Genomic DNA, 143664 nt, shown 5'->3' with positions numbered 1-143664 from the left:
AGGCCTCCGCAGACTCCCAGCAACGCGCAGACTTGGCTCAGCGGCCCCTGACACACGCAGCGGGCAGGCAGGCACTCTGTCTCGCAGGCCTGAACGAGGATCGCAGGTCTCTCTAACACTCCAGGTTATTTGCTCTTTCGCTGGGGCTCTCAGAGTAGATTAGGACATCACGGTTCATTTTAAGGTCTCAAAGGCGTATTTGCTGTTGTCAGTGGCTCTGTGCAGCGTCATGAGTTTGTGACCGTTCTGCTTGGCAGTTACTGAACTCTTCAGCTTTTTTTCTTTTTTCTTTTTTTTTTGCCCAAGGCCTAACCACTGTGGGCTAACCGTGTCCTTAACCTTGAAAGTAAACCAACATTAACCCACTTATTTTCTCATTTAAAAAGCAGTATGTGTCTGGAGGTCACTGAAATTAAAAATAAATGTGTAACTACAGCACTGAAAAAGTAATGCCTCTTTAACTTGATTAAAAATTAAAGCACCAGGTAGTAACATGGAATCGTGCCAAGTGTTCGTAGCTGTGCATCACTGCCTTTGGAGTTCAGTGAATACTGGTAATAAACATACTTGTGTAAATAATGCGTTGATGCCACTTAATTAAAATTCTCACACATCCACTGCTCACAAATATCCAAAACAAGTGGTGTGTAGTGAACATAATCAAATAGGGCCAGCACAGCGTCTTGCCTGAGGATTGGAAAGGAATGCTATTATGTGCGGTGGTCTGGTTCTCCTCTCACCAAACAGATATTTGGCAAGGATATCAGTCAACTCTGTTTTACACAAATCTCTTGTGCTTCCCCATTGTTAGGCCTACTTTCCAATAACCAAATCACCAGCCATGATGAAACCATAAGTAATGTAACGTATTGATGAATGAAGGGCAACCCAAATCCCCCAATCAATATTTCCATCTTTAAAACGAATGCATTGTGAACAATATTTAGGAAACAAAAGTTAACATGACATTTAAAACAGATCGGTCACAAGCTTTTGTGCATCAAAAGCTTGATGTAAAGTTTGTAGATCGGCTTTTACCAGGCTTTAGCCTCGACCACAAGCACAGTTGCGTGGTCTACAAGGACCCACCCACACCATTTGACGGGAACAGGCGAAAGTGTGTGCGGTCACGTGTAGCTTCTCCTCCTAGCGTAAGGACGCAGCGGTGCCTGTTCTCTGCACATGCGATAGGAAACCTGTCACGTACAGCCACTCCTCCCGGAGCAACCCGACCCAGCTCCTTAGGAATCAGTACAACAAAGCGGAGGCAAACATTGCTAGCTGGCTGGGTTGGCTATAGCAGGGACGTGGGGACAACAAGGGGCACCAGGTCCAATGCAAATCTGAGAGGACACGCGATTGATCGAGTGTTGGGTATAACCGAAGTGGCGAAAAGTCGTTTTAACTGTGTTGTTTTGCTTACAACAAGGGTAGTGTTCGCTCAGCTGTCTTGGAGCGCCACGTTTTAGGACGGCGCGTGCAGGAGTAAAAGCGTCCCATGCAAGTAAAAAGGGACTCGTGCCTTCGGACGGACATCGCCAAGTGTCTAATTGATGGATTCAGGGAGAAAGGAACAAACACACTCCCAGCCTCGACAGGAGCACATTTGCGCCCAAGCTTTTTAGCACTGCTGCACGAGGAGCGTGTGTACTACCTTCGCGGTTGTTGCGATAACTTTTTTTTTCCATAGAAAAGAGGAAGTTTCCAGTCTGTAATGGAATATGAAGGTTGCCAGCTAGCTTGCAAGTTAGAGGCTACTTCACTTCTAAGCAGTGACTGTTAAGGCTGTTTTATTTCGCCAATCGAATGCACTAGCCTGGCTAGCTGGCACTCGGATATTGCTGAAATTCAGCAACAGTAGGTTTTTTTTTTTATACGCGCATTCGCTTGCCCTCAGATTAACATCCAGATGGAGGTCAGGCCCTCTGATATTCAGGATGACAAAGGGATTAATCCCTCGAAAGTGGAGAAAAGATTTGCCCTTTGTTACATGGGCTGGTCACCGCTGGACAGGCGCACCACCCTGCCCATGCTCCCGTGGCTGGTGGCAGAGATTCGCAGGAAGAGTGAGAAGAACGAGACGGGACCCGTCCAGGCCAGGGAAGTTGAGCTGATTCTAATGCCTCCACTCATCCGATGCGTCCCGGCGAATAACAGCAACGCGTCCATTTTCATCTTCGAACACAAAGCGCAGTTCATTTCACGATTCATTCACAACAGCCACGACCTCACCTATTTTGCCTACCTGATCAGGAGCCAGCCTGACAACCCAGAGTCGGAAATGGCATGCCATGTTTTCCGAGCGAGCGATCCCAACAAGGTATTTGAGGGACACGTGTCACAAATACAGCATGCGCTAATGTATATGACAACCAAACTAGTTCGTGTTAATGTGAACGGCCACCTCAGCGTATGGATTATTCCTATACTTGAGTCACGGTGTAAGTGCACCAGTTGAGACTGTGGACCCGCATATTATGATGTAGCCTACTACAGCTAAATGTCCGGATGGCTTTACCTACGCTCTTATGCCTAGTTCATGTGCATTGAATATTTGGAATTTAGTGCCGACCACCGTTTCGGTAGTGAAGCGAGGAACATCCACGTGACAGTCAATCTTTTGAAGTTTAGCGAAAGTTCAGAAGATTATTGCAAAGAAAAAAAGAAAAAAGATGGTGTGTTTTTGCTGTGTTGTAAAACCACGGAAAAGGAATGGAAAATAGAGTTTAAGTATACTGTTCTTTGACAGTCATGCTGTGATATTCCCCGTATAGGCTACATTCTCTCTCGGTGGCGTTAACAGAATATTAAACATTATTTGATATTCATGCCTGTGGTTCAGAATGCACAATTATGTGTAAATCGAATAAATTCCCGAGAGCTGGATTTATCACTGTAAACTTACCAGTGGCCCTAATATCACAACCAGTTGATACCGTGTAAAAGTTTTGTACAAATTTAGCTTTATTTTTTATTTTTGGTTGTCTTGGTTATTTACCAAAAGAAGTGGATTATTTCTTGAGGTCAGCTTTTGAGTTCAGACTTATAGTTATAGTTGAGTTTTCCCTCCCTCTAGTTCAAAATTGGGCAAGGAGAGCCGAGTCTGTTTCTGGTTTTTATGCCAACTTCTGGCCTGAAATTACTTAATTAGCCTGAACATTTATACCACCTGACATTTTGGTGGTATAAATGAACACTGTTCTTGTGCCCCTATATGAACCGTTTCACTGTGATCAAATCTACCAGTGAACCAGTGTTAGTGTAAACAGCCAGGTAGCTAATTTAGCCAGGCTAATTGGTGGAAACAAAAACCTGCATAGTTGCATACACGCTGGCCCTCCAGGACCGGAAGTGCCCAAACTTGCTCTGGTTGGTGAATGTGTTTTTATGGGGCCCACAGGCTGGACTAGCGTGAACTGCATTGATTGTTTTCACAGCATAATTATCAATATATTGAGTGTGTGTACCCTGCATGCACAGTGTGTTACATGCAGGCTTCGAGCGTGAGGTGGTTTACACTGCAGGGCATTTCAAGCAAGGTTTGGATGTCACTGCAGGGCATTCGAGCGACGGTGTTGGGAGTGTTTACACTGCGCATTTCAGAGCGCGTTTGGAGTAATGCAGGCTTTCCAGAGCGTAGACGGTGTTGGGAGTGTTTACACTGCAGGGCATTTCCAGAGCGTAGACGGTGTTGGGAGTGTTTACACTGCAGGGCATTTCCAGAGCGTAGACGGTGTTGGGAGTGTTTACACTGCAGGGCATTTCCAGAGCGTAGACGGTGTTGGGAGTGTTTACACTGCAGGGCATTTCCAGAGCGTAGACGGTGTTGGGAGTGTTTACACTGCAGGGCATTTCCAGAGCGTAGACGGTGTTGGGAGTGTTTACACTGCAGGGCATTTCCAGAGCGTAGACGGTGTTGGGAGTGTTTACACTGCAGGGCATCCAGCGTGCGTGTTGGGAGTGTTTACACTGCAGGCATTTCAGAGCGTAGACGGTGTTGGGAGTGTTTACACTGCAGGGCATTTCCAGAGCGTAGACGGTGTTGGGGTTACACTGCGGGCTTTCAGAGCGTACGGTGTTGGGAGTGTTTACACTGCAGGGCATTCAGAGCGGACGGTGTTGGGAGTGTTTACACTGCAGGGCATTTCCAGAGCGTAGACGGTGTTGGGAGTGTTTACACTGCAGGGCATTTCCAGAGCGTAGACGGTGTTGGGAGTGTTTACACTGCAGGGCATTTCCAGAGCGTAGACGGTGTTGGGAGTGTTTACACTGCAGGGCATTTCCGAGCGTAGCGGTGTTGGAGGTTTACACTGCAGGGCATTTCCAGAGCGTAGACGGTGTTGGGAGTGTTTACACTGCAGGGCATTTCCAGAGCGTAGACGGTGTTGGGAGTGTTTACACTATCTGGGGCCTCCCGCCTCACATTTGAACCTGCAGTCAGAAACGGCGCTTTGAAAAGTTTCTGTGAGCACATCACTGAATTATGAATGCTGCACAGCTTTCCAAATTTAGACCAGCGTCAGTCAGGAAGACATGCTGCATTTTTTAATTGCCGCTGGTATATCGCCCATGACCCGGAAACCAAACCCGGAGGACTGTTATTGTATGGTAATCACGTGCAACCACAATGGGGTTTTTTTTTGTTTGTTTAAATTCAGTCTTTATTTACCAGTAATTCTCTTTATTTCTGAGGTTTTTGGTTGCCTTTGTATTGAGTTGTGTGTATGAGTGTTTGTGCGTTTGTGTGTGTTAGTGTGTGTGTGTGTTATCGGTGTTAGTGTGTGTGTGCGTTATCGGTGTTAGTGTGTGTGTGCGTGTGTGTGTGTGTGTGTGTGTGTACATTCTGATAGAACACTCCACACCATAGTCTGCAAAAATAAGATATGACTGCATGTGCTGCATTGCTGTTGTTGTATTACTTATTATGCTAATTGCATAATACAGCATTGCATTAATTTAGAATACACTCTTATCCAGAATTACTCTTATCCATTGTTCGTTTTTTTAATTTGGTTTTAACTAGTTATGTACTGTAAATGTTAACTGTTAATGCAGCAGCGTTTGCTGTGGTGTGGCAAATCATCTTTTGTAAATTGGATGAATTATTAAAGTGCCATAAATTATCCACCGACGCTGACGCAGCAAAGGTGAGTGTTCGTAACCTGAACACCTTGCACATTAAAGGTTGCTGGCGTGCTGTCTGGGGCCTGGGTGTTTGTTGAGATCCACAAGGAGATCAATGTGTAATAAGATCATTTGCTTGATGTAGCAAAGCAGTGCTGTATTGGTAGCGCTCTCTGTGTGCAGTACGCCAGTTTTTTTTTCTTCAGTTTGGCTGTCTTTTGTGAAAGCTTTCAGGGAAGTGAATTGTTCCACATTTGTACACCACACTGTAATCCTTTTGAGGAACCCCCCCCACCCCCATAATTATCACTGTCTGCTCGAATCCTTCTCCATCTCTGAAGATACCGCACTGTTGTATTAGCCTACATGATGAACAAAATGAAAATAACTTCTCAACCAAACTAATAATTTTTATGATTTCAGTCATTTTTTCAGCATAATGCAGATGTGATAAGGACATTCGTGACAGAAGATTATCATTTAGCACTCTGTGCAACAGATACTTTCTCACTTCATCACACTGTTAGTGTGATTTGGTGCAGGGCTTTGAGGGAATCAAATGGATGTCATTTATTTTGCAAAGTCAAGTGGTGTAACCTGACGATGTGATGTTTTTTGACAGATGGACAAAGTTCTTGCCATTTAACAGCTTTAACACTGGCCTGATGGCTCTATCCTTTCACGGTTCACATGGAGAATCAAAACTGTATTTATGGAAGTGTGTACCTAAACAGGATAAATACATCAAAACTAAAATGTGGACTTGAATAGATCAAACAAGTTCAAACGTCCTAGAAGCCTTTGAACAAGGTTCTCCTGGAGTCTGCACGTAAGGGCTTCTTCCCAGTTTGAGGCTGGATCCTGTGTTTATAAAAGTTTGTGGCATTTTAAGAGTTTATATGGCTCATTTAGGTATTTTCAGGTGTACAAAAAGATCATTAGAATCCAATTTGCACTCAGTTTGCAAATTGCACTGTCCTGGAAAGCAAGTCATTTCCTCAATCTAAAACATGTTAATGCCAGCAAAGTGTGTGGAAGTCAGTTATGCATGGGATGCCAGTTTGCAAAGGGAGGATGTGGAAGAAGGCTGTGGTCTTTGTTAAGATTAAATGCTCTCCAACCTCAGCTGGTCTGTTTTGGCTGCCATAGCTTATTATGCCATTGCCACTGTTCCCGGTGGCGTCCTGAGTCAGGGCCTTAGTGAGCATTATTGCTGCATTGAGACCAGCCTGCAAAAAAGGGGGAAAAAAACAGGATTTCCAATATAAGAAATGGCTACATTATCAGTGGAAGTAGACTAAGTTGAGCGGTTATGCAGTTTTAAACATCCATCCTTGGAGTGCCTAGCTCAAAGGATCTCTCTGTGAAAGGGCTTGGCAGCACTGCCACTGAAGTGCAAGCCCATTGATTGCATGTTTGTTGCAGTTTTATTTGTCAAGAATTAGGCTTTTGTGTGTCTCCTATTTTATTCCCCTCTCCCAGAGGCTCAGAGGTTCGGAGAATTGGGACTGGCAGCCTGGAGCACGTGTGTGTGCTTGGTACATACAGGCACCTGCACTCAGAGAAGCTGTTTTGGAAACCAGCGTTTGTTTTGTGTGCTGAAGGCATTTTTTGGAGGAGAGCTCACGGGATTGGCTGGCTGTTGCAGGCGTAATGCCCCACACGCAGGCCGAAACGCTGGGCTTTATCTCAGGCCTGCGCTCCTCGGTGTGCAGAAGCGACAGGAAGTGCAGTTTGAAGGGCGCGCGCATTGCGCTCGGGATAAGGCTGCAGTGGGGGACAGGTTTCAGAGCGATAATGAGCCAGACGGGAGATTGCAGCTCTGCTCAGTCTGTTCTGTAGTGGGGGGTGAAAGGATCAGTCTGTTCTGTAGTGGGGGGTGAAAGGATCAGTCTGTTCTGTAATGGGGGGTGAAAGGATCAGTCTGTTCTGTAGTGGGGGGTGAAAGGATCAGTCTGTTCTGTAGTGGGGGTGAAGGATCAGTCAGTTCTGTATGGGGAAAGGATCAGTCTGTTCTGTAGTGGGGGTGAAAGGATCAGTCTTTCTGTAGTGGGGGTGAAAGGATCAGTCTGTTCTGTAGTGGGGGGTGAAAGGATCAGTCTGTTCTGTAGTGGGGGGTGCAGGTCCCTGATACTGTCTGATGAGGTTACGCATGACAGAAGGGCAGCACTTCCTGCTTCATTTCCTGTTTTGAAGTGATTGTGGCTGTGATAGCGGCCTCAGTTCTATACCAGGTAACAGACATTACTGGCCTTAAAAAACAATACCTATCTTTTTAATTGGGGATTTATCGGTCTTTTGCTAGCGTCTGGCTGACGTGCTCATTATAGAGCGAGCCGTGCGGGGTCTCCCCGCGCGTGTTTGTGTTCTCCTGCGGTGTTTTGACTCCCGCGGCGGCGGTGATGAATTGCGGTGTGAACATTGCTGGAATGCTTGGTGTGGGAGTGAGAGATGAGGGCCTGAGGTGGGGGCAGGGCCTGAAGGGCCTGGGGGCGGGGCCTGAAGGGCCTGGGGGCGGGGGCTGAAGGGCGGGGGCGGGGCCTGAAGGGCCTGGGGGCGGGGGCGAGGGCTGAGGCGCACTGAAGGGCCGCCGTCGGGCTAGAAACGGCCGAGTGCCTGGGGTCGGAGTCGGCTAGTACGTAACACCTGGCTGCCAGGATGCTGGCTTTCCGTGTGAAGTCCGTGGGGTATACTGTGCCGTGTGTGCAGTGTGTTTGCATGTGTTGTTCGTGCCAGTGTGGTGTCGTCGTGTGATTGCCTGTGTGCCAGTGATGTCTGGCCTGTTTTTGTGTGTGTGTGCGTTCTGTGTGTGTGTGTGTGTGCATGTCGCGTGTGTCGGCTGTGTGTTGTGTGTGTGTCTGTGCGTGTGTGCATGTGCGTGAGTGTGCGTGCATGTGTGTGTCTGTGCCTGTGTGTTTGTGTGTGTGTCTGTGCGTGTGTCTGTGTGTGTGTGTGTGTGTGCGTGAGTGTGCGCGCATGTGTGTGTCTGTGCCTGTGTGTTTGTGTGTGTGTCTGTGCGTGTGTGCATGTGCGTGTGTGTGTGTCTGTGCGTGTGTCTGTGTGCGTGTGTGTGTGCGTGCATGCATGTCTGTCTGTGTGTGTGTGTGTGTGCGCGCGCGCAAGTGTGTGTGTGTCTGTGCATGCGCGCATGTATGTGTGTGTGTATGTATGCACAAATGTAAGTAAATATTATCTCCTCTATACTCCTTGGGCGAAAGTTGTGAAGGTTATTTGTAACTTCCTGGGTCCCGGGTTTGGCAGTTTTCAGTGTCTGCAGCAGCACCGTTTCCTGAGGGCTTCGCAGCCCATTGAACGTGCGCAGTTTGGGCTGAAGTGTTTGTGCAGGGCAGAAGGCCGGAGCATGCTCTCCTGCTATATTTAGAACGCGTTCTGAAGCTGCAGCTCTCCACGCTGCTAAAGAATGCTGCTCTTCTGGGCCCAGTCAGCACATGCATCCGCTTCCATCTCTCACTTTTCTTTTTTGGACTGTCACTTCTGCTGCTGTTTATCACGCTCAGTCTTTACATTGTTTTTGTTTGTTGTTTTTTTCCTCATTGCTATGCATGTTATTTCCAGATACCGATCGTGGACCTCTCGACATTAAGGGCATAAATGATCACGTTCAGCTTTTTTGGGCACAGTCGTCTGTCTGTTTCTCTGTTTTCTCTGAAGTTCAGACGCAGGACCTGTCTTACTAAGGCCTTTAGCACGAACAGAACCTTTTAGCACACGCAGAACCAATAACACGGCCAGTGACCGGTTACGGTATTACGGTCGTGCTATTGTTTTGCCTGCGCTAAACGTCTTTGTAGGTCAGCCCCACAGGAGAAAATCTGAGGGCGACTCGGGTTAGAATAGGGTAGTGACCCTTTGCATGGATTCCAGTGTGTTGCCTCTGCCTGGTTTTACTCTGAAGGCTCGTATGACCCGTTTGACCCCACGGTGCGTCGTGATCCAAGTGGGAGTAGGAGTCAGGAGGTAAAGCAGCCCCTGGACGCGTGCCCAGCAGGCTAGCCTGCCCCGCTTCACACTAGTCCTGTGCAGGGGAGGTTCTCTGCCACGGCGGTTATGTTCACAGCCAGCGTTCTCTTCCACAGCGCGGCACAGCCAGCGTTCTCTTCCACAGCGCGGCACAGCCAGCGTTCTCTTCCCTAGCGCGGCACAGCCAGCGTTCTCTTCCCTAGCGCGGCACAGCCAGCGTTCTCTTCCCTAGCGCGGCACAGCCAGCGTTCTTCCTAGCGCACAGCCAGCGTTCTCTTCCTAGCGCGCACAGCCAGCGTCTCTTTAGGCACAGCCAGCTCCTTCCTAGCGCGGCACAGCCAGCGTCTCTTCCTGCGCACAGCCAGCGTCTTAGGACAGCGGCTTAGCGCAGCCAGGTTTCTCCTAGGCCAGCCAGCGTTTACCCAGCGCGGCCATCCAGCGTTAGCAGGTACAGCCAGCGTCTCTCCAGCGGCCAGCCTAGCGCTTCACTAGCCGGCAGCAGGTTCTTCCACGCGGTGCACAGCCAGCGTTCTCTTCCACAGCGGCACAGCCAGCGTTCTCTTCCCTACGGCACAGCCAGCGTTCTCTTCCCTAGCGGCACAGCCAGCGTTCTCTTCCACAGCGCGGCACAGCCAGCGTTCTCTTCCACAGCGCGGCACAGCCAGCGTTCTCTTCCACAGCGCGGCACAGCCAGCGTTCTCTTCCATAGCGCGGCACAGCCAGCGTTCTCTTCCACAGCGCGGCACAGGACTGTTAGAGCTGGTTACCGATCCGCAGATACATACAGCCACTCAGCCCACGGCTACTGAAGCCTACAGCTGCCTCTCTGAAGTGCTTCTGGAGTTCGTATCCCCTTCCAGTAATTGGCTCAAATATTTAGCAGTGCGGTTGGGGGTGTTGTGTCAGTCCAGTTAGCAGCGTAGGTGGAAATGTGACAGTGTAGTGTAACGGTTCTGGAACTCGGTGTCCAGGTTTTTCGCTAGGTTGTTGGTTCGATTCCCAGGTGTGGACTTGAGCCAGGTGTCTAATATGAATCCCTAAAATATGCAGCCTTATAAATGGACAGCATGTAAAAGAATGGAAGCTGTTTCTGATGCCCGAAATGTAGATGTAATTAAGATGGGCTGTTCACAGTTGGTGAGGTGTCAACCCTTATATCTGTTATGGTGGGGTTTATCTTTGGCAAAGCTAAATAGTTTTTTGTGCTGCAGATTATTTTATGATGGCCTCGGTCTGTCTGAACCTGTCTCTTGTAAAGCTGTGTTGGAGCGTGTGCACACAGGCTGGTCCAGGAGAAAGAAGGCAGACATCACTAGGCGATCGCAGAGTTGAGTAGCCACATGGTCACAGTGGAGGAGGTACAGAAAATGGCACTGGTTAAAGTGCCATGCAGATTTATTTAATTTTCCTTAATAAAATAATGTTATGGAGACCTGTCTACTTGTGTGAAAGGCATGTGACTTTGGATGTGAAGGTAAACGGGCAGGTCAAAGCGTTAAAGCTGTGTTAGTGTTGGATATCTGGTGTGGACAGGCCAGCTTGTTTACGGTCCTCAGGTGCTATACTTACTCCCTCTCTCCTTTTGTAATCTGGGGCAGCGTCTCATATTACCTGGTCAGTAAGATGCAGAATGTAATAAATAGCTTTCTGGGAAATACAGGGCTGTTCCAACGAATTCATAAATAATATATGCAGTTTTACAGCCAAGAGATGTCAACCTACAGCGTATAAGTGTTTGCTATTGAGCATTCAAGATTCAGACACTCAAATAGACTCGTCACTTTAGTCCATCAGAAAAGAGTGTCAGTGTTGTAGGTGTCATAGGTTTGCGGTCATAAACTGACAATAATATGTGACTTGTATATGTCAAATTGCAACAATATTTGTATGATATTAACAAGGTTTTTAATATTGATTTCATTTTACAAACGATAAGTGTGCTTGAAAGGTTATTTCTGTGGTCTTATAGCGTTATCATGTTCAGGGGTTGCAGGCAATTTCACAGTGGAAAGCTCGTTAGTGTTAATTGTGTTTGGTTAGTTGCATAGCGCCTACAGACCTTGCTTAAGTACCTTGAAAAAAACAATTTAATTTTCCTGCCACTTGCACGACTTCAAATGTTGTAAATGAAGGACACACAACAGAACATAGGCCCTGTATTGTGAATCATTAATTGTTTGGCATGGAATGGAAGCCATATTGTGCATGCTAAAATATGCAAACATGCTTATTTCTTTAATTATTTGATGAAAGTTTGATGGCATTTTTCAGATAAGATATTTAGCATTTATCCACTCACATCCTTTAGTGTTTAGTTTTTTTTAATGCATATTACAGAAGGCAGGATGTGCTTGAAGCATTTTAATAAACGAAGGGATTTCTTTTTTTTGAGGGCTGAGAATCTTGCAGTTCAAAAGTCAGTTTGCACAGTATTGGTGGATTGGGCCTCTAAGGTCTGTTAATGGCGTTGAGTCTAACGATGTGCTCAGTTCCCACACGTCCAGGCCTGTAAGCTTTTAAGCGTCCGGCTCGTTGTCGGGTGCAGAGGGTGCTTTGGATGTTTGTACAGATGGCGTGGGGCAATATAGCTGCCAGGCCCTGCAGAACTGCATGCGTAGGTGGAACGGGTGCTGCTGAACACACAAAAAAAATAGGCCAATCACAAAGCAGTATTGTGGTGATGTAGGGTCGCTTTTAAGCGTGCCGTGATTGGCTGAGTGCAGAATCGCATCATTACAGGGTGATTTACCAGCGCTGGTGCCACATCCTCTGTGTTCACCTGCACCATTCCACACCTGTATGGATTCTTATGCCTCTTTTAATCTCTGATAGTCGACCGAGCCCTGCCTTTTCATCACAGACAGAAGTTCCTAAGGCTGCAGTAAATCGAGTTTCTCATTTCAGAGTAGTTGAAAGATCAGTAATATCGAACAGGTCTCAAAGCGGTCAATGAAAGGTCAGCGGTAAGAAGCGTGCTGGAGTAATGCCAGGCTATTGATGGCTGAGGTGATCTAAATTAAAATTATGATTTCACTCTATTTTCTCTTGAAGTTAAGGCACTGCACACTGTTGTGTTTGTGCCTCTTTGAAGCAAGTTTTTTTTTTTAAACAAAGGGGTTCCAGTTCCTTCCACGGTATTGAACGTTTGAAATCGTAGACTCTGAAAACATCTTCAGAAATGGTGGTGGCAGGGAGATGAGAGACGTTTATACGCACAAGTGAGAGAGGCGTCTGAAATGAGAAACTGCTTTGTCTGCCAGCCGAATACTGATCAATCGGATTAGTGCCAGTGGGGTTGTTTTCAGGCTCTTATCTGATTGCAGGAAATTCTCTCTCAAAGTGTAACTTCCCTTTCCGGACGCTGCACGAGAGCGAGCAAATCTGGAGCTGTGATTGGTCACCTTTGTTTCAGTTAGCGGTGCTGGTAATGATATTAAGTGGCTTAACCCAGAAACTCACAGGGAAAATGTGGGCCTGTGACCTAACAGAACAACGTCTGTTGAAATGGATTCAATAAAAGGAAAGTGGAGAAAATGAAGTCGGGATGGTTTTGAATGTTGAATGTTATGTCAGCTTTAATTTGAAGATATTTTTATCCTTATGGTGGCGGTGGGGGGGGGGGGTCTGTGTATGAATTTCAGCCCTTTTTATACATAGTTCCCCTGTTTACTTTTTCTCTTGATAGTTACAGGGTGCACGGTATGTGGTCTGTGCTGTGGCTCTGTTGTGTGGTGTGGAGCTGTATATTCTCCTGTAGGTCATGTGACACAGGTATGTGGTTCCAGAATGGCATGTCTGTGGAGGATGACCTTGGCGTTCTTCCTCTTGACGGCTGTCAGTCGGCTTGGTCAGTGTTCTGTCTGTCTGTCAGTCGGCTCGCTCAGTGTCCAGTCTGTCAGCCGGCTCGGTCAGCGTGTTCTGTCTGTCAGTCGGCTCGCTCAGTGTTCAGTCTGTCAGCCGGCTCGTCAGGTTCTCATCGCTGTCAGTGTTCATCTGTCACGGCTCGGTCAGTGTTCTGTCTGTCAGTCAGTCGGCTCGGTCAGTGTTCTGTCTGTCAGTCGGCTCGGTCAGTGTTCTGTCAGTCAGTCGGCTCGGTCAGTGTTCTGTCTGTCAGTCGGCTCGGTCAGTGTTCTGTCTGTCAGTCAGTCGGCTCGGTCAGTGTTCTGTCAGTCATCCGGGTTGGTCAGTGTTCAGTCTGTCTGTCAGTCGGCTCGGTCAGTGTTCTGTCTGTCAGTCTCGTCCGTAGCTCGGCTCAGTGTTTTGTCTGTCAGTCCTCGTCATGTCGCTGTGTCTCGGTCGGTCTGTTCTGTCTGTCAGTTGGACGCACTGTTCTGTCTGCAGGACGCAGTTGGAAGCGTGAGGTGGTTCCTAATCTGCATCATCTGTCACTAATGCCGTTCAGCTCTGAGCGGTTGCTGGCTAGGAAGTGCTAGGCCTGTCATTATAATTCAGCAATCTGGACGACAGAAATCAATGACGCACAGAGGCTCACCCCCTGTCATCCTTCATTAATAATGTGTTTCATATTTCTTCTCTTTGAGATCGTGGCCTTTTTTTCCATCCATCCATCCATTATTTATACCTGCTAATTCCTGGTCAGGTTCATGTGAGAGTCAGGAATACACCCTGGATAGTTTGCAAGTCTATCACACGGCACACACACCATTCACTCACACACTCATACCTACGGGAAATATCCAGAGAAAACCCACATGGACATGCAAACTCCACACACAACAGCTCCATCTGTACTATTATAGATGACCATGTTGGCAGAGCTTGCAAGAGCATTATTTAACATATACACGCAGGCAAATGCTTTGTTTAGAAGCACACCTAGAGTTGCTGTAATATTTATGTAAGGGCTTTTGGACGTTAAGCTTCCACATAGGAAGCTTAGCCACTTTTTCCACATAGCCAATCTAGACATCTTTCTTTTTTTTGTTTAAAAGGAGAGTGGACAGTCAACTCTTCTTTCATACAGACGCTTGTTTTGCTTTATTCAGACAGGGCAACTGGGGAAATAATTGAGGGCCGCAGATAGAGAAGGGGCCCGCGGGTCAGAAGGACCCATGGTGGGTTATTTGTGTGTGTGGATGGAGACCGCGGCCTGTGCCTCTTCCCTGCACAGTGTCTTTTATTCATTGCTAAGAGAGAGGCTTTCCATCGCGCTAGCTACATGGGTTGAGCTGTATCGCTAACGGTTGCTAAGAGAGTGGCTTTCCATCGCGCTAGCTACATGGGTTGAGCTGTATCGCTAACGGTTGCTAAGAGCGAGGCTTTCCATCGTGCTAGCTACACGGGTTGAGCTGTATCGCTAACGGTTGCTAAGAGAGTGGCTTTCCATCGTGCTAGCTACACGGGTTGAGCTGTATCGCTAACGGTTGCTAAGAGAGAGGCTTTCCATCGTGCTAGCTACATGGGTTGAGCTGTATCGCTAACGGTTGCTAAGAGAGAGGCTTTCCATCGCGCTAGCTACACGGGTTGAGCTGTATCGCTAACGGTTGCTAAGAGAGAGGCTTTCCATCGTGCTAGCTACATGGGTTGAGCTGTATCGCTAACGGTTGCTAAGAGAGAGGCTTTCCATCGTGCTAGCTACACGGGTTGAGCTGTATCGCTAACGGTTGCTAGGAGAGTGGCTTTCCATTGCGCTAGCTACATGGGTTGAGCTGTATTGCTAACGGTTGCTAAGAGAGAGGCTTTCCATCGTGCTAGCTACACGGGTTGAACTGTATCGCTAATGTCAACAGCTGTGCGACGAGCCGAGCCCAGTCTTTATCGCGCTCAAAGCAAACTGACTTATTGCACGTCGCGGAATGAGAAAGGGTGTTTTTATTAAAGCAAAAGTAATTATTTACTGACCTTTCCTGACAAGTAAGTTTCTATTCAGCTCTTAATATGCTTGTTGGCATGTCCTGTTGGACTCTGGGTGACTGTGTTTACATGGGGAGCTGAGCACGGGTAATACTGAAGCAGTTTAAATTAAAATCCTCGCCACTCTCTGGTTTTTCCACAGTGACGGGCGGCTTCTGTTTTCCACTTTTGTGACATGACAAAAGGGTCATTTTCACAGTGTTATTTGCTTTTAGAAAATACTTTTGAAGCAGAAGGCCCCAAAAGCACAGGCTCTGTCTCTCATAACCAAACATGGGCGTGCTCTTCTTTTCCTTACATGATGTCAAGTTTGTTGAATGCTAGAATTAACCAAAAATGTTTTTAAACAAATGGAAACTCAACAGCACGTTCCTGGGAAAATAAACTCTTTTGCGGCCAAGTGTCACTGTGTTTATAAATGCGATGGAACAATTTAGAGATATCCAGATGTTTACAGGATCCGGGTAAATTCATAAACATATTTTCAGATATAAGCGCATTGTGTTCTATGGTAGTGTGTTAACCCTAATGTTGGGAACTCCACATGTTGTGATCCTACTGGGAAAAAATGCACAAATTTGAGCCCATGACGTAGATTAAGTTAGTGAGAAACACACTGGTAAGCGTTCCAAATTGCAACACATTTTCTGTTTGTTTGTTTTTATTGTTTTAATTATTTTTTTAAAATTTTATTTTATGTAGAATGCTGTGATGTGGACATACTAATTAGTGATCCCTAGAGCTGATTGACAGTTTAGAAGGAGGAAGGTGGAGCTACACCACCTCCTGCCCCATGTGACCACAAGCTCTGAGAGAGAAACGGTCACATGGTGTGTTTTCTGTGCGTTGATTGGCTGAAGCTGCACGGAGCTGTGTGTGTGCGCTGGTGTAGGAGGAACACAGCCTTCCTTGTATGACTGACTGCTCTGTTCTCCGGACGCTCCCTGGCAAACAGTGGTTTTCCCTGCCGCAGCGCGTCAGGGGCGGCCGGATGAGCCTCTCCTGGCCCTGGCCGCCTGATGTTATGTCTGAACACGCAGTCTTCCCTGACGCTAACCGCCTCTCTGCAACGGTGCCGTAAGAGCACACTTTGCTCGTCTGTTTGAGAGCCAGCCGAACGAGCTCACGTAACCTTACACTCTTTTTTTTTTTGAAACAATATAAACAGATTTCCGTCAGTGTTTGTCTGGGAGTGATTGCGACAGTCGGAGCGTTTAAGTTCAGTGACTGGCTGGACTGGTGTCTCAGGTGAAAGCTGCAGTCTCTCTGCTCTGCCGCTAACGCTGCCTCAGTGTTGCCTGTGCTAGGGGTTTATGGGAGTTCTGATGCTTAATATCACTTTCCAGAAGAATTTTCTTTTGCATGTACATAGCAGTTAATAATTGAAATAATGCTTTTTTTTAATGTGAAATATTAATGTCACTGAATTTTCCCTCGGCTTTTTGAATACCGAACCATATGTTTGGGCCCAATCCTTTGGCGGGACAACCTTTATGTGCAGCTCGTGCGGGTCGAACGCAAGGCCACGCAACTCGTGGGCAGTGACACAGGGGACCCACTGTACCCACTGGCCATTTGGAGTCTTTGGCCAACTGTATCGTCCCGTGGGACAGTAGGCCTCGTTAGGCACAGGAAGAGCGAGGACCTCAATTCAAAGAGCTGCATTTTTAATGATGGTAAAGTCTAAAATGGTTGCATGTGGGACAGGGAGCGAGTTGGCAAGTGTCCTCTGGGAAATGTCCGGGTGGAGCAGCGTGTTTGCAGAAGGCGACAAAACAGTCCATTTATAGCCACACAGAGGCACAGCCAATGGGCTGAATAGGATTGTTTGTTTTTTTTTTTTTTTAAGTTTGTTTTAAGAGAAAACATTTCATCGGCAATTTGAGCATTTGGTAGATGCAAAGCATGCATTAAGAAGGCTTACTGAGACTGATTATGAGGGGTTTGATTTTGCATTTTGTGGAGACCATTAAAATGACTGTTGTGAAACTTGAATTGAGTAGAAATCCTGGGAAGTCGGCCAACAGACAGTTATAAAGAGGTGACCACAGCCTGTCTGTTTTTTGTGAAAGTCAGTTGTTTTGTCAGGTTGATAAGCCTAGGGAGGGGGCTTTTGGCCTCATTTCAGTCTGAATGGACATTTATATGTCCTCTCTTTTGGAGGATTTCCATGGACCTCCGCTCGGGTGACAGAATGGATTTTGTGCAAAGATGACTTTTAGCCTGGATTTTATGTCTCCATGTCGATTGAAGTTACTGAGTTGGGCGTTCCAATCTGGACCAATCGGTCGCCCTACATTCAGCCTCCCTTCTGAATTCCACATGCAGTGCTTACGGCCTGCCTATGAGTGGCTGGAGAAATTTCAGCCTCTGTGGCACAAAAAAACTTTAAGACTATGTAAACGTGTGTCTTGACCCTGGCTTAACAGACTGAACAATCACTCGAGCTTAAAGTGATGGACCAGGAGGTTAAACCGTCGGCTTAAAGTGCTAATGAACGCAGTTTAGCTGCAAACAGAGCAGCCCGTCAGTTGTTTTAGTGCTTCAATATCAGTACGGAAAACACAGAACAATGGCTCATGTTATTGATAGGTTCTTTGAAAAATGAATACTGTAACAACAGGGTTCTAGCGGGGCCCAATAATAATAATAATAATAATAACAATAATGACAATAATAATGATAAATGCTACATAGGGTTATAGAAACTTTGAATGACAGAGGACCGCGAACATCACAGTGATTTTTATGCTCTTTTTCAAATGTTTTCTCGACCGAACGGGAATGTGTTTGTTCTGCAAATAACCTGTAGTTCTTATGGAGGTGGTGCGTAGGCTAGTATGTACACAGAGTGCTGGCTTATTTGTTTTTCATTTCCAATGGTGCTGTGAACAAGTAATCCATTCGACCTTGGCTCATAATCTCTTCCTCACTCTTTCATAAAGGTCATATTCGGCTGCCGTCGGTCCCCTGGTGTTTGGTCTGATTTACAGCGGAAGGTGCATCGATTGGCTTGTTTTTCACTTTCTCCAGCGCCTTGCTGTAAATGTGTCAGAGACAGGCCGGTGGCATTACCTTCGTATCTCACGGCTCAGAGCTGGGAATCTCAGGCCTGGAGCTGAACCGGCTGAATGGGATCGCCCGCTTTCAGGGGAACATTCTCCAGGCTTTTCCCGGGAATGTGGGGATCATGTAGAAAATGGCGTGATCATTGCAAAAGCGTGCAAGCAGCTCCGTTAAATGGAGGAGCCCCTCAATTTTGTTTTTCTTGCTGTGCACACAAGTGGTAATTCATTATTTAAACTTTCTTTTTTTTTAAATAACTGTTTGACAGAAGAAAGCCTGTGTTTTGTAAGCCCGGGCTCATGAGCTCATGAGTGCTCAGTAGACAGACCGTGTTCGGTCCCAGATTTACTCCTTTCTCAGGAGAGAGTCAAGGCCGGGGGAAACAGATGCACCAGTGTCTCCAGAAATGGGCTGGGGCTCAGCTGACTGAGTAGTGCATTATCTTGCAAATCATTTGCATAATCTTTTTTTCAGAAAAGGAGAAAAATGTCTAGTTATCACGAGGTTTGAGGTGGAAAATGAATATACATTGGAAAGGCAATTTTTTGTTACTCAGAAATGGCAGAAACTGGAAAATAATAGCCATGGTGGTTTGTATTATGATGCCAGTAGGATATAACTGTGAAATTTTGCCTTTGGGTTCATGGTGTATAACAGGGGCACTTCAGAAAAGCGTGCTTCCAGATGTGTGGAACTATTTTCTTCCCTGCGTTGCATTGCATTACAGTCCCCTGGCAGACACTCATAGCCAGACCAACTGAAGAACTTAGAACTGTTGGTCTAAGAAATACAAAAGTGGGATATTACCAGGACACAGAAGACCCATTTACTATCAATATGTGTAAAGTTCACCAAACAAACCAGCAATTAATGCTGGTGAACAAAAGTACACAATGGTGCTAACATATCTGCACGCATATCTACAAGCACAACAGCCACCGGGGATTGTGGGCCCCATGAAAAGATCTCGCATCAGACCCCACCGTCCCCGGAAAATGTGTTCTAACATTTTTTGGGGGCCCCTGTCAGTCAGGGCCCTTGGAATTGTCCTAAATACCCCCCCCACCCCACCACCACCAGTTATGGCACCTCTGCCTGCAAGACTATTAATACTAATGATGCCTTTCACTCAGTTGTCTTATTCCTGTGCCAGAAAGCAAATATGTCTTCAAGTGGAAAGTTTTCTGTGTTTGACATTGCCTTTGGGTGCAGAGCACTGTGTGTTTTGTTAAGTTGTGTTTATTCCCTGATATTTGACTGATCAAGAGGTCAGAGCCCTTTAATAAGACTGACATTTCTCAAGGATACATTCGGACCACCTGCGTTGCTAATGCATCATTTAGAGTCGATCAGCTGTTGAGTGGGTCAGGGTTAGGGTGAGCGTGGGTTGTGCTCAGATTTTCATTTCGTCAGAGACGACGGTAAACTTCTGAGTTTTGGGAGGCACACAGAGACGGAGCTGAAAAGCTACCATCAGCTTTTGTAGTGCTATAAAAGTAGTTGTTATATAGGCTAAATTGTAAATAGCAAAGGTCCAAGTATGGAGCCCTGTGGTACGCCTTTGTTTATTTCCAGGAAGTTGCACTGTGTTTCATTTGGCTCTATGCCTTGCATTTTTCTCGATAAATAGTTGTGAAACTAATTTTGTCATCCTGCTTTTGTGGTGTAATCAGGCTCCCAGTTTGTTCGTTAGCTCCATGCTCCTCAGAGTCCCGCGGATCCGCTTACCTCCCGGGTCCCGACAGCGCAATCTGAGCGCGCTCCTGGCTCACACCTCGATTCTCTCTCACGAGCCCCGTCGCCTCCATCCCGCCGAGATAGGCTTCCTCACTGTCGTGTGCTTTTCAGCACTTTCTGCCAGAAAAGAAAATAAACGTTAAAATCATGTCATGTTTATTACCGCCTTTGAGTTGGAATGTGTTTCCTGAGGTAATGGCATGGTTGCTCAGGTTGATTGGCACATGAATGTTCACTAAGTATTGCTCTTGGTGGGGATGCTTCCATTCCTACCTGTGCACATGGAAATGTGTACTATCTATTTATTCCGAAGGTGCAAACATTGCATTTCGGCATTGTCAGTAACCCTTGTGCAGTTACCATGATCCTTCATTTGGAGTTAAGGTGTTAATTTCCCCTTCGTGGCTAATGATTGAGCCCGGCGATAGAGCCGCACAGTGGGGTGGAAACGGAGCGTTAAACGGGCCTAATTAATTCTGTGGCTTTTCCCCCAGGTGCCCGAGGTGATCAGCAGCATCAGGCAGGTGTCCAAGTCGGCGCTGAAGGAGGAGTCCAAGCCCAAGCAGGAGGCCGAGGAGGCCTTCTACAACTCGCAGAAGTACGAGGTGCTGTACTGCGGCAAGGTGACCGTGGCGCACAAGCGGGTGCCGTCCACCCTGGTGGACGACTGCATCGACAAGTTCCGGCAGCACGAGGCGGAGCAGAGGCGGCCGCGCCCGCTCAACGGCCAGCGAGGCTCCGCCCACACGCCCATCGACTTCCTCCTGGGGGACGACCCCCTCAGCCCCGTCCTCGCGACCTGCCTGGAGCCCGAGATCCTGGGACCGGTGGAGAGCGCTGACGGCCCGAGCCTGGGGAGCATCCGGGCGGGTTTCCCAGAATGCATCCTGGAGGACTCCGGGTTCGAGGAGCAGCAGGAGTTTCGCACCAGGTTTGTTTTTACTCAAGTTTTTTTTAAGCAAGGGGTCCTAATGATACCTAGCACATTAGCCCTGCAGACCACATAGCTTTACACAAGCCTTGTACAAAGATGTACAAGTTTAAGGTTTGCCAGTGCAATCTGTATAGCATTGAAAGCAGCCTGCATGTATGACATTGATTGAGGGGGCAGAGGTGTAAAGGACTGTGTCATCAACATTGAAATTACTAATTTTTCTAGCAATTTAATTTATATTATTATATTAATTTATATAAATTGTAAATACCAATGGTCCAAGTATGGAGCCCTGTGGTACCCCTTTGTTTATTTCCAGAAACTTAGACTGTGTTCCTTCTGCCACTATGGCTTGCATTCTGTCCAATAAGTAATTGTAAAACCAATTTAGTTCCTCGTCATCAAAACCAGCGTATTTAATAAGATTTTGGAGCGCTTGAGATAAATGGAAGCTGTGAAATGCTGTTTCAGGTGCAACAGCCTGGCGGGCGGGCTGCAGCGGAGGCAGCGGGAGGGGCCGCTGAAGGCCCCCCCCCGGAGGAGGCACGCCAGCGCTCCCAGCCACGTCCAGCCCACTGATGCGGATAAAAACCGCACCATGCTCTTCCAGGTACCGCCTCGCACGCCTCCCCTCCGGCCATCAGTCAGGGGTTTGGGGAAAGCTCTGCGTCGGCCTGTGGAGACGTCGGCTGTAAAAAGTTCATTAATCTGACGAGACGTGTGGCACGGTCTGTAGGGCAGCCGCATGCAAGACCACCCCCCCCCCCGACTTTGGATGGGGGTTTCATTCCATGGCATGTTCTGTGCTGTGATGCCTTCTCTATCTTATCTTTATCTGGATAAAGCAAAACATGAAATAAGGACAGCCTGTCTGTGGACCATTTATTTGGTATGCATGGGTGTTCTCTGCGATTCATCTTCAAACTTCAAGGTCTCGTCAAAGGCTTATAAACAAACTACTTTGTAAACTCTGAGAATGACCTATAGTTCCTGTGTAACTCCATGTCCAATTACTGTGGAATAAAATACTGTAGATTTATGAAGCGGTTTTTCTTGGCACGCAGTTAGAGGTAGTTTGATGAAGGAGGGCACTGTAATTTGCGTTAGCCATGATTGTGCAGATGGAATGTTTCTATGGCGATGTTGGGCATTTGTTATTGAAGCATCTCTTTCCCGTGGAATTTGCGCTGGCTCTGAATCGTTGGCACGTCTCATGGCAATCTTTGGAAGCTGTCATTCTGCAAGCTTCTGCTGTTTGTGTGGTTTCCCGCTGCAGAAAAGGCATTCCACAAACTGAGTACCATGACCATCGAGCCCCCGCTATGTGTCGATTCTTATTCTCAGTAATAAGAATAGCCTTGTAAGAAGTGTGCTATGGAGCTAATGAGCCGTGTTCCAGTTGCAGCACCGTTGGTGTTATTATGTGTGCTCACGGAGCTAACTTAGCAAGGCTGCCGTTGGCAGAGATGGTTTCCCTGTAGTTACCAGAGAACTCTTCTGTCCAGCTTTCGTAACCTTGATTATGTTTGTGTGTTTGGACAGAAAGGAGCTGCAGAAAGCGCTGGGAGATGTCTCCGTTTTTTTTCCTTCTCTGGTCTTCCTTGTGATCAGTGGTTAGTAGAGCTGCTAACGATCTCCATTTTGTGTCGTAGGTTGGGCGCTTTGAAGTCAACCTCATTAGCCCCGACTCCAAGTCGGTGGTGCTGGAGAAGAATTTCAAGGACATTTCTTCCTGCTCGCAGGTACGTGTCTGTGCTGTGCGGCGTGTTTTCTTTCCTGCGCTGTGTAAAGTCGCTGGGCCTCGTCCCAGTTCCCCGCGGCACGGCTTCCCGCAGGTTTAATGTTTAATGCTGTGACCTTCCTGACTTAAGGAGTGGTGTTCTGGGCCTTTTGTCAAAATTGGTTGTGCAACATTTCCAAGCGCTCGCTATTTAACTTTGAGTCGCAGCGAGAGGGAGAGAGCGCAAACAAGCTTAACAAGCACACACAAGCAAACAGTCGCCTTGGCAAAGAGAAACATTTCATTCAGAGTTTTTTTTTAAATTATTATATTTATTTTTTTTAAATCCAGTTAGTCAATATTTTCTCTTTTGAAGCCCTGCGTGAATCATGTACAGTTCTAGTGCTGCATCTGATTGGTTCTCCTTACAGTGGGTTGGTTCTTTCACCCCGTCTGCAGTTTCTATGCAGCTGCCTGTAAGAGTAGACCAACCCCCCCCCCAACCCTAACCCTAACCCCCCCCCACTCCCCACACCTTCCTCCAGAGTCTTACGGTCGTTTCCCGGTCCTCTTTCCTCTGATGCTCAGGGCATTAAGCAGACGGACCATTTCGGGTTTGTCTGTCGCGACCCCGCAGAGACGGGGTCCAGCCAGTACGTGTGCTACGTGTTCCAGTGCGCTAGTGAGTCCCTGGTGAGTATACACCCCCCCCCACCCCCCCGGCAGGTAAACCCCCACCCCAGCGTTCTGCTCGCATCGCGGCTGAGGTGGAAAAAATCAGTTGGTTTTTTCATAAATATCTTATTGCTGTCCATTTATGTGACCATATATTATTCAGAGCAATGTTTTAGCAGTGACATTGGGAACATGTCTTTCTATCATTTCATTTGGGTAAGCATCGTAATGAAGTAAAACAGATTTTTAACGCTATATTGAAGACGATGTTAGTGGCCTGTCTCTTGGCGACGTTACGGATAACACATGCGTGGCTCGTGCTGGTACCCTGCACAGTTGTTTGCAAGGTGTCCCATTGGAGTTTTAGCTATGGTTGGTCATTAAGGATGACATACTTTTGCCATTGGTTGAATGTCACACCGGTGACCTCAGCAAACACTAAAGCTCTTTGAGGATAAGGCTGTGTTTAAAATGAGCTCTTTCAACCTTGAATCACCTGCGAGATGCCCACTCAGCATTAATGTACTCAACTATGTCAATCTGGAAATCAGTATGTGACGCTGAGGCAGAGGGAAGAGTCTCGCCAGTAGGTGTGGCGGCTGTTTTTATCGTTCTCTCCAAACTGGTTTTGTCTGTTGTGCAGTTTCCGTGTTAGCAGGCTGTCTGGTACGTCCCTCATCTGTCTGAACAACCCATCATTTCGGCTGCTGCTGTCACAGGAATTCCACCGCTGCTCTGTTCAAATCTGTTTTGTTTATTAACTGCATATTCCCCAGGGTATTTCAGTAGTTATGGAGAATGTGAAATATATGTGCATATCGTCAATTTGACTGCAGTTGTACAAATGGTGTTTTGAGGACAGCGAGAGATATTCAAATTTGCAGAGCAATGACTGTGAATGCTTTCATTTTATGACAGCGAGTAGTTTGAATGAGGGGAAAATTTTTATATGATATTTTTAAATGATGTGGTTTGAAGAACAGGTGATGTCTGAGTGATTTGGTTTGATGAAGAGGACGTGTTTGAATGATATCGTTTGAAGAGGAGGTGTTTGAATGGTATGGTTTAATGAAGAAGACATGGTTGAATAATGCGGTTTTAGGACGAGGAGGTGTTTGAATGATGTGTTTGAAGAGGAGGTTGAGGTTTACTCTTGTTGTGTTTGGGCAGGTGGATGAGGTGATGCTCACTCTTAGTGTCTCTGTACAGGTGGATGAGGTGATGCTCACTCTTAGTGTCTCTGTACAGGTGGATGAGGTGATGCTCACTCTTAGTGTCTCTGTACAGGTGGATGAGGTGATGCTCACTCTGAAACAGGCCTTCAGCACAGCAGCAGCTCTGCAGAGCGCTAAGACTCAGGTGAAGCTGTGTGAGGCCTGCCCCATGCACGACCTGCACAAGCTGTGTGAGCGCATCGAAGGTACGCCCCCCCCCCCCCCCGGTGCACCCCCACCCCCCCGGCCCCCCCCCCCCAAGCAAAACGCTCATCTTGCAGCTCTACAGCCACTCAGCCAACACTTCTATCCACACATTTACAGCGTATCATATTATACACCTGGATATTCTGCATACCGAAGAAATTCAGGTTAACTACCCTACGCAGGATTACAACAACAGTGTATGAGCCCAGTTCCCTACCCATTATACTGCACTGCCAACCCTTACAGGCTATCACAGCCCAGCCACTGGACAGTTTATGACAAGCTGCCCCCCCCCCCCCATGACTGATCAGAACTTGTGTCTTTGCCCTCAGGCCTCTACCCCCCCAGGGCAAAGCTCTCGATCCAGCGGCATCTCTCCCAGCTGTCTGACAACGAGCAGGCGGACATTTTTGAGCGGGTTCAGGTGAGGTCACCTCCTCTGGCAGAACGTGCGGCTCGTGCCAAGAACAGCAACACAAAGGTGTGGCAAAGAGAACGCGGTGTTCTGAACCGCTCGCTTCCCTAGCGACTGTCAGCTGCCCTGGAGAGGGACTGCAGCGCGATGAGCCCTAAGATAAATAATAATGAAGAAAAGAAACCAGGCCTTGCTGACCGTCTTTCCTCCGCGTGTTTTAGAGAATGAAGCCGGGCTCGGACCAGGAGGAGAACGAGCTGGTCATCCTGCAGCTGAGGCAGCTGTGCGAGAGCAAACAGAAAACACACCTGCACATCGGGGAGATGCCGCAGGTAACGCTTACCTGGGTGGGACCCGTCTGTGTCCCCGTGTGAATGAATTAACGAATGAATGAATGAATGAATGAATCCTTGCATTTATATAGCACTTTCCCAAAAGCTCAAAGTGCTTTACAGTGATGAGTGGGAACTCACCTCACCCACCACCAATGTGTAGCACCCACCTGGGTGATGCACGGCAGCCATTTTGCACCAGAACTCTCACCACCCATTAGCTCAGGTGGAGAGGGAGAGAACATTTTTAGCCAATTAAATCAGGGGATGATTAGGTGGCAAGTTTGAGAGAGCCAGGTTGGGAATGTAGCCAGGACACCGGGGATCCCCTTACCCGTGTACCCCCACGCCCCCCCAGTGGTGTCGTTATTCAGAAGAGGCAGAAGGGCCCAGCTGAAGAGAGTGTAACGCCAGGGGGCAGCGTAGTGGGGGGATGTTTGGGTACGCCCATCGCGGTTTGAGCTGAAGGTGGTGCGGTGAGACCACGCCCCTCTCGCCAGTGAACGCTACGGGGACATGGTGACAGTCACAAGGCCTCGTGCTGCGACTCCGGAGAGCGTCTGAAGAGGGAGAGCCTGGAGAGATAGCCCTTGGCCTCCCTCCTCCCTTTGAAGCACATCCAGACTCATTCATGCTTATCTCAACTGATAAAGTTGACACAGAGGGACCATCAGAATGAGATTATCGTACTTCAGGAAAGAGATTGTAGCAAAACCTCTGTGTGTGTGTGTGTGTGTGTTGCACTTGTTGTACGTCGCTCTGGATAAGCGTCTGCTAAGTGCCTATAATGTAATGTAATGTAATGCACGCACGTGTGTGTTTGTGCACCTGTGTGTGTGTGTGTGTGTGTGTGTGTGTGTGTGTGCACGCACGCACGTGTGTGTGTGTGCGCCTGTGCGTGTGTGTGTGTGTGTGTGTGTGTGTGTGTGTGTGTGTGTGTGTGTGTGTGTGTGTGTGTGTGGCCGTGTGTGTGTGAGTGTATATGTGTGTATGCGTGTGCGCCTGTGTGCGTGTGCGTGTGTGTGTGCGCCTGTGTGCGTGTGCGTGTGTGTGTGTGTGGTGTGTGTGTGTGTGTGTGGCGTGCACGCACGCACGTGTGTGTTTGTGCGCCTGTGTGTGTGTGTGTGTGTGTGTGTGTGAGTGTGTGTGTGCGTGCACGCACGCACGTGTGTGTTGTGCGCCTGTGTGTGTGTGTGTGTGTGGTGTGTGTGTGTGTGTGTGTGTGTGTGTGTGTGTGTGTGTGTGTGTGTGTGTGTGTGTGTGTGTGTGTGTGTGTGTGTGTGTGTGTTGTGGTGTGTGTGTGTGTGTGTGCGTGTGCACGCACGTGTGTGTTTGTGCACCTGTGTGTGTGTGAGTGTGTATGTGTGTATGAGTGTGTATGTGTGTGTGAGTGTGTATGTGTGCTTGTGTGCATGCTTGTGTGAAAATCTGCAGGACTGTTTTCACATGTATTGTAAGTACTGTAATGTCTCAGAGGAATTTGCTACATTGTGTTAGAATTAACCTGCCACCCCTCCCCCCCCGTCTGCCCGTTCCCGTCCCCACTCCCCACCCCCCCCCCGTCTGTCCATTACGCCCCCCCCAGACGCACAGCGTCCCGAATAACAGCACTTCAGAGAGCAGCACGAGCGCGGGCCGCTTCACGCTGGACGTCCTGAAGAACAAGGCCAGGAGCTCCCTCACCAGCTCCCTGGAGAACATCTTCTCTAGGGTCAGTCTGCCCGTCAGCGTGTCCTCACAGGGATCTCCTGTTTATGATCCCGATGAGTCAATAATGCCACACAGTCTTTAAGAATATCAGAGACCCCCCCCGAGCCGCCTGTGTGTGTTTGTGTTTGTGAATAATATCCGTCAGTGGAGAAGGTTAAAGCTCTTAAGAGTACATGTAAAAACAGGACCTCCTGTGTTTTAGTTTAGTGCAGTCCTCCCACAGACCCTCCACATTTAAAGAACTGCACTTGTGTTCATTAGGGGCACAGAGAAGCACAAATTATAGAAAGCACAAATTACTGTCACTGAGTAAATATTTTAGAATGCATTATTGTGATTTGCTTAGTGATCTGTTGATTCCATAACTGTGCATACTTAAGGTGTAGCTCTTGGAGTGGTGTCTGCGTGTGACTTCCAGGTAGTGGTATGTTCCTGGAAAGCAGCCTTGCGGGGCGGGGTGTGTTTTAACAGCGGGCTCTGTTTGCAGGGGGCCAGCCGGATGCGGGGCCGTTTGGGGAGCATGGGCAGCGCTGAGAGGGTGAGTATGAGGGCGACTCGTTCCCCCGACGGGCCCCCGACAGGACCCTGAAAGAGTTACGCCTGTGTCACCAGAGTGTGAACGCGGGGCCTGCCCAGAACCGGGCGGTGTGTGTGTGTGTGTGCGTGTGTGCGTGTGTGTGTACTGTCACTGCACGTGACTGTGCTGCGTGTCCCGGGCGGTGTGTGTGTGTACTGTCACTGCACGTGACTGTGCTGTGTGTCCCGGGCGGTGTGTGTGTGTACTGTCACTGCGCGTGACTGTGCTGTGTGTCCCGGGCGGTGTGTGTGTGTGTGTGTGTGTGTGTGTGTGTGTGTGTACTGTCACTGCACGTGACTGTGCTGTGTGTCCCGGTTTTCTGCGAAATCGCACGGCGCGGATCACGCGGACGAGCGGCGTTCTCGCGCGGTGGCGGTCCAGCTCTCTCCCGGCCTCGTGGGTGTGCCGCCTGGGCAAACGCGCGGTGGCACTGGGGGTTGGCAGACGGGCCGTGCCATGCTGTGTGCCCCCTGGGAGCCGCGGTCACCCTCACTAGGGTGCGGAATGTGGGGGGCGAGTGAGATGGGAGGCCTCTGTCCCGGGCTCCCGAGGGACGGGGTCGGGGGGGGTCGGGGGGGGTCAGGGGGGGTCAGAAATCAGCACTGCGCTCCTGACAGGCATTTCACACGGCCCTGCTACTACCCCCAGAGTCTGTCTGCTCTCCTTCTAAAGGGAAACATACACATGAAGGCTCTCCTGCTCTCACCTCTGGGGGTATGCCGCTTAATCACAGTCTCTTCTGCGGGCTGAAATCTGTGGTGGCTGGTGGTCATAAAAGTTTGTTTTCACACTCCAGATACCTTTCGGAGTGTGAAAACCAGTTCCTTTTGAAACGTAGTTATTACTAGGAAGCACACTGAGCACTTATTTTTCTTATGAGATAACCCAGCAGTAGCCTATTTTGGAGAAGGAACCAATAGACGGCCTAGAGACGACCAATAATATTGTCTGACGTGGCAATATCGAGCCACATATCAAACCTAATTTTAAAGATGCTTTTTGGATTTTAGACACTCGCTCTTCCGCATTTGGTATGCAAGTTCCTGTGCGTGTGTCTATTTACCAACACTTTGTGTTGCGGTCTACATACGTAAGTGTTGCATTTTCTTCCTCCGTAAGCACTAAATAACATCCAAAGCCGTTTGTTTATGTTTGAGATCACACTATTGCATGAAGCATTGTTGTTGTTGTTGTTAATTCTCTGTAATCAGTGCCATCCTGGTCTGCCCCGGGCAGAGTGCTGACTGTGCTGGCGGGATGCTGTCTGAGGCTGCCACAGGAAGTGAGCGCTTGCGTTTGCTTCTTCCTGTGGCAGTTTGGAGCTGACTAATGAAAACAGCGCACCAGGGCATTGTCCACGGGACAGGAAACGGTTCGCAGGGGGGGACAGGAAACAGGGCTCTGGGATGGCGGAGAAACGGCTCTTCCTATTGGCCGTTGGGTAAACAGCCGGAGTGGCAGGAGGGTCCGTGCCCACAGCGCGTGCCGACGACAGTCACGGGACACAGCCGTTAGCACACAACAGCCTGAGCAGCCCGAGCGCAGCGGGGCTGGGTTTACTGCAGGGTCTGCTCTGTGCACAATGCGGACACACGGCCTGTGCTTTTGAAGGTAGCGCAATTTGCAGTTAAATCTGGAGCTAGATTTGGATTGGGTTCGGAGTTACATCGGGATTGGGTTTGGAGTTAGGTCTGGTTTAGGTGTTGAGTTAGATGTGGAATGGGTTCAGAGTTGAATCTGGTTTGGGTGTAGGGTTGAATCTGATTTGGAGTTGGAATTGGACGTGAATCAAGTGTCGAGTTAGACCTGGATTGGGTTTGGAGTTGAATCTGGATTGGGTTCGGAGTTGAATCTGGATTGGGTTCGGAGTTGAATCTGGATTGGGTTCGGAGTTGAATCTGGATTGGGTTCGGAGTTGAATCTGGATTGGGTTCGGAGTTGAATCTGGATTGGGTTTAGAGTTAGATCTGCATTGGGTTTAGAGTTAGATCTGCATTGGGTTTAGAGTTAGATCTGGATTGGGTTTAGAGTTTAATCTGGATTGGTTTTAGAGTTAGATCTGGATTGGGTTTAGAGTTAGATCTGGATTGGGTTTGGAGATGAATCTGTTTAGGAGTTGGAATTGGAAATTAGTTAAGTGTTGAGTTTGATCTGGTTAGAGTTTGAGGGTTGTGTGTGGATGTGTTTGTGACGCTGGGTGACTGCAGCGTTGTCTCTGTTAATAAATAGTTGAAAGTACGGGCGTGACGGTGTGACTGAGTCGTGCGGTCGGCCCTAAAGCTGTGCGCGTTTGCGTCCGCAGCACGACTACTCTCCCGGGGACTCCCCGCCGGGCACGCCCCCGAGCTCCTTCGCCGAGGAAGACTCCGACGTTCCACAGTTCCGCCGCCGGGCTCACACCTTCAGCCACCTGCCGGTGAAGAAGCGCATCTCCTTCAGCGAGCCGCAGACCCACGGCACCAAGGCCCCGCTGCGCAGGCAGCAGTCTGTGGCCCCCGAGCTGCTGCAGAGCAGGTACTGCCCCACGACATCACTTCCTGTCGCTGAGCCGTCGCCCTGTCGTGCTGTAAATCTGTTTGTGTTGTATGGAGTTATCACGCCTGTCAGTCACCAGTCTTCTGTGCGTACTTGTTCCTTAAGGAAGTGAGAATAGTGCGCGGCCCCAGATCCCGGCTGGGGAAGGTCTAGGTGGAAGTGTTAAGTGTGTAGAGTCATGACTGCGTTCAGATTATTTAACAAGAGCCATGACATCTTTTATTTAAATGATAAAATTGCATTTTCTTTTAATTCTATTGATTGCATGACAACGCATTAAATAAAAGTTTGTGAAAGAGCACGTAAGCTTTGAAACGTTAAAAATTGTAAGGTCTGACAGTTAGTAGCATGTAAACTAACACTGATACTGAATATAAATCATGGCATGCTCTGTATTTTAAATTAACTGAGAGATTATGTGCGTAAAAAAGTTAAATCACATCATCAGCCAACACATACAGACATGTTTTTGTGCACTACGTAGAAGGAAACCTGTAAATCAAACTGACTGATTACAAAGGTAGCCTGTGTTCATCAGGAATATATTTTTCTCGTGTTGTTCTTTCGAAAAAGCATGGATATACCTCAGCATTACACTGATCTGCTTTTTATTTCCCCAAGATTCCCATTTCTCTTCAAAGTGACCGTGACACTTCCTGTTCATCGCCACTCGACACACTGCTCACTGTCCCGGCCCTGTGTTTGCACTTAAAAAAAAGAAAAGAGAAAATCCTGTGTTTATTTTGTTGTGGAACTGTGTGCGTGCGTGTTTGTGCGTGTGCGTGTGTGTGTGTGTGTGTTTTGGGTCACCTCCACCCAGCCCCGTCTTCTCGAGATCACGCAGTGTTTCAGTGAGCGAGACCGCCAGCCTCCCCTCCTCCTTCTCAACTCCCAATTTCCTGAAAAACTTTTACCAGGGGTCCCTGGGGTCCCTCAGCTCGCTAGCCGACAGCGGGACCCTCAAGAGGTGAGAGGGGGTTCCCCAAACCCCCGCCCCCGCCCTTGGGCCCATTTCCCCCCGTCCCGCTGAAATTTCAGAACGACGTCGATGAGACGCCAGCAATGCTCAGCGTGTTTTGTGTCACGACTTCTAATTCTGAACTAAAGTCCTCCTAATGCGCAGCGTTTATCGGCTTTCATAGTGGAAAACAAAACCTCCCTTTTTTATTTACCCTTTCTTGTTGTTTTTTTTTTTGTGTGAGCCAAAGGGAGCGCCAAAACTTCCTTTTCCTCTCGTATGACTTCCTTTAACTCTGGAGGAGGAGCCTGTAGATCTGCTGCTCGTCCCTGTAATCCCCACTGGACTAAATCTGCTGCTTGTCCCTGTAATCTCCACAGGACTAAATCTGCTGCTCGTCCCTGTAATCTCCACAGGACTAAATCTGCTGCTCGTCCCTGTAATCCCCACAGGACTAAATCTGCAGCTTGTCCCTGTAATCTCCCCAGGACTAAATCTGCTGCTTGTCCCTGTAATCCCCACAGGACTAAATCTGCAGCTCGTCCCTGTAATCCCCACTGGGCTAAATCTGCTGCTTGTCCCTGTAATCTCCACAGGACTAAATCTGCAGCTTATCCCTGTAATCCCCACTGGGCTCAGGGAACTTCCTTAACATGAACATTCCACTATGAAAAGGCAACATGCTTCGCTTCTGATCTAATGTTAGGATGTTTGGACTAACTTTCATCCAACGGCTTCTGAAATCTTCACACGTCCGTTCATTTGGTCATAATAACGTACTTATTCTTGTGCGGTAGAGCAGTATTGACTGTCTGAACCCTTATATACTAATGTTCATATTAATCCTTTTAGTGAGATGTAACTAAAGTAGCCCCTACCTCTTGGGCTGAAGATGGACCGGGTACTGGTAGCGTTCCGCTCTGTGAAGTGGCCCAGGGATTATTTTGTGTCGAGTCAAAGCTGGCGGGACAGAATCTGGGGCGCCGCACCTCGAGGGACGGAGACAGACGGAGGTGCCCCCGTGAGGCGTGTCTCCCTGGAGCCGCGGGGAAGGTCAAGCGGGACGAATGCACGTCTCTCTAAGCCAGAATGCTCCCACTCACAGTGCCCTTTCCCACAGCCCGGGACACCTGGGTAGCAGGGTTGCCCGGGGGCCTGTCGGGGAATCGGGGGAGGGGGCAAACCCGAAAAAGCACCGTGTGGGACCCTGAGAGGGCCCAGAGCAGCGGGAGCGAAACCGCAGGCCCGTCTGGGCTCTTTGTGTCACCGATTCTTGTGATTTACTCCTCTCAATTACTCACTGAGAGGGAAGCTTGGTCCGGCAGCAATGCAGAGGGTGTGCGTTTCAGCCCCGGATGGATTCGGCTGTATTTCATTCCACCTTAAGAGCCAACAGTGATGCAATAGAACCTTAAAGTTCTGTAATTCATTCCACCTTTAGAGCCAACAGTGAGACAATAGAACCTTAAAGTTCTTTAATTCATTCCACCTTAAGAGCCAACAGTGATGCAATAGAACCTTAAAGTTCTTTAATTCATTCCACCTTAAGAGCCAACAGTGATGCAATAGACTTAGTCTGTAATTCTCAAGGCGACGTGATGCAATGACCTAATTACACTAGAACAGCAGTGAGTAGACAAGTTCTGTAATCTTCCTTTGAGCACATGAGCATGAACCTAAGTTCTTATCATTCACCTAAGAGCAACAGTGATGCAATAGAACTTTAAAGTTCTGTAATTCATTCCACCTTAAGAGCCACGTGATAAAGAACTTAAGTTCTGTAATCATCCACTAGAGCAACTATGCAAGAACCTTACTTCTGTAATTCATTCCACCTTAAGAGACAGCAGTGATGCAGTAGAACCTCAAAGTTGCACTAGAGCGAAGCACTGTGCGATTGCAGGGAATAGACCCAAATCCCATGCTTGCAGCAAACTTGAACTCGAGCACAACTGAAATACTTCTTATTGGCCACATACATTACAGAAGGGCAGCTTCTTTCTCCTCTATGTTTTCCATGTAAGTCATCCAAGCATATAGTTCTGTGCTGCAGCTTAGTATTAGATGAGTATTAGACGCCTAAGTTAAATCTATGTGGTGTGTGCCAGTGTCCAGAGGTAGCCATTTTGAAGTGAGTTACCTGAGGAATGTTTTTTTTTTTTCTTTAAACCCTCTGTGCTAATCTCCTCCCAGGCCCTGCGATGCACACAGAACATAAACAGGATTACTGGTTTGCTTTTATTGAGTTGGTGTAGACGACCCAAGGCGCCCATTAACACAGACACTGTGTTTGTACCGCAGTCTGTGAAAAGGAGCCCCACAGCACAGTTCCTGCTCCAGCTGTTGGGGCAGTTAGATAAAGCCTGACTCAGCCCTCTGGAGATGCCGGGGTAGAGTTGTGACAGTCCTGTTAATTATTCTCGTCGGGGCTTTTTGGACACGGGCAGCGCCGTGTTATCAGTGTGTCAGAGTCGCCGCAGCGCGTCAGAGTTGCCGCAGCGCGTCCGCTCCGAGCTGGACGTGCGTCACCAGCAGAAACGGAGCTAATTGAGGTTAGCGACAGACGTGAGGTCATAAGGAAAAGCGTGCGGGAGCCGGATGGCTGAGAGAGAGAGAGAGAGAGAGAGATATGCTCCAGCGTTCCGTCCTCAGGGCACCCTCTACCCCCAGGAATTGATCTGGGATCGGCCCACTTAGACGCGCTCCACAAGCCAATCACGTCAGGGGTCAGGGGTCAGGGGTCGGCTCTGCAGTGGTCAGGACAGCACATACTGTTGATTTTCATTTGTTATATTTCGGTTTATTGACTCACCAGCTTCGTATGGTTTTAGGTCAAGCCCAATTTCAACAGCAGTGATATTTACTGTTTCGTCAAAGCTGTTTTTCCACACGAAAGGGAATTTAATACAAAAAACACCCCACCAATGTTTGTTTAGTCGAGTCATGGATTTCCTGTCCATAACCTTTCTACTTCTGTCATGTAATGTTGCTGTTTGACCCGATGCATGCGTGCATGCACGTTTCACCTCACGGTGTGCTTTAAATGTGCTTAATGTCACTAGACCATATTCCATGCGATGTACAATATCTGTAAGTATGATGTCACACACATGCTTTCTAATGCTAATCACTTTCTGTTCACACTCAAGCACAGAAATTTTTACAAATAATGCTTATTTCTTCTTCTGTGATCTGAAATGTGTTCAAGTACTTGTCGACACTAATCCTTGAATGACTTATTCAGTTTATTAATTGGTCACAGTGGTCATTTTAGTTCGTAAAGATGTACTTTATATTTGGAATACTGCTCATTTTGACGCTGAGGCTAACGAATAAGCCATTCTTCAGACAGTAGCAGTGTAGCGCTAATGTAGCTTCTGCAGTAGATTCATGCTAATGCTAATACAACATTACCAAACCAACACTGCTTAATGAAAACAAAGGAATTTTGGCTTTGTAATATTTTTGTTAGTGTCAGAGCTTAGATGGTTCAGACTAGGGTTTGGCGATATGGCCTTTAAAACAAAAAAAAACAAAAATATTTATATCACAGTATACATCTGTTTTGTGCCAATGATTATGACATGTCTTGCATGCTTTTTAATACTATGTACACTCAGAAGTGTACCTAAAATGTACATAAATATGTATTTCAAAGGCTAACAAACAGAAATAATTGAGAAGTTAATTAAGGTAATTCCTTTTGATCTTATTGCGGTTAGCAGCCAGACTGGAAGCACAGGATGCGGTGCTTTCATTAACATGCTTAGTGAAGCAGTGTGTTGTGTTGTGATATCCTCAGTAGTGCTAATATCAGTAATGAGCCAGAAAACAGCACCATGGTCTTTATCATTACCATCATATCGCCCAGCCCTAGCCCCCCTTTCTAAGGGAATTTACATGTGTTTGTGCGTACACGTGTTTGTGTCGGTTTGTGGTTTGTGTTGTGGAGTGCAGGGTAGTGATTCATGCAGCATGCGTGTCTTGAGCGGTGTGCTCGTGTTGTTTAGTGGATGTGCGTAGGTAGGTATGTGCGTCATGATGCGTGTGTGCGACAGAATGAGTGTGTAGTGTCGTGTTGTAGTGTTGTGTGAGTGTGTCTGTGCGTCAGTGTTTTGTGGTTTATGTGTCTAGCTGGTGTGAGATCGTATGATGTTGAGGATTTGGTGTATTGTCTGTCTGACTGCTCTGGTGGGTATGGGTTCGATGTATGATGTGCGTGTCTGTCCGTGATGCTCTGTGTGTTTGATGGAGTTAGTGCTGGTGCATGCGGCCTAGTGCTCTTGCGTCATTGGTGGTGTCTGTATATCCGTGTGTCTGTGAGTGTCTGTATGTATTGATGTGTGTGTCCTGTCCTGTCTGACTGCTCTGTGGATGGGTCTCTCAGCAGTAATGGAGACAGCAGAAAGAAGTCCTTCTCGGGGGGCAGCAGTGAGACTCTGATTTCTGGGCCCCCCTTCACCCCCCGCCGGGTCTCCTGGCGTCAGAAGATCTTCCTGCGGGTGGCCTCCCCCATGAACAAGCCCCCAGCGTCCATGCAGGACCCAGGTGTGTGTTCCTAATGCCACCTGCTACACCTTCACTGGTCACCAGCACACGTGTTCACTCATCACCAACACGCTGACCCACTCATCACCAACATGCTGACCCACTAATCACCAACACGTGTTCACTAATCACAGTGACCTCACCCCAACACACGCTCCTGTCACACCTGACCACTGATCACCAACACACGTGCTCACTCCACCGCTAGTCACCCAACACCCACTCACACGTGACCACTAATCACACTGCGACCATAACACCACACGTGTCACAATCACCACACGCTGACCCACTATCACACATGCGACCAAATCACCAACACGTGTCCATCCCACCGTGACCCACTCATCACCAACACACGTGCTCACTGATCACCAACACGCTGACCCACTCAACACCAACACGTGCTCACTGATCACCAACACACTGACCCACTCATCACCAACACACTGACCCACTCATCACCAACACGTGCTCACTCATCACCAACATGCTGACCCACTAATCACCAACACATGTTCACTAATCACCAACACACGTGCTCACTGATCACCAACACGCTGACCCACTCATCACCAATACGTGCTCACTGATCACCAACACACTGACCCACTCATCACCAACACGTGCTCACTGATCACCAACACGCTGACCCACTCAACACCAACACGTGCTCACTGATCACCAACACACTGACCCACTCACCAACACACTGACGCACTCATCACCAACACGTGCTCACTGAACACCAATACACTGACCCACTCATCACCAACACATGCTCACTGATCACCAACACGCTGACGCACTCATCACCAACACGTGCTCACTGACACACACAGAGCACTCATCACCACACTGCCACTGAACACCAATACACACCCACCTCACCACACATGCTCACGATCACCAACACGCTGCGCATCATCACCAACACTCTCACTGACCCCAGCGACCATTCGCATAACAACTACTTAGCACCAATATTAACCCACAGCACACCAACACTGTTTATTGAGCACCATCATGCTAACCCAGTTAGAACTAGCATACGGCTATGTTAGGGTCAGTTATGAGTGATTTTAATCTTGAAAGTTTATCTTGTAAAAAACCTATATCCCAAGATGGGTCAAAAGTTTGGTTATAATGTCATAAACACGATCCAGGAAATTTGTTGTCAGGTTTTTGAGTCATTTCCAAGATATCATTACTTATCTGAGATGGCATCGCATCACTAATTCCTCACAGTGTTGTTGAACATGATCAGTGCTGACAGACATAGTCAGAGACAGTTTCCATGCAGTCCCGAGTGCAGTGTAATTTCTCACACTCTTTCCTTCACTGTGGGGGTGTTGGGATAACAGAGGACCAGGATGGCAGCGAGCTGCTGCCCCTCTCCCCACGCGCTTCGTTTCCGGACCAGCACCCCCTGGCCAGCCTGCTGTCCCCGGACCAGCCCCCCTCCGGGGATCGGCCCCGGCGCACCGGGCCGGAGTACCGGGCCCTGTGGAAGAAGGCCATCCACCAGCAGATCCTGCTCCTGCGCATGGACAAGGAGAACCAGCGCCTGGAGGGTCCGTTTCCCGCCTTTTGCCTGTCGCTTATCACCGCGGTGTCTGGACCTGCCACTCAGCCCTGAACCACATAGTCTGTAGGGTGGCTTAGATGCCCAGGCAGGAGGCCACAAAGCCTGTAGGCTGTTTTTAACCGCCTCATTCTGCCAAGCACTGTCTGGTGTGATGGACTCTTTGCTTCTCTTTCCCCAGCGCTATGAGTTTTAATGCTCTTTAAAAAGAAACTGATGGCCTCCAGTCCCCTAGGGGCAGCATTGAGTCGCCAAGGTCCAGACACTAGCAGTATTCTCTCAAACAGCACACTGGATTCACTCCAGCTTTAGCTACTGTTTCCTAGGTGTTTATAATTCCCCACCGGCTTCTGAGGTCCTACACATTTTATTTGTCTAAATGCAGTAAATTAGACGTTGTTGTACTGGTGTGAATTTGTATGATGCTAAAAGACAGCTATTTTAAAGAGGTTTTATGGAAGTATATAGCCATGTTAGAGATTTTCAGCCTCAGGAAAGGGGCTGTACAGGGTAGCTATTTAGCCAGAGTAGAGTTGCTCTTCAGATCTGCGTTTAACGCCAGTTGTCTGGGTGCTCTGTCTGCTCGCCACCCTTTCCGCCAAAATCTCAGCCGAGTAGCTCTCGCTGAGCCAACGACCTGACGCTGATTTTGATGTGGCATGCCTAGCTTTGATAGGCTCCTACATTATTTGTGGATGGAATGCGCTGTGGGGTCTTTATAAATGCGCAGTTGCCTATTCAGGACCATAGCAAGGCTGAAAATCCTGCATAGTGTGCCTTTCAAGTAGCAGGCCAATCAAGGTGAAGGAACTGTGAACGCAAGCACAGTCTTCACTTCTATAGGGCATTTTCATTTTTGCTTAAATTTACACAAGCGTCTTTGCTTCAAACTCCCAATTTTGTCTTTCTCGGTGCGTTCTGCTGCCGTTGTCTGCTGCGATGAAGATGTGAATATTGTGAATATTCACTTTGTGTAGAAGGTAAGAGAAGTGCTGACCTTCAGGGGTGAAAGGTCACCATGGCATGTTCTGACGTCTTTCGAAGGGACAGCTAACAGATCCACACCTGCTTCGCTGCGAGCGGCCGATTAGCACTGGCTAAGCGTAACACGGGGAGTAAAGGATGCTGGGCCTGTTGCAGTCACTCCGCGGGCCGTCACGCTTGTGGCCTTTAGAAGTGCTGATACATGTAACACGCGAGGGAGTTCGGCACGGGAAGAGGTGACGGTTCTTTGCGCTTCGGTTGGCATGGAGATGGAGGGCTTCGGTTGGCATGGAGATGGCGTAAGGGCTACTTGACTGCAGTGTCCTTGACACAAGAACAGACGGTGACTCATCCGGCCACCTCCCCCCCCCCCCGTCTGTCTGGCAGCCAGCAGAGATGAGCTTCACATCCGGAAGATGAAGCTGGACTACCAGGAGGTGGGCCAGTGTCCCGCGGACACCCTGGCCCAGTGGGAGAAGAAGCTGAGCGTCCCAGGATGGGCCAAAGCCCAGTGGGAGAAAGAGGAGCTTCAGAGCACCCTGTACCAGGGTAAGAGCACCTCACATCTCCCCAGCTCAGAGACCCTGTACCAGGGTAAGAGCACCTCACATCTCTAGCAGCTCAGAGACCCTGTACCAGGGTAAGAGCACCTCACATCTCCCCAGCTCAGAGACCCTGTACCAAGGTAAGAGCACCTCACATCTAGCAGCACCCTGTACCAGGTAAGAGCACCTACATCTCCAGCTCAGAGACCTGTACAGGTAAGAGCACCTCACATCTCCCCAGCTCAGAGACCCTGTACCAAGGTAAGAGCACCTCACATCTCCCAGCAGAGACTTACAGGAAAGGACCACACTCTAGAGTCAGAGACCTGTACCAGGTAAGCACTACACTCAGAGCCTGTACCAGGAAAGCACTCACATCTCTACGCCAGCTCAGAGACCCTGTACCAAGGTAAGAGCACCTCACATCTCCCCAGCTCAGAGACCCTGTACCAAGGTAAGAGCACCTCACATCTCTACCAGTCCTGACTGCTTAGAGACCCTGTACCAGGGTAAGAGTACCTCACATCTCTAGCAGCTCAGAGTCCCCTGCTTAGATACTAACCCTGACATTTACTGTCTTTCAACTCCCTTTGCTTTGTTCTCTTGTTCTCTTTCTCTCCGCCTTTCTCCCTTTCTCCCACTCTCATTCTCTACCTCCCACTCTGTCTCTGTCCCCCCCCAGGCGTGCCTAAGACGCGCCGTGGGGAGGTGTGGCAGCTCACCGCACAGCAGCACCGGCAGCAGCACCGGCTCCCCAGCAGGCAGCAGCCGCCGGACACGCCCTACCAGGCCCTGCTCAAGCAGCTGACTGCGCAGCAGCACGCCATACTGGTGGACCTGGGTGTGTGTGGGGCGGGGCAGGGCTAGGGTGGGGCAGGGCAGGCCGGGGTTTGGTCGGGGTGGGGCGGGGTGCGGAGCTGGGTCCCCAGTTTCATTTCAGGATGAGTCATTTGGACCAGCTCGACAGAGTTTAAAGCGCACATGCTCCACTGCCTTTCGCCGCCCACGCTGCCCCTCCTTTCGGCTTCACTGTGAGACATAGAACACTTCCCACTGTCAGCATCCCAGATCGCCCCCCAGAAGAACAATGGCTAACTGTGAAAGCGGGGGATTGTGATGTGTTTGTGGTCAGCGCTGAGGGCTGGGCGTGCCTCATTACGTTACATTACAGGCATCCAGCAGCCCTTCTTCCCCAGAGTGTCTTAGGCTACTTCACCATTTTTCTTTTCAAAGTACCCATGTATACAGCGGTATGTATACTGTATATATACTCAGGTACATTGCTCACGGGTACAACGGCAGTGTTCTACCTGGGAATCGAACCTGCAACCTTTAGGTTACTTTAGCCCCCCTCCCCCCCTGCCGCAGTGCTGAACCCCCCTCCCCCCCCCTTGCAGGGCGCACCTTCCCCACGCACCCGTACTTCTCTGCGCAGCTGGGCCCGGGGCAGCTGTCCCTGTACAACCTGCTGAAGGCGTACTCCCTGCTGGACACGGAGGTGGGCTACTGCCAGGGCCTGAGCTTCATCGCTGGGGTGCTGCTGCTGCACATGAGCGAGGAGCAGGCCTTCGACATGCTCCTCTTCCTCATGTACGACCTGGGGCTCCGCCGCCAGTACCGGCCCGACATGGTCTCTCTGCAGGTGAACGCCCGCACCCTTACCTTCAGCTCGGTTTCTTTCTGATTGGGCGGCACGGTGGTGCAGTGGGTAGCACTGTCACCTCACAACAAGAAGGGCGTGGGTTCTGATCCCGACCCTGCACACAGATCTTTGTGAGGGATTAGGGGTGTGGCTGTGAGCTTGACTTTGCGTTTAGACTGTTGGCTAACATTCTCATCAAGGCAGATAGCTTCGGTAGTTCTGGGTAACGTAGGAAAATAACACACTGGAGCAGATCCAGAAGAAGCCTGACAGCATAGCTAGTGAAAAATTGGATATGGCGATAAAGTCAAATATAATGCAAATATCAGATAACAAACCCTGGAATGAATTTCACATCAGTTCTGCGTGTTTACTGACGATATGTGTTTAGCGCGGCCTGCTAATGTTTAATCCAGCCGTGTGATGTAACGCGCCAGCCATCTGCCACTTTATAACGTTAGCACGTTAGCCGTCACAACGTCCTGCCCACAGTTCACCCCCTGCCCCCCCCCCCCCGTAGATCCAGATGTACCAGCTGTCCCGGCTGCTGCATGACTACCACCGCAGCCTGTACTGCCACCTGGAGGCGCACGAGGTGGGCCCCAGCCTGTACGCCGCGCCCTGGTTCCTCACCGTCTTCGCCTCGCAGTTCCCCCTGGGGTTCGTGGCCCGCATCTTCGGTACGTACTGTACCCCCGTCCCATGCCCCGCTTCCCCCCCCATGCCCCACTGCCCCCATCCTGCACCCCCTGCCCGCCCGCACCCCACTGCCCCATCCTGCACCCTACTGCCCCCGTCCCGCACCCCCTGCCCCCGTCCTGCACCCTACTGCCCCTGTCCCTCACCCCACTGCCCCCGTCCCTCGCCCCACTTCCCCATCCCCACCCCACTGCCCCCGTCCCGCACCCCACTGCCCCAGTCCCCACCCCACTGCCCAGTCCCGCACCCCACTGCCCTCCGCACCCCACTGCCCCCGTCCCGCACCCCACTGCCCCCGTCCGCACCCCATCATAGTGTGTGAACTGTGCTCAGACCAGCAGGGACAAGCATTAAAGGTCACAATGACCAATGAGCTCGTCCTTAAGGGACACGACAGGAAATGTGTCGTTGTGCGCCTCGTACGCTGAACAGCTCGGTCTCCCCGGTCCTCCCTGCAGACCTCCTGTTTGCTCAGGGGCCGGAGGTGGTCTTTAAAGTGGCCCTGAGCCTGCTCAGCAGCCACGAGGGCGAGATCCTGGAGTGCGACAGCTTCGAGACGGTGGTGGACTTCATGAAGATCACCATCCCCTCCCTTACCCAGGCCCAGATGGAGCACGTCATCGCCCAGGTATGAAATGAGAGGCGGGATTTATTTCTGTATGAGCGCTGTCAGCAACTGGTCAGATTGAGAGGATGTGGCACTGAAACTATTGGTTTTTTTTCATTTTTAGAACTCTCATTTTTCTTACTCTTACTCTTCCTTGTCTTACCCCATAGACAGGGTCCTATTGTCTTATTTAGCTTGATTGACGGCTTAGCCGCCTGTAAGAATGTTTTGGGATGGAATGGAATGTGGTCGGAAGTCTAGAATCCCTGCTGCTTGTCATACTGTCATCGGTGAGACAGTCCATAGAAAGTATGAAACGAATCAGATAACTGTGTACGTGTATGTGTGCTTGCATGTGTGTATGTGTGTGTGTATGTGCGTCTGTGCATGCATGTCTGTCTGTCAATGCTGTACCAGGTGCTGGAGATGGACATCTCTAAGCAGCTCCATGCCTATGAGGTGGAGTACCACGTTCTGCAGGACGAGATGCTGGAGGCCATGCCAGCATCTGATGACTCAGACCGCTTGGACAAGCTGGAGAGGACCAATGCCCAGCTGAAGAAGCAGAACATGGACCTTCTGGAGAAGCTCCAGGTGTGTGTGTGTGTGTGCTTTTGGGTGCACATGTTTTGAGGTTTCTGTCTTCCTGTACAAGAATGAAAAATAAGTAGCAGTAGCAATATTAGGATGAAAATCCATTCAGCAGAACACATAATCATCCCTGCTTTTCAGCCCTGATATTCTTCGTATTTGCCATGTTATGCCACCAGGGGGCACCAGAGCACAGCTCCACATTTATGAACAGACAAAGGAAGAATGAATTACTGGGGTCAGTTTTTCTGTGAACCAGAACATCCTGCCTCTTGGTCAAGGGTCGTATGCATATCTAGTCCAGTGTTGGAGATCAGTAGAGAGTAGGAGGGTAAACCGGTAAAAACAGGGTGTTTTATAAGGGAGTTACAGCAGCGCTGTGCGGCACATCGAGTCCTCTGATAAAACAATGGCAGGCTGATTGTGTTCAGTCACCACTGGTGGTCGCGCTTGATAGAGGATTACTCACAACGACTCCTCTGATGTGAGGGGGAACTGAGGGGTGATGTAATGCTGTATCAGGCAGGCTGGAGCATCCCTCAGCAGGCACATTGTGTGAGTGTGAGTGAGGGGTGGGTGCAAATGGACTTATGTCTCTAATGCACATGCTACATTTCAGACTTTAGAGAAGCACAGGCTAAGTGTGTGTGTGTGTGCTGTGCGTGTGCGTGTGTGTGTTTCTGTGCGCTTGTGCGTGTGTATGTATGTGTGTTTGTGTGTGCGTGTGCGTGCGCGTGTGCGTATGTGTGCGTGTGTGTGCGCGTGTGTGCATGGGCGTGTGTGTGTGTGTGCGTGTGTGTGTGTGCGTGTGTGCGTGTGTGTGTGCGTGTGGTGTGTGTGGCGCGTGTGTACGTGTGTTTTTGTGTGGTGTGTGTGCGTGTGTGGTGTGTGTGTGTGTGTGCGTGTGGTGTGTGTGTGCGTGCGCGGTGTGTGTGCTGTGTGTGCGCGTGTGTGCATGTGTGCGTGCGCGCGTGTGTGTGTTCCTCCCACAGGCTGCGCGGGGTAAGATCCAGAGCCTGGAGCAGAGTGTGGAGAGCTTGGTGTCGCGCGAGAGCCAGATGAAGCACACGATCCGCGCGCTGGAGCAGGAGAAGGCCTCGTTTCAGAAGACCGTGGAGCGCATGCGCGGCTGCCAGCCCGAGGACGTCCTGTGCGACGTCGAGCTCACGCACATCAAGCCCGGCTCTGACGGGAAACCCAAAGCCGCCAAAAAGCCCTGATGCGCCGTGGAGCCGGGCCGGGGACGGGTGGACAGATACCCCCCCCCCCCCCTTTCATTGTAAAAAGTTGACTCGTGATCACTGGTGTTTATTTTGAGTGGCCTTAACATTGTGGACCCGGGACATTGTGAAAGTGCCCTGGAGTGGGGCAGTGTTCCTCTCTATCGGTGTAAATGTGTGAGAGAGGAGCTCTAGGCCTCTCTGTGTGCTCTGTCTGCTGCCCTCCTATTGGAGCAGAGTCAGCGGCTTGGCTCTGCTATTGGGGGATTTCTGATAAACGCGTAATCTCCACCGATGTCGCCTTTCTTCTAGACACGCCTATATTCCCCCCGTGGTGCTTCGCTGGAGTCTGCAGTCCTGTTCAGTCAGTAATTCACCTGTGCGTAAGCGATTCACCAGTAAGCCATTCAATCTAATCATTCTGCGTGTTCACATACGTCCCCGTGCGACGAGGGTAAAAATCTAAACAAAAACAAATGTGCGCTTTGGAAAAAAAAAAAATACTTGAAATGAAGATGAATGTATTCTCTTTCCAAAGAAACTGTGAGATTGTAGTCTGCTGTTGTGGGTTGAAACGCAGCGGCAGATATTTCTGCGTATGAATATTCACGCGCGCGTCTGAATCGCACAAAGGCTTCTCGTGACGGCGAACGCTCCGTCCGTCGGCCTGCCGTCGCCAGCAGCGGAACCAGACCGAGCGGCGGTTCACAGGAAGTGCTCCTGCGCCCCGAGCCGGAGCAGGATGTGAGGCTGTCTGCGTCTGCCAGCGGTTTCCTGTGTGACTGACCGCAGTGTCTGCCGACTCCGCCCGCTCACCGTTAACCTGCTCCAGACAGCCCCCGCCCGTCTGCCCCAGCGCTCTGCAGATGCTCCTCTAAGGGAAAATGCCGTTGCCGAGGTGAAAGGGGGGGCAGGGGGGGTTTCGTAGCGCTTGTTTTGCTGGTGGCTTCTCTCTCGCTAGCTTCCTCGGCGAATGTTTTGAGTGGGTCTGAGTGCAGGAGTAACAGGAAGTGACTGAGCGCGAGAGCCCTGTCTGCTGTCACTGTGGAGTCAGCGCCCAGACACGGTGCAGTTCTGCAGCCTGCTCTTCCTCAAACCCATCGTCTCACAAAAGCACCGCCCCTCACTTCTCCCCCGATGCCTTTATACTTTCAATATTCACGTTTTTTTGTTTTTCTCGTAGATAGTCGATTTGAACCAAGACAGGCACTCCTTCTAAATTTCTGTAGCATTTATTGTGAGCTGTTTTCAGGTTTGTTACCAAAAATGTGGCATAGAGCCACTGCTGTTGCAGATGAATGGTGTAATATCTTCATGTTTTATTCTACTGTAAAACTTAAATCTTTTGCTGAAACATGGGGTCAAAGTACAGTAATATCTATATATAAAGGGCAGTACTTTTGATTAGTCCATGTACACTTTAAATCATTTAAACAGATTGCATCCAATTTTAAGTTGAATTGAAACATTGCCTGTAGAATTCTTGCAGGCAGTATAGCAATGCATTGTTTGTGACGTCCAATCATAACTGAGATGAATATCAGGTGACACACAAAAGGATCTAGTGGTGCTCATTCCCCTTCAAGAAAACACAGCTGACCCTGTGATCAGCACATTCAAAAACAAAAACAACCTCGGGTGCCAGTAGGGTGGGTGTATAGCTCTTCCACCCTTCAGTTTTTTAGTCCTGAAATGAAATAACTTCATTCGTGGACCATAATAACTAATTTCACTGAGCTGTGTCTATTTTCATCCAGCTTATGGAGTCATTTGAGACAGACAGCCACTAAGTTGTAAAACTTGCATAACCTCTGCTTCACACAACGCTTGTGTACAGTACATCAGCAGGTCAGTTAGGCTAATTATGATGGATAATTGTCTTGTGTATATACACAGTTTGCATACACATGGTTACACGGAGAGCCTTTTAAACTTCTCTTTGAACAGCTGTTATTGAAAAAGATGCACTGTCATTACATGACCACAACAGACATAGTTACAAAGTGTATTTTTAGTGTTATGTTATTTTGTTTATTTTAAGTTTTTGAGGGACCTGCAAAGTCGTGCTGTTTTTTTCTTCCACTGTTAGGTCTGGAGAGACGGAGGCTGAGCTGACGCTAGGTTATCTGAAGGGCAGCTCTGGGCTGTCTCTGCAGAATACTGATGCCATTACTTCATGGTGAATTGTGTAACATGGGCTTTACACAAAAAAAAGTTTTTCAGAATTAAAAAAATGCAGCGTAATTTTGCGTTGCGCAATAACCTCTCGCAGGAAACGATAGCGTGCGCATCGGTCACAGAAACAGAATGAGAACGCTGCTTGAGCCTTCAGCTTTTCTGTGTGCTCATGACGTGAGTACAGCTTTACAGACATGCATATCTGAAAGCGTATGTCCTGCACATACAGCATGGCATTCTTCTCTGAAAAAAACGCCCTCTGTTTAAGCATGTTTTTCCGCCCACCAAGTTCAACATTTTTTTTGTTTGCCGACTAAGTGCCAAAACCAGCGGACAGCGGGCTTTCTGCCCCGAGCGAAAGCTTCAGAAGTCGCGCATCTGTTTGGAGACGGGAGAACGAGCCTCGTTCTCTCTCTGTGCATCTCTTCTGCTGTATGTACGCTTGTTTGTGTGTAGTGTCTTGCACACTATATTTTGCAACAAATCAATGGTGTATGACCTACCATAACTATTGGCTAATTGTACAGATTCTGCCGTTCAATTTCAGTACGTAATGCACAGGAAACATTGGTAGACACTGTCTCTCTCTCTCTCTCTCTCTCTCTTAACCCACACACACACAGAGATATACCAAAATAAAAGCGCATTTCACTGCCTTTTTGTAATTCACGGGTGTTCCTGTTTCTTTGCTTTGTTTGTGATCAAATTAGGAATTCTCTTTTATGTCCTTACACTTTCAAGGTAGTGAATAGGGAGGAACTGGGTTCTGGCCCAAGGAGGAACGAGGGGGGGGGATTGGGGGGTGTATTCGCACACGAGGGACGTGTCCCACAGAGAAGGAAATGCTGGGATACAGCGAGGCCCCCTGGGGTGGGGTGGGGGGTGGGGGGTCGCTGTTGACTACGTTTCCTGTCCCAGCCCTTATCGCTGGCGCTTGTATTAAACTCTGTGTTTTTTTCCCCCATAATCCCCTTCTGCAGTGCTGTGCTTATATAACACTGCACTGGGCGGTGTGGCCACCACCACAGGGAGAGAGGGAGGGGTGGAGCAAGTCGAACGGGAGGGGTGGGTGTGCCTGTTTTTTGGGGTGGTCGGGGGAGGGGGGGGGCTTCTGGGAGAAGATGACTTGGAGGTGGTGCTGTGGTGGGGGGGTGGGGGTGTGGGAGAGTCAGCCTGCCTTATACGGCGATCCTGGCTGCATGGCTCGTGTCAGAGTACACAGGGGTCTAAGTGCAGAGGATGAAGCCTGGAAAATAACCTCCGCGTGTGGAATACAGCGCTGAGTGCTCTCAGGAAGCGGAGAGACATCCAAATAACCTTCAGAAAGTGTTGCCCTAGTAACCTGAGCAGATCTGCGCTCTGCCAGTAGTTAAGGGTACTGAAACTAGACTGCAGGCGGCCGCAGTGCAGAGTATGAATACTGGGGTGTGGTGGTGATTTTCAGAGATGAATACTGTAGATAAGGGTGAAATCCACCCCGGTGGATTTACTGGCTGGTAGAGGTTATTACTGAACTGTAATGCAGTTGAGAGAATTAAGACTTCATGCTTCGAATGAGAGAGTCTGTCTGTATGAATGCTTAGTTACAATGTGAGTGAACCTGGGATGTAAAGATAGAGCGCGAGATTGAAAAGCGCTTGCATGAGATTGCATGTGGAGACCATGCATAGGTAGTAGTAAATGATTTGAAATTGGGAAGTGGCTACATTGTGAGTGAGACTGATGTGTATTTACAGTGTGTGGAGATTGTGACATGCAGGTTACTCACTGTGTGAGTGAAATTAATACATGGTATTAAAAGTGTGAGAAGATCCACGATATAAGCTCAATGTGTGGCTGTGTGTTCGCTGTGCTGTGTGTTTGATGCAGGTTGTGTTGTGCTGTGTGTTTGAGGAGTGTGTTCGCTGTGCTGTGCTGTATGTTTGAGGTGTGTTGTGTGCTCTGTTGTGCTTTTGAGGGGTGTGTGTTTGCTGTGCTGTGTGTTTGAAGGCTGTGCTGTGATGGGCTGTGCTGTGTGTTTGAAGGCTGGGCTGTGCTGTGTGTTTGAGGGATGAGTGCTCTCTGTGCTGTGTGTTTGAAGGCTGTGCTGTGATGGGCTGTGCTGTGTGTTTGAGGGGTGTGCTGTGCTGTGCTGGGCTGTTCTGTGTGTTTGAGGGATGAGTGCTCTCTGTGCTGTGTGTTTGAAGGCTGGGCTGTGCTGTGTGTTTGAAGGCTGTGCTCTGATGGGCTGTGCTGTGTGTTTGAGGGGTGTGCTGTGCTGGGCTGTTCTGTGTGTTTGAGGGATGAGTGCTCTCTGCTGTGTTTGAGGGGTATTGAGGTGGGGGTGTGCCAGTGGAGAACGCCACACTGACACAGCTGCAGGGGCGGGGAGAGACACCCAGGTGTGTGGAGCCGGGCCAACAGACCCGTCCCGGGGGGGTGGTGGTGGGGGGAGGGGTACGTCCCTCTCCTTCCCCCTCTACCTCTCTTCCCCCTCTGCTGTACCTGCATTTCTGGCTTCACCGTAACGTTCGCGCGATATCATGATACACTAAAGGAAATAAAATGTTCCTGTTTACAAATGTGTTCAGTACGTCACGGCATGCGTTCTGTGAAGCTGCCACAGGCTCCGACTAATCCAGTCATCCAATCGTCTGCTTTCACCGTAAAATGCAGAATCAGGGTCAATGAATTGCCTGTTCCTTTGTCTTCCGAGCCACGAACAGCCAACATGCAAAACAATCTCTTCCAGTTTACAGCACACGGGCTTGTGGTCAGGCCTGCATACCTTTGCAGTGCCCACTGATTCTGAGTGATGCATTCTGGATTTGACACCAGCGCTTCAATCAAATAAAACAGGAAATAGCTTCAGTGTCAGCATCTCTAAAACCACAGTGCCCAGACTATGCACAGGAAAAGCAACAAAGTCACCTTTTAACTGTTAAGGTCATGAAGCTGAATGATGATTTTAAGGCACTTTTGTAAAGTGGCCTCTTTGAGCTGGGGGTGTCCAAGTAAGTACTTTCTCTGGGTTTAATCGTTTTTTTAATAGAACCAGTCTAAGTGCCGTTCCTGACAGTATTTTATTAGACGCATAGAACTGATCAGACCAGTGTCTGAATCACCGATGAGTCACAGCCATCGAGAATATGAGAATATAACTCTGCAGGTAGGAGAGCAGGTACACCCAGCAAAACACAGCTTCAGCTGTCTGCTCTTCAGCTTCACAGTCTGCTCTTCAGCTGCCCTGTCTGCTCTTCAGCTTCACAGTCTGTTCTTTTGCCAGGTGTTGGAACTAATTAGTGAATTCAGCTGGCTGGTGGGAGAAATATGTGGCAGGACTTGTACTTTCTGACCCCTGGACTTTACACCACTGTTGTCTCTAAGCAAATTCAGGTTACTGTAGAGCAGGGGTGTCCAGTCTTATCCGAGAAGAGCTGGTGTGGGTGAAGGTTTTTGTTTTAGCTCAGTGCTAAGACACCTGTTTGGTTACCACTGCTGTAGAGGATGTGGTCTGCCATAATGACTCTAAGACCAGGGCTGCCCAACCCTGTTCCCGTAGATCTTCCAACCTCTACAGAGATCTTCCTCTCCTTTTCATTTCAACTATACTTTGGCACACCTGATTCTGCTTAATTGCAGCTCAACAAGATCTCTAGCTGTTGAATGATGTGTGCTTTGTTAGGGTTGCAGAGGAAACCTACAGGACTGTAGATCTCCAGGAACAGGGTTGGCTTGGACAGCCCTGCTCTAGCTGTTGAATGATGTGTGCTTTGTTAGGTTTGGAGTGAAAACCTACAGGACAGTAGATCTCCAGGAACAACTGAGCAGCCCTGCTCAGGAAAGATTTGTTTAGGAATTACTTGCCTGAAAGATGCTTTGATGACCATTGAATTATGATACCAACCACAGTGTCATATGTGCTGTGTAATATTATATCGACGACTGATAGAACCTCTTTTAATAAGCCGTAAGGAGGGCCTCCAGTCCCCCTGGGACCCAGTCAAACAGGGCGAGGAGGCGTTCCTGCAGTCCAGCGTCCCGTGTATTTATACAGCAAACAGCATTTTGGTTTACTGGCTGGTTCCCTGGGTCCTCCTCACATCCTTAGGTTGCAATTTGGTCTAAAAAAATCCGATGACTACGATAACCAGCGCACTGCCTCAGGGTCTCTCAAAGTATGTCTGCACCCTGTTATCCAGCACACCCAAAATATTCTGCCTGCACTAACGTTTTGAGTCGGTTGCACATTTTAGGCCAAAAACCGTGATGTACGGACGCGCGTTATAAAGCTCTACAACCTAGGATTGAACTGCTCTGTTAGGGGAGGAAGATGGTTTAGACCACATAGTCCTCGGGGAGATTGTAATCTCATGTATGCATCCATAATAAAGCACAGGCCTACTTGTCAAATTTGGCCTCCATGACAAGATTGTAGTGAATAAAAAATTCAGGTTATGTAATTCTTGTACGTTATTTATTTATAAAACATTTTGTGAAATATAATTCTTGGTGTAGGTGCTTAATCTGTGCCCACTGCATGTATGACAGACAACAGAAGAGTGCAGAACGAATGAACACTATGGTGATAAATATTTTAAAAAATTCAATAACCCTGAAAAAGAGAAACAAATCCACGGGACAGGTGTGAAACGCGTGCCTACTGCAGGACGATAGGTGTAACGCTTCGGCTGCACACAGAATAAACCGTGGGATTCGGGGGGGATAACGAGAGAGCGATGCGCACTCGCACGCAGGGGCTCGGTGACGGCCTCTGATTTGTATCGCAACAGACAGTATTTTATACAATTTGTGTTCCTGGCGGTGTACCTGTCAAACCCCGGCGCCCGCGGGAGGCCCGCGCCACTCGCGCTCTCAGCCACTTCCCTCCAGCTGTTTGGCGAGCGCGCCGGTACTCTCCCGAGAGCGCCTGCCAATCCCCTCAAAATAAAGAGCCGGGCTTACCTGCGGTGCTGCGTTAATAAGGGAAGAGAGGGAGGGAGGGAGAGGGAGAGGGAGAGGGAGGGAGAGAGGGAGAGGAACAAAGCGCACGTGCTGCCGGAGGCAGTCTTCCCAATCCGCTCCCCCTTCCTGTGAGCGCCACCGCTCGCTTCCTGTTTGACGCTCGGCTCGGACCTTTCCAGAATCCCGCTACCTGTAAAGCGCGCTGCCTGGCCTTCTTCACCCCTGCGGATGTATGGTTCAGATCCACCGGTGTGATTTCAGACCTGCGCTCTAGTGAAACTCTCGCACACAGAGCACCGGGTGAGCGCGAATCTCAGGTGAAAATTTAACGAGATCTTTATTATCGATCGTCACTCTTCATTCTGTTCTTTATTTTTTCCTGAATTTCCATTGAATCAGCTGTTACTGCTGTATGTGGTGTGGTGGCGTTTACTTACACTGCTAAGTGCACTTTGGGTAAATCACTAAAAGTGTCTCTGCCAGATGATTAAATCATGAATTGTAAAAGTGCCCCAACAGGCCGGCCTGCCTGCACTCTTACATGGCCTATGGGCCCTGACACTGCTACAGGAGAGCTGCTGCTGATTTAGCCAAATCTCCTAGTAATAATGTTGGTGGCAGTTGGTGATAAGAACTGATCAAATATATTGGATTCTTGGATACTGTATCTGACCTTTTCCTGGGGATCACAACTGAACTAATTATGGGAAAAGAGGGGCAACTGTCTTGACAGAATAATGAAGTAGTTCAGGAAAAAGGGTTCATTGATGGGCTCATAGCAACAATAACCCTGACAGACTGCTGTATTACCAAACTCTATTTCAACAATGATGACGGTTGTGACCGTCTCTGAGTTATAATACTAGCGCTGAATCCTCATAATCACTAATCATCCTCATTTCTCCACTAAGCAAACTCAATGGCTTGAACTAGCAAACCAGAAGTGATTAGTCCAGAACTGTGCTGGAAACATTATAACATTATAATATTTTATTGTTGCAGGGCGCAGAGGTAAAGATGTGGGATTTGAGGCTGTAAATGTAAGCAGTGCGGCTGTGAGCAGAGTCCTCTCAGTCAGAGATAGAGCTCACTCTTCACTGGAGAGTGGGCTGACACTCTTGCGGGCGGGGGGGGGGGGGACCTTGGCATGAATCAGTTTTCTCTGGTCAGACGTCAGAAGTGAACTCTGAAACACAGGGATGTGTAATGAGTCTTTGCCAGGAGAGCAAATGTGCACCAAGGCCTCGGGCGCTGCTCATGCGTGTCATTTAAAGGGACAGCGCCCGTTTGTGCATGGCGGCACGGAGGCAGTCGCTCCAGTATCAGCTGAAGAAACGCTGGCCGGTGAGGATTCTGGTGGTTTGCCGGAGTGCGGTGTCATCAGGGTCAGCGCCCTTTGTCCTCTGAACCCCCCACCCCACCCCATTATGGGCTCTAAAAGCCCTCTGAAGGCCGGTATGTGTGTGTGTGTGTATATATATGTGTGTGTGTGTTTGTGTGTGTGTGTGTGTATGTGTGTAAATGTGTGTGTGTGTATATATATGTGTGTGTGTTTGTGTGTGTGTATGTGTGTAAATGCGTGTGTGTGTGTGTGTATATATATGAGTGTGTGTGTGTGTGTGTGTGTGTATATATATGTGGGTGTGTGTGAGTGTGTGTGTGTGTGTGTGTGTGTATGTGTGTAAATGCGTGTGTGTGTGTGTGTGAGCAGCTGTTGTAGTGATGCACACGGCCTTTCATTGTGCTGCTGGGACTCGGCTGAACAGGGTGGGGGGGGGTGAATGGGGGGGCCAGCCAGCTGTGCTGGGGTAGCCTAGCACCCCTGCGATTATGCAGCTCCAGCCTTCCCCCACCCACCCCGTGTCCTAGTTTCCCAGCTTCCTCTCCTGACACCACACCCTGCTTATTGGCATCAGAAAAGCACAGGCCCCGCCCCACCCGAGGCCCCAATCAAGCTCTCCCTCAGACAAACAGCACAGCACCGGCAGAGGAACTTAACAAAAGGACTTTAGAGCAGAGCTTTCTCTTGCCCTCTATGATCCCTGCCGAGCGTTTTTTGCTGAGGTGAGAAACTTAAAAAAAAAAAGAAAAAGTTTTAGTCTGAGTCTGGGCTCTCGTTTGAGCGGTCCATCAGCTATGGTGCTACTAACCCTGCTGTGGTGAGCTCATCGCTGCTGGAGTGCGTCTGGTTCATGGCTCTGGCTTGGCGCCTCGTCTCTGCTGCTGTGCTCTCCAGAGTGCTCTCTGTTACACACTGCCTCTGAGCTCTGGGGCTGAGCCTCTCGTGCTGCTGTGCGTCTCCCAGAGTGCTCTCTGTTACACACCGTCTCTGAGCTCTGGTCCTGAGCCTCTCTCTGCTGCTGTGCATCTCCCAGAGTGCTCTCTGTTACACACCTGCCTCTGAGCTCTGGGGCTGAGCCTCTCCGTGCTGCTGTGCGTCTCCCAGAGTGCTCTCTGTTACACACTGTCTCTGAGTTCTGGTCCTGAGCCTCTCTGTGCTGCTGTGCATCTCCCAGAGTGCTCTCTGTTACACACCTGCCTCTGAGCTCTGGTCCTGAGCCTTATTAACCGCACCCAATTAAAACAAGAGAGAATAACGCCACGTGTTCTTTTGTGCCGTTTTTCACTTTTTTATTCTAGAAAGCCAAATTTATGATTGCGTTTTAAAAATAATAATTTTGCATTTCAAACTGTTAGGGGTTCTATTAGGCTTGGTATTTACAATCACATGAACCATAGAAAGGATCCAGGTTCAAATCCTGGATGCTGTTCAGCAGTAACTTCGAATAAATGACCTGCTGCAGAATCTGTACTTTTCTGCATGCAGGTGCTAAGTAAATCCTACAGTACGTACAGTGCATTTGGGTTCTGCTGAAGCTCAGTGCATGCATTGCCCTGATTTATTTATTATAACGCAATATATCAGTTTAATTCAGTGAGCGGATGCTGATATAGCCCTATTGTCTGAATCGAGCAGGTTGTGCTGTATGTTGGGCGTGCAAGCTCAACCTTAATTGCGTTGTCGGTTTCTGACAAGCCGCACAATGAACCCAAATCGCTTTCGGGTTTCTGTGGAACCCTGAGCCGCTCCCGACAGCCGGTGAAAAATCAGCCGTCAAAATGGCAATCTTGCAGCGGGAGCATTTTTGAGTGGAGTCATGGCCAGAAGCAGAAAGAGCTGTCAAAGAAGAAAGACAGGATGGGAGAGGGACTCGAGGTCCAAAGAGAAAAAGAATAAAATGCAGCACGGGCAGGAGGTACACTGTATGTCACATTCAGCCATTCCACAGAAGCCCTTTCCCACAGCTTATATTTTCACACAGCTGGGTATGAGGCTGTTCAGGCTAAGTATTTGGAGGCTCATGGGTACAACAGCAGTGCCTCACCTTAGATTCAAACCTGCAACTTCTGAGTTACATCTGCTAGGTCCACAACCTCTATACCAGGGCTGCCCAGCCCTGTTCCTGGAGATCTACCATCCTGTAGGTTTACACTACAACCCTAACAAAGCACACCTCACTCAACATCCAGAGATTACATTGAGCTGCTAATTAATAGAATGAGGTGTGCCAAATTAGGGTTGAAATGAAAACCCACCATTTTTTTCTTATTTATATTTGTTCCTGGCTGTTTCTTTTTTTTAATCACATGAACAGGATTGTGCATAAAATGTACAAACTGCCAGCATTCATCATCTCATGCACCTGGGATATGCACAAAAACAAGGTCGGCACATGTGTCATGAATCCCACATTGGTTTTTTGTAGGAACATTTTTAAGAATAAAAGTAAGAACAAATGTAAGTAAAGTTTTGTGAATGAGGCCCATTGTCACTTCTGTCACTTTTATTTTTGAGAATCCATCAGTGCCCATGGTGGGACTGCTACTGAAACTGAGCTTTGGCTGTATACTCATATACAGAGCATCAGCACTGGCATCAGTATTACCCATGGTAGTCTGTTTCAAATAAACCTATAAATAAATAAAAAAGGAACTTACTTATACTATCTCAAATTATAAAGGTAATAATTTTCATGCACACTATGAAGCACACTCACTGAACGCTTACTGCTCCCTGCTCCTTTGTGCCGAGTCTTCCCTCCTGTGGCATTAAATTACTGGACGGCAGTGCATAATTGCTGATGGTTGCTAGGCTGTGCTAGGCTGCCCGCGCGTACTGGGACAAACTGTGCCAAAGATGGTGCCATTAGAGGCTTGTGTACTGCCCAACCGGGGTATCAGGAGCTGCCTGTGTACTGCCCCCACTGGGGCATCAGGAACTGCTTGTGTACTGCCCCCACTGGGGTATCAGGAGCTGCTTGTGTACTGCCCCCACTGGGGCATCAGGAACTGCTTGTGTACTGCCCCCACTGGGGTATCAGGAGCTGCTTGTGTACTGCCCCCACTGGGGCACCAGGCGCTTCTCCCCTCCCCCAGGATCACTCCATCACCCTGCCTGACTGGAACTGATTTCCCTTTGTACTTAATTAACCTTCATCTCTCTTCATCATTAAAGCGAAAATTATGCGATATATATATATTCTTTTTTTTTTCTTTTCTTGAGAAGTATGGAATTCTTCAGTATCATCGGAGTGTATGATACATTACGGGCATTTAGAAGACACTCAAAGTGGCCAAAGTGACTTTCACAGCTAAAAAATGTTTTATATAGCATCCATTTATACAGCAAGTTAAGTATCTTGCCCAAGGATACAAAGAGGAATCGAACCTACAATCTTTAGGTCACAATGCCAGTTCCCTAACCACCATACTACACTTCTGCTGATATTAATGTAATGTAAAGTCACTGGACTGTCCTTCTCACATGATGTGATGTGAAAAAATGCAATTAATTCTTGACTGATTTTCTTATTAGGAAATTGTCTTGACAGACATATAAATTAAAATTAAAAGCTCTTTAAGATATTTTTTGTTTATTATTTAGAAGTTGTAATGATCTTATTACATGTGCCTCTTCTCCAATCACATTTCTGGGTGAATTACATGGATATAAAGCATCTATAAAGCATTTTGATAAAAATGATTTTCTGTAATTATTTTTTGTTCTATGGAATCTGTGTTTGTAAGGTCCTCCATAGACGAGCTAGCCTTGAGTTACACACTGCAGGTTACATAAACGTCCCTTTTGCCAGATCCTGGAGCCAAGATCTTTATACGCATCATCCATAATAGACAGAGCTGAAATCCGTCCCAGAAAGCCCTAGAAATCTGCCCTATAGGTACAATCACACAACATATAGAAAACATGCTCATACACAAGCAACTTTCCTGAAGAAAAAAATGGCATCATGGCTTGAATGAGATGTAAATAATGGCTTGTGGCAGTATGTACAGTAATTAATGTGCATATCTGAGGAGGACGGAAGTCGGTAGCGTATATATGTGTGTGTGTTTTAATGAGAGAACATCCTGGCCCGGTGGAGCAGCAGAGGCTCTGAGCCTGTCAGCTCAGTGGGCTGTGGATGTGGAAATTGAATGGAGCCTTTCAGTTATTCTGCTTCTCTCCCTGGGGGTGAGAGACCGGTTGCCATGGTTATCGTGGATTCCTGCAGCTAATGGGTGGGAGATGTGTAGCTCTGGCAACCTGACCTGTCTAGGGTGGAATACAAGCAGAGTGGGTGGGGACGTGCGTGTGTGAGTGTGTGTGTGTGTGTGTGTGTGTAGGGTGTGTGTGTGCATGTGTATGTGTGAGTGTGCGTGCTTGTGTGTGTGTGTGTGTGCGAGTGTGTGTATGTGTGTGTGTGTGTGTGCATATATGTGAGTGTGTGGGTGTGTATGTGTGTGTATGAAAGTGTGCATGTATGTGTGTGTGCATGTGTGTATGTGAGTGTTTGTTTGAGTGTGTGTGTGCGTATGTTTGTCTGCGCACACGCATGTGTGTGCGTGTATGAGTGTGTGAAAGTGTGTGTGTGTGTGTGTTCTGTACCAGTGGCAGTAAATACATCTGTAAGCCAGTCACAAAGCTGGACTGTTTTGTTTTTGGTTTCCCAGCCTGGTTGGTCGGGAAAGAATAAACACCTCACCTTGCCAGACCATTTTATTCCTGAGAAATCGGAGTGAAAATCATTCAGAGTAATTCTTCCCTTTAAATGGTCTATTGAGCTATGATCAGAAATGTTGACTTTGATCATTTAAATGCATGTCTGAAATTTTAGGTGGATATTTGATTTTTTTGTTCAGACATGTACGTTTGTATATTGCTAAACTGATGTGTGTGATCAAGACAACAGTGATGCACTGATTAGTTTATATTTCAGAGTCTGTATCTGTACTGTCTTAGCTTGCTTAGTTCAGAACTTTCAGTCTCAGTAGTGTATGTACGTATGTGCCTGCAAGTTAGTTTTTTGGCTGGACCGCAACAGCGGGGCCAGCCCTATAAACACAAATGTCTGTGACTGAGTGATGAAGTTACACCATTGGTCGGCCAAGTTATGAAGTTACACCATTAGTCGGCCGGATGAAGTGTGTTAGGTGCAGCCATATACTAGGTTTTGACCTGGTCTTGTTTTTTTAATGAGTGCACATCCTGGTCCATTGGAACACTAATGCTTTGAGTAGTTTATATCTCAGTACCTGTATCTGTAGTGTCTTAGCATGATTCGCTGAGAACAAAGCCTTTCAGCGGGCAGTCCGGCCACTACTGCACCTGCAGCAAGTAAAAGCACAGCTGAACCCAATCCAGAACCAAACCTGCTACTGTTTCCATATCTGCTAAAGCCAGGCTGAACCCAATCCAGAACCAAACCTGCTACTGTTTCCATATCTGCTAAAGCCAGGCTGAACCCAATCCAGAACCAAACCTGCTACTGTTTCCATAGCAAATGTATATGTGTGGAAAGTATTGATTAACAAATCCTTGCTGGCATTTCATTATAAACCGTTTAGGAATGTCCATATCATCCTTAGAAAGTGGTATCAGGTGTATTTAGAGGAGATAATTCAATCAGAAAGAATAACAAGGTTGTCCTGGGATTGTCAGCTGCCCTTTCATAGCTAGTGTCCTTTGGGGATTGTTGCCAAATAAGCTATTCTGTGCCACTGGATCATTATTATGTAACAAAAACTTCCACAGCAATGTGAGTGTTTGTTTTTAGTGTGGTTGCAGTGCCACAGTTACCTTGCTTTGATACATTGAGCTCACACAGCTGAGGAACAGCCGGCGATGGGTAAAATTCACGCACGCCAAACCTACGGTGTGTTCTAGCTGCACAGTGTTTTTCTGTAATTCTTGGACAATGACATCGTTTCCCATGCGCCTGGCTTTTAAGTTTCTCGCTCTGATAATAAACATGTGGATTTCCCCAACACACAACAAGAAGGAAAGGTCTTCTGATGTTTCAGGGGTAAAAACCACGAGCATGAGGTCATAGCTCCCCACATTGCCCCAGCGTTGCGTTTTTGGTATATCTGGCAGAATCTAAGGGGTATATCGTTGCAGGATAATGACAGAGCACATGCATTCTACCACCATCTGGTCGCCCTTAGATTATCTCAGGCCCTAGGAAGAACCTCACAGCACTAAACGGAGTCACTCTCCGCCACATCCGGGTGCATATGGTCTGAGTACTGTTTCAAACCCCCAAACTTCTATAACCGCACAGCTGTAAAACCGTCCAGCGACACTCGCGATTATCTCTCTGCACAAACACACCCGGACCCCTCCCATCAGAGAGCAATCAGACTTTTATCTCCGCAGCAGCAGGGCGATGTCACCAGACATCGTTCAGCTCTGCCACACGCGAAAGGAAACGGTTTTCCTCCTTCAGACGAATCGAAAAAAGCGCCACTCTCTGTCTCAATAACATGGTGAATTTCACTTCATTTTAAAACTGAGGTTTTTGGGGGTTTCAGAACGTGAGAATGGCCCTGAGAACCTTTCCCCCGAGTTCTGGTGCTCTGCTAACAGTGCAGATGTACTGGCTTGAGTTCCACTTGGAACTCTGAGTCACAGCGCTGCTCGCCGACTGCAGACTTAGGAATTTGGCGGCAGCAAAGGCTTTCCAGACTCAGTCCTGGGAACCCACTGTGTACACTGGGCTAGCTACCGCCAACATCTTAATTAATTAAGGTGGTTGGAAACATCTGTATAAGTGCTAATATAATTTTGGACTAATTCGCTCACTCGCTGAACTCTTCATTTTTCACAAATAGCCAGTGACCAGGTGTCCCCACACGTTCACCAGCTAGGACCCCGTCGATTTCACCTGCCAATCTATAATTTAATCTGTTAAAATGTTTAACCTCTCTGAAAAGGGCTCATTTGCAAACCAGCACATTACAGAAAATTAAAAGCATTACATAATGGGACTGATGAGGTTTCCCTGGGTGTGAATCTGATTCTTCGTGGTGTGCAAAGCCATTTCTGACATACTGTGGTCTTAAGAGAGTAAATTATCCTTCAGCAGACATTATGCATCCAAATAAGAACAATTAATGTCTTATCACCACTCAGAGGTTGGAATTATGGTAAGAAGGAAAACTAGCAAACACTGAGAGTCCCCAGCACTGTAAACTGAAAACTCCTGGGCCACAGAAATCACAAAATTCAACCTTGTTTGAGAGTTTGAAATATGAGCAGTGTTTTTTTTCTAGAACCACAGGCTGGCACGGACATACAGAACACTTTAGCAAAATATTCCACTATTATTTTATGTAACTCTTAATTTTCCTGCTAAACACTCTAACTGAAGGCATATTGGACATGTCTGCAAATCAAGTTAAGTATCTCACTCATGGGAATAATATCATCACACAGGACAGGGACCGGGGAGCATGCTGGTCATGAGTCCTTAAACACCGTGCCACACATCTGCCGTGGCCAGAGGAGCATGCTTCTGTGCCTGCTACAGAATGAAGACAGAACGTTTGTCTGCCCTGATAGCTGCTGAGTGAGGCAGAATACTGCAAGTGGACTGAGCTCATGCTGCAGAGACTGCAAAACAAAAACCACTAAAATGGAAACTCTGCTTCAAGACGTGGGCGGTGCTTAAGGTGAGAGCTGGCCAATCAGAAGGTGAAGGCGAATCCTAAAGCCCTGCCCCCTTTGCTCTTTGACTCACAAGCCAGACAGGAAGTTATGTAATTTTGGCAGTATCTCTTACTTTATTTTGCCACGTCCTTTATGGTGGTAATGGTCTATTACACACCAGGTACTCCATTAGTTTACAATTCTCAAGGGTTTTAAAGTTGAATTGGTAGATTCCTATAGCAAGATGCAACTGAAACAAAATTACATGAAATCAACACGTGCATGAAAAAGCCTAAGGGAACAATACACAGAATTATGATTCCATAATAACAAAATGAAATATGTTTTTCAAATTTTAAAATGTACAAGGTTTGTATGTATGATTGGAGTTTTTACAATTGCAACGACTTGTAAAAAAACAAGTCCACAACAAGTGTGAATCAATGTTGATTCATTAAAATGCAGTCACTCATAAATGCATTTAAAAAAAGAATCAACAACTTAAACACCAAAATCTTAAAACATAAGTCACATCTTCTTATCTTTGCAAATATGCAACGATAGTTTATCAGAAGTATAGTACTGGCAATATTTTAGCATCATGGGTTCACCAGAGGTGGCTAAGACAAACGGAACTGTTTCACTGTTTCACTTTTCTGACTGCGCTTGACCTGCACCAAACTCACTGCAGACACAGAACAGTGATCCTGGCCTGCAGGTTTAACCTCTATGTGCTTAGAGCAGACTCCAGTCTGACTCTTCTCACCAGTATCTACAGTGTATGAACCCAAAGTGTATGAACCCCATAGGTCACAATGGGCTTGACTAACATGCCCAATCTACACGTGACACGCCCTCTTCCCCTAGGGCTCCCTAGAATAGCCGGTGCCACGGATCAGACAAAGAGGGGGATTCTCATGCAAATGAGCTGAATACTGCCTAATGGAGGAGCACCGATTGGCACGGGTGCCTCATTCTACACAGGGTTGCCAAGTACGCACTGAACGCTTCATCACCAGAGCCAAAAGAGCTCTATGGGCGACTACTTCCCGTGTCCTGTGGAAAGGCGGTGCTTTGATCCCCTTCCCCGCCTCTGAACCTAAAAAAGGAAACTGCGACTCCTGATAGGGATCCTTGGTTATTTACACTTCTGGTTGATTTGGGTTTTAGCTTGTGGACAAAGAGAGACTTGGGCTATAAACAAAAGATGTCCGTTAGTCATCAGACTGTCATATATAAGCATATAATTCAGGAACAGAACAGGTCAGTCGGTAGAGTTTTATTTGACTGCAAGCAGGAAAGGGCCCTTCAATTCAAACCAGGTGGCAGCCAGTTTTTCTCTGATCCATTATTTACATGCGACTCCCTCTTTCTCACTGGCTCTGAATTTGCACATGCTCTCCCCCCCCGCACCCCCTCCCAAAACCACCTCCCCCCCACCGCCCCGCCCCACCGCATGCTCTCACTGTCCAAGTATTTAAATAACCGAAGCGAAACGGCTTTAATTTTATCATCACTTACGAGTCTGTTCTGGGGTCTGAAGGATACCCTGGGTGTAAACCCAAACAACAGAGCAGACATTTCAGAGCCAGGCCCTGCAGTAACTCTCCATTACACTGTATTACTCAGGCAATGCTCATTCGGAAAAAATCAGCTCGGTTATAACATTATGAGTTTCCCATAACGTCCACATAAAAGCAATTAAGCCCCAAAATTCTAAATTAAATTATATTCTTATTGATTCAGGCTTAAGGAGTGAAGTTTTTGAATAAACTAAAAAAGGTGTGCAAGAGCAGCCCTCCAGCGCTGAAATTTTTCACAGGGAAACTTTTTTTTTCTGCTGAATTGGAAGTTTGTCAGTCAGAATGTGTGATGGATCAGGCCGGTACTGCGCCATGGAAACAGGAGTCCGAGCGCGGCGGTGACTCTGGGGCCTCGTTATCCGCTCCCCTGCTCCCCCCCCCCCCCCCGCTCGTTTTTAATGAACTCCTCCGCCGAGCCCTCTCCCCACTCGCCCGCCCGCTCTCGTCCGGTCCGGCGGGCCGCCTCCTGAAGAGGGAGACCGGTGTGATGTGGTGTAGAGAGGGAGGGAGAGAGAGAGACTGAATTATTGATGCCCCGGAGAGCGCGGTGTCAGTTTATCCCGCTGCACAGGTGTACCGACGGGAGAGCGCGGTGCGGCGAGACTGCTGATCAACCGCGACCAGCGCGAACCTTCGCCGTCTGCGCTCAGTTTGTCCGGGTCTCCACCCGGGTCTCCACCCGGGCCTCCACCCGGGCCTCCACCCGGGCCTCCACCCGGGCCTCCACTCGGGCCTCCACTCAGGCCTCCACTCGGGTCCCCACTCAAGCAGGTTTCGGATAATTCTTATGCTGCTACGTTGCTGCAGTCTTGAAGAGCCCAGGAGATGGAAAAGCCCACATGAACGCAACCATCCATCCATTATCTATACCCGCTTAATCCTGCTCAGCGGCACGGGAGGTGCTGCAGCCTATCCCAGCATGTATTGTGCGAGAGGCAGGAATACACCCAGGACAGGTCGCCAGTCCATCTTGGTGCACCCATATGAATGCAAACTTGGACACAATTTTAAGTTGAGCACATGGTGTGTCCTTGTGCTGTTATAGAGGGTCACTGGTATCAGTATCAGAGGAAGTTCCATGCTAAAATTCAGTTATTGACAGCATCCTGACCAGATTTTATTGCAGATGTTAAAATGTTGTGCAAGATCTGCATCCTCTTGATACTGTGACTTGATACGTGAGGGGGGGGGGGGGGTCCTAGCCTCTTCTCTTTCCAAAATAGTTTTTCAGTGACTGTTTAAGGGGGTGTGGGTCCTCTTTCTTTGCAGTGCTATGGGAAGAGCATCACACAAGGATAAAATGCTTGTCAATCCGTCCTAGACCTGTACTATATGGTCCAAACGCGCATATTACAGCAGGGCTGCCCAACCCGGTTCCTGGAGGTCTACTGTCCTGTAGGTTCTCACTCCAACCATAACAAAACACACCTCATTCAAGAGATAGAGATCTTGTTCAGCTGCTAATTAGTAGAATGAGGTGCATTTTGTTAGGGTTGGAGTGTGAACCTACAGTACGGCAGATCTACAGGAACAGGGTTGGGCAGCCCTGCTCTAGCTGTTGAATGACCTGTGCTTTGTTAGGGTTGGAGTGTGAACCTACAGGACGGTATATTTCCAGGAACAGGGTTGGGCAGCCCTGCGGTAGAGCCATACACAAGCAGAGACTGAAATGGACACTCATAAATGGCGGTGGTATGAGCTCTCCACTACAATCACGACAGAGTCTCCGCCCATCTTCCACCAAAGACTGAAGACGCACCTGTATAAGCACACCTGAGCTACCTACAGCTGAGTCCTGTACAGACACTCCTACTCTAAACCTAAAACTGTGCCCCCCAACCCAGCCCATTTGCTTCCTGATAATACTACATTCTCTATCTCCATCATAGACCTAATGTGGTATCATTATATTATGTAAGACTACCACTGTCAGTTGTGACCCTGATTACCCAGCACCAGCACAGTTGGTTGTATAAACCCATATGTGCGCACGTAGTTCTGCGTCGTTCTGGATAACAGCTTCTGCTAAGTGCCTAAATGTAAATGTGAATAAATACCATTGCCAACCAGTATGGTTTCACAATCCATGATTTGCTATCATTCCTATAGGAAGGTGACATAATGACCTAGCCCCAGCCTCACAGTAAAAGCACTGCTGGCTTTCGTTAGCCGCGCACACACGGTGTCTGGGATGAGCAGTAATAACGCAGTAAGTGTGAGCGAACAGACAGAGAGCTGCTCCAGCCATTTTCTTTACAAGCAGTAACCGGCCAAAGCATCTGTCTCCCTGACAGTTTAATGGGAGGGATAAAGAGGACGGTTTCTTCACACCGAACCGACAGGTAAAGCCTCTCGAAATTCAAATAGACGCATTTCTGTGATAATTTCCTCCTGTTTGCTCAACACAATGGGCCGGCTTGGTGCCAGCTTAATCAGTCTTACCCTAGTGCTTAATAACGATCCTTACCCAGCCAACAAACACGAGGCAGTAAAGCACGGGTCTGAAATGTGACTGGCTTTCATGTCCGCGTATAGATGGCTTCAATAAATAAAGATTATAACCATCTTTTTCATTACAGCTGCATGGCAGTGAATGTTCACTGATGTGATTCAGAGTTCACTGGTCGTCTGAGGTCACTGGTGGAGGGTTTCCTCAGTGTTCTGAAAATGTTATTTGAATGTTGATAATGCTTTTATAATAATAAAAATAAAAGAATAATAATAGCAAGAATTATTATTATTGATCAATTAATAGTTCAATTAAACTTATGAACCTTTTAAACCATTAGATTTTGCTATTACAAAACACTCTCCATCCACCAGCCAACAACAAAAAACTTGACATGCATGCGTTGTATATGTGCTGTACTGTACTAATGTAAACTGATCGCACAAGACAGACACAATGATTTCTGGAATACTGCGATTCTGTAATGTCTGGACAGAACATGACGAGTCCCACGTACAGTGTGTCCATACTGACAGCAGCCATGTCTGGACCCTAACCGCAGAGGAGTGGAATCAGCCGTCCCGCACAGAGCCTTAGGGCACCCCAGGAGAGCCGATGGGAAGGAAGAGAGACGCGAGAGAGAGCCTCCCCCCCCACCCCCTCCCCCCCGCGCACCACTGGAATGCCCCCCCGCAGAGCCTGGCCTTCGGCGCTGGGGTGTTTATAGGACACTTCTGGCAGGAAGAGGCAGGGCCTGTGGCCAGAATAACAGAATAAGTGAGGAATGCGCTGCAGCGGGGAAACGTCCCGGGCCGGGGGCCGAGGGGTCCTCTCCAGGGCAGATATTTTGAGACACTCAGGATATGTAATCCATAGCGCACAGAAAATTGGGAAAAGAAACACGTTCAGAGGAACAATGTGTTTTTCGCAACAAAAAAGAAAAGGTCAAGAACTTTGAGTGGATGAACTAGCAATTATACGCGGAGATAAAGATCTAATGAATCAAACACAGGATTTTAATTATGGATTACCCATGAATAAAACCAGAGTATTAAACAGACTGATAAACAATGGGGCTGTACCTAAAAACCGTGAAAGTAATTCAGAATCAGTGGCAGTGTGCTGTGTGTTTAACTTAAAAATGAGAGTGAGGGACACTTTTATAATGGGGCTGAGGTTTGCACTCTTGCAAGACAGCTTAATAAGCATAATATAAATTATAATAATATCAATATTTTAATTCATTAATTAAATCAATATTTTCTTACTGGAGTGGAGACACAGTAACACTGGCTTACCCTCACTGGAGACACAGTAACACTGGCTTAACCTCACTGGAGACACAGTAACACTGGCTTACCCTCACTGGAGACACAGTAACACTGGCTTACCCTCACTGGAGACACAGTAACACTGGCTTACCCTCACTGGAGACACAGTAACACTGGCTTACCCTCACTGGAGACACAGTAACACTGGCTTAACCTCACTGGAGACACAGTAACACTGGCTTACCCTCACTGGAGACACAGTAACACTGGCTTAACCTCACTGGAGACACAGTAACACTGGCTTACCCTCACTGGAGACACAGTAACACTGGCTTACCCTCACTGGAGACACAGTAACACTGGCTTACCCTCACTGGAGACACAGTAACACTGGCTTACCCTCACTGGAGACACAGTAACACTGGCTTACCCTCACTGGAGACACAGTAACACTGGCTTACCCTCACTGGAGACACAGTAACACTGGCTTACCCTCACTGGAGACACAGTAACACTGGCTTACCTCACTGGAGACACAGTAACACTGGCTTACCCTCACTGGAAACACAGTAACACTGGCTTACCCTCACTGGAACACAGTAACACTGGCTTACCCTCACTGGAACACAGTAACACTGGCTTACCCTCACTGGAGACACAGTAACACTGGCTTACCCTCACTGGAGACACAGTAACACTGGCTTACCTCACTGAGACACAGTAACACGGCTTACCCTCACTGGAAACACAGTAACACTGGCTTACCCTCACTGGAAACACAGTAACACTGGCTTACCCTCACTGGAAACACAGTAACACTGGCTTACCCTCACTGGAAACACAGTAACACTGGCTTACCCTCACTGGAGACACAGTAACACTGGCTTACCCTCACTGGAGACACAGTAACACTGGCTTAACCTCACTAGAGACACAGTAACACTGGCTTAACCTCACTGGAGACACAGTAACACTGGCTTACCCTCGCTGGAAAAAAAATAAAAAGTACACAGTAAAATATACTGTTTCAGTTGACTCATATGTACTCTATTAGAGCTGAATTACCACTGGGTATTTTGCTGTGTGCACTAAATAGATGAACTGCCTGTTACTATCAACACTCATTCAATTTTCTATGATGGCAAGTATGATCTTTATATGGTTTCAACTTTTCTGGTTTATCTCCGATTTAAAATAAACCGCTGAAATTTTTCACACCTCTTCTGTCAGTCAACAGACAGAAAATTAATTTTACTGAGCCAGTTACAAAATTGAGTTGAGTTCAGAAAGTAATGTAATGTGTACATTGTGACTTCCAGGTTAAAGCTGCAGTAACATTTCTCTGATGTTCATCCTCAGCAGTGATCCGTTGAGTGGTGTGCACGAAGCAGCAAATCCACACATGGCCCACAGGTGCACATTCTGCGAAAGACTCCCACAACAGGGGTCAAATGAGAGGCTTAGTTCAATTCTTATATTTTGTTTTTATCAGATGCTGTCTTATTTGTAGTTTTAGGGCACTTTGGCCGTTTGCTTGACCTCCGTGACTAGGCCTGATTGTTATTCTAACACAGCCCGGGCCCTGTTTATACGACCAATGGAGTGAAGGTAAAGCATAGGCCCCCACCCCCACCCCACCCCACCCCTCACCCTGCGTTCAAGGTAGTGGCCCCCCAGTCCAGAATTAAATTTCCCAGACATTACAGCTAAAGGTGTTTGTTTTAAACATTTGTCATCTCTGTAATTAATTATAGTTTGCTCACTTATGGACGGATTTGAGTTAGTATTCTCTTCAGGGAAACTGCATTAGTCAAATTGTTAGCGTTGGTGAAAAGGTATCAATTACACTTAATCTACTGCTGCAGAACTGCCGTTCCGCCAGCCTTGCCTTGCCTTCTCCCTCCCGGCGGCTGGCTAACTGCTCCGCGGCACAGCGTCAGCATTATGGAGACGGAGAGGCCGGGAGCCGCGTGAGGGCGGGGTCGAGCGCCGTCTCCCCCTCTTCAATAAACACGCAGACTGAGTTACGGCCAGGACTCTGTCCAGGCATGCTGCCACGGCAACCTGGGTCCTCCAGCCTCAGACACCCCCCCCCACCACCCCCAACCGCTGCCCCCCCACCCCCACACCCCAACCCCCACCCCCGGCAGGCATATTACAGTGACCACAGCAGCGGCAGTGCGGTACAACATTAGAGATACGCTGCATTATTAACCAGAGAGAGAGACAGAGCGTGAGAGAGACAGAGAGAGAGTGAGAGAGACACAGAAAGAGAGTGTGTGTAAGAAAGTGAGAGAGACAGAGAGAGAGAGTGTAAGAGAGTGACAGTGACAGAGAGAGAGAGACAGACAGAGCATGAGACAGACAGAGAGAGAGTGAGTAAGAGAGTGAGACAGACAGAGAGAGAGAAACAGAGTGTGTAAAAGAGTGAGTGAGACAGGGAGAGAGAGAAAGAGAGAGAGGGAACAAAGTGAAGGCACCAGCCCAGGTGAGCTGAAACTATACCCTGACTCCAGGGAAGAGAAACTCTCAGGAACACAAAAAAAAAATCTTCTGTGAGAAATAAATAAATAAATTAGTAAAACGACTATAACAATATTCCGGCAAATCCTAAATTCTCAAGGAGCTCAATAAGAAACATCTGTGTCCTGAGTCTACTGTATGCTGAGTCTACTGGGCCAGCTCTGTTTGCCTTGTCTGCAGGGAGGGGGGACCGGGAGGAGCTGGGCCCTGGCGGTCGGCGGGCGGGGCTGGCGGTTTCCAGGGGAGCGAGCGGGAAATGCGTTCGCTGGGCTGTTAACTGAGGCCTCACGCCCCATGAGTGACAGTAACCCCATTGTATCGAGTGTTTGGATTCCACCCTGCAGTCCAGCATAGAGTAAAAACAGAACCACGTCTGAATTACATACATACATACACCATCCAACCTCTGCCCACCCACCCCCAAGAAATTATGAGAAAAACTTTTGTGTCAATCAAGTTTGCGATTCCTCTTAACGACTGGAAAGCAGCTGGTGCTACATTTATAACTTGTAAACCGGGAAGCAGATATGAGGGTTTATTTTGATGCTCAGGCTTATGGTTTGTGTTTACTGATACCACCTGTAGAAAACTGTGCATTCACTCTCAGAATGTTATAGTCCAAGGGCTAGGAGAAAAAAAAATCTTTCATGAGTACTGTAGTGTAAAGCAACACATCACTTATTTCTCACTGTATGGTTATGTTGAGGATACCACAGCAAAACAATAAATAATAAAAGCCCAACGCCTAATTGATGGTCCATGATTATCTCTGGACTGGCAGAAATTTTTAATTGCTTACGCCCTTCTAAATGAGTTTGGTCAGAGTCAGTTGGTTTGCTACCTGTCACGCCCCACGCGCGGCCTTAGAAAAGGTACTCCATTTCCCAGAAGTAGAAGTTTTCCCTCTGTAAAAGCCATCCTGTCCGCAGTCCGTTACACATGTTTACATACGGCTAAGCACCTGTGGTGTGGGACTGCGCTGCTTCCTGTCTCGCTAAGCCAGAGTCCCTTTACGGCAGGCACAGGTGGGTTCCCCCCCCTCTCCCAGGTACACCTACCAGCACCAGCGCAGCTCCACTCCGGAGGGAGGCCGCTGGCACGGACACAAAAACCCCCAGGATGCATTGCTCAGGCGTCTTCAGCCAGCCGGCTCTGAGAGCGCTTAAGCTACTGTGGCCCTGAGAGAAAACAGGGAATAAATATGAAGAGCAGACTCAGGAAGTGAAACTGGGAGAAAAAAACTATTTGTTGCACATATAATACAATTAAAAGTGCAACACAGCGTGTAAACTGTCTTACATTTTCACCCTCAAAACTGTACATTTCAAGCAACAGCACCCTCAATATAAAAACAAAACATGTAAGGTTGGTTGGAATAATATGAGTACGACTTCTGTTTATTATTGATTAAGACATTAAACATCGCGTGAAACAGACAGCAAAATAGCTCGAGTAGGCTATACTAACCTATAGGATACAAGAAAAAAATATACACAGTCGAACGAAAACTTTCTACTACCAATATCAGAAACACAGGTAAATACTCGGACTCAGTATTTGACTTATTTTCCAAAGTATTCGTACACTTACTCCAAAATATTTGTGAAGGGTGTTCAGTTTTAACTTCAGCGCTGTAAACTGTTGATGTTGTGTAGCTGCTATGCCGGCTAATGGTGCTGCCACAGGGGTCGTCATGGCGATTATAACGGCTGGGTAGCGGAGGCAGCGCCAGACACACACTGCACGGGCGTCTGCGCGCGGCTGCCCTCCGCACACAGAACGCTTATCTCCCGCTTCCCACGCGCGCGCCGGCAATACTGCTTTTCTGTCCGTTTCCCGCTTACAGCCTTTCAGCGCGAGCCTTTCGTGATTCGCCGTTTTTTTTAAACTCCTCGTCGGCGAAAAGCGAGAACGGCGCTTTGTCCTTACTGGACATTACTGCGGGTGCAGGTACTGGGGATTCTTTTGGACCAGTGGATTAATGAGGTAATGGACCCTCTAACTCGCTTCACACTGCATTTCTTTTGAAAACAATTGGGATAAAACAGCGGGACATTTCAGCATGGTGCCTGGCAAATTCAGTGCAACAGGCTATGAAGGGTAAATCCATTCATTACACTTTATGGGTCAGTCAATGACCACACGCAGAATACAACTTCAGGTGACATCTAGTGCAAAGAGGATACTTCTGTGATCCAAACTCTGTCAGACAGCATGCACTGTATGCAAGTGACTGAGTGCTGATACTCACTTATCTAGGCTATTCGGACTCTGACATACTGTTCCATATAAAAAATGTGATGCAGTGCAGTAAATGACATTTCTAATTGCGTGCCCCCACAACTCTCCCATTTCACTTCACAGCCAGAAGAAGCATGAGGGTAGGCAGACTAGGGAGAAAGCAATGGTCTGCTTTCACATGATGTGTTTGACTGTGCACCAAATTATACACCCCCCCCAACACACACACACACACCCATACAAGCCTGTCTGGGAGAAAATAGAGGGCTGCCATTCTGGATCTTGCCCTCTTCATAAAAAGCATCAATATAAAAACAAAAAAAATGTATGGAATGTTTATGCAGCTCTCCCCAGTTGCACTAAAAATAGAAGCACCTCACAGTAAGTGCCCCGCTTACTGCCTCTTGAGTGACTGTCCATCCCTAACTGGGTGCTTCTCTTGCCTGGGGAGGAACAGGAAGCTGAATTGCAACCCCATGGGTGGCTGAGCAGAGAGCCAGGGGATGGCTCTTAATGGGCGTGACCCCCCCCCCCACCCCCCGCCTCAGGCGGCCGGATTGAGCTGGCTTTCCTGCATCAGTGAGGTGGGGGGGCACAGTATCTCCATTTGAAAAATAAATGTTTAAAGGGTGCTGGAGCTGTTTTGCGCGTATCTTGCGTTTGGTATGTTGCACTGGAGCTGGAAAGCCTTCTGGCAAAATCCGAAGCATTCTTAAAGCCGACCGCGGGGTAGAAGTTTAACTTGCCAAAGCCGAGCGTAACGAGCAAACCAGCGCCCAAACCCTCAGAATGGGGGCTGCAGGGGGGCGGGGGGTGGAGTCGGTCAGCCGTGCCAGCGGGACGCTCTCTCGCCGCGCGGTTTGGGAGAGCGCTGCTCCGCCATCTGCCTGCACGCCGTGGCTCCGCCTCCTGCCCCCCCCCCCACCCCCCAGAGGGGAATAGCTGTGGGTAAGTTATTCAATTAGGGATTCATTATTGGCCTGGGCTACCTCAGAATGAAGCTCTGATGATGCTGCCGTGATTACGTCCCCCCCCCACACACACACACACACACACTGCACCCCCCCAACCACCCCCCGCATTCCTTCATCTCCCCACCTCCCCAGCAGCCTGTCCCGCACCAGCAGCTACGAGAGATGGGGGGGTGGAGCAGGGAGGAGATGAGGGAGAGAAAAGGGGGGAAGAGAGAGAGAGAGAGAGACAGAGAGAGCCTTTGACTCTGATGCCCCTTTATTAGAACATCACAGTCAATTCATTACACTGGAATAAAGATAAAAATAAAACATTTTAAAAATCTCAAACTGGAGAAAGAGAAATGGAGAGAGGGAGACAGAGAAAGATATTAGAGCGAGAGAGAGAGAGAGAATCGCGATATAGCCAGAGGGAGAGGGAAGCAGGTCTATCAGAAATGCCTGACTGATTTCAAATGAACCTCCTCAGCACCATGGACCCTGTCCAACGCCCCCCATCAGAACGAGGTCACAAGGACAAGAAGGAGCAGAGGAATCACCAGCCAACCTGAACAAAACTAAAAAAATTGAGAAACAATTTGTAACATAACAAATGGCATTCTTTTTCACTAGCCTCAGATATCATGATCAGGAAAATAAGAAATAAAAAACAGAAATATTGTGTTTTGTTTCAAATTCACATATGAAATTAAACAGGATGTGCATTCAGTATTCAGTGTGAAATGAGAATTAGAAACGTCCAAGTACCTCCCTTTCACTACTCTGGCTGGCTGAAGGCAAGCCCAAGGAAAATGTGCCACTGTTATTAACTGAACATTCTAACGCTGATATCACAATCACTACTGGTAACTGAAAGCAATGGAGCTCTAGAGCACTGATTTAGAATATTGAAAAAAAAACATAACAAAAAAAATAACAAAACACAAGCCACAGATGGTTATCTAGAGAGAAGACCCAGAGCACAGTAGTCATTCTATGCAGAAAGCACACTGTGTGGAGAAGACACCCTATGGAAAGAAGGTACTGCTAGCAGTGAACATGCTCAGCACAATGAGCGTGCTCTGGGTGGGGAGGGGGATGCTTGGCTGCAGAGGAAATGTACTGTGCTGTGAGACGTCGATCAGGAAGCTACTGTTAGCAGTGAGCATGCCCTGTGCAGTGACTTATCCTATGAAGAAGCTGGTGCGTGAGATGCCGTGCAGTGATATCCTATGAAAGCTACTGTTAGCACGAGCTGCTGGCAGACTATCCATGAGAGCACGTTAGCACTGAGCATGCCCTGTCAGTGACTTATCCTATGAAGAAGACGGTAGCATGACATGCCCTGCAGTGATTATCTATGAAGAGCTGGTTGCATGAGCATGCCCTGTGCAGTGACTTATCCAATGAAGAAGCTACGGTTAGCACTGAGCATGCCCTGTGCAGTGACTTATCCTATGAAGAAGCTACGGTTAGCACTGAGCATGCCCTGTGCAGTGACTTATCCTATGAAGAAGCTACGGTTAGCACTGAGCATGCCCTGTGCAGTGACTTATCCTATGAAGAAGCTACGGTTAGCATGGCATGCCTGTGCAGTGATTCTATGAAGAGAGGTTAGCACTGAGCAGCCTGTGCAGTGACTATCCTATGAAGAAGACTCGTTGGCACTGAGCATGCCTGTGCAGTGACTTATCTCTAGCTGAAAAGCTACAATAGGTCAGCGCAGGACTATCGAATGAGAAGCCTACACTGGTCATGCCTGTGCAGTGACTTGCCATGAAGGCTCGGCTTGGGTGGATGTTGAGGGCCATCCTGGAAGTGTGTGGAAACCGGAGCAGCGCCGCAGTGACTTTCAATGAAGAGCACTGGTGGGCATGGAGGCATGCCTGGGACTGACACAAATGAAGGAAGCACTGTGCAGGAGCATCTCCTACAGGACTTATCCTATTAAAAGGCTTCCGTTAGCTATGGCCGTGCTCTGTGTGGGGAGGGCTGCAGAGCAGAGCAGTGTCCAAAGAGGACCTCTGGCACTGAGAGGTCCTGCCTCATCTGCTCCGCTGAAAACACAAATAGGTCAGCGCAGGGAGCAGGAGGGGCCACATGGTCTCTGTGTGAGGCCCTGCCAGCTGAATGGCTCGGCTGGGCTTGATGTTGAGGGCCATCTGGTGTAAGTGTGTGGAAACCGAGCACAGCGCCGCCATACTTCTTCTGCCCCAAGGGCACCTGGGTGGGCGGGAGGATGCTGGGACTGACGCTGAGAGGAACACCTGCAGCCTCTCCTCCCCGACATCCTTCCTCCACCAAGTGCCTCCCCAGGCTGGCTTCACAAAGTCATGGACCCTTACTGCATGCCGCTCATGGTGTCAGGCCGCTCAATTTTGAGAGCATATGCTTTTCTGGAAAAAAATTTTTAACAGCTATACTTTGGTTTTTTAAAAAGTGTGTTTGAATTAAAGGTCAGTTGTATTCAAATTGTTGTTTTGTTTTGTTTTTTGTCAGTGTTACCAGGAACAAAACTGTCAAATTCTGGAAACCTTGATGAACTGTGGTCATGCAGCATAGAAAACATCTTCACTTCCGGTTTTAGTGCTTGGTGAAACCTATTTTTTACAGTCTCTGGGTGAAACTAGCGACCACAACACGAACATGACATGACGGTGCTCCACGGTGTAAAAATAAATCGATAGTAGGGCCTACATGCAAAAATAGTCCTGCTCCGTTTGATTTTTGCCTTTGAGGAAACGAACCGGACGAACTGCAGAACGAAACGGTGTGTGAGGCAAAGCGACGTGAAAGCACCAGGGGGTTTGCTGACTAATATATTTCAAGTGAAATCAGGCGACATTAGGTAGGCCTGACTATGTTGCCAGCAAGCTATATGGTAGGTTAAAGTTCAAGGTGTCATTAGCAAATACTGACGTTGCTGCAAAGAGCAGTGAGAAATTCCCTCAAGGTAGTCGTTGTCTGAAGGTTTCCCTGCTTGAAAGTACATTTTATTGTGTTTTATACAAGGATTTGGCTGAGTAACAACGAGTTACTCAATTATAAAATGGTTGGGAGGTTATTTTCCCCAGTATGCCCGGCTATGAAGTAGCGCCGGCAAAAGTTTAATCACGTTCTGAATTAATGCGTACCAACGGTCTTTAATTTAAAAAAATGTTTAACCGTAAATCGCTAGCAAGCCAACTGTTACAATATCAGTGTTAATGATCTCCAAACATGTAAGGGATCCAGCCAGCACTGCAAACTCGAGCATGGTTAGCTTGAACACATGAATGACTGCAAAGAGTAACTAATCTAGTTATAGTTTTGCTTCGTGTAGCTGTGTTTTGAATATAATTCAATAGTTGGCTAGCTACTTGTATTCGGCTTCGCCTCGGGAAATTTGCAGCTCCAGAGTTGGGTGTTCAGAATGCGTAATGGCCAGCCCCTCGGTCTTTATCCCTCGGCCTACTCGGCAGTACAAGGAAGATGCAGGAGGAAGGTGGACAAGAGGAACCTGACATTATTTTCTAAGGTAACAAAAAAAAAAAACATTTGTCAACAATTTGACACTTGCAATACTGTATTGAAAAACAAACAGAAACGTCACTTCATATCTAGCGGACAAGCCAACGAATTAGCAAGCAACCCATTTTCACCTTAACTTCTTCCAGGGCTAATGATCAATCACTGTCTGGCTTTACAGTTGGTCTTGTATATTAGCTGTTACGTGACTACAGGAACGCCGTAGATTCACAATGCAGAATACCGACAGTCTCAACTAATCCACTGCTTCAAAATATGAATAGAATATAATAGGATAACTTTAAAAGTTTTTTCAACAATGCCAGAGTATTATAATGCTGAGGAACCGCAGACTAGGTTGAGTAGTGGATTTTTCGTTTTTCGTGGTTGTTTGGCAGTCCTGTCGCAGAAAGAAGAGAAATTATTAGCGCAATTCTGTGGCCAGTTTTACCACTGAGTAAGATGGCTTCGGAATGCTCCCACCTTGTATTCCTGTTTTCCATTAACTGCCTTGCCATCTGTTTTTGTGTTTGTTTATAAGCACGCTAATACCAGTGATAATCCTAACAGGACACTGAATGTACGACTCCCCAGGTTTCAGCCGACGCTTTAAGATAAAATCATGGATATAAAATGAAGCTCTATTCCCCGTGCAAATAGTAGACTTTGTTTTCTCTGTCTAGTTATCTTCCGCGGTGCCTTAAAACCAATGTCAGTGGTAAAGTGATGTAATTTCACGCGTCTAAAGACATCAGGATGCTGCTCCTGAGATGTACTGCCAGGACAACACTGGACGTTTTTGATTTAATTAGCCTATATTAGCTTTTTAAAAAAAAATTTTTATGGCCTGAGGTGCTATGTGAAAAAACACGCATTTAATATGCATTCAAATAAGCCCAATTAACTTTCAGAAAAATTCTCTGTTCAACTAGTTGATTAATTGCTCCAATTAATACATTGTCCAGCGGTGTTTATCATGTTTGACGTCTGCTCAGTGAATTGCGGGGGAAAGGGCACATATCTCATTCTTACAGTGCATATCGTATTTGATTCTCAGGCATCCAAAGCATAGGTAGAATGCCTTTCTGCCCTCATCCGTTCCAGGCTGCAGTTTCTCACAGTTTCTGTATTTCCAGATTGGGTCTTATTAACAAGGATCTCTTCTAATTAATATAAACTATACAACTGGTTTTAATAGTCTGATGTAATGCAGGGATTCTTTTTTCACAAGAATCTATTTATGTGGTGGCAGCGCAGTCTAATGGATAAGGCGCTGGTCTTATAACCTAAAGGTCACAGGTTCGATTCCCAGGTAGAACACACCCGCTGTAAGGTACTTAACCTACATTGGTTCAGCATATATCCAGCTGTATAAATGGATGCACTGTAAATGGTATGTAAAACGTTGTGTAAGTCACTCTGGTAAGTCACATCTGCTAAATGCCTGTAAGAAGGCAGTTGCTTTGTTGCTGCTCCTGAAGCACATACAGTTATACAATAGGTTTGGTTTGGACAATAATAATTTGTTCTGCTTCCTGTTCTCTTTTTTTTTTGTTTGGGTGCAAAAACAGTTCTGAATGTAAGCAGGTTGTAATTAATTTGAGAAACCGCTATGTGTCCAGTCTGCACCTGGCCTGATTTCTGATGCAGTTAAGGTGAACATTAAGCTTTTAGGCTTCGTACATTTTGTGTTCATTGTATTTTCCTATTGTATGAGAGTAGAACAGACTTCTGCAGCAGAACAGGAAGGTGAGCACAGCAGGCCAACAGGTTATAAAACTGTAAGGACGGATTTAGAAATATAAACGTAAGAAGCTTACAGCAAAAATCCAGCACATGAACAGGGAAGCAGAAAAACTTACTGAAGAAGGGCGAAAGCTGGTAATGTTGGGGTGGGTGTGCACTTGAGCTTGTGATTGGATGATTGATGAGAGCGGAGCCACTGTCACATGTTCATTCTGATTGAGCATTCCGTTCACAGGAGCTGCAAATGATGACATCATTTATCTAACTCATGGCCACAGATGGTAATAATTCAGGATTATGACAGATCTTTAGTTCCTTTTGCTATTTGGTCATATGTGTCAGAATTCATGCAGTATAATTTCAAGCGCAGTGAAAAATGACCGTACACTCAGTGTGTCTCCTTCTCAGCTTGGGTTGGTGAATAATACAGGCTTATTACCTACATGGAAATCATCTAAGTTTGCACTGTTTTGTATATGTGCTGTAGAAATACATTAAGTAGAAATTACATTAGCCAAAAGAGCTACTATTGAATCAGGATCCATTTTGAAAATACGTGATACAGGGAGCATGAGCTCCAGCATGGTGAGATTCTCCTGGACGCTTTCTTCTCTGATTCGCTCTCATAATGAGTGATTTGCTCTCGGTAGTGTTTGCACTCGGTAGAACATATCAATTTTGTCGGGGGTTTCTTTGTTCTTTTGCAGTGGCACATCCGTTAGCGCGATCGTTTTAAGCGGAGCCAGTGAATAACTGTGACCCTTTTAATCTGGCTTGTGACGAGGGCCTCTGCTCTCCTGCACAGCCCCTTTTAGAGTCGCTGGTGAAAGCAATGCTGTTGCTATGGCTACCTGCTGGCAGCCTCCTTGGTGTGTCGAAAGCTCCCACAATGAGCACCACTAGCTGCTCCCTCCCCAGGTCCAGGGTGGGGGGGGGTGTGGGGGGGGGGGGGGGGCTGCTAGGAAACAAGAGGTTTCTCTGCAACCACAGAGCCGCCAGACTCCGCTGGCAGGCTAAAGGCAAACAGAAAGCAAAAAAAATAAAAAATAAAACCACACAAACCCGACGCTATCTCCTCACGTGGACTTTACACAGGAGTGCACTGGTCAGCCGCTTGATTGATTAGGGAGGGAGGGGGCGGGGGGGCGGACTCATGTCAACACGGTGTGCGTTAATATGTAATCAGGCGCTGTGCCCTCTGGGTACGGCTGAGGTCCGTTTTGTTTGTGTGGGGATGTTATTGAGATCTCCAGCCCTACATATTTTCATCTCACGCAAGGATTTTTCTTGGGTGTTCTGACCTTACAAATATGAAACAAGCGACATTTTGGGAATGGAAAAAAAAGTTCTAAGTGTGTTTGAAAATATGTGGGCAGTACATATACAGTATAATTAATGGCGCAACTATGTGTTTTGATGGTACTGGTCTCGCTGGGGCTGGAATTCTGCGATAACCGGTCCACTGGAGGAAGTGGTTTGAGTGTCAGGCCCCGCCCGAGTCTTTGAGGGCGGGGCAGCGCTGTTAGATGATCTGAGTAAGGGATCCTGGTGAACGCCATTCGATATCCGGCTGGCCAGTCTGGCGCTGCCTGGAATCGCTGTTACTTTCAGCGGCACGCTCCTCGAAAACAGACATACGGGGGGAGGCGGCCCCCAGACGCGTGATTGGCCCTCAGCGTTGGTACGGTCTCGTTTTAGAAGGACTCGGACCTCGTAAAGGTAGAGAAATATGTACACAGAGAGGAGCCAGGCGAGGAAGCCTCAGATGTGGTTGCCATTGGACACTGGGGCTGTGGTCAGGTTGCAGCAGCCACCCCCACCCACTACCCCCCCTCCCTCCCACCCCACCCCCACCGCCTACCTCCACTGCATTGACTAGCTGACCTTGGCGTGGGCCTTTTACGCCTGGAGCTTGTGTTTCTCATGGAGGGGGGGGGGGTCTGCTTGCGCAGGTGCACTGAGTTCAGGACAAACACCCAGCCACCTGGGGCGGGGGGGCTGCATCAGTTGGGGGGGGTGGATCAGTGAGCGGGTCCGGTCCCATATCTCCTGTCTCCCTCCGCACGTCAGATGTGACCCCGCTGCGGAACGCCGGACGTGCCCAGACACGCTCGCTTTTGGCCGCCTCCGTCCGGGTGTTCTCGCTCCGTCCCGCGGCTACATCAAGAGTCTCCGTAGCCAAAAATTCGAGACTCGTTGCCGTATTTAATACATGGTTAACCAAAACTGGAAATGCAGCACTGTTCCCTGTCTGAAGGGTTCTGCTGGTTTTGCGGGGGTGTGGAGTGCATTCTCCTGGCATGATTTCGGGTGTCTGGGATCTTTGTCAGTGATCACTCCTTGGTGCTGAGAGATCACCGTGACTCCGTGTCACACAGAGAGGCGAGTGTCTCTCAGTAGATGCATTAAGAGCAGAATGCCCAGCCGAGCTCCGCAGGCCCCCGGTGGTTTCTCGGGGTGTGGTGCTGGAGCTACCCACGTCATGGCCGGATCAGGTGATTGGATCCGGTCCCAGTCTGGCCCGTGTGGGACAGTTGGGAGTGATACCTGACGCAGGGTTTGCTTGCTCCATCAGCGAGGTGTGAATTGATTTGCTTTCCAGTGGAAGAGTGGTGTCATATTCCTGCAGAATTCTGAACGCTGGCAGAGCTGCAGGTTTGGGTAGAACCAGCCGCACGCGGTGGCCCAACACCTTATAAAACGACTTCTACCGGTGTTTTCAAATCACCGCCTGTATCTTAGCATTCGCCTGTGATAATATTTACTTACTTTATTACGTTTTTTAAATTTCCAGTGTGACCATGAACCAGGCCTGTTCCTTGATTGTTGTCCAGCTTTTGCAGATGTTGTATGTCACCCCTGGACCTGCACAGCTGCTGGTTATTATGCTAACGGCCTCATTATCTTGCTGGAGCTCTTTACTTTATTTTACTTGCAGACACCCAGCTCCCTGACTACACTGTAGTCTGTCGTAAGGCTGTCTCTCCTCCCTGAGGTGTATCATTGTGTTGGTCACAAATTATTAAAGATTTTATTTCTTGCAGGTTCTTCTCATTCCACATTTCCCCCCCCCCCCCCCCCCAGCTCACAGCCGTAGATCGCTCTGAGGAATTTTGTCGCCTGTTACTGAAGGAGCAGAGGCATGGGGGGCCGACAGGCTGATTGTTTGATTGATTTTGAAGTTCAAACCACTTTGCTGCCGTTACTGTACTTTGTGTTATGTGACCAATTAATTAATTAATCAGTCAAGCCTGAGGTCTCGTCTGCTGAGTGTTTATGGGGCGAATAGTTCTGTTCGGGTGGAACTGGAGGAAGGTGGGGGTCGTGAGCAGCACCTTTCCTGCACCCTCAACCCAATTACACCCCACCCAGGTTGTCAAATGAGACATTATTTACTCATAAAGGGTCTGCACCTAGGCTCTGAATACAACGCTGTATGATATTGCTGTATTACCCCTTGCGTATTCCCCAGAGCCAGTACCACACACCCTGTACACGCATGTACTGAAACTGTGGAAAATACTATGAGCTGTACCTGATAGTGCTGCTACCTGCACAACCTTACGAGGTTCTTACTCATATGTAGGGATGACTACCTTCTGACGTGTCCTTACCTCACCCTGAGACGTGACTGCACATACCCTGTCGGCGTGTTGTCCTGACATCCCTGTCGACGCGTGTACCACTACCCTGTACGGCGTACCTGTACCTGACTACCCCTGCTGTACGACGGTACCTGACATACCCCTGTACGACCTGCACATACCCCCTGTACGGACGCTGTACCTGTACCTGCACATACCCCCTGTACGGACGGACTCAGCGTGTACCTGTACCTGCACATACCCCCTGTACGCCGGTGACGCACATACCCTGTACGCTGTACCTGCACATACCCCCTGTACGGCGCGTTACGCACCCTGTGACCGTGTACCTGCACATACCCCCTGTACGGACGCTGTACTGCTACCCTGTACCCTGACCACATACCCCCTGTAGCGTGTACGCTGACTACCTGTACGGACCGTGCTACATACCCCCTGTACGGACGCATGTACCTGTACCTGCACATACCCCCCTGTACGGACGCGTGTACCTGTACCTGCACATACCCCCCTGTACGGACGCATGTACCTGCACATACCCCCCTGTACGGATGCGTGTTCCTGCACATTACCTGCTTAGCCTCAGGTGGATTCAGATTTGACCGTTCATAAATAAGCCACCCAGAAACAGCCATAGTCCGCATGTCACTGAATCAGAACACTACCTGCTGTACGGACATTATATTAGTGGCTTGTGTTATTAACAGTGACTAATTAAACGTGAATTAAATGTATGAAAATAAGAGTTTAGGTGATTATATAAGCATGTGATGCTTATCACACTAAACATTTCATGTTTGAATTAAAAATATAATGCAATTGTTATTTCACAGGAAAATACTGTGGTACTTATTTTACAGATTATTTACACATCTGGGGAAGAAAGGCTGATGACTGTCGGTCCTTTGGGAGACGGTACTTGTTTTCACAAGGCTTATAACTCAGTTCTGAACATGCTGTGACTCACGGTCTGTGGGAGCGGTGCCAGGTTGGAGGGGTTTTGTATGAAATGTTTAAAACGCTGATTTCTGCAGCTCACCGGTCTTCGCCTGTGACATGCTGCAGACGCTTGGGAAATCTGCCCGTAGGTTTAGTTCTGTCACATGGGAAGAACTGGCACAACTTCTTTCTTGAATCGTAGGATTGGGCCGACTTGCTTGCTTCGAAATCAAGGGTCATGTTATTTCTTCCTGAGTTTATAAGTTTCAGCAATTTGCCGGCCATGGAACCGTCATTTATGCGACTGACCCTAATGTTTGCTCTGTTTCATATTTACTGTCTTTGGAGAAAATGATTGTGTCCATCCTGGTGTCCACATAACCGGAAGAGAAAGAGAAGAGGGACAGGAGGGGTTGAACCCTGGATTTTAGGGTTGATTTAGTGATAAAAACTTAAAGTGCGTGAAGTGTAGAAACCAGGAAATATCTTACCAGAAACAGGGCCTTATGCATGTTGCCTAAGTCCAGCTCTCATTCTAGATCTGTCTTTTTGAGTTCGCCCCTTCTGTTCCCAAAGCTTGCTGACAACATTTATGAAAGAACTCGATGTTTGTATGATGACTGCCTCTATCAGCACCTACAGTACAGCGCGAGGTACAATTTCTTGCTGCGAAAAAAGATTTTATTTCTTTACGATTTGAAGGCATTTTGGCTGCCAGCAGACAATGCAAAGACATGGCATGATCTGGGATATGAAACGCAGGAGGAAATGACACCAGGCTTTATTTGAAACCTGTGCAATATGACAAATTTGTACAGTGTGTGCTATATCCTCCAGCTTCCCCATGGAAAAATAAACAAATCCCACAGGATCTTCTAGGATTTGCTGAATGGAGAACACAGATATTAACTGCACTCGGTTTTGTTATGTCACGTCATGTCATCTTATGTCATGTCATGTCATGTTGATACTCTGGAATGATAGAAGCACGCCTTTGCAGAGCAGTGACTGGCAGCGCTGGGGAGATGTTTGTTGTTGTAGAGGTGGACTTTTAAACATCAGTGTTTTTGATGAATCAACTTTTATTTAAAGCTTCCACTTCAAGCACTTCCACTAGGATCACAATTTTAAAATAATATTAATAGAAAGCATTCGTAATTGCAATGAGCATTCATAATTACTTCTCTCTTAGTATAATGCTGTCTGTGATTCCACCCTGCTCTGTAAACTGTTACTTCCTGTATTAGGCTGTGCTTAGCTTCATACCTGTGCAGGTTGAGTAATCTTCACAGCCATAACTGTAAAATGTGCATTTCATAGCAAAATAAATGTTGATGATACTTGCCTGGGATTTATGATGGCATGGCAGCAGCATTGGCGGTAAAATTATTATTAGGGTATGTAGAAACCGAAATGCTTTTGCATTTTACAGGGTTTTATTACAGCAACCGTAAATTATTAGTATTGTATAATGCAGTATTTTGTGGTAGCCTAGCTACTGCCACTGCTTTTGATATTTCTCTGTTTTTCACTGTGTTCATATATTTGACATATTTGGTATGTTGCATTGATCATATGCATTAACACGTTGATGGATTAGGGCATCCCATTGGCTGAATGACTGAGGTGAAATGCACAGCTCTGGTGATACACGGTAATGGTTGTTGTTCTGGAGGCCGTTAGCCGCCAGCTTCCTCAGAGTTGGTGGTTTCGCGGGGTCGGGGGGGAGAGCTAAGAGCCAGGTATCAGCTGGCTCAAGGGTACAACGGCAGTGTCCTTACCCGGGAATCGAACCTGCGACCTTTCGGTTACAAGCCCAGTTCCTTACCCACTGTGCTACACTCAGCTGCGGACGGAGTGTAGCACAGTGGGTAAGGAACTGGGCTTGTAACCGAAAGGTCGCAGGTTCGATTCCCGGGTAAGGACACTGCCGTTGTACCCTTGAGCAAGGTACTTAACCGGAATTGCTTCAGTATATATCCAGCTGTATAAATGGATACAATGTAAAATGCTGTGTAAAAGTTGTGTAAGTCGCTCTGGATAAGAGCGTCTGCTAAATGCCTGTAATGTAATGTAATGTCCTTTCTGAGTCTTCAGCGGGTCTGACGCCCCAGTCATCTTCCTCAGGTTCTGTTACGCCAGCCTGTTTAGTTTCTCTGTAAATCCCACTAACCTCCTGACCTGTCCGCTGTGACGCCGTGTTAAACATTATGATACGGGATCACTCACGAGAAGAGATCATCAGTCTGTTAGCTTCTGATTGCTTCTTGAGCGTTTCACAAATTACAAGGAAATTGCATCATGCTTATGGTTATAATATAGGCCTTACATATACAGAGGAAGATATCCTCATTTTTAAAATTTAAAAATAGATTTTTTGTCCAATTTGTAATTTAATGGGCTCATTATGGACACACCCCATAATATGAATATTCCTGAATTGTGTGTATTTTTTAACTGCACCCCTACAGTTGGGGTGTAAAATGTGATGTAATATGAAGTCGTTTCAGAAGATGCAGGGCTCTCTCTTCATCACACGCGTGTTAGCATGTTGCGTGTTCTGATTCCTCGGGCACGTCTACATCAGTGCTCACGGCTCCTACATACATGACCATGCCGAACATCCACGCCTGGCTGATCATTATTTGGGGAGCGTTTTGAAAGGGGGGGGGGGTTGAGAGAGTGAACAGTTAGAGTGATTATTAAGTGAGAGATCCTTGTTGTGGAGGAGAGGGAATATTAAGCAGGGAGCAGGTGGGCGAGATGTGGCTGAATACAGTTGGGTTATAATATCAGCCGTGAATGCTCGTCACCACAGCCTTCTGATCCACCAGGGCTTCTGAGCACCAGGACTTCTGATCCACCAGGGCTTCTGATCCACCAGGGCTTCTGAGCACCAGGCTTCTGATCACCAGCGCTTCTGAGCACCAGGCTTCTGAGCATCGTGCTCTCTGAGCATCAGCACCGGGCTTCTGAGCACCGGGCTTCTGAGCACCAGGCTTCTGAACACCGAGCTTCTAATCGCTGCAGCCTTCTGAGCTCAGGGCTTCTGAACACTGGGCTTCTGAGCACCAGGCTTCTGAACACCGGGCTTCTGAACACTGAGCTTCTAATCGCTGCAGCCTTCTCAGCTCAGGGCTTCTGAACACCGGGCTTCTGAGCACCGGGCTTCTGAGCACCGGACTGCTGAGCACCAGGCTGCTGAGCACCAGGCTCTCTGTTGTGCCTTTCCTGTGAGCGGAGGGGGCTGGGGCTGGGTCTATCAGAGATGCAAATGAGCTCCACTTCCTTCGCCGTAATTACGGTCCCCCGAGGAACTGCGAGCAGCAACGCCGGTCCTTTGTGGCTTGTCTGCGGAGAATACCGTCGGCTCCCCGAGTTGTGAACTCCCTTCACCGGGGGGGGGGGGGGAGCGGGGGGGGCTGACAGTGTGTGAGCTCCAGCACTTATTAGAGCTGTGGGCTTGTCTTCCTTAAAGCTCCCTCTCCTTCAGCGGCTCGTTTTATGGCCTGCTTGCCACCCCACACAGGGTTGTTTTTTTTTCTTTTTTTGTCACTTTTTTTCTTTGAAAGGAAGGAACGGATCGCCTCTTTCCTTGTGTCTTTCTGTCATCTCTGTGTCCTGCCCACTCCCCCCCCCTTTTTTTTATTGGGGCGGGCGTCCGCTAGAGTCGCCAGCGCGGCGGGGGCTGGGAGGAGCCGTCGGAAACCTCCCTGGCGGGGCCCCGTGTAATTCGATGCACGCTGTTAAAGCTTAGAGTATATTGTCTTCCCTCTCGCGCTGAGCCTCCGCCCACCGACCCACCCTGCGTTTAGCGGATCATGTGACCGCGCTGGTAAGTCATTTGCAAGTACAACAGTTCTCTGTGAGCGCTCCATTCATTTCCTGAGAACTGCTCTGAGCCACGGAGAGGCAGAAAGGGAGGGAGTCACAGAGAGAGCGAGCGAGCGAGCGAGAGAGCGAGAGAGAGAGAGGGGGAAAGCAAGCGCGAGAGAGAGAGAGATAGAGCGTGAGGGGACTCTGTCAGGAAAACAGTTTCCAGCACTCTGCAGCTTCTGACAAGGTTTGTTCCTGTTTTTCTCCTCTTGCTGGTCGCTCTCTCTGCTGCTTGTCTTGTTTTCCCCGCGTTTGTGTGTCGGTGTCTCCGTGTCGCGCACCTCGGTCCGCTGTCATTGAAGTGTCACGGTCGAATGACAAGTCCCGCCGCTCGTTCCCCGCGCCGCTCTCTCTCCGTGCCGCTCGTTCCCCGTGCCGCTCTCTCCCAGCGCCGCTCTCCACGCATTGTGCTGCGGCAGGAATACGCTTCTGCAAGAAGTACGGCGCAAACCTGGCATCCCCATTCTCCTGGCTGTGTGTGTGTGTGTGTGTGAGTGTATGTGTGTGTGTGTGTGTGTGTGTGAGAGACAGTGTGCAGCGAGAAAATTGTCATTGCCAGTGCTGGAGTAGTTGTACAATTATCAGCATCTTACTTGCATTTCAGTACATTATGATTTCAAATAATGATCACTGCTGTGTTCACTGATGGTATTAGTTGGGTCAGAATGAAGTGAGATTAAAGCAGGGATCATGCGTTTTCTGAGAACGGCTGAACTGTGGACTGTGTGTTGTGATGTTGTGTGTGGAACATTTAGGACTGTTTGCTGTTTGTTAGGATTGAAATGCAGGACGTGCATTTTGTTTTGGTGCGGGGAGGTCTGTGTGTTTTTTGGGTAGGCAGGGGCAGGAGGAGCGGGCGACTGCGCGCACCCGCGCGCCACTCTTAAAAACTTTGATCATTATCATAACGGGCCGTGCGCGCGACTTCCCGAGCTCCGCGTCGCTGCCTTCACCATGGCGACACCAAAATGTCAGGCTGTCAGGAAAGGGTTAAATATTTTGTGGCTTGGGAGGGGGTGGACATTGGAGGCGGTGGTGTGGTGGTGGGGGGTGTGTTAGTTGTCGGGGGTGGGAGTTGGTGGGTGGGGGGGGCGGGGGTGTTACAGGGGTGGTGTCTGCGATGTCATCTGTGGTGCTCTCAGACCCAGCTTAATAGTCATTGGTATTGATGGGTGGCTGTCACTGGGAACAGTGCAGCCTGTCTGCGAGGGCTGGGGGCTGGGGGCTGGGGGGGCTGGCCTATGCCTGTTATTTTCAATTAAAGTGAACCTGGACAGAGCTGACAGCAAAGACATTTATACGCGGGGGGTTACGGGCGGGGGGTGGGGGGGGGGGGGGGCGGGGGGAGAGTTTGGAAAGCCAGCGAGACTGTGTGGGGACAGAGGGTTAGGTGGGGGGGGGGGTGGCGGGGGTGAGGTGGGACGTGGGTGAGGGTTTTAGGTGGTGGTGGTGGGGGCAGTGGGGGCAGAGTTTGGAAAGCCAGCAAGCCTCTCTGCGGGGGAGGGGGAGGGGGGAGAGAGGGGGCTGAGGTCTTGTGTGTAAGCTGAATCCTGACCGCTGTGGCAGAGCTGGGCCCTCTCGCCTTTAACCCTGTCACTGCCAGGGTCTGAGCGGCCCCCCCGGGGTCTGAGTGGCCCCTCCAGGGTCTGAGTGGCCGTTTTTGGATTTACAAGTTTCTTTTTTTTCTTTTCCTCACTGCATCAGACCTGGGGGGGGGGGACCTGAAAGCTAGGCCCCGCCCCCACCACCCCCCACCCCACCCCCCACCCCACCCTAACCCAACCCCGTACCGTGCCCTTTTCCCCACCCCTCCAGTGCTGTGAGCTGTCCTCCTTCTCAACCACGAGGTGGGGGGGGTGGGTGAGATTACGACCAGCGGGTAGAGCGTGTTAGCATGCAGAGGCGTTGTGGGACAGCCCCGGACCCTGCCTGAGTGCACTTCCTCTCATGGCCTCTGGACACAGAAAGGGGGTGGAGCCTTCAGAGCTGTTGGTTTATGCTGCTCACAGGCCACGCCCACCGCTGCAGGCCACGCCCATCGCGCACAAACGCAGGGCGTACGGGTCCGTGTGTGGGTCTGTGTCTTCCATCAGCACCGTCCATGCGTACGGGCCACATAACACACAAACACACGTTGGCTTTGAAAGTCCGACTTTGTTTCGTGTTTTTTTTTTTACACATGTCCATCACACACCTGAGATCCTCTGATCTTGTCCCTGTTGAGCAGGAGCTGAACCTTGAGTGACCTAAAACGGTACGGATGGAATTTTTAACACTTTTCTGGGCCTCAACACCATGTTCAGTTCTCCTGCATTTGTGCTGCATGTGTTAGGCCTATCTGTTAGAGATATACCATACCACACACTTCTCTGACTGTGTTAAGCGCTGGTCTCGGTGGGCAGGTGGTTATGTAAGTGCAGCGGGATGTCTCACGCACTGTAAGTCCAGGACTCGTTGTGTTGTGATGATTGCAGTGTAAGTCCAGGACTCGTTGTGTTGTGATGATTGCAGTGTCAGTCCAGGACTCGTTGTGTTGAGATGATTGCAGTGTAATTCTGAGCAGGGACTGGAACGGAAAAGCCGATCAGATCCGGAAGTGGAAGTTTGACTCGTCTCAGCGCGGAAGAAGTTGGGCACACGGGAAACAGAACTGCGCAACCATGTGATAACGTTCTGTTCCCGTAGCCATGGCGATTATGTGCAATGTTGGCGTCCGTTTACTTCCCTCACTATTAATTGCGATTCAGAGCCAGTTCTAAAATTGGCTTTAAATAGAAGTGTTGTTATTTTTGTTGATAATTACGGTTGACCTGCAACCCGTCGAGCGAACGGCTCCTCTTTCCAGTTTCCTTTTCGTTACCCAAACTTCCTTCGGCTGAAACAACAGTAAATGTCTTGCATTCTTCACGAGCATGTCGTTACCGTAGTTACGAAAAAGGGCCAACACAGTCATGGTCCGTTCAAAGGCTAATGTGACGTCCGGTGACAAGCTTTGCATGCGTCAGGAGAAGAATGAGGGCTAAAACAACTGCCCCTGCCCCGTGCCATCGTTCACCCCCCCCACACGTTTGTTCATAGCTGGCCCTCTCAGGACTCAGCCTATCAGAGCAAGCACAGAAGAGCTGAGTTCTTCCTGAGAACTTCTTATGGAGGTTTGCTAATGACATGCCCCCCCCCCCAACCTCGCTGTGCTTGACCTCTGACCTCACACTTCCACCCCAGGCCTGTTTATTACAGCTGTACATGCTGTAGGTGGAGTGAGAACAACAAACAGAGAGAGGGAGAGAGAGGGAGGGAGAGAGAGAGCCAGAGAAGGAGAAGGGGGGAGGGAGAGAGAGGGAGGGAGAGAGAGCGGGAGAAAGGGAGGGAGAGAGACAGAGAGAAAGAAAGAGGAAAGAGAAAGAGAGAACAGGGGGACTGAGGTGCAGAGTCATAAGGGAATATTGTCCCTCAGCATTTGGTGTCCTGAGCCCAGACAGTCTGTTTGAAGGGGGAGGGGCCACACGGAGAGTCTTGTATGTCAAATTGTCAAATATCTCTGCTTCATCGCCAAATAAATCTCAGTCACTGTGTGAAAGCAAGAGTCAGTTACTGTGTGCATGTGGAGCAATTCCAATATTTTCAATTTTAAAAGCAAAGTTTTTTTGGAGTAGTTCCTCCCTGCGAGCTGCAGCAGCTCCGTAGGTGATGAGTAGGGGGTTGTGACCTGGGCTGGAATGAGGGCGTTTCCGTGCCGTGCTGACCCAGGGCCCAGGCCCCCTGCTCTGTGCGGTTCCTCCTGTCGTCCCGGTCCGTCACGCGTGAGGTCCCACGGGCCGCGGTGGCCCCCGCGAGGGTTCGGACCGCCCCCGCCCTCATCCCCCCCCCCCCACCCTCGCTCCCGCCCTCAACCCCGCCCCCCTCCACCTTCGCTCCCGCCCTCAGCCCCGCCCTCATTCTCCCCATCAGCGCAAACTTTGTCTCCAGTTTTAGGTCAAACTTAAGGGGGGAATTATGCAAACAACATGTGGAATCAATTTAGGACCAAGCGGCATACCTCTGCACGACTGCGTTTGATGGGGGGGGGGGAGGGAGAGGGATGGAGAGTGTGAAGGAGAGAGGGAGAGAGAGAGGGACAGAGAGACAGAGAGAGAAAGAGGGAGGCAGTGGGAGAGGGAGAGTAGGACAGAAAGAGGGAGAGAGATAGATGGAGAGTGTGAGGGAGAGAGGGACAGAGAGGGAGAGCTGCGTTAGCTCACAAGAAGTTACAGGCCATAACACTTAGCAGCCCAGCCCAGCTCGGTCGCGGCCCCTGAAAGCGAGCGGGGGGGGGGGGGGAGACCGCGAGCGCGCGGCGAGCGGGAGGATGAACGCAGCTGCTGCACCTCTCGGCCGCGGCGGTGCGCTGGCTGGGTTTACCCCGCGGGGTTCTGCGCCGTGCGGTGTGAGCGTCGGAAGGGCCCGGAGCGTCCGGCTGAGAGACGGCGTGTTTGAGCTGCGTCTGCTCACAGCCTGGCTCAGCGCACAGGTCACACACTGCTTCTCTTACCTTCGGTCTGACTCACGCCACGCTAATTAAACTGCTCTGGTGTGTGTGCGTGTGGGGGTGGGCGCTGAGTGTGTCGGCTTTTGGTGGGTTTACATCTGTGTACGTGTACGTGTGTGTGTGTGTGTATATGTGTACACTGTGTGTAAATGTGTGTGTGTGTGTGTGTGTATATATGTGTATATGTTTGTGTGTGTACAGTATGTGTCTGTGTGTATATGTGTGTGTATAAATGTGTGTGTGTGTGTGTGTGTGTGTGTGTGTGTATGTGTATATGTTTGTGTGTGTGTGTGTATGTGTGTATGTGTATATGTGTGTGTATAAATGTGTGTGTATGTGTGTATAAATGTGTGTATGAGTGTGTGTATATGTGTACAGCGTGTTTGTGTGTTTGTGTATATGTGTGTATATATGTGTACAGTGTGTGTATAAGTACATGCGTGTGTGTATATATGTATGTGTAAGCGTGTGTATAAGTACATGCGTGTGTGTATATATGTATGTGTAAGCGTGTGTATAAGTACATGCGTGTGTGTATATATGTATGTGTAAGCGTGTGTATAAGTACATGCGTGTGTGTGTATATATGTATGTGTAAGCGTGTGTATAAGTACATGCGTGTGTGTGTATATATGTATGTGTAAGCGTGTGTATAAGTACATGCGTGTGTGTGTATATATGTATGTGTAAGCGTGTATATAAGTACATGCGTGTGTGTGTATATATGTGTGTGTAAGCGTGTGTATAAGTACATGCGTGTGTGTGTATATATGTGTGTGTAAGCGTGTGAGGTGACAGCAGTGCCTGGGGGAGGTGTGCAGTCTAACTCTGTCCATTAGAGCTGCAGATGCAGGCAGCCCTGGGGACAGGACTGAGGCCTGGGCCCGCCTCCCACCAGCCCTGTCAATCACCACCGCTTCATCTATAAATCATCCTCAAACATTTATTTACGCCCGATTGTAATCTGTAAAATGATTTAGAGTGCGATAGCCTGAATACCTGCCAAATAGCATCGGCTTGATTAAAGATTAATGAGGTAATAAAAAAGCTTTTGGCCAATAATGGGCAGCTCCTAAAACTGTATGTTACCTCTATAGCCATCCAGTAAACGTTCTTATTAAAAACGTATTGGCCTATGTATTTCATACACTACGTCAAGGAGTATATTGTTGTAACGTTTTTGTAATGTTCAAAACATTTGTAATCTTCCTATATCTTAGCTGCACAGTGCTATTGGCCTTTAATCTAAACGGTTACCAATTTGTTGTTGATGGCATTTATTTCATTATTTTTTTTCCGAATGCGCTCTTGTCAAACTCAATAGTTTTTTATGTGGTAAACAAAGTGTTCAGGTTGACAAATAACAGCAACGGTGAACGTATTAACCTTTCAATTACTGCCGTTTCTGTCGCCTCACAGTGAAAATGTCACCGCAGCCATGTTATTGAAAGCAGGCAAATTGCCTGTGATATTCTCATTTAGACAGGAATGTTATTGTTATTGATAATTACAGCTGACCCGCAGTCTGTCAGCCCGAATGGCCCTTCTTTCTGGTTTCTTCCCCATCACGCCGGCTGCCTTCAGCCGAAACAACAATTTCTCCATCAGATCGCTTTTTTTTCCCGCAATAGAGTGACGTTGTCACCTGCCCTTCCTCCTTCACAGGAAGTGCTGAATGTCTGCTGAGATGAAACGGTATTTATGTGTCTGTGTGTAACTTGTGCTTCCCGGGTTGACAGTATCGGTGATCAGCGACGGGCGTGGATGTTTAGGTGTACGGTCATTGTGTGGTCACCACACGGTCAGGGTGAAATTCTTCTGTGCCTCCCTTTTTAAGGCTAGGCCAGGGGTCTGCAGCTCTGCTCCTGGAGATCTACCATCCTGCAGGTTTTCATTTCTACCCTAATTTGGCACACCTGATTCTACTTATTGGCTTCTCAATAAGGTCTCTTGCTGTTGAGTGAGGTGTACTTTGTTAGGGTTGGAGTGAAAGCCTACAGGGTGGTAGATCTGCAGGAACAGGGTTGGGCAGCCCTGCACTGGAACCTGGTTATCTTATACCAGTGACTTAGTCTTAGTGTAGTCCAGCAGCTCCTCTCAGGTATTGGTGGTGGATGATGGTTTGTGCCACACAGATCCTGGCTTATGGGCTATCGAAGGGAATGCATTTGGCAGAAGATATATATGGGAAAAGTCTTAACTATCTCCAGGACTATACTTCCTTTGCAGGTGCCCGTTCTTCAGGGTGGTTAGCGCTGAAGCTCACGTTCTGGAAGCCAGAACTGAAATGTATGGTGCAGTTTCATCAGAGTTGCTTTAGATGTGGCGCCTTTCTGAAGGGCAAAGCAGGATTCGAACCCGACATCCCAATGAGTGGGGCTCAATGAGTGGAGTTCATTTACATTTCCATTAAGGCACTTAGCATTGCCTCTCACCCAGAGCTGCTTATATAAATGCTTATATAAACGCAAACAGAAAGGTTCAGGCTGGTGCACTGGTGCCAAGGCACTAGGGGGGTCACTACTTATAGCAGCTGTTAATGCACAACTTACTTACCAGTAGCACATACAGCACATAAGCCTGCAGCTAAAACCAAGCCGCCGTAGTGCCAGAGGGAGCCCGACTCTGCAGCGAAGCGCTAAACGGGTCTGCAGATGCAGTCGCTCAATAGGTGGGGCTGGTAAAGTCATGGAAACTGTGGAGAGTTCAGCGTTGGGTGAGCCAAGATGGAGTTTAAACAGGTGTCTTTTCCGTCTGTGCTGAAGACAGACAGCGAGTCTGCTGTCCTGGTTAGAGCCAGTGGTGCGTTGTGTGCCGTCTCCTTTGTGAGCTGTGGCAGCCATCAGTAATGCTCCTTCTGTTGAGCTTGTTTTAATCATTATCTGGCTTCAGTGTCTAATGCTTTAAGGTTTAATGGCCATTGTCTTAGTCTGTGATATTGCTCATGCTGTAAAGGGAAAATATGAAGCTGGAATTGAATCAACATTTGTCCTTAACATTTTAAAAGCTGTAATTATTGTTATTTATTTATTTTTTTCACAATCACCGTTTGGCAAGTTCAGCAAGCACTAACTCCCCAAAATGAGTTTGTGATGAAAAAGTGCAGTGCAATGTCTACTTTGAAGACAAAACTAAGGACAAATTTTTAAAAGATTTTAAAAAGTAGTTGTTTTTAAATAAAAAATTGGCACCCAGTGCTTGGCTGAGCATATCCAATTCCCACCTCAATTTGGAACCACAGCCCCCAACCCCCCTGCCCCAACCCCACTGCCAAGTCCCAAGAGTTTAAGGAAAAACTCTGATTAAACACAGACCAAAGTCACAGAAGCAACTGAAAGTAAAAATTAGGAATGCACAATGATGTAATTCCAAGGGTGATATCATCAACCAGTATTTGTCAGTGCTGGTGCAGTACTGCATTGTTTTACATTATAGCAGGAAAGCAAAACTGCCACTCCGTTTTCCCACATTCATGGGCAAAATAGACGATCACAGACCTTAACTTATGGAGAAAAAAAATCCTAAATTTGATTTGTTTCACTATGACTAAACGTCATTCCTGTAGCAGTAAGCAGAGAGCGTGACTGCAGAGGTACTGAGCCTCTGTATAGCTCTGCTCCTGTGATTGGCTGCTGAAGGTGATGAATGATAAGTCAGAGGTTCTGATGGCCCTGATTAGGTTCTGTTTTGAGTGTGAATCTGCAGCACCTTCAGCGCAGGAAGCTGCGCCGCCATATCGCTCAGAATCTCAGTGTCAGGCCGGTATCGAGCAGTCTGCTCGAAGCTGTTATCAGCTGACACAGTTATGACCCCAATATTACCGTGCATCCTTAATGATTACTATAGCGTGCATCCTTAATGATTACTATAGCGTGCATCCTTAATGATTACTATAGCGTGCATCCTTAATGATTACGATAGCGTGCATCCTTAATGATTACTATAGCGTGCATCCTTAATGATTACTATAGCGTGCATCCTTAATGATTACTATAGCGTGCATCCTTAATGATTACTATAGCGTGCATCCTTAATGATTACTATAGCGTGCATCCTTAATGATTACTATAGCGTGCATCCTTAATGATTACTATAGCGTGCATCCTTAATGATTACTATAGCGTGCATCCTTAATGATTACGATAGCGTGCATCCTTCAATGATTACGATAGCGTGCATCCTTAATGATTACATAGCGTGCATCCTTAATGATTACTATAGCGTGCATCCTTAATGATTACGATAGCGTGCATCCTTAATGATTACTATAGCGTGCATCCTTAATGATTACTATACCGTGCATCCTTAATGATTACTATAGCGTGCATCCTTAATGATTACTATAGCGTGCATCCTTAATGATTACTATAGCGTGCATCCTTAATGATTACGATAGCGTGCATCCTTAATGATTACGATAGCGTGCATCCTTAATGATTACTATAGCGTGCATCCTTAATGATTACTATAGCGTGCATCCTTAATGATTACTATAGCGTGCATCCTTAATGATTACTATAGCGTGCATCCTTAATGAGGATTACTGTAGCGTGCATCCTTAATGATTACTATAGCGTGCATCCTTAATGATTACTATAGCGTGCATCCTTAGTGATTACGATAGCGTGCATCCTTAATGATTACGATAGCGTGCATCCTTAATGATTACAATAGCGTGCATCCTTAGTGATTACGATAGCATGCATCCTTAATGAGGATTACTGTAGCGTGCATCCTTAATGATTTCTATAGCGTGCATCCTTAATGATTACTATAGCGTGCATCCTTAGTGATTACGATAGCGTGCATCCTTAGTGATTACGATAGCGTGCATCCTTAATGAGGATTACTGTAGCGTGCATCCTTAATGATTACGATAGCGTGCATCCTTAATGATTACGATAGCGTGCATCCTTAATGATTACGATAGCGTGCATCCTTAATGATTACTATAGCGTGCATCCTTAATGATTACGATAGCAAGGCGAACTGTGGCTGTGTAGCTCATATTCAGAGTCACACTCCACGTGCAGCTGGGTCTCGCTTTGGTTCATTTTCTGGCACTGTTATTTCAGGTGCTTTTCAGCAGGACTTTTTACCTAATTTACTGCAGTCTTCTGCTGTCTGTAGTCACAGCCAAATGAACCTAAATACTGAAGAGTTTGGGGCTTTTTTTGCCTCTTTAAACCAATGGCGTTTGTCATTGAGCTGAAGACAGCTGGCGTTACAGAAGTGTGCGAGAGTATTTGCGAGGGCTGATGGGTGAACTCCCGATTCTCTTCAGCAGCCAATCACAAATAACATATGAGAATATATCCAATCACATCATGGAACTGTCACTCTGTTCTGTTGAGCTGCTACGGCTGACGTCTGTGTGCATTTGTGTACATGCACAAAATATACATACTCCCGAGGGCCTGTATAGTGTTGCTAATTGAATCAACAGAAATCCTTAATTACTTAAAATGTATTGGTGTTGTTGTACAGCGTTTCACCCTTACCTATGAAATGTTCCGTTTATTTGCATGTTAAATTGCGTGTTTGAATGAGTGACCCCCCCCCAATGTAAGCTCAGTTAAGTTGCTCAATACCCTTCCGTTGTGCAAGAGCTTTTTACGCAAGAACGCTGTACATCCATTTGCAAAACCTGACAGCGGCATACCACTCCCTTCAGAATGCACTTATGGGATTCAAACATCAATGCATACTTCATTTTAGTTACCATTGCTAACAACAGAATAAATCTCCTTGTACACACACCATTTTTACCTGTACTAATGTGGAAATTGTATCATGTGCGAGTTTGGTTTCACAGTTCACATATGCAGGCGGTGTGCGTATCTGTACAGTAGTCTCCCGTTTAGACATTGCTGCTGAAGTGTGTAGTGCTGCTTGTGCTTTCTGCTCTGTCTGTGCACAGTTTGTGTTGTGCGCTCGCGTGTGCGTGTGTGTGGATATGTGTTTGTCTGCTCTGTCTGTGCGCGGTTTGTGTTGTGTGTGCGTGTGTGTGTGTTTGTCTGCCCCCTCCGTGTGCTGTTTGCGTTGTGTGCACGCACTCGTGTGTGCGTGGGCGGGTCTGTGTTTGTGTATTTGATAGCGCGGTACACTCAGCATGTCGGACAACATCATGGGTTGGAGCTGTGGCCAGAGTCTGTTTGAGGAAAACACACTGAGTCAGTGCAAACACTGCCCATCCTGGTATTCCAGAACTATTCCTAAGCCCCAGCATTCTAGAACTTTTCCACTGACAATGAAGAAGAGATCTGGCAAGGAACTGGGTTGAAATAAGAAAATTTCTTATTTGTGTTTTATTTATTTATTTATTTTTCCAAAAAGTCCAGGACACATGTTTTTAACAGTAAGGCAGGGTCCCACACCCTGGCTAAAATGCATGCAGGGGAACCCCCATCATCATAGAGAGGGTTATATTTTATATTTTGAAATGTTTTCCCAGTTATATATATATGTATAGTAATTGCATATCAAGTCTGGCCAGGGTACCCTACAGTACCTTAAAGGACCCCCAGAGTTGTGGGGACCCTGTGTTAAAACCCCAGGCAATAAGGGCCACATTTTGAGTCTCACATCTTTCACTCAGTCTGCACACAGATTTATTATTTAAAGCTGGCTCCACCGCTTAGTGGCTTGAGCACTAACTCTCCCTGGTGTAGCTGTTAGAAAAGATAAACCCTTCTGCCAAAAGCGTTGCGTCACGGGGGTCAGCAGGCAGTGGACGGGGGCAGTGTTTCATCACTGGGCCCGTGGACCGGGAGAGCGAGTAAACAGCGAGCGTGAAACGCGTGATCCTGCGCCCGCTGCGTATCGATTTTAGGGCGCTCACGCACCCCCACGCGGGCACGTCCCGTACCGCATGACATCCCCCGCGGAGTCCGGGCCGCCGCGCTCAGTCTGGGGCTTTGGGTCGGTTACAGCGTGCACCTTGGAATACCGCGCAATTAAGGTTTGTGTCCGGTCTGTTTTAAGAGTACCGCTGCTGATGCGACAGCAGTTACAGGGACGGGGGTGGGGAGGACCGGGGGGTGTGAGGTGTGTGAGGTGGGGGTGTTTCATGGACAGGCCATTTCATGGGTAAAGCCGCCGCTGATTAAACAGTTCCAGCCCAGGTCCGGCGTGCTGCACGGCGCTGCTGGAGCCGGGTCTGCGGCTGCAGGGCGGATTAGTTTCTGTAGTTTCTCCGCTCTTTGCCGCTGGTGAGCGTTTCCAGCATCGGCCCGCCCTGGCTGGGAACCCCCGAGACACCAGATGCGATCGGAGGACCCGCTGTTTTGTTTACCTGTTAGGAAAAGAGTTAGCGCGAGTGTGGCGGGTCTGTAGGTGAACAGCGGGGGGTTTGGGGTGGGGGCGAGGGGGGGGGGGGGGTTTCATGTGGAGAACGCGGGGGGGCCGCGGGGGCACTTCGGGTCACGACGCAGCCCAGGGGGGAGGGTTTGGGGGCGGGGGCGAGGGGGCGGGGGGGGTTTCATGTGGAGAAAGCGGGGAGGGCCGCGGGGCAGGGGGGGGTTTCGTGTGGAGAAAGCGGGACGTACTGTGGGTGCACTTGCGGGTCACGACGCAGCCCGGCGCATATATTTAGCAGTGCGAGCAGGGCGCAGGAAGTCAGACTTGTTTATGAGAAGTGGCGAAACTACAGACGGCCTTGGCAGGAAGATTCCGCCCCTCGCTTTCGTTCTGAGTGTCCCCGCTTTCTCAGTTTCTCAAGAGGCGGGTTTCTGCGACCCAGAGCTACACAGATTACTGGCTCCTTTGATATTCTTCAACACGGAAAGTGTAAATAAGTTAAATTTTCCCACAGTGCTGTTAGTATGTTGTGTTTACTTGTCCCTAAGTGTACGTTTTGAGTTGAATCAGCTTTCAGTATGTTTCTGTAAGATAGCATCAGAAACATACTGTAAGATTCAGTTAATCTGACATAACCTGACATAACCTCACTACAGCTTTTTGAATATGAATGTTTTAAAAGTATTTGAACCAAATACAGCATATTAAAATAGTTTTTAATTCAGAACCATGGACTGAAGCCTTATATTGTGCAGATAAAGACTGCTGAGGTTAGTATTCTGATGTTTACGAAAGTTGTATATCAGTTTTGGCCGTGGTTTTACATATTTAATGTAGCTGATTTTTTAAATGGTTTGGGTGAGTTGTGATTATTTCGGTGGTCATACGCCATGGCTTCCGAGCCCGTTCCCCACCTCTTATTTTAGCCCCCTGCCCTTGAATCAGCGTGACCATGGAAACCTTGGACCGACCCAGGCCCGCCTCCAGGAAGACCGCCTGTGAGTGTGTGAACTTCCGAACCGCTTCCGGAAACTTCATCCCCGAAGGATTACTGACACAGTATCTCCCTGCACAGAAATAGCCGCGTCCCAAGGGCGTTCAGTTTGAATAAACCCACTTCCCACTGGCCAAACTTGGGCTCGGAAAACCTCATCGATGGTCACGGGGTGGACACTTTCTGCCCCTGGGTCTGGTGGCCTCTCCGGTGAGGAAAACCTCTAAAAGGGTGCCAAGGGCTCAGTGAATACTTCCGGGTCAAAGTTCATTGGTTGTCATCTCACTAGCGCATAAGATTGATGTTTTCAGTGGTTGACTTGAAGGTTTTTTTTTTTTTGCTAAAATGGTATTGCTGTAGAATAATTTACAGCAACCAGACTGTCGAAATACCAAGTACTGCGTGGTCAGTATAAACATGTAATAAAGCCAGAGGAAATGCCTCCTGCCTCTGCACAAATATTAAGAGTTAGGGTGGTGCTATGCTTTGCCTGTGGCCAGGAGCACAACCTCAGGATGTATATCTTCAGAGCCCAATCACTTAGTTTACAGTGGCAACTTTCAGTATTGCAGACCAGGTCCACCCCCCCAACTCCGGCATGACTACACACTCACACTGTGGGGACCACCTGAACGGGTTCACAGTTGTCATTTTATTTTTTTTGTAACATTTGATCATTATGCTTTAAACAGAATGTCCACTTCTGTTAACATACTGCTTTTTACGTACTGTACTATAACTGGCTTAAGCTATTTAACAAATCACAAACAATTTAATAGTAGTATTAGTAGTAGTAGTAGTTGTTGTTGTAGTGGTGGTGGTAGTATATTATGTTGGTGTCTAAAATCCTGTTAATGCAAGCCATGCATCAAGTCCATTGCGGTTCACAAAACTGAAATTAGATTTATGTCTAGAATTGTTGCCAATGTCATATAGTTTTTAATTAGGTTAATCTGAAAATGTAAAAAGCTATTTGACGAAAATTCTAATGGTCTGTGCACACGCTTATTTAGTGTTAATGTGATGTCTTCATCTGCTTGTAAGGCATGCAGATTACTTCCTGTCCAGTCTGCTCTTCCTGCAAAATGAATTTACAAAACACACTTCCTCTTTTAAAAGTTGTTTTTTGAACAACGTTCACATTTTGAAAGGGTCAGTTGTGCTTCTCGTGTCGTGTATGCAAGCAGTTTCACATCTGAAGCTCATGCACCGCTCCAGTGTACTTACCTGTGGTTATTTTATACAGGTGACACAGTACCTTACATTACATTACATCACTGCAATTTAGGAGATGCTTTCATTCAGAGTGACTTACACAACGTTTGCATTTTTACACAGCATTCATATGTACTGAAACCACTTTGCTCAGTGTCCTACCTGGGAATTGAGCCTGGAGCCTATTTACAGGTTACAAGCTCAGTTACATACCCATTACACAGGACATTGCTACAAATGAGCAGTACAGGATCTCTTTTTGATCACGGCTGGTCACCTGAGGGTGGACGAGAGCATTGTCAGAAGAACTAACACAGTAAAATACTCAGTGTTAAATCGGCTCTTACAGAGTACATATATGGTCCCTGTTGGTTTTGTGTCTACTCTGTTAGAGTTGAATGGACTCCGGACATTTTACTGTGTACTTCAGCAGTAAGCTGAGGGCCCCTGAGGGCGAGTCTGTCCCCTGCGGAGCACTGGGGCCTCCTGACCGGACAGGGCTCGGGGCGTGGTGTGAGCAGGGCCAGGGTCCGCGGTTTTTCCAGGTGCTTCCACTGACTAATCCACTCAGGAGCCGATGCATCTACGTCCTCCTGAGAGCGCTGCTGTCCGTCACATGGCCTCGGATTCCCGTGGGGTTCCGCAGAGTCTGAGCGCGCGGAGGAGCAGCTGATTACCGGGGGTTTATGCAAGGCCACTCTTTTAAGACCCGCACAGACTCGGTGAGCAGGGAAAGTGTACACCCATAGATGAGTTGTGCAGCCGTTCCCCTTGGAACCATCTATAAGGAAGATCTAAATGTGGACTGCGTGCTGTTTTTGTGGAAAGAAGGCTGTTTCCTGTGATGCAGGGGACGCTCAGAGAGCCTGATGTTACCGGGGTCTTGTGAGAGAGATCTGGCCCGGCTCCTCCAGCTGAGCTCTTTGTTTCCTGGGGGAGTCGAATGGCTTGCAGATGTTCGCTTGTGTCAGAGAAGGCGGCGCTTCACAATCCCATGAAAATCGTACAGATATTTTCATTGATATTCTCAGATTAAATGTGTAGCAGTACGCACATGCAGGGCACATACATTGTTTTTTTTTTTTAAAGATGATTTTAATCGCTGGTGATAAGATGAGCAAAATGGTTTGATTGTACTCTGTGCCCGCACGACTGTTGAGTGGTAAAATGTTTCCTTCAGAAAAAATAATCATGCGCCACACTGAAGTAGCAATCGGTCAAGCATTGAGCCATGTTTGTTTTAAAAGGACATGGTCATTACCTTGAATTGAAGGTTTGGAATTTTCCTGTATATTTTTTTATGGCCTGTGGTTATGGGGATAACTGCTGACAGAGAGACCTCTCGTATGCTCAAAACAGGCCAATATGAAAAGCAGGCTTGAGGACCATCCTTCATTACCTCTCAAAAAAACTCAGAGTGGGTCTGTACTGTGTACTCCAAAAAAGAGAGACCCAGTCACTGGCAGTATGAATGCTAGTGGTATTGCATGACAGGATTTCAGTTTTTTTGGTCATCCCCAAAAAATGAAACGGTGGGCTGTCTTGCAGTGTGATTGGTGGGTGTGTTCTGTGAGTATCAGGGAGTGGTGGGAACCCCATATTGACAGGAATTACAATGAGCTGCCAATCTTACTTGCTTGAACTAATCAAATCACTGATATCAGAGAGTATCTCTGCCCATTTTTGGTTTGATAAAGCCTCACTCTTCCATCATTAATATTCATGGGACATGCTCATGAATCACACATTAAAAGCTGCACTGCAAGACAACCTATTGTTTCATGAACCGAAAAAGCTGGCACACATACTATACTATAGAGGACAACCTGGCTCAGCTTTAGCATACAGGGCAACCTAGCCATGGCCTTAGCATACAGGGTAGACTGGCTCAGCTTTAGCATACAGGGCAACCTAGCCACGGCCTTAGAATAAAGGATAAGCTAGCCATGGCCTGCTATATCCTGGATAGTTCCAGCCTGGTAGTGAAACAGGCCGACGGTGTTCAGAGTCTATGGCTGTTTCGCCTGGTGAGGGAAAAATGCAGCTTATGAAATGGAAACTGTGAGGTCATTCACCACACGCCAGAGAGGATTACGCGTCCAGCGAGAGGCAGAGGGCGACTACGGCTCGTCTGCGGACGTGACACCCGAGCAGCTGCTGACCGAAGAGGAGCTCTAAAACACGCGCGCGCTTCGGGCCGACGGTCTGGCGGTCTGGCGGTCTGTGGGGGGGGCGGTCTGTGGAGGGGCCGTCTGGGACAGACTGGTGCGGTGAGCCCCTCCTCATCGGAGCCTGCGAAGCAGACAGTGATGATGAAGAGTCGTCTCAGGAGGAAGTGGCAGGGTTCGTGCTGCATGCGTGGGCGAAGTTGCCAGGGTGAAAAATTGACATCTTTGAGCAGCGCTGCAGCATTAGTCATTCAGCGCCCTGGAACCCGCCAGGTAGAGGATACCGTTAACTCCTTGGTAGTGAGACCGCTAACTCCTCAGTGGAGAGACCGCTAACTCCTCGCTAGAGAGACCGCTAACTCCTCAGTGGAGAGACCGCTAACTCCTCAGTGGAGAGACCGTTAACTCCTTGGTAGTGAGACCGCTAACTCCTCAGTAGAGAGACCGTTAACTCCTCGATAGAGAGACCGCTAACTCCTCAGTAGAGAGACCGCTAACTCCTCAGTGGAGAGACCGCTAACTCCTCAGTAGAGAGACCGTTGACTCCTCCGTGGAGAGACCGCTAACTCCTCAGTGGAGAGACCGCTAACTCCTCAGTAGAGAAACCGCTAACTCCTCAGTGGAGAGACCGCTAACTCCTCAGTGGAGAGACCGCTAACTCCTCAGTAGAGAGACCGTTGACTCCTCCGTGGAGAGACCGCTAACTCCTCGAGGTCTGTCAAAGCAGAATGCTTTACACTGCCTCTGAAAGGGGAAAGTTATTTGGAGAACCCTTCTAACAAACAGCAGCTGCCCACATGGCTGCTTTATCGTGCATCGTATTGTATGATGTCGTATCGCACATCACATGTGACTCTGGACATAGCTGTGTGCTTGTTGGCCTTGCACATGTGCAGGCATGAGAGAACTGAAGGAGAAGCTCTCGCTTTAGTTGTGTGGTCTCCTGACTCGTGGTATTTGGGTGGCTGTGGGCATAGGATAGGGAAGTGAACATCGCCTCCCCCTGACCCCCCCACAACCCCCCCCCCCCCTCACAGAAACAGGTCAGAGGAACCCAGACTGCTGTACACATTCAGAGTCCTGCCAAAGCGACTGTTGCATGGCGATGAGAATGGTTCTTGTTTGTGTGGGTGGACACGCTGGGCTGTAGTCGGACTGGGCTGGGCTGAGGGTACTCTGCTTCTGAACGCAAACTAGGGAAGAACATGTGACAGTTTTATCTCCTTTTGGACGGGGCAGTGAGGCCGGTGGAAATGTGAGCCTTAGTTCTGGTCTCCAAACATCCACCCCCCCCCCCCCATCCGCTTCTCTGTGCCCCACCCCCCACCTCGTCATCCGAGCCCCGCCCCCGGCAGCAGACCCAACCTCTGCGTTACAGATGCGGCGTCGCTGCGGGCTCTGGGCACAGCCGCAAAGCATTATGGGAAAGGGGCATGTTTACTCAGAAAGACGTGCTCTTCTCTCAGGAAATAAACGGAGGGAGTGTGCGAGCGTATTCCAGAGAAATGCCACTGCCTGTTATCTCGCAAAACACTTTCCAACGAACAGCCTGAACAAACAGGGAAATAAAGCGGGGGAAACCCTGCTCTTATTTTTTTTAAATCGATTTTTGGATATGATTGACAGATTTTAAATGGTTTAAATAGTCCTAATGAAGACTAAGCTCATGCAGAATGGGGGGAGGGTTCTTTACAGATTTTCACAGGCATGTTAACACATCACCATTAAACAGAAAAAGCGCGGTCACATGTGGGCTGGTCAGGAGGAGTGTGACGCCCCAGTGCTGGCGAGCCGCGAAATGTTCCCTAAATCATCCCGCGGGGTCAGCGTGGGGTCGGGGGGGTCTGGGGAGGGGGGGGGGGGTCAGGTCTTCTTCAGAGGCCTGTCGCCTCATATCGATTTGCCGCTCGTTCGTCTGGCTGCCCTCAGACGCGGTTCTGCTCCAGCGGGCATCGCCGTGGTGCCGGTCGCCGTGGCGATGCTCCGCGCCGCCGCGGGGTCTGAGCTCAGCTCCGCCCGTCCTGTGACTCGGGAATTGGATCCTGGATTAGCTGTGCACCCGCCCCCCCCCCACCTCCCCCCCCATTCCGGTGAAATTGCCCTCATTCCTCTTCGGGACCCTCTCCTGGGACGAGAGCAGGGAGTGGAGAGAGAGCCTCTACACGCTCCACTGCCCCCTCTTACACCTGGGACCCCCCTCGCCCCCGAATCCATCCCAGACCCCCGGCGAAGGAAAATAGCGTTTTAATCTGGGCTCCCCCCGACTCGCGGCCTGCTGGGGGCCTGCCGCCCTCGGCTCGGTGTGGCGGAACGTTCCGGAGCCCGGCGCTCCACCCTCACCTTCGCGAGAGCGTTTCGGACCTCCTCATGGATGGCGTTCACACAGGCCCCGCGGCCTGGTCGGCTCAGCCTGCGCTGCTGACTCCCTGGCCGGGTTGCGGCCTGGCTAGCGCCGATGCTTCAGACAGAAACCCAGCTCTTCCTGGTTTGTGTTTGTTTGAGAGCTTTCCCCGTGCTGATCAAGGGCTTGGTCTCTACGGCACACTGAAACCTGACTTTTTTAGATGAAAATGATGGACTGGATTAAACTGCGTACTGTTTTTACATTTCTGGAATTAAACAGAGGTATTTAAACACACACTATCCAGGCTGAACGGTGAAAGGGATTGTTGTGTAAAGTGTGTAGTGCATAGTGTGTTATCTCTGTGGTGTGACAGCACAGTGGAATTTGTGCTGTTTGTTTTTTGTGATTGGCTTTGCTCTGCTGTGGTTCAGGAATATAAAGCATTCGTTTCACTGGAAGCACAGCCTGCTTTTGTTTAAGATGTTGTTCAGTGCCCGAGTGTGTTTATTTAAAAACTGATTTGAGGATTTAAAGTTCTTCCTTCAGAGGAATTCTAGTCCCTCTCGGGCAGCAGGTTTTGGTCGTGGGTTTTGGACTGGCAGGCTGTGATTCAGCTGTCTTTGTTTACGAAGCCATTGTTTTTGAGGACTGTTTATGTGATGTAATACTGGGTAAAAAAATAACTACTGACTCAATCCATTTTCCAAAATATTTATCAGTGTAATGGACTCTTTGTGCTTGTGATACTGAAGCCTGTCACTCCCCTGGATAGTCTCTGTATTACACCCACAGCCATTCATGAAAAGCACCATGGCAAACCCAGATTGCCCAAATAACCCAGATTACTGATTTCCAGTTTACAGCCTTGGGGAGGGCAGTCGGTGTGGTTAAGGAGTCAGAGCTGGACTTTACTTCTTTACGGTTTTCCCCTTTTCAGCAGGTATTACATTCTTTTGTCCAGGGACATTTCATCTGAAGGCTGACCTTTTCCTCGAGCAGTGTGGTTTGTACACCGTCCTAAAGAGGCTGTTTAGTGGGTTTCCATCCCACACAGGCCTGTATAACTGGCCCCCGGGGCTGGCAGACCCTCTGTGCCTGCCCCTCCCCATCGCTTCTTTGCAGGGCAAATCGCACACCCTCTGGGATTTGGGGTCCCCGGTCACCCCCCTCTGTCTGGGGGCTCAGGGGGGATTTCTGCACGGACATCCGCAAAGGAGGAAAAATAGCCTCTTCCTGTTCTCCTCAACCCAGCGCACGGCTGGAAGCTCCACCTTCCGTTGCCATAGTTACGCATTCTCCAGCCCACAAAGTGCTGGAGGCGAAGGACGCTGCAGTCGCACCAAGCTTCCACATTTACAGACCAGATTTACAGACGGCACAGACGCTGCAGTCACACCGAGCTTCCACATTTACAGACCAGATTTACAGACAGGGCACAGACCCTGCAGTCGCACCGAGTTGTCTGAATCAAGCACTCTTATTAGTGAACTTCGGGTCCCATGGCGTGTGGTGTGGGTCCCATGGCGTGTGGTGGGGGTCCCATGGCGTGTGGTGGGGGTCCCATGGCGTGTGGTGGGGGTCCCATGGCGTGTGGTGTGGGTCCCATGGCGTGTGGTGGGGGTCCCATGGCGTGTTGTGTGGGTCCCATGGCGTGTTGTGTGGGTCCCATGGCGTGTGGTGGGGGTCCCATGGCGTGTTGTGTGGGTCCCATGGCGTGTGGTGGGGGTCCCGTGGCGTGTGGTGGGGGTCCCGTGGCGTGTGGTGGGTCCGTGGTGTGTGTGGGTCCCATGGCGTGTTGTGTGGGTCCCATGGCGTGTGGTGGGGTCCCATGGCGTGTTGTGTGGGTCCCATGGCGTGTTGTGTGGTCCATGCGTGTTGTGTGGTCCCATGGCGTGTGGTGGGGGTCCCATGGCGTGTTGTGTGGGTCCCATGGCGTGTGGTGGGGGTCCCGTGGCGTGTGGTGGGGGTCCCATGGTGTGTGGTGTGGGTCCCGTGGCGTGTGGTGGGCATCCCATGGCGTGTGGTGTGGGTCCCATGGTGTGTGGTGGGCGTGGTTTGGATCCAGTTTCCAGCGGTGATTTGCCCTCTGGCTTATGCTTACTGGTCACGTTGGCGAAGACTCAGTTTTGTATCCGAATCAGTTCCTCAGCGGAGTGTCATACATGCGTGAATTTAAACAGGAGCGCTTTTCGCACGCAGAGGGTATCGCTGGGGGCGGCGACCAATTTAAAAAAGAACGTTTGCTTTGAAGTGCATGCTCCGGCTGCATAAACAGAGATAAAAATTTCGTTTTTATTTTTTAAAATAGATAATGACAGGTGCATTAGTCTGGGTGTACGTCGCGCCCCGGACCTCGGGGCGCTGGACCGCAGGAGTCTGAATCACGCTTATCTCGCCATCGTGTTCGGGAACCGAAACCCTGCCCTGCATACAGAGCAGGGTGCACCAGGAAGTTCGGCTTCTGCTAACCTAGCGTACGTCATCAACCTCAACACGCTCTCCGCTCCAGACACGCTGGGTTTTTGTTTCTGTTTTTGTTATAATGAGAAGCGTTAGGAGCTGATTCATGTTGGAATGTGGAGGACTGAGCCTCTTCCCTTCCGCGTCCTCGCGTGTCGTGGCCTTTTGGGTTTTAGAGAGACGCAGGGTTTAAACTCCTGAAGCTCACAAGCTGAGGCTCGACTGATTTCAGAACCAGAATCGGGCACAACTCTGAGGTCCGTTTCCTTTTTCTCTCATCTTTACTGGCATTGGCAGAGAGATGCTTAATCTGTGGCTGTGTTCCCTAAGTTTTTTGCATTTTACCTTTGATTTATTGTCTGATCTGCCAAAATAAAATGGATCTGGCTCCAGTCCGATAGCAAGAACGGGAATAATCATGGATCACTTTAGGATGAATAAATTACACTGTTCTGCATTCTAGACCACTACAGGGAACAATTCCAGAAAAACAACAGCTATTGAGGTGAGGTGTAACAAAGTGTGTAACATCTAAAAAGGAAACAAAAAAAAACATCTAGATACAGGCCTATATAACCATGTAATATTGTTTTTCGATACTGTGTGGCAGCTTTCTTGGTAAAACACCACGCCTGCATTTCGCAATTTGAGTCCAGGTGCTATCGCTGTCTGTGGAAGTTTCCGGAAGTTCCCTGGGCTTTCACCAGCACTTTCACCCGCAGTGGGTCAGGTCAAATGCAGGTGAAAAAATTTGCACTGGGCTCCTTGACCGTGATGCGGAAAGGGATGTGTAATAGCGGTGTTTTAAGTGTGTGACAGCGCAGGTAACAAAGGTGGGGAGTTCCATCAGGACCGCTCCTCTGATGCTCACCTGGCTGCCGTTGGATTTTCGCTGTTGTCTCCAAATGGCACCGCTGCCCTCCTGTTACGCGCAGGAGGTCTTCTGTGAGGAACCCGTGTGATACACAACCTTCTCCTCATGCATGCTTGTACTAGACGGGCATGATTGGACTGGATCAATGGAGGGTCATATTGGCCTGAGATCTGACACCAAAGTACATCACGCCAAATCCCTGCTGCAAATGTCTGTTTTCCCTCCCTCTTATATGGATATTTTCACACAAACAGGATGTGGATGGGGTGGGGGGGGACACAGGCCTGTGTGGATGGGGTGGGGGGGGGGACACAGGCCTGTGTGGATGGGGGGGCCCATAATGAGTGAGTGGGACGCTCTGGCTCTGCACTGTTATTTCCCAGGATGTGTGTCTCTGCATCGGCACCCCAACGCTCCTGTGTCCTTCATCACTGTCTTCATTCTTTTCTTGTTTGTGTTTGTTGTGTGAGCACGTGTGTGTGTGAGTGTTTCTGTGAGCGTGTGTGTGTGCGTATGTGTCCCTGCACTGTAGGCCTCCATGCATTCTTAAATTTGTGGTTTTATTCAAATTTCTTGGCTTGAAAGTTGGAAAGTACAATCTCAAGACAGATGTTTATTTTGAGCACTTTTAGTGTTTTTTCTGAGCCCAAAGGCTCGCTTGCGAATGTCAGCTGATTAATCAGAAACCAGTCACTCCCGCCAAGTCATTGTGTGCAGTGAACAACTGCACTGTGTAACGAGAGAAAAATACAAATCCCACAATTCTCTGGAGTGTCTGTTGCCCTCAAGTTCACACTGAGGGCAGTGGACAGCATGATGAATTATCTTTAGCCTTTTCTGGACGACAGACATGTCAGGAGCAGTAGATGTCTTTGAAAAAGAAACAAGGGTTTCTCATAACACAAATAATTACCACAGAAAATCCACAATGGGAGCCATCTACAATTTGGGCAGTTGACTCTGTAATGAGTTTAGTTCATTTTCCCACCTGTTAAATGCTGTTCAATGTTCTTCACAGCATACGCACCATCACGACAGTTCAGCGTATTCTGAAATAAAAGACTGCTAGAATTCATTAATGTGCAAACAGGAGGACATATAAACAGACAGCACAAGATCAGTATTATTATATCTATTTGACTATTGCATCATCATAACACGGTTTAGTGCTTACATGTATATTAATATTGTGCAGACTTCAGAATGAGATGTCAGAATGGTTGTGCTTTCCCGTGCCTGGGGGTGCTCTGAACAGGTGCATTTCTCGCAGGTGTCCTGTGCTTTCCCTGCGAGAGTACAGTCTCAGTTCAGGGTAGAGATGACACACGGCTGCTCTTAGCGCGCTGTTGAGTAAATGTGCCTGACAGGCTCCTGTACACGCGCAGTGGAGCTGCAGTAATCCCTGCCGTGTTTCCCCTAGACTGAGCGGTGCTGTTCTATTATTTTTATTTTTATTTCTCTTTGATAATGGGCACGGTGAGGCTCGGTGGACATGATACGGGCCGGGTGGAGATGTGATGACTCAGCACTGCGCGTAGCGACCAGCTCGCTCACTCACTCACTCACTCACTCACTCACCCTCTCACTCTCTCACTCACTCACTCACCCACCCACCCTCTCACTCACTCACACGCACTCGCTCACACATTCACTCACTATGGCACTCTCTCACTCACCCTTTCTCTCACTCTCTCAATCTCTCACTCACTCTCTCTCTGCTCTTCCCTCTGCAGACGCCGTTAATAACAGGATGTTAATGCTGGACGGGATGCCTGCCGTCAGAGTTAAAGCAGAGCCTCTGGAGTCCCAGCAAGGGGTAAGAGAGCGCCCCCGTTTCCCCCCACGCCCCCCCCTTAAGTATCAATCTTTATCAAATCTGATGAAATTTATTGTGACTGACTGTGTCTTTGTTTTTTAAGAGAATGTCCTAACCTGTTCACCCCAGGGGGTAGAGTTTATCTGATATCTCTACCATGCAATCTTAGTGTCACATTCACAATAAATGGTGGCAAATTGCTATCTTTGAGAACATCCACCCCACTGTGATTTTTTGGAAGTGAAGAGTATACTGCCAAGCCAATCCTGTTGCTAGGTAGTGCACACCATGTCTGGATAAAGGACGTTTTCCCTCTCTCTCTTTCCTCCCTTTCTTTGTTTGTGGTGATGGGTACGTTAGTGACAAAAGATTTGGTATTTTGAGATAATTGCTTTGACAAAGTCTGCTGTCCTTATTGGAGTGATGCTGATATTTGTCCGTTGGCAGTAGTATATGGTCACAGACTCTTTTTATTACTCGTATGTTTATATTGATCTTGCCTGACGCACTGTCACAGGTGATGCAGTGACACTGGTATCCAATCTGACTGCTTCTTAGATGGATGCACTGAGGTCTTGCCTGCAGTGGGAATATGACTCCTTATGGGCAATATGGACAGAACAAGTTAGCGTCCTGGCAAAGGCCAAGCTGCCTCTGCTGAGATGCTTCTGCACTATACACCAGGGCAGTTATCAGGTGAACATCATAGCGTTCTCAAGACATTATTTGAGTTGAGGTTGAGATTAGTTGAGTCAGGTTGAGATTAGTTGAGGTAGGTTGAGATTAGTTGTGTCCGGTTGAGTTTAGTTGAGGTAGGTTGAGATTTGTTGAGTCAGGTTGAGATTAGTTGAGGTAGGTTGAGATTAGTTGAGTCAGGTTTAGATTAGTTGAGTTAGGTTGAGATTCGTGGAGGTAGATTGAGTTTCGCTGAGTTTATTTGAGTTAGGTTGAGATTAGTTGAGGTAGGTTGAGATTAGTTGTGTCCGGTTGAGTTTAGCTGAGGTAGGTTGAGATTAGTTGAGTCAGGTTGAGATTAGTTGAGGAAGGTTGAGATTAGTTCTGTCCGGTTGAGTTTAGTTGAGTTAGGTTGAGATTAGTTGAGTCAGATTGAGTTTAGTTGAGTTTATTTGAGTTAGGTTGAGATTAGTTGAGGTAGGTTAAGATTAGTACAGTCAGGTTGAGTTTATTTGAGTTAGGTTGAGATTAGTTGAGTCAGATTGAGTTTAGTTGAGTTTATTTGAGTTAGGTTGAGATTAGTTGAGGTAGGTTAAGATTAGTTCAGTCAGGTTGAGTTTATTTGAGTTAGGTTGAGATTAGTTGAGTCAGGTTGATTTTAGGTGAGTTAGGTTTAGATTAGTTGAGTTAGTTTGCTTTCCCACAGAGTTCAGTCAGTTGTCTTCAGATCATTGCTCCTGCATTGCATGGTATACCTCTAAATAAATGTGCTCAGGAGAGCCTAGCGCTGCGTTCTGAATGGGTGGACAGTGGATAACAGCAGGAGCGCGCGATGGCGGTTTTGCCTGCGTTGATTTGGGTGCTTTAGCAGCACAGGGATTGTAGCTGAGAGGGAGGAGCGTTAAGCGTGGGCCGCGGTTCGGCTCTCTCTGCTTCCTGTGTGCTTTCACCTGATACCGTCTCCCACGATGCCGTGCCCCAGGATGCGCGCGGCCTGCGCGGGCCGGCCTTTGAAGTGCGGCGGGGACGATATGATCGCTAACGCTGCGCCGATCGCTAACCCTGCGCCGATCGCTAACGCTGTGGACACGCTAACGCTGCGCCGATCGCTAACGCTGCAGACACGCTAACGCTGCGCCGATCGCTAACGCTGCGCCGATCGCTAACGTTGCGGACACGCTAACGCTGCGCCGATCGCTAACGCTGCAGATACGCGCTCCCCGTTTCCGCTCGGCCCTCCGCCAGGCCACTGCCGGAAAATACCAGCTGCTGCTCTGGCGCTTCAATCAAAAGCAAAAAAAAACAGTTTCGGAAAAACATTTATGCCCCTGCTTAACCTGTAGCCTCCAAAGAAGAGAATGTCATCAGGACTGGGTGGGCGGGGGCGGGGTGGGGGGGTGCACCGTGATGATGAAAGTGAGAGCGGGGGAAGCTGAGGGTTTGAAACTTTTTCCATTTCTGTTGAGAAGACTCCCGTAAAGGAAACCCAGACATGAGAAAAAAAAAGTTTTGTGTTTTTTTCTCTTTTTTTCTCGTATACTATTCAGCTGTTGAACGTATTAAAAATGTTCTACAGTGGAGAACTTGTATGAAAGATTTTAGTCAACACTTCCCTGGTTCAGTTATAAATCACAAGATATCTTTAAAGGTGATTTTTCCTGCAAGCTTCTGAATAGTGGCCTTCTAGCCTGGTCTAACCGAGAAATCACCACATTATTTGTAGCTAGTTAGAGGGAGAAAAAAGAGACGTAATGCCTTTGACCTTTGCTTGGGCAGCGCGATCGATAGAGCGGCGTTTAAAATGCACGCTCATCAAAACGGACAGTCAGCGAAAAAAGCGCTCAAGTGAGTGAATTAAGAGCACGGGATGAAGTCCCTGAAAAAGTGAGTAATTACTGCTCTGCAGATCAATAGGAAAACAAACCGCATATTATCCAGCGGACACGGCGCTTCCACTGGGATCCTATCTCCCAGTAATGCCTGTCAGTGATCTCTCCCTCTGGGCTTGATTTAAAGGCCTGATTTGCATTATATATCGGAGCTGTAATGCGGACTGTCAATGAGAGAATGGGCCTGCACAAGCAGCCAGCCAGTGCAGTACTGGGAACGGACAATCCTGATTCCTCACGTACTGTATGAAGTACATTACTGCCGATATCCACAACTGCCCCCATCAACCCCAACCCCCCCCCTCAATTTATGAGTTCAAGTCCGCTCCTGCCTACCCTCCATTACCTCACTCACTACAGAAATGGGGGGGGGTTGTTACCAGGATTTCCTCCATGGGAAGTTATATTAGCCAATAATAATGCACTATTTTAGGTGGGAAAATATGGGTGGCTCCTGGGGTGGCCAATCAAATTGCAGAAGTGGTTAGTGCCACCCTGGCCCCGCCCCATTGGACACGCCCCTGATCTGAGTCACCGGGATGCCGGTGAGTCCGTGAGAGTTTCTTAAAACTCACCTCACCCCCCCAAACCCCCCCAACCCCCCCAACACCGCAGCAGCTGGGCTGCAATCGTAAGCGCCCCTTTTTAATTATGCTCGTAGGTCATTAACTCCTGTGCGGCTGTGGGGTGGCCCCTAAAGGGTGCGTTGGGGTGCTCCATTTTGTTTTCAGGTAGCAAAGGGGGTACGAGGCTGAGAAACGGACCGTTTGTGCTGCAGTCTCACAGCACACAGACAAGTTACACCTTTCAATGGCCTGACACACTGTACAAAATAATCTCTCTCTCACTCTGTCTCTGTGTCTCTCTATATATCTCCTTTCTTTCTCCCTCTCTCACCCTGTCTCTATTTCTTTCTATATATTTCCTTTCTTTGTCCCTCTCTCTCTCTCACTCTGTCTCTGTTTCTCTCTATATATTCCTTTCTTTCTCCCTCTCTCACTCTGTCTCTGTGTCTCTCTATATACCTCCTTTCTTTCTCCCTCTCTCTCTCATCTCTCACTCTGTTTCTCTCTATATATCTCCTTTCTTTCTCCCTCTCTTTCCTTCCGTCTCCTCCCTCCCTCTCCCTTTCTTTCTCTTCCACTCTCTTTCTCCCTCTCTATCTCTGTTTGTCTATATATCTCCCTTCTTTCTCCCTCTCTCCTGCTGTCTCCTCCCTCCCTCTCTCTTTCCCACTCCCTTTCTTCCTCTCTCTCGCTCTTTTTTTCTCTCCCTCTCCCCCTCATCTCTCTAGACATGATTAGCGCTGCGGATTATGCAAATGAAATAAAATGACTGTGTCCTCCACCCAAGCACATGTAAAAACACGCGCTGATGTTTTCATAAGGCCATCTTCAAAAAATCACTAATGGACAAATGAAATATTCACATTTTCCCCTGCTGCGCATTTAAGGTTGTGTGTGTTTTCCAGACCCTTCAGCAGGAGAGCTCACAGTATTATTACCACACAACTACTCAGAGGCATTTAGATGCCATTAACATTTCTGAATTAAAACATCCCCAGAAATGTATATTCACAAATTACCAGAAAAATAAGTCCCTTAAATTCCTAAAAAGAATGACCAGACTGAATGAATAAGTCTGTTGTGTTTTTGTAGGATACTATTATTATATGGCTGAATGGCAATACAATATCCTACGATCTGATTTCCCCGCATGCCTGTTGTATTGCACGGGATTCCATGATTGCGCTTGTTGAGTGTCGTTACATGAGCTTGGCTGAGAGAACCCTGATTGGCTCGGGGATAAGAGAGTATTTTAGCCTGTTGAGTGTAAACTGGAGGACCCTATAGTGCCGCCCCGATGGCTTGAGTTGGTATTGTGTGCATAGAGCCCAAGGGAGGGGTCTGAGGAGACGATGCTATGCAGTGATTTACTGTGGTGCAGATGTGGATCTTATTGTGGCAGTGTTCAGGTGTTCTCTCAGCTGTGCTCATGGGTTTAAAATGCCTGGGAGAACACACCCTAATTAGCCGGACCAGGGGAAGACCCTGTGGGGATGCAGGGGGCAGACAGTGTTCAGCCCTGCTCAACCACAGCAGTGGTGATTCAGACACTGCATTATGGTTCATTACAGACGTTTAGCAGACGCTGTTATCCAGAGCGCCTTGCACAGCTGTGACATTTTTTACACAGCACCCGTTTATGCAGCTGGATCTATACCAAAGCCATTGCGGTTAATTGCATTCCTATAGGGTCCAGCTACAGCGCCCTGTCTCGGAATCGAACCCGGGTCATCTGTACCGTTTCCACGGCAGCCGGACAGAGGCTCCGCTGAGATGGACTGAGATCTTCCTGCATTCCGCTATTCTGTAAACTCCACGGCGGGGGATCAGCCCCTTTCCGTTAAAAAGGTGGCGTGGGAACCATGCAGTGCATTATGGGTGTGTGAGGAATAGCCGCCGCCAGACTGCAAGGCTGTGCCCGCTCTCTACCACACTCCAGCGCTGATCCCAGCGTGAGAGTGTTCGGCTTTGCGCTGGATGAGCGGAGCAGTATGATGCGCTAACGTGACGATGCGATCAGCAGTATGATGCGCTAACGTGACGATGCGATCAGCAGTATGATGCGCTACGTACGTGCGATCGCAGTTGATGCGCATCGGACATGCCAGGTATGATGCGCTAAGTGACGACATTGTGCGTACGCGATCGATCAGCAGTATGATGCGCTAACGTGACGATGCGATCAGCAGTATGATGCGCTAACGTGACGATGCGATCAGCAGTTGATGCGCTAACGTGCGATGCGATCAGCGTGATGCGCAACGTGCGATCGATCAGCAGTATGATGCGCTAACGTGACGATCGACAGCATTGATCCAGCTACGATGCGATCAGCAGTATGATGCGCTAACGTGCGATCGATCAGCGTATGCGAGCGCACGTCAGTGATGCGCTAACGTGCGACATCGGAGGGCGTGCATGCGACAGCAGTATGATGCGCTAACGTGACGATGCGATCAGCAGTATGATGCGCTAACGTGACGATGCGATCAGCAGTATGATGCGCTAACGTGACGATGCGATCAGCAGTATGATGCGCATGAACTTCAGCGCTGTTATGTAGTACTGTCCTCTTGGCTGTGTGGGGAGAGAGAGGGTTAGGGTTAGGACGAGCGACTCAGAGCTGCTTAAACGCATCCCACACGACTCTCGTCCGTGTCGGACAATGGAGGGAATTCTGCAGGTACTGGGCTACAAAGGGTTAAATTATGAATGTGTCTCAGCTTGGAGGAGGAGTGTTAGGGTTAGGGAGGAGATGCATTCATTAACAGACACCGGAGTCTGTGGCTGTGGTTCACATTAACACGCTTGCAGTAAAGGTCTGTGCAGCTGTGGGGTCGCAGTGATCGCCCAACACCGGCCTCGGACTGGCGGGTCGGGGATGGAGTCAGGGGCCATGCCCAGTCCCATAGTTTCCAAGGAAACGCAGTGGTAACCCGCGCTTGGGTCCATTCTTACCGCGCCGCGTTACGCAAGCGCACACAAGGAGCGTCTTTCATTCGGATGCTGAGGACGACCAGGCCGGCGGTCCTCCGCACAGGCAGGGCTCGACCGTGAGGAAGAAAAGAGCTCATTAAACGCTTGCTAATTGTCAGCTTTTGGAAAGCGCAGCTAGTTCGCTGAGCTTTGAAGTGCTTGAATGCAGCGAGAGCGTTGTGTGAATCCCCCTCTGATGACGAGAGGTTTCCCTGGTTCAAAAGGGCACCCCTGCCCCCCCCCCATACAGCCTAACTACATAATAACAAACAAACAGCACCGCTCGGTTCATGCATCTGTTTGCCTGCAGAATAACAGCATGCGTCTGTAATGGATAAATTAGTTTTCATAGTCTTTATTGTATGTGTTGCATTTTAAAGGTGAACTGGACACAAGGATGTTAGACGTTTGCAAAGTTGACATGTCCTAGTATGGGTAAATGGATAGCTGTCTGATATTGTACAAGAGCTATGGTAGCAGTAAGTAAAGAAATGTTTTTCATTGAGCTTGAAGCTAGTGATTTCTATTTTAGTACCTGAACATCTCGGGTACAAGCTGAACTAAAATGGAAAATGACAGATTTTTTATTCACTTTATTTAGTAGCCAGAAGAGTCCTGATTTTACAAACAAAACAGACAGCATTTACACACGTTATAACTATCAATAGCTAAACTAATAATGCAGAGTTCATTTCTTACATTTAATCAGGTTCTTTATCAGGTCACTGAAGGGACCAATAATTCACACTCACACTTTGTCTGGGGTATTGGCCATTTTGTTTTTGGTTTTTACTTAAAATAATACCCCCTAATGATAGCTAGCTTAGCAGCTATAGCGTAGCATAACAAGCAGTCATCACAAACACAGTGTAACTCATATCTTCTGAGAGAGAGAACGGTTCCCGAGTTCTAAGTCTTTCTGCTTCAGAAGACATATTTTCCATTCTATTTGCTGATTATATTTGACGTTCAAATTCCCACAGCAGTCAGTTTTGCAAGCAAGGAACGACTGCCTGGTAATTTCTGCCTAGTCATTCATTTAATTCTCCATACTAATCCTTATCTGAATGGTCCAAAACTAAGAAACTGAGAAACCGTTCAATACAGTTTATAAAAAACTTGCCCTACTGGTCAGAACTTTTTTCCCCAGATGGAGACAGTGAATATTACTGGTCTAGGAATAGCTCCTAATAGAAGTTGTCTCAGGACAGAAATGGATCTCTGTGCGGAAGGGTATTAATATGCTGTTAATATGTAAAGTTGTGTTGCTTGGATACTACACACCTGCTTTGAATACTGCAGGAGCTAGCGGTCCTGCTTTCTGTCTGGCTGTGTTCTATCCAGTTCTGTTCCTCTTGTCATGACGGGGCATAGCTAGCCTGCTGGACTAAAGAACATGCAATGAACGTTTCCTCAGACATATTTCAGTCGGCTGTGCAATAAACTCAGCCTGAAACACTGAGTCACGAGGGTGATGTGCTGCACTAATCAGAATCAAAATCAGACGCATTCTCATGAACTTGTTTGATGAGTTGCTGATCAGTAAAATGTTGACATTTTCTGTAGTTTGAAAATAATGAGTCAGGATTTTAATTATTTCATAACACATGCACTGTGCAGTAATTCAGCATAAACATCTTGATATTAGTCCAGCGAAGAAGGATTTGGATCATGCGGATGTAGGCCTACATATGGGAAATTGCTTTTCTCTTTGGGCTACAGGAGAAAATTAAAATGATTATAAGCAACTAATTTCAGGAGAAGAAAATAAGACTGTTGAACAGGCAGGTTGGAAATGGAATGAAGTGTCCATCTTTGGTATCACAAGGCATGAGAGACATATAGACAGACAGGCGGACAGACAGACAAGCAGACAGACAGGAGGTCAGGAAATGAGCCCCATGTGATGTCTTTGCGGTGCAGACAGTGGAGTGCTGGAACGGTCGTGGGTGTGGAAGTCCCGTCTCCAGTCCTGTTTTACACCCACATTTCAGCCCATTTCACAGACGGCCTGATCCAGAGAGACCTGCACAGCTTTCATTCTTTACACGCAGTCCACTTACACAGCCGCATATGTACTGGAGCAGCTCAGGTTAAGCACCTCCCTCAAGTGTATAACGGCTGTGCCCCAACTGGTAATCAAACCTGCAGCCCTGCAGTTGCAACTATCGTTCCGTTGTGCTGCATTGCCACCCTGTATAGACGCTAATTGCTTCTTCTTCTTCCATGCTGTGACAGGGGAGGGTCAGCCATGTTAATGCGCTTGCTTCTGTGCGGTGATTTCTGTGATTTCTGCACCTTGCACGAATCGAGTTTTCGCAACCGTTGGTATTCCGCGCCGGTAGTCCTGTGTTGTCTGCACGTCGTGCGCTGTCTCACAAGTCAGCGCAACACAGGGGAGGAAACACAGCAAGTCAGCGTAACACAGGGGAGGAAACACAGCAAGTCAGTGTAACACAGGGGAGGAAACACAGCAAGTCAGCGTAACACAGGGGAGGAAACACAGCAAGTCAGCGTAACACAGGGGAGGAAACACAGCAAGTCAGTGTAACACGGAAGGAAACAGATAAGATTTCTGAGGGAAACTTTGTATAATATCTTGCAGTTGTGGCCGTGGCGAAAATTTATCTGCATTATGATGTTGTAAATGCCTTTGAGGAAGACTGCTGTTACAACCTCAGACTTTTGCTTGCTGGCCTTTTTCACAGAAAATGCAAAAAAACTTTTTTAAAAATGATTTTAGTGAAAGGTTCTTCTTTTTCCTTTTTACTTTTTAAAAAGCCAGCCCCTCTATTACAGTACATTACTATTAAATGAGTTCTGCGCAGTTCCTTTAGAGCTGCCATGATTATGGACTTTCTTTAATAAATAAAAATAATGTACTCTGGCTGAAATTAATTTACCAAAAATGCAGAACCAAGAAACTCATTAATATATTTTTGAGAGTCACCTTTAGTTGACAACCCAGTACAAAGGAGCAGTTATCCGCAAAGTTGTCTACTTTGTTGTCTATCCAGCTGTATAAATGTACAGTATACTGTGTAAAAAGTTGCGTAAGTCGCTCTGGATAAGTGTGTCTGCTAAATGCCTGTAATGTAAACGTAATGTACTTGCTGATAAAGATATGTACAAGAAGCAGGAAATCACCAGTCATAATGAGTCATTTAGCCAGATAAACAGGACACTTTCAGTTTCAAAGAGACCTCAGAGACAGAGTACTTGCTGTGAGGTTAATGTAAATGTTTTATGTGTTATGAATGTTTTTTCAGCATACATGTTCTTGGCTATTATGGGTAGCTGGCTTGCTCTGAATTTTAAATCTGCGCAAATTAGCAGCTAGCAAGTTGACAGACATGCTGTGTGAATAATTCAGTTAAATTCTGGAAAAATAGCGTTGGGCTACCTTTGTGTCAAACACGTCAGTAACAGTGTACAGCTAGCTAGTTGCTGCAGTAAGCCATATGAATTCATTAAAAAGCATATTGTGATTCGTAACGCATTGTAAGTCCAGCTAATGAATAAGTCTGCCTGTAGGTGCATATAGCCAGCTGGAACATTAATAACTCCCCACACCCAGTATATTAGATTCAGATAAAAATGTCAGACACAGCAGACTAATTATACTGGCGCTGTGTTGTTAGCAAGTAGGACTATTACATTTATTTACTTACTTCTTTATTTATTTACTTACTTCTAAATGATTGTGTTTAGCCCGAGTGGTCGATTGTTGCTGTTTACCAAGGTGTCCTGTGGTACTTAAGAATATCTTATGACATGTAGCGAGGGCCAACATTCATATACAGGTAAAATACATCACATTACATGACATTTATTTGGCAGACGCATTTATCCAAAGCGACATACGATAAGTGCATACCGAAGGTCAGTGGAACAACTACTAAACGCAGGTCCGATAAGGTACAGTACTCATTAACAGTTATCCATAGCCATGAACACATACACATCTACAGTCACATAAATACAGTACAAACGTGTCACTGCAGGAGTCCCTAGTATGATTAATATTATAATATGCGCCTTATTAAAGGACTTTTAAAGCCCTCTTGGAGGCTTTGAATGTCTGTGTCTGTGTGCCTGGGTGTCCTGTGTGAAATTTAGGATCTGTGTGTCTGTTTCTCTCCCCCAGTCCCCGAAATCGCACAGCTACCCGGACATGGAGGCGACCCCCCTCCGGAGCAAGGTCAAACCGGAGCCCCCGCCCGAGTCGCTCCAGTTCCACACGCAGACCGAACCCGTGGACCTGTCAATCAACCGAGCCCGGACCACACCCCCCTCCGCCCCCTCGCCGGCGGGCTCCGCCCCCTCCCCGTCCTGCTCTTCCTCCCCGTCCTCCTCCTCCTCCCCCTCCCCCTCCCCCTCGGTCATCACCTCGGCCCCCTCGGCCCCCCCCACGGTGTTGACGCCTGCGCCCCTGGGGGCCGCCCCGGCGGGGATCAGGGGTCAGCAGTTCCTGCACATCATCCACCCGGTGCCGCCGCCGCCCAGCCCCGCCCACCTGCAGAGCAGCATGCTGCCGTGCTCCGTGGTGCGCATCCCCGGCGTGGTGCGGTCCGTGCCGCTGATGTACACCACCGTGCGGTCGCCCGGCAACATCAACTCCACCATCATGCTCCCCCTGCTGGAGGAGGGCAGGAGTCAGAACAAAGGTACGCAGCATCCTCACCATCATCATCATCATCATCCTCACCATCATCATCATCATCATCATCATCATCATCATCATCATCGCATAGCCAAATCACAAACAGACCTTTTGTACAAATCCCTTTCTGGAATTACACACTCTACTTAGCTCTTGTACTTTGTGAGGCCGTCTGTTTGGAGCTCAAAGGTTGTTCGCCTTCACTGAAGGTCAAAGGTTAAACCGTGGAAAGAAAAACAAGGTGAAGTGTGTGTTCAGGAGAGTGTCTGGAGAGGGCCGTGCCTCCCTGACCACGGCTCAGAAAGGATGTGTGTGAGATGAGAGAGTCCTTCTGTACGCCCACCAGTGCCGCTGGGGTCCAGGGGCGTGTGGTCCGTTTGGACCGCGCCGGGCTGGTCTGTGAGCCCTCTGCTGAGCCGTGTTTTGGAGCCGTTTCCTGGAGGGTGTGGTTTCCCTGCCGCGCCCTCCAAAGCGCTGTGAAGCTACGCGGGGTGTAGCTGTGAAACCTTCACCGAGTGTGTGTGTGTGTGTGTGTGTGTGTGTGTGTGTGTGTGTGTGTGTGAGTTTGTGTGTGTGTGTGTGTGTGTGTGTGTGAGTGTGTGTGTCTGTGTGTGTGTGTGAGTGAGTGTGTGTGTGTGAGTGTAAGTGTGTGTGTGTGTGAGTGTGTGTGTGTGTGTGTGTGTGAATGTGTGTGTGCATGTGTGTGACTGAAAATGTTGTTTATCCTGCCTCTCCCAATCTCATGTGTTGGAATCCTAGGAGACAGGCATTTGGAAGCAAATCATCTACTGTGGAGAGAGAGAGAGAAAGCGGGAGAGAGAGAGAGAGAGGAAATAGAAAAAGAAAAACAGGGTTTGTGTAATAGGGTGGAGCCCGTATTGAAGAAGGGTGGCACCGCACGCTCTTAATGTAGGTAGACAGAAACAGACGCTCCACCCCGGCGTCTGAGGACCAGGCGTCTGAGGACAGGGCGGGGGGGAGCGGGGCCAGTGTTTGGGAGTGGCCGGGGGTGGGGTGCGGATGCTGTGTGTCTGAGAGGCAGACAGTGCCCCACTGTCTCCCAGTGGAGAGACACGGCCTGTACAGACTGGTTCTGAGAGTTTCTCTCTCTTTTGTGCTGGAGTGTGAAGGCACCTGTTACCCCTGATTATTCTCTAATGGAAATGGATGTTTGCTCAGGTAGTGAAATTGGATGAGGATCAGAGCAGCTTTTACTGGGGACTTTTTTTTTCATCTTCATGCTTTCGTTTCTGCGAGACGACGTCACTGTGAGGCAGGGATTCATAACCAAGCTAAGACGCATGCAAACACACACACGCACACACACACACACACACACACACACAAACATTCTCACACACACACATACACACACACGCACACACACACACACACACACACAAACATTCTCACACACACATACACACACACACTCACACACACACACACAAACATTCTCACACACACACACACACTCACACACACACACACACACACACACACACACAAACATTCTCACACACACATACACACACACACTCACACACACACACACACACACACATTCTCACACACACACACACATATACACACACTAACACACATACAGACAAGCATACACACTGACACACACACACATACAAACACACAGTCTCTCTCTCACACACACACACACACACACATACACACACACACACACTGACACAAACATTCTCACATACACACACACAAACATTCTCACACACACACACACACACTCTCACACACGTTCTCACACACACACATACACACACACACTCTCACACACGTTCTCACACACACACACACACACACACACACGCTGCCCATCCTGTTCCAGAAGGCTTGTGCCCTCCTCTCCAGCTCTGGCTCCCGCGAGGTTTCCATGGAAACAAGCTCAGACTCGAAACAACAGGAAAACGGAATCATTAGGTACAGACATGTCTTTTTTATACCCGTTACTCATTATTCTCTCTTGAAAATGCGCAACATGTTTTTGTGTCGGCAAGATTAACATTTAATAAATTGCGATCGTGTGTTTTACAAACAGCACCGGGGAGACTGGCTTTGCGTCTGAAAGGGCTTGGCTGCTTGATAAATGGGAGGTCTCTGAGTGAAGGTATATGCGAGGACAGCGTAAACACTATCATTAGCACGTGCGCACAAAGTGCATCTCTGACTGGAAGATACCGCGGCTGTCAAACGGCCTCGTCTGGAGAGACCCAGGAAACGGCGGCGTTGAGGTGTTCTGTGCTCAGGAAAATGAGACTGTCAAACACAGAACACTTAAGATTCCCCCGGTGAGCCGCTTATTAATCCAAACTGCGCTGGTCAGCTGAGGACAGGCAGTGTTCCCTCCACCGCTCGTACAAGCAGAGGAACACGCTGCCTGTGCATTGTTCCTGCTGTTAAAGTGTGCCGTGTTTTACTTGGGTGTCGCTTTTGCTTGCTTTACTTTGCATAGTTTCTACATTTGTTAGTATGAAATTATGATTTTTAACATGTCTACTGATAAATCAATAGATTTTTATTTGTGGTAAATCTTTTGATAAAAGTATTAAGTCTTACAGACATTTCGTTTTTTTTTTCCTTTTAATGGACAGATTCAGTTTAAGGTTGAGGCTGATACAATGCATTACAATCCTGTGTCGAAAAGGTCATTGCCAATATGATGGAGGTCAAATTTATGCCTCCTGCTTACCTGAAACCTACTACACACATTATGATTTTTGCTCTTATTGATCTCTTTTTACTATATTTTAATTATTTGCATGATTTTAGAGAGCAGTTGACATTTTTAGATTTGTCTAGTCCTAAATTTTTTGTTGAATTTATTAAAATTCTTTGACCACAACGTTGTTATTAAAAGGAGTGGCACCAAAAGGAGTGCCCTGCACTGTATCTTTGAAGAGTAGCTTAGCAACCGTGGATCGCCATCTTATTAAGAGTCTACAACTGAAAATCAATTCAAATGAATTTATTAATTTCCTGGATGTGCCACTGTTCTAATGAATTGGTCATTGCGGTGGTGCATTGGGCGTGCCACATTTTAAACGGTTTATGTCTGAAGTTTGAGAGTGGATTAATCGTGTTGGTTTGTGGGGGATGGCAATTATCTGCTTTCTGACTGTGGTGCATCGTCACGTGTGTTAGTCACAATACATGGTATGGCAGAGCTTTATAGCATTACATGGCTAGCAGTTATAATGGTGCACCGGTATTGCATATGGAATAAATGACCAAAATGTGAATTGTTTGTGTTTGTGCTTTTAAATGCTGAAAGTTTTACATGATCTCTGTAAATGTATGGTTATTTTTCATAACTCTCAAAAAGCAACAGAAAGCACACACACAGAAGTGGAAGTGGTGTAAGGGTTTGTTTAATCCATCGGCTAAATCACGTCAGAAGCAGAACAAGCAGAAAGAAATGGGCTGCTTTATGGAAACAGTGTCTGCCTGTGTGTCCTGAGACATCATAAGATGCTGTTCGTTGTTAGTGGACAGGAGTCAGGACTGTTTGTCTCTGAAATTGTTTGGCAAGTCCGCGGGTTTCGTGTTGCACATTTTCACGATTTTAAAACTTGTGTGGCGCAACGGCCCTGTTTCTCCCCTGAGTCTGTTTCTGTCTCAGGTTCTCTCGCCGTGTTCTTAGAGAGCCGTAAATGTGTCCACCAGGCTGTAGTCACACGTTACGGTGAGCATTAGAGGTGGTGGAGGTTGCAGCAGGGTACATTTCTGGGATAAATTTACTTCTCAGCCTGTTGAAGGAAAGCAGCGTTTGTGTGGAAACACCAGGCTGTGCTCTCTCTGAAGCTACGGTAAGGAATGAACTCAGACCTGGCTGGGTCAGGGAGCTCTGGTGAAACACTGGCATTTTATATTTTAAGGGCTGGGCATTGGGGCTTTACAGATGGGCCATGTCAAGGACAAGGGATGATTTTCCAGCCTGGAAAAGTAGGCCTACTGACCTGGAATAGTAAAGAGTTTAAGGAAGTGGACAGTGCAAGGAGTGGAAAGGGTGGAGAGAGGGGGGGTGGTATATGCTCAGGCCAGGTTTGGGAAAGTGACATTGCTGTGATCACCCCACGTACGTGCCCATGTTCCCATGGGGGGTAGAATTGGCAGGACCCCCCTCTCCAAGGTGAAAATAGCCCTGCAGCGCTCACAGCACAGTTTCAGTTTCAGGTGCTAGCGCTCACAGCAAGAGCGAAAGACTCTGTCCTCAGGCACAGCCCTACAGGACTCCTGCTGTAACCCAGAGCACTTCCTGTCCAGAGCACTGCAGTCACTCTGGCACATAGCACTGCACACTTCCTGTCACATGAGCACTGCAGTACACACTTCCTGTCACATGAGCACTGCATTACACACTTCCTGTCACATGAGCACTGCATTACACACTTCCTGTCACATGAGCAGTCTTCTCATTGAATAGAGAGAATCTGTGGATTATCATAGATAATGCGCCTACACCCGCACCAACATTCATAACAAAAACTGGGTATCAACTCTGGTATTAATTACTTGCCTATCAATGACTATAAAGTACAAGGATAAACTACAAAATACTGAGAATGTGTTGATGTTGGTTTAATTCATTTATGTGTTAATTTAGTGATCTGTTGCAATTTTCCTTTGGGTGAAATGATATTGAGTTCTTCTGTTCTCCTTATTGAATAGCCAATGAGAATAACCCCCCACCCCTCCACTATCAGGATTTGCAGACAAAGCGGTCATGCTGTCATCCTAGTTTTCCCAAAAATAATTGGTTTGCTGGATTTTTTGTTGAATTGGATTGGCTGTGAGTTATCAGAGCCTTCAGTGGCTGTGAGTTGACTATTTTAGACACTTGCGCGCATTGCCTTTTGTATCAATGTGCGCAAGTGTCTACAATAGAAAGGAAAGTAGAGAAAGTCACTGTCTGAATGAAGACAGACCGCTGTTAGGAGGCAGATGCTAACTGAGCCTGGTTTTAACAGCCAGTCCTGTGCATGGGAATTAGTGCTCATCGGCAGCTATGCCCCGCCCCCGCCCCCCCGCAGATAAAGCCGTCTGTGGGGTGCTGGGGGGCCATTGTTTTCTCTAGACGTGTTTGACGGGGGTGAGCTGGTCTGCAGGAAGTGGCAGGTCTGTAGAGTGCACCCCGAGCCCCCAGGCTGCGTGGGGGGCTAGGGGGGGTTTCGGGCGGTGGGGGGGGGGGGGGGGAGTGTGACAGGTCCTCACAATGAGACGGCCCAGGGGACCGGTGTGGGGCTCTGCCTGCACGGTGGGGGTGGCCAGTCTTTGGGCCAAATCCACCCACACGGGCCTAATGGGGCATTAGATCAGCCGGAGTGGCTGTGTGGTACGGTAATAGTGCCGGTGTTTAATCCAGCGTACAGTACGTCTGCTGTCTGCACAACCCCCCCCGTTCTACAGTGCATTTTAAAGAGACGTTTTTTTGGCTGCTGTGAAATTAATTTCCGTCACCAAGCTATTTAGCTTCTCTATTTTTTTTTTTCGCGTTTTCTAAAAATCAGTTGCTTCCCCGCCGTTGTAACATATTTGGAACACATCTCATTTCATGCAGCCTTCAGTTTACAGCAGGAGCACCTCCCGCTCCTCTCTCTGAGCTCTGGCCATCTGGAGGACTGTCTTGGTGTGGTTGGAGTGATCAGTGGAACAGGCTCATTGACAAAATCATGTACCGGCTTAAATGTAAATGACAGAATACTGTTACCTTTTAAATAAGAGAAGGTAAGACATCGTACAGATGTGTAATACAGATCCGTCTTCTTTAGCATGTGCCGCTCATTGATTATTAGTTCATTTTTGTTTGTGACTGGACACGGTGTGAGACATTCCATAGCACATCTTTCACTTCCTGCGTTGGGTTAGGGCAGGGCTGTTCCGGTGACTTCTGGAGCCATCCAGGCCTCTGAGTGCAGCTGTGATTCTCTTAATACCCAGCGAGCGTTCTGTGCTGAGGGTTCCCCCGCCCTTATGACATCACCGGGCTGATTGTCCCCCCGCCCTTATGACATCACCGGGCTGATTGTCCCCCCGCTGCGTCTCTCTCTCTCTGCGGCAGGGAGGATGGACCCCAACGGCGTGTCCCCTCGACACATCAAGAGCGACAGCGAGGACGACGACCTTCCCAACGTGACCTTGGACAGCGTGAACGAGACCGGCTCCACGGCTCTGTCCATCGCACGGGCTGTGCAGGAGTGAGTACCCGCCCCCCACGGCCCCCCCCCCCCCACCAACCCTAACCCTAACCCTCAGAGCGGGTACAGGGTGCCCCTCTCCAAACGCATGCCTGCGTGCCCAGGACACGCCGCTCATTCTTAAACAGTAACAAGCAGGCGGGGGGGCTGAGCCGTAAACTAAGATAATTATCCGGGAGATTAACCGTGAGTTTATTTAGAAACGCTTGTTGTAGGAAATGTGCTTTTAATCTGCTCTCGTGTTAAATGCTGCTATGTGGAGTGACCTGCTGACAGAGGGAGGCAGTGTGGCATCGTGGGTAGAGGTGCACTGGGCCTGCTGCTCTGAGGTTGCAGGTTTGATTCCCAGGTGGGGAGCTGCTGTTATACCCTTGAGAAAAAAACACATAAATTGAACTGCGTCAGTTAAATATCCAGCGTATGCATGGTTTATATGTGAAAGAATGTAAGCCGTGTGATTCAAGCAGCCAAAACATAGAGGTCATATTACTTATTACTCAACTATATGCCTACAGTGTGTCAGCAAATGGTTCCATAAATAAGTCATACATATGCTGAAAAACACATGGACTGGCTACTGAATGTTTGAGGCCTTTCAGACGAAACTGGCCCAGTTTTGACTTCTTGTTTTCTTTATGGTGCACTTTGTTGAACTGAACTTCCCGGCCTGCACCTGTGGAATGTGCGTTCCTGGCTGCCCCGTGAGGTGAGGGTGACAGGCTCAGAAACGGCGCTGTTTATCAGCAGGGCAGACCCAGGCTTTAGGCCCCTGCTGAATGGGCTCCCTGCTGATGGTACTGCAGACAGCCATGGCTGTGTCTCATCTGTCTGTACCCGCACGAGTCAGGAGGGTGTACCTCAGCCGGCAGCGGATAGGGGCAGTGGGCAGGGGGTAGGGGGCAGGGGGTGGGGAGGGACTCCAGACTCAGGCCAGGTTTGGGAAGGTGACGAGGGGGGGCCATTAATCACCCCCGTGTTCCCATGGGGGGTAGAATTGGCAGGACCCCCCTCTCCAAGGTGAAAATAGCCCTGCAGCGCTCACAGCACAGTTTCAGTTTCAGGGGCCTAAAGAGGAGGACTCAGGCAGCACGGGACTCTTCTGTAACAGAGCACTTCCTGTCACATGAACACTACAGTGCACACTTCCTGTCACATGAGCGCAACAGCGCACACTTCCTGTCACATGAGCACTACAGCATACACTTCCTGTCACATGAGCTCTGCAGTACAAACTTCCTGTCACATGAGCGCTACGGTCATATACATATACATTCAGTGATACATCCGTCGCCAAAAATGCCTGAGAGTGTTACCGAAAATATGACTCCTTCTGCAGATCAGTTCAGAATGTCGCTGGATTTGTTCCATCAGAAAGACTGAGCAGTGGAGTATGCCGTTGTGGAAGAAGCGTTAGTGTGTCTAGTAGGAACTACACTTTCCTCCCATTTTCAAATTCACATTCTAATTAAAGTAAGCTGCATTGGCATGATAAACACAATGCTTTTATGTATTGTAGTAAAATAATCAGGAGAGACAGTAGAATATTTCTAAATATGTACATATTTTAATAAAAAATATACTTCTGAAGACACTATGGACACTTGAGGCATGAGGAATGAATAATGCTGTTTATAGAGGCTTAAGTGATGTTCCGAACCTGTTCTCTACGAGCTGTTTCTCACAGGTCTGTGAACATATCCAGGGCGATTTGCTAAAAATGAACTTCAAACACCACCGCTTCTACCCAGAGATTTTCCAGTTCTCTGAGACCAACCGCAACACAGGTTATTTTCCATTTATAGGACAACAGACAGCAGAAATGAAAGCTGGACTCTCTCCTTCCCTCTTACCCATTTGTGTAGTGCCATTGAGAATTTTAATTTATGCCTTTTCATGACTAAAGGATCAGATGTTTAATTGTGATTTACACGCTGTGTTTAAATTCCACATAATCCCACAAGGGCTATCAGGAGCTGGCTGGTTCAGTGTGGTTCAGGCACACAGATGGAGATGTGTGTACACACGCAATCCTCTCTCTCCGAGGATCATTTGTGGTGAAACAGTTAGAGAACTGGGCTTTGTAACCTGAAGGTTGCAGGTTTTATTCCCCGCTGTGCCTTTAGCAAGGTGCGCATCCTAACCGTATGTTTAATTACAATTTAATTTTCCACATAATCCCATATTGTTTATGGACAGAGGCTTGTCATGAGCAAGCGCAGTGGTGTCAGTATCAGGGTCTAGTGTGCAGCTGTGTAAAAGGAGACTGTGTAAGAAATGCAGAAGTCAGGCAGCTCACTCAGGATAAGAGCGTCTCCTAATTGGCAGTAGCGTGAATGTAATGGGGGGGTTTGGGGAATTTGCACTGCTGCCCTTCGTACATTTCCCCCTGCGGCGTTGTGTGTTTTTTAGGAGTGCAATTGATTGCCTTTCATTAACAAATTCACACAAACACACTCACACACCAATGGTGAAAGGCTGCAATGCAAGCCTCCCCGACTGGTACCCTTCCCTCTCTCAGTGCACAGAGCTGAGAGCTGAGCACAACGTGAGCAGGAAGTACTGTACTCCGCGTTCTTCACACTTGCACACTCACATTTGCAACCCTACAGTAAATCTGTCAAAGGAGAAATTGGCCTGTAAAGTGTGACCTCACTTCCTTAGCGACCGCTTGGAGATCCACACTTCGGAAATTCCACTGCCTTTTGCTGTAACGGCTCTTTCCCCTGCACCGGTCGGAGTGTTAGAACTCTGATGAACAGCAGTAGGTTATTAGGTTAATGGTGAGAATTTGCTGATATATTGGGGATATTATATTCTTGCACGGCTCCCAAAGTGCAAGTAACATTTCTCAGACTTCAGCGTCATGCTGTGGGCGATGGTCTGCTGTGCCCACCGTGCTGAGGGAGGGGTTGGGGAAGCAGAGGCTCAGTGGAATGTTTTTTTGTTTCTCCAGATTGTGTTTCACGCAGAGTTAGCTTTCAGATTCAGTCTTCAGGTTGGGAGCAGCAGTCTGACACCTCCGAGCGGTTTGACAGCGCTGTGAGCGCAGAGCCGCGCGCAGACGCTTGAATGCTGTGTGAAAGCTCTGAACACAGGCAGCCTTCTCCAACACAGAGCCTTTGGCAGGTGTTACGGGAGGGGGAGGGGGGTGTGAGGGGAGGGGGGGGGGAATTTGAACAAAGGATGAAAAAAATAAATCCTGTTTGCGAGTAACCCCAGCTACACTTCCTCTTCTCTGACTTGTTCACAACAAACAGGGGAATTCAGCGAGCGTGCTTGCCAGGGGTCACGCAGGGGTCACGGCAGTACTTCCCAAACTCGTCTCCAAACTCTGCTTCATGTGAATACACTGTCCCTTCGTGACTCTGCCTGGAACTTGGTGTTTTTGTTGCATTGTGTTACTGCATTGTTTTTTTCCATTTATGGCATTAATAGGCATTCAATAACTCTTGAAATATTGAACCAAAAACACTTTGTGACAACACTGGCAGGAAAGAAAACAAAAGTTTGTGGATTTTATTTTTTATTTTTACCATTCATAATTTGTTGATAATTCATGTATTATCACCTCAAGATTATATTTTTGTACTTAAATTGCTATAAAAAATATGTACAGTGCGTGTTTATTAAATCTGTGCCAAATGTTAGTTTAAAATGAGTCATGTTCTCCGTGGATTTGAGTGGGAATCTCGGAATTTGATGGATGTGAGTTTCCGACCCGTTCTGTCGGTCATGAGCTTTTCCTGCCAGAATTCCAGACCAAACCGAGGAGGGGGCATCAGTGAGTTTCCTCCTCTTCTGGACTCTGCACTAGCTGAGGGGGGGGGCATCAGTGAGTTTCCTCCTCTTCTGGACTCTGCACTAAGTTTCCAGTTTCCATTCAGAGGCTATTTTTAATGGACTCTCTGAGTCTTATCTCAGGATCCGTCTCTCCCCTGCCCCCCCCCCCCCCCGCGTTCTGGGACCCTGTTTTTCCAGACTTTCCGTCACGTCGTTTTTCTCGTTTTTTTCCTCCTCACAGCCTCCCTTTGCAGGCGTACGCCGCGCGCGATGTGCGTTTGCCTTTTTTTCCGTGCGGACGCCATGTTCGCGAGCGCCTCCTTTTTCTGTGTGTGGGGGGGACAGGACCCTCCTCTCTGCGCTGTGGGATTGGGTTGGGGGGGGGGGCGGGGGGGTAGGGGGGCAGCAAGAGTTCAGCTCCATTTCTGACCCATTCGCTCATTTCCGCCGGGCCCCAGCGTGGCAGCCCGCCAAAATCAACAGGTGATCCCAGCAGCCCGGGAGAGACAGGAAGTGGGCTGCGTGCACTGGAGACAGTTCACCAGAGGGCCCGCCTAGCCCCACCCCTCCTCAAACACCCCCCCCCCCCCCAGCTCCACCACGGGGTATGACGCCCCTCCCTTTCTGCTTTGCCCCCCCCCCAGGTCCCCAGTCAGCTCTGAGGGGCAGGGTGCTCTCTCTGGGGTACAGAATCGGGCGGGGATGTTGTCAGATACAGACTCCAGGCACCGGTCTCTGAAGATGCTGGAAATGACCAGTAATGTTAAAAGTTTTTTTGAAAAAATTTAAACTGATACCAGAGGGAAGGGGAGGGGGGTTGTCAGAGTTTCAGGGTTTTTTTTGTTTGGATGGGCGGGGGGTTTAGGGGTGTTTACGCTGACATAGCCTCTCTCTACCACTGTCTGTGTCTCTAGCTTTCTGTTTCCTCAGCTGAGGCAGACAGTGACTGATACTACAGTCCAACTTCCTGTATCCTGAGCTGACTAAAACTCCACCACTGACCCATCCGTGTGTCCAGCAGGGGTAAAACAGACTCCCCACGCTGCTGGGAGCCCTTCCTGTGCGTCCCTGTCCGCAGCGCAATAAATGGCTCCCTCTAGTGGTGCTCCATGTACAGTTCAGCTTGCGTGCTTTGTTCTCCATCAACACCGTGAGAGAACGGCTCCATCTAGTGGTGAGAGCTCCCGTTGCGTGCCTCCATCAACACCGTGAGAGAACGGCTCCATCTAGTGGTGAGAGCTCCCATTGCGTGCCTCCATCAACACCGTGAGAGAACGGCTCCATCTAGTGGTGAGAGCTCCCATTGCGTGCCTCCATCAACACCGTGAGAGAACAGCTCCATCTAGTGGTGAGAGCTGCACCCCTCTTCCTGTCAGGAGCGGAGTGAATCAGAGCAGAGCAGAGACCCGACCTGTCCGTCATCAGCGCTGAGGATCCGCAGCATGTCATTTAGCTCCGCCCCCCACGTGCTTCTGCGCACGCCCTCTGCGGCTGGGGGAGTTTGCTTTTTAACCCACCAATGACTGGAGGTGGAGCCCTCTGTCCGAAGTGTCTGCGCTAACATACACACCGCTGAAGGAAATTAAATGGCTGCCAGAGAGCGCCACACAGTGGAACAGCGAGGAGCCGCGGGGTCTGGGGTGGAATCCGGACCCCGCCGGCGCTGACTGTGGCCTGAGGCTCCACAGGGCGGTGTGCAGTGGGCAGGGTCCAAATGGAAGAGCGTTTTCACTTTAAAGAGTATTTTATTTACATTTCCTTATTTCATGAATTACATTTATACTTTCAGATAAAATAAACATTGTCTGGGTTACACATGCACTAATATACTTTGAACATTTAATTCTTTAATTATATGTGTTGTACTTAGTAGCAACATGTCTTATATAGCCAAGAAATAGTGGATAATTGAGTTGGACACTGACTTTTTGAATACTTGTTTGCTGAATGGCCATTGCATTGGAGTGTATAGTGGAGGGATGAGTACTTTACTGGATTTATTGATGCCAGGGTTCGAAGCCACACTGGAGCCATTTTAGGAGGCTTTTTTAGACACTAGAAAGCTGTGAAATGTTTCCAGCCGTGCAGTACCTGCTATTGGACTTTAGGTGGCGCTGCAGTCATGGTTCACCAAAGTTGAGTAAAGCAATTTCTGTATCTTGTAGCCAGTATTAAACTTGATTAATAGTCGGACATATCATCGACTGTAGACTTTATTAAAAGTCTGAACATTTAGGGCCACTTTAAATAAAGCGTACCTGAGTATTTCATGTTATTACCAAACGAAATGAAATCTGGTCTATTCTTATCACAAAGCTCTGTTCAGCTGACTCTTTAGTAAGCAGTCCACATATTCTGCTTTGTCGGCCATGTTCTTGCATTTCGCTCTGAGGTGATAATCATTGTGTAATGAAGGCTGTGCAGCGATAGTGGATTTGTGCAATATGTATTATATATTGCAGTATGTATGTTATACTGACTCTCCTATTGTGTTTTGCTGCAGCGCCATGTCACTCTTCAGTATCGAGGGTTATATATTATATATTGCAGTATATATTGTAGTGACTCTCCTCCTGTGTTTTGCTGCAGCTCCATGTTGCAGTTCAGTATTGAGGGTTATATATTATATATTATATATTGCAGTATATATTGTAGTGACTCTCCTCCTGTGTTTTGCTGCAGCTCCATGTCTCCGTTCAGTATCAAGGGTTATATATTATATATTGCAGTATATATTGTAGTGACTCTCCTACTGTGTTTTGCTGCAGCTCCATGTTTCAGTTCAGTATTGAGGGTTATATATTATATATTACATATTGCAGTATATATTGTAGTGACTCTCCTCCTGTGTTTTGCTGCAGCTCCATGTCTCCGTTCAGTATTGAGGGTTATATATTATATATTATATATTGCAGTATATATTGTAGTGACTCTCCTCCTGTGTTTTGCTGCAGCTCCATGTCTCCGTTCAGTATCGAGGGTTATATGTTATATATTGCAGTATATATTGTAGTGACTCTCCTCCTGTGTTTTGCTGCAGCTCCATGTTGCAGTTCAGTATCGAGGGTTATATGTTATATATTGCAGTATATATTGTAGTGACTCTCCTCCTGTGTTTTGCTGCAGCTCCATGTTGCAGTTCAGTATTGAGGGTTATATATTATATATTATATATTGCAGTATATATTGTAGTGACTCTCCTCCTGTGTTTTGCTGCAGCTCCATGTTGCAGTTCAGTATTGAGGGTTATATATTATATATTGCAGTATATATTGTAGTGACTCTCCTCCTGTGTTTTGCTGCAGCTCCATGTCTCCGTTCAGTATTGAGGGTTATATATTATATATTGCAGTATATATTGTAGTGACTCTCCTCCTGTGTTTTGCTGCAGCTCCATGTCTCCGTTCAGTATCGAGGGTTATATATTATATATTGCAGTATATATTGTAGTGACTCTCCTCCTGTGTTTTGCTGCAGCTCCATGTCTCCGTTCAGTATCGAGGGTTATATGTTATATTGCAGTATATATTGTAGTGACTCTCCTCCTGTGTTTTGCTGCAGCTCCATGTTGCATTTCAGTATCAAGGGTTATATGTTATATATTGCAGTATATATTGTAGTGACTCTCCTCCTGTGTTTTGCTGCAGCTCCATGTTGCATTTCAGTATCAAGGGTTATATATTATATAGTGCAGTATATATTGTAGTGACTCTCCTCCTGTGCTTTGCTGCAGCTCCATGTTGCAGTTCAGTATCGAGGGTTATATGTTATATAGTGCAGTATATATTGTAGTGACTCTCCTCCTGTGCTTTGCTGCAGCTCCATGTTGCAGTTCAGTATCGAGGGTTATATGTTATATAGTGCAGTATATATTGTAGTGACTCTCCTCCTGTGTTTTGCTGCAGCTCCATGTTGCAGTTCAGTATTGAGGGTTATATGTTATATATTGCAGTATATATTGTAGTGACTCTCCTCCTGTGTTTTGCTGCAGCTCCATGTCTCCGTTCAGTATCGAGGGCCTGCGGCGTCCGAGGAGGTCCGAGTCTCCCGACTCCAAGAAGAGGCGCATCCATCGCTGCGACTTCGACGGCTGCAACAAGGTGTACACCAAGAGCTCGCACCTGAAGGCCCACCGGCGCACACACACAGGTGAGGGGCGGGGCATGGGGATGGGCAGGGTCACCAAGAGCTCGCACCTGAAGGCCCACCGCCGCACACACACAAGTGAGGGGCCATAAAACCGCACCTGTCTGGTCCAGCACCGTAAAACCGCACCTGTCTGGTCCAAATGCTCCACAGCGACCACACCTGCGCGGGACAGGTGTCAGGGTCACACCGGGATGAGCGTCAGGGTCAGAGCAGGACGGGGGTCAGAGCGGGACAGGTGTCAGGGTCACACCGGGACAGGTGTCAGGGTCAGGTCCTTTATTACAGGCGGCGCAGACTGAAGACTCTAAACGCCGTCTGAGTCATGATGTGGCGGGACAAGCCCTGCACTGTGCCATTGTCTTGCTTTGGGTGAAGTCCAGCACACCCCTGCTGAAACAGAATAAACAGGAGGAGGGCGTCTTTAAAGGACACTGAGGAACACAGACCACGCCAAGCATTGCTTTTATTAAACCAGCTATGCGTCAGTTGTGATTTGAATCACTCGCTTGAGGGAGGCAGTATTGGGTCTAAAATGCATACCGTACATCGTTGTATTAGGAATAATTGCATCAGCCTTTCATAATGAATGCCAAATTTGTGCTTTCACAATAACTGTGACCTCCTCCCTCTCTCCTCCGTATTTAACGATCTAATGATAACCCCGTAGGGATAAACTGTGCAGTTAAAAAAGTTCTTGTTCTGTGCTCTTCTTGTGAGAATGGGCGTACTCCAGTCAGTTCAGTTTACTCACAAACAGTCCCGTCTATCTAAAAGTGTACATATTTATTACACATTTTTTATCACACACTCCAGAGTGTACATATTTATTACACATTTTTTATCACACACTCCAGAGTTTGCATATTTATTACATATTTTAAGATGGACTGAACAGTCATTGGGTCCATTGTGACAAACCAATTTCTATTCATAACTAAAGAATGGCTGGGATTTCAGGACAGTGTGACTGGAAACCAATGGCCCTTATCTGGTCCAGCAAGCCACTGAGTAGTGTGAAGGATTGAGCTGGTTCTCATTGTCCTGATGCGTGTGTCTGTGAAGCATTGAGCTGGTTCTCATTGACCTGATGCGTGTGTCTGTGAAGCATTGAGCTGGTTCTCATTGTCCTGATGCGTGTGTCTGTGAAGGATTGAGCTGGTTCTCATTGTCCTGATGCGTGTGTCTGTGAAGGATTGAGCTGGTTCTCATTGTCCTGATGCGTGTGTCTGTGAAGCATTGAGCTGGTTCTCATTGTCCTGATATGTGTGTCTGTGAAGGATTGAGCTGGTTCTCATTGTCCTGATATGTGTGTCTGTGAAGAATTGAGCTGTTTCTCATTGTCCTGATATGTGTGTCTGTGATGTATTGAGCTGGTTCTCATTGTCCTGATGCGTGTGTCTGTGAAGGATTGAGCTGGTTCTCATTGTCCTGATATGTGTGTCTGTGAAGGATTGAGCTGGTTCTCATTGTCTTGATGTGTGTGTTTGTACGGGGAGGGCCTGAGTGCTGATGGCTAAACTTTCATGGACTCTATAAATTTACATTTCCATTGCATTCCATTGATTTCAGTGCTAGTTTTGTACTTGGCAGGATTGTTTTGTTTATTTGCTGAACAGGTTACCCTACAGGGTTGGAGTCCTGATCTATGTGGTCACTTACGGCACTACGATCTTTACTTCACTCTAGTGTGTTTTTCTGCACCTCTGCACAACTGATGCACTTGTAGTACATCGCTCTGGATAAGAGCGTCTGCTAAATGCCTGTAATGTAATGTAATGTAACAAGATGAAGAGGAGCCATGAAATGACCTACAGTGCAGCCGTAAATATTTTGTGCTCCCAAAAATATCAGTGTTCTTATCCTGAGTGATCATAACTGGCCTGTTGTGCAGGATAACAGGGCAGAATACAGGGTGGCCCAGCCCTGTTCCTGGAGATGTACCTTCCTGTAGGTTTTCACTCCAACCCTAACAAAGCACACCTCATTCAACAGCTAGAGCAAGGCTGCCAAACCCTGTTCCTGGAGATTTACTGTCCTGTAGGTTTTTATTTCAACCCTAATTTGGCACACCTGATTCTACTAATTAGCAGAGTGAAAACCTCCAGGAACAGGGTTGGGCAGGCCTGGTCTGTATTGCAGAGGGCTTTTGGTGAATAACCTGTGAAGATGTTTTACATTAGAGAACAAACCTGACTGTAATGCTGATGAATGCGTGTGTCTGTGAAGCATTGAGCTGGTTCTCATTGTCCTGATGCGTGTGTCTGTGAAGGATTGAGCTGGTTCTCATTGTCCTGATGCGTGTGTCTGTGAAGGATTGAGCTGGTTCTCATTGTCCTGATGCGTGTGTCTGTGAAGGATTGAGCTGGTTCTCATTGTCCTGATATGTGTGTCTGTGAAGGATTGAGCTGGTTCTCATTGTCCTGATATGTGTGTCTGTGAAGGATTGAGCTGGTTCTCATTGTCCTGATATGTGTGTCTGTGATGTATTGAGCTGGTTCTCATTGTCCTGATGCGTGTGTCTGTGAAGGATTGAGCTGGTTCTCATTGTCCTGATATGTGTGTCTGTGAAGGATTGAGCTGGTTCTCATTGTCCTGATGCGTGTGTCTGTGAAGGATTGAGCTGGTTCTCATTGTCTTGATGTGTGTGTTTGTACAGGGAGGGCCTGAGTGCTGATGGCTAAACTTTCATGGACTCTATAAATTTACATTTCCATTGCAATCCATTGATTTCAGTGCTAGTTTTGTACTTGGCAGGATTGTTTTGTTTATTTGCTGAACAGGTTACCCTACAGGGTTGGAGTCCTGATCTATGTGGTCACTTACGGCACTACGATCTTTACTTCACTCTAGTGTGTTTTTCTGCACCTCTGAACTTTGAACTGATGCACTTGTTGTACGTCGCTCTGGATAAGAGCGTCTGCTAAATGCCTGTAATGTAATGTAACAAGATGAAGAGGAGCCATGAAATGACTGACAGTGCAGCCGGAAATACTTTGTGCTCCCAAAAATATGGTGTCTTATCGAGTGATAGAGCCTGTGCTGTAGGGTGTACAGGGGGCCAGTGCGATGACTAGTCAGCCAAAAGACTTCCATGGCTCCACCTGTTCGGTAGTTTACTTCCTGAGGTTTATTCACTAATTTGCCTGATCATTACAGTAACAGTCAGAATCAGGGTGGCAGCCGTCTGATGTATTGCTGTGGTTTTGCACCACTTAAAAGACACCTGATGTACGCTGGAGCAGGGCTGAACCTGTTCTGTGAACTTACTGTCCAGTGTGGTTTTATTTCAAACTAATTGGCACAGCTGTTCTACTATTAGCAGAGTGAAAACTCCAGGAACAGGTGGCCAGCCTGGTTCTGTATTCAGTGGGTTTTAGGCTGAAAACATGTAAAGAGTTTTACTATACACAGACACTGACTTATCGATAATGCGTTCACTGTTTCTGACAATTGGCCAGTTGGTTCTGCTAATCTAAGGGACTGTGAGCAGATGTGGCTTTTATCTCTTTTTGTGCGAAATCCGTTAGTAAAACTCCATGTTTTCGTCTAGCATTCTTCGGCTGGATAGCTATTGAATCAGCTGATCTGTGGTAAACCTCCGGATTTTTCACTGGCTTTCGCGAGACTAAGTTACAGCCGCTGGTGGCATTTCTGGCTGGTTGCTGACTGACCAGCATGTCATGATTACATGTGGTGATTACCATGTTATTTCTGTTGAATCTGATGTCTCGATTGCCATTATCTTATGATTGTTCCTGATTCTGAACTAAACGCCGGTTTTTGATTGCAAGATGTTGTATGATGGCCATAGCCTTGTCCCGGCATGAATAGGTAACCCCAACCCCAACCCCAACCCCCAACCCCTAACCCCAACCCCTAACCTTTGACCCTAACACCGTGCCTGTTTGGCTCAGCTCGCTCTGTTTTATCTCATCCAGGTGAGAAGCCGTACAAATGCACCTGGGACGGCTGCACGTGGAAGTTTGCGCGGTCGGACGAGCTGACGCGGCACTACCGGAAGCACACGGGCGTGAAGCCCTTCAAGTGCGCCGACTGCGACCGCAGCTTCTCCCGCTCCGACCACCTGGCTCTGCACCGCCGCCGCCACATGCTGGTGTGAGGCCGGCCGGACGGACGCACGGACGCACGGACAGGCGCGCACGCACGCGCGGGAGAGCTGGGACTCTTCCGGAAACGGGGTTCAGCTGGGCTGAGCGCCTCGTTTCCCCTTGCCCCCGGCGTGAGAGGCGGGACGTCCGGCCGGAGAGATAACAGGGTCTGGCTCCTCCGAACCAGCAGGGGGCGGCCTGGCAGCTGCCCCTGCCTCCCGAGTTCGGAGTCAAAGGAACCTCTCGTTCCAGCACTGTTTTTCAACAAGTTTCCCGTGGTTTTTTTGTTTTTGTTTTTGTTTTTGTTCCCCCCACCCCCCCCAAAAGCTTTTTTTGCTCCTCATCTGGATGCACCAGGTATTAAGGCTGTCATCCACAGCAAGGTTTTTTGTCCCCCGCCCCATCTTCAATCAAACGGCTGCTTTCCTGCGTCTATAATGTGAAAAAAGACTCGAACCCGGAACGGCTCAGTTCACACTGGGGCCCCCGGTGCTCTGCCCAAACCGGGCCCCTGGGACAGACAGCGCCCCCTAGGCCCCGAGGACAGCATTGTTGCACAGTTTGCCCCCCTCCCTTGGCATGCCCCGCGCCCCAGCACCTCAGCGAGAGGCTGAAAGAGACGGTTCCCCAGGACGGGACGGGACGGGACGGGCGTGTGAGCCAGAACCTCAGAAAGGCCAGAGCCGGTTTCACTGCGCACAGGGTGGACACCGCTCAGAGGAGTAGAACCACAGAAGAAGAGGTAATCAACGAGCCCCTTTTAAAAAACAAAAAATCATACAGTATATAGTGCACACGTTACATATATGTACACGGTTACATATGTGTGGTTCAGTGTTTGTTTTCATGAAGTGAATTTCTTGAGCACACGATCTTAAAAAATGTTTATGTCTAACAGTGTATAAGGAGGCTACAGAAGTCACTTTGCCAGTAATCTATAACTGTCCTCATTTTATGCTTTTTGAGAGCCTATAATTTACTTTATTAAGTTTTTTTGTCTAGAAAAGCGTTATTGGTGCATTCTGTGCTGTGATTAGCAATCAGTAAAGTGCAATTTCATGAATTATTGTAAACATGAAAATATGTTTGTTTTGAGTTCATATCTTAATTTGCCTGCTTTGGAACAAAACCCGTACTAAAAACACAGTATTTACAACCTGCAGAACTGTGATTATACCAGTATGTATTGATTAAGACTCTTTTAAACTCTCTACGCTCAAATTAAATGTGACATTGACATAATGAAATCCCAAAATAGGATGATTATTTTAGTGTCGCTGGTGAAAACGTTGGTGTTTTGTGTGAAACTATGAGCACCAGCTGCGGAATGTTCCGGGCGGACTGAGTGGCACTGCTTCGACCGGCGAGCTGTGTCATACGACCGTGTCATACTTTCACCGGTGAAGTCCCCCAAGCTACTGATTCCTCAATATCAGTACCAAAACTTTTAGCTTTGGCATTTTATGACACTCAGAAATATGTTATCGCTTCCATAAAGTGTAGCTTGACTTCCTTTGACACTTCATGTCAACTGAAATGGGCATTTTTTGTCACCTGACTAGGGCTGCTGGCGGTAGGTTAAAGTCAGTGGCAGAAAGTGCCCCACGTCATGAGCTAATCTCATTCTTTCTTTTAGTTCATGCTGAATTATTAGCAAATGTAGGCGTGGTTACTGAAGAAAATTGATTCCATTTGCTCATGGAACAAAATGAACTGGTCTGGTGGCGTCACAGGCTATATAGACACAGCGATGCTAATTAGGCTGAAGGTATAGATGCTTTTCCATTACTGCCGTCGCCTAAATACTGCCAGTATAAGTATTTTTTTCAGTTATATAAAATAAGTATTGTCCCTAATACTCTCTATCTTACTCAATATTTATATGGGCCACACACACATACACACATTAACCTTTTAGCTATGGTTTACTTCTTGCTGACCAGTGCAATTAAATAAAATTTAAATTATAACAATTAATTGACATTAAACGACAAACAAATATGAGTTCTACGTAATATTTTTTCCTCAAATAACAGGTTTCTCAGCATGTAAAAGCACAAGCCAAACATGCATTCATAGTTACATGATGTGAATAAATATTATGTTAACATTAAGTGTATTGTTTTCAGAGATTAAGGTCTGAAATTTGTGATATTAAGAGGACAGTGCCGCAAGAGGGCCATTCCATCCTGGTCTTCTTAGACCAAGAAATATCTTCTTTTTTATTGGAGTCCTTTCCTGCCTAGTTCAGCTACAGGGAGAGCAACTACAACATATCAGCTGTTGGTACTCTGACTGGTAGTCTGACCACCCGGCACATATCCCAGCCAGGACAGTGTCTGTGTCTGCACAGCGTCTTCTCATTCTTACTTTCTCAGAAAAATAATATGAACCAAGGCTGGTATTACGCTCAATTTTCTACATTTATGATTTCAGAAATCTATGAATGTGTGTTTTGCACTAAACTTTCATACAGACTTGATCCAAAATTTTCAGAAATAATTTTGTGAAAAAAGTCGTCCATTTATTTTTATTGGAACAAAAGATTTTTTCCAATTCTTATCGCCATTTCAGATGACTCAAGATTTTGACTTTAAATTTGTACTGAAATAATAGATTTATAAATTAAGATTTTTTAGTGGATTTGACATGAAATTAGAAGCATCAGCAAGTAGAAAATGAGTAGAGTTTGTTTTTATTCTGTGGCAGGCCGTCCCCCGTTCAGCAGTTGATCATTTGACAGCTGAGATGTTTCTGAAGTTTTATGTAAAAGTTCCTTCCTCTGAGTAACACAAGGATGCAATAGTTAATTTAATAGTTGATTTAATCGTTTTTACCGAAAAATGTGTTCTTTATCAAATTTTAAAGAGGAATAAAACTCGTAAAACGCTGCGCGCACACATGCGCGTTTGCACAAAAATAGTGCACGATTTAAACACAACTCCTGTCACAGAATAACCAAGAGAAGTATGAGCGGAGTTCTAATATCTTAATGTGTGACATCTTAAGAGTTAGGTTATGTCTAAATACGCCTTCTGTAAAGCATTTTACTCCTGTGCTGTTCTGTGTGCACATTTCATAGGACAGCCACAGGTCACTTGACCACCCCAGTGTGAAGCGTGCCATAGGCCAAGCTGGCCAGTGTAGTATAGCTCCCCCTGCTGGCCAGTGTAGAGTAGCTCTGTTCTGACCCCACTCAACCAGTCCTCAACACATTTTGTGCTCAACTGAAGAAACTCAGGCGAGTGTAGCTTGCTGTGTGAAAGGAGAACTGCGCGAAAACATTCTTCTTTGATTTATTTTATTTTAGTCTGAGCTCGCTACACCGCTTGTGGGGTTCAGTACAGTACATTACATTACAGGCATTTAGCAGACACTCTTATCCAGAGCGACTTACACAACATTTACATTGCATCCATTTATACAGCTGGATATATACTGAAGCAATCCAGGTTAATTACCTTGCTCAAGGGTACAACGGCAGTGTCCTACCCAGGAATAGAACTTGTGACCTTCAAGTTGAAAGACCAGTTCCCTTACCCATTATACTGCACTGCCACCCAGTACACGGCTGTTCTGTTTAATCTGGGCCTTTGTATGGTCAAGTGTCTTTTTGTATTAGCGATGCTCTGGGTGAAGTCACATGACAGGATCAGGGTGGAAAAATGAACTGAAGGCGAAATAAAATAATTGTCCAGTCTAACAGCAGTGCTTTCAGTCCTATATGTAACAGCCTAAATTTAGGCAAGTGTTACTCTTAAACTGCTTACACAGCATCAGGAGCTCAGTTATCACTAAAATAACAGACAGCTGAGCTCATAAAAATAGCAATACTTGATTTTTAGTCTTTGGACATATTTGAGGACAAACTGCAATGCTAAATAATAGAATAAGCCCTTAAATTGCAAATGCAGTATTCCTTTATTGAAGTAACAGTAATATAATAAAATTTGTTAACCTGAGTTAATCTAAATCAGAAAGTATATATATCGATATATTCAACCTAAAATAAGACCAATATGTTTATTTTATTTTGCTTGAGTATTTTATGTGTTTATGTTTCCTATCTGTGTATACATGAATAGATCATTTTATCATTTTACCATTCAGTTATACGATTGATTGCCTTTTGACCATCAGACATGTCATCAGCACCTTGTTTATGTGTATAAGAAAATCAACCTAAATTAGAATGATAAATGTTAAATTATACGCAGTAATATTCATCTACATACTTTCATATAATTTACTTTTTTATCCTTTTGTGAGATGAGGGGAACTTCCTTATAGGGCTATCTGATGTATAAACAGTGTTTTCAGATAATGTCATTTATATGTAACGGTGAGGTAAGCATTTCGAAACTCAGTTTTGCATAGACTGTACATAGTGTTCAGTGAAGGAACTTGTATTTTTTATTTTAAGAAGTACCTTTAATACATTTTTACAGATGATAAATAGTAGAATTTGGTATTTTCCTCTTGAATTTATGCATAGAAACAATCAACTACAATCTATGTGGTTCTGGAAAAAACAAATATTTGGAAAACAGGTTTACCATGAAGTATGCCCCCCCCCCCAAAAAAAATACCTTGAACATGTAGTCATTTAGTCATTACTCGCATGTTGAGTTCAGTTTCCAAATTTGTCCATATTTTAAAGATAAAGGGTCATTTGGGGCTATCTAGGGTAGTTTGGGATTAACTTCTTCAAAAGGCGCAGGTATATGTGGTTAATGAATTCCTTTTAATAATCCTAGCAGTAGTAGCTACAAGCAACAGTATCCCTTCATGCCTGTTTTGAGGTATTAAATATGATTTCTGAAGTGAAAATAAGGCTGCTTTATATCACATTTGAATACATAAAACCCATTTACTTCTTTATTTCATGTGTTTGTCATGGGAACTCACAGTAAACCTTTTTTTGTCTCCCTCATCCATTCTGAAGATGAACACATCAGATGCACATGCAGATGTACACAAATAAAGTGCTTTCTTTTTCTTTTTTTTCGTATGTTCTTATGTAAGGGAAGAATATTGCATTTTCTGTGGCATAATTTTGTAACGGCAAGCAGGGTCAAAGTTATGCAATAATGACTAGTGCCTCCTAAGAGCCTACTGCAGTGTGTGCAGATGAGGAAGTGATAATGCCAATATGGTTACTACAGTACAAAAGTGCACGGTCAATACTGAACAAGTGCAGATTTCATTTAAAATAAGCACAGACACCCCAAAAGCAACACTCACTTTAAACAGACACCCCAGCATTGACCTTTCTGTCAGCCTAATGACACTGAGCCTTATCCTTCAGAACCAGCTGCAAACAGCCAACCATCACATTAAAAATATATTGTATGTGTCTCCTATGGAAATGACATATGATTCATATGGATGTATAACCTCACATACTGAAATACTGAACAGATGTATTATTATTATTATTATTATTATTATTATTACAAATTGCATATCTATTGTCATGCAAAAGCAGGCAATGTGGAGTCATGATTACAGTTGAACCACATGATTCACACGGCGTCTGCACTGCAATTCACAGGAACTCTTCTGAATGTGAGCAGACTGGGAAACCAACCTCTGGAAACTTTTTTTCTGTGAATAACGCCCAGTTTCATTAATGTATTTGTACAATGTTTTTTTTTTCCATTTAATATTGGTTCCAGATTTGTTCTTTGCATTGTAAACTAAGTAGATTAGCTAATGCCTATGTTAAAAGTTTAATGATATTATGTATGTGTTGTTCTTGTATTTATGTATAGTGTATGTATTGTAAATATATTCAGAGCTTTTCATCTTACTGTAAAATTGTGATTTCACCCTGCAGTGCTTTTCAAAGGGAGTCCCTGTTTGTTAAATTCTGTCAGAGAATTGAAAGTCCCCGTCTCTTTTTAAGAGAATGAAAAGAACAATTTTTTTCTTCTTTTTACCGATAGAGTCTAAACATTCTGTCTGTGCTTTGCTTTCCTTCCTGTATTTTTTCCTTCTCTGGATTTGGCTGTGAATTGAAATTAAGTTTAAACATATACATGTATAATAATCTGAATGGAGGCATGAAGGCAAATAAAGTTGAATTTTGTATGTAACAGGCGAGAATGGTCTGCAGAGAAGTGTTGGGGTCTCTGGCAGAAGGTGGCCTTGCATCCCCCCCCCCCCCCCCTCCCCCCTCCCCTCCCCACTATTCAGAGGTGGCAGGCTGGGATTGGGAGGGGTTGGGGGGGGTTATGAGCTGGCAGGCCTGGCTTAAGCTGCTATTACTGTCCAATTCAGGGCTTATTCAAAGTAAAGTATGGTGGCTGAACAGGGACACCCTGCCTGCGTTAGTCAAAAGCCAAACAGAGGAACAATACATATCTACACGAAGAATATTTCACACCATTTTCAATCATTGGGTTTATATAACAATAAAGTGGTTTCAATTTTTTCATCATCATTTTTTTATTTTTATTAATGCTTCACAAGAAGATTGATTACGTATCCATACTGATTTCATTTAATCTCTGGGCATTTACAAAATGTCAAGCATATTTGCGAGATCAAGACCATGTGGTCAAACATGATATTGTATTCAATAGCAGATGCTCTCATGCAAGTGTACAACGTAACAACGGACTTCGTTGCTTTCATGCGGGATTTAATTATTCT

The 143664-nt window shown here is 47.7% G+C and overlaps 2 protein-coding genes and 1 long non-coding RNA gene across 9 annotated transcripts; 2 read left to right on the top strand and 1 right to left on the bottom strand.

The window, feature by feature from the left end:
- The first annotated feature begins 1113 nt into the window (after positions 1-1113).
- Positions 1114-46327, top strand: tbc1d4 (TBC1 domain family, member 4). Of its 5 annotated transcripts, none has more exons than XM_064311933.1 (21): positions 1114-2320; positions 20277-20713; positions 21188-21326; positions 22369-22458; positions 23025-23129; positions 24399-24531; positions 24865-24956; positions 25169-25279; positions 26865-26990; positions 27477-27527; positions 29869-30080; positions 30922-31068; positions 35450-35607; positions 36972-37181; positions 38564-38725; positions 39404-39562; positions 40119-40363; positions 40884-41043; positions 41521-41690; positions 42087-42263; positions 43253-46327. In XM_064311933.1, exons 1-21 carry the CDS (start codon positions 1910-1912, stop codon positions 43478-43480), a joined length of 3723 nt encoding a protein of 1240 aa, XP_064168003.1. In that variant the 5' UTR covers positions 1114-1909; the 3' UTR covers positions 43481-46327. The 5 variants fall into 5 exon arrangements, with proteins under 5 accessions (XP_064168003.1, XP_064168002.1, XP_064168005.1 ...); XM_064311932.1 differs by having other exon boundaries at positions 35447-35607; XM_064311935.1 differs by lacking the exon at positions 30922-31068.
- On the bottom strand, positions 38792-39197 carry LOC135241468 (uncharacterized). The gene is made up of 3 exons (XR_010325999.1): positions 39141-39197; positions 38948-38992; positions 38792-38871 (listed from the first exon to the last, which is right to left on the bottom strand). It is a non-coding gene; the product is annotated as an uncharacterized LOC135241468 (long non-coding RNA).
- Positions 46328-73238: 26911 nt separating the features above from the next.
- Positions 73239-143105, top strand: LOC135240394 (Krueppel-like factor 12). Of its 3 annotated transcripts, none has more exons than XM_064309808.1 (7): positions 73239-73456; positions 74000-74125; positions 107894-107976; positions 118230-118749; positions 124834-124969; positions 132741-132898; positions 136837-143105. In XM_064309808.1, the coding sequence occupies exons 3-7, from the start codon at positions 107911-107913 to the stop codon at positions 137016-137018; spliced, it is 1062 nt and encodes a 353-aa protein (XP_064165878.1). In that variant the 5' UTR covers positions 73239-73456; positions 74000-74125; positions 107894-107910; the 3' UTR covers positions 137019-143105. The 3 variants fall into 3 exon arrangements, with proteins under 3 accessions (XP_064165878.1, XP_064165876.1, XP_064165875.1); XM_064309806.1 differs by having other exon boundaries at positions 73239-73489; XM_064309805.1 differs by lacking the exons at positions 73239-73456; positions 74000-74125 and adding an exon at positions 84111-84468.
- The last annotated feature ends 559 nt before the right edge of the window (positions 143106-143664 follow it).

Source organism: Anguilla rostrata, chromosome 15 (genome assembly GCF_018555375.3).
Source record: "Anguilla rostrata isolate EN2019 chromosome 15, ASM1855537v3, whole genome shotgun sequence".
In the NCBI taxonomy this organism is placed as follows: Eukaryota; Metazoa; Chordata; class Actinopteri; order Anguilliformes; family Anguillidae; genus Anguilla; species Anguilla rostrata.
This window is presented reverse-complemented; position numbering and strand designations above follow the sequence as displayed.

Bases quoted from the DNA above. Each gene is read 5' to 3' on its own strand.
- tbc1d4 (XM_064311932.1), top strand. From the start codon at position 1,910: ATGGAGGTCAGGCCCTCTGATATTCAGGATGACAAAGGGATTAATCCC. The intron at 25,280-26,864 runs GTAACGCTTACC...CGCCCCCCCCAG, and splicing joins ACATCGGGGAGATGCCGCAG to ACGCACAGCGTCCCGAATAA. The intron at 37,182-38,563 runs GTCCGTTTCCCG...TCTGTCTGGCAG, and splicing joins GGAGAACCAGCGCCTGGAGG to CCAGCAGAGATGAGCTTCAC.
- LOC135240394 (XM_064309808.1), top strand. From the start codon at position 107,911: ATGTTAATGCTGGACGGGATGCCTGCCGTCAGAGTTAAAGCAGAGCCT. The intron at 118,750-124,833 runs GTACGCAGCATC...TCTCTGCGGCAG, and splicing joins GGGCAGGAGTCAGAACAAAG to GGAGGATGGACCCCAACGGC. The intron at 132,899-136,836 runs GTGAGGGGCGGG...TATCTCATCCAG, and splicing joins CCACCGGCGCACACACACAG to GTGAGAAGCCGTACAAATGC.